Source organism: Nuphar pumila, chromosome 9, assembly GCF_984573655.1.
Source record: "Nuphar pumila chromosome 9, dmNupPumi1.hap1.1, whole genome shotgun sequence".
Taxonomy (NCBI): Eukaryota; Viridiplantae; Streptophyta; class Magnoliopsida; order Nymphaeales; family Nymphaeaceae; genus Nuphar; species Nuphar pumila.
Window position 1 is genome coordinate 108,063,219 of NC_143257.1, and position 144,179 is coordinate 108,207,397.

Below are 144,179 nucleotides of genomic sequence, written 5' to 3' on the forward strand. Positions count from 1 at the left end.
AAGTACAAAAAGAACGTGAAACTAAGTTTGTGGAGTGGTTGAAACAGTTGGTAAAGAAGCTAACATAAATTTTGTACTTATAAACAACACTAAGTTACTTAATTGATCGTGATCACAATCATTGTTTATGTTTGTGCGTAGGTTCGCAATGGTGATGTTAAAGATCAAGGAATATGTGATTTAGAAAATGGTCTGACCAAAGTTGTGCAATGCTACAACGGGTATATCGTAAATGGTTATCGATTCCATACAAAAGACTACGGTATAAACAAATCAACGATAAATAGTGGCGTGTGTGTCAAGGGTAGCAGCTACGGTGAAAATGAACATGATTACTACGGTGTTATAGAGGAAATAATGGAGTTGACTTACTTAGGCATGAATAACAGGGTTACGATATTCAAGTGTCATTGGTTTGATTCAACTGAAACAAGACTCGACAAAGCTTCAGGCATTGTGGAGGTGAATCATAAATCCAGGTTTGGAACATATGAACCATTCATATTAGCCTCGCAAGCTCAACAAGTTTATTATACTTCATATCCGAGTATAAAAATGTCAGATAGAAATGAATGGTGGGCAGTTTGCAAGGTGAAATCCAAACTATACCCCGAGTATGATCAGTTACAGGAAGATGAGTTAGCTGAAGACAGTGATTACTATCAATCAGATGATGTCTATGACTTCGCTTATGGTCACGATGTTGCGCATGATATGCATGTCATATCTCCATTGGCCGATGAAACATTCATAGAGGAATGTGATCCAAATGATGTACCAAGTGAATGGGAAAACAATGAAGAAGAAGAAGAAGAAGAAGAAGAAGAAAGTCAAACTAGTGACGAGGAAGAATTCTCAAGCTAGTGAGCAAAATCTTATACTACAAACCTCTATTTAAATGCATTGTAATACTTGATGTGAGTTGTATTGCAATACTTGGTGTGAATGATTAAAAATTTTATTTGAATGTATTGTAATACTTGATACGAATTATTCGAATGCATTGTAATACTTGATGTGAATGATTTCAATTATCTGAATGTATTATAATTTATGCAATTAACGAATGATTTGAATTAGTGCAATACTTGATGTCAATGATTTGAATTATTTGAATGCATTGCAATGCTTGATGTGAATGACTTGAATGCATTGTAATACTTGATGTGAATTATTTGAATGTATTGTATGACATATGTTATTTGTTAGAATATGGTTCATGGAGGTTATAGTGGTCGCTCATCCAGTAGTAGCCAGGCTCATCCTTCATCTTCACGGGCTCCTGTGATAGGTATATCATATAACTAATTAGATGCTTGATTAGTTCAAATGCACATTCTGAGAATTTTTAATGTATTTTTTTACAGATGATGTTGCGCCTATACACGACCCACCTACACCAGTTGATCACACAAGTCAACAGCCAACACAGGAAACAAGGTCTTCTCAGGCTGGCACAAGAAGACTCATTCGAATAGTGTATATCGATAATCGACCCTAAGTATTTTGTTTTCAATTATTGCATATCTTTTAAATATTTTATATTGATATTTACTGTGTAACAATTCATGTGCAGCATGAGGTTTGAGCCACAAAAAGTAGTACGGGAGATTAGGAATTCACTTCTTCAACATCTACCAGGACCAGTTGCTCAATGGAAAGAGTACCCAAAGGAGGTGTTAGACAGATTGTGGTCCTCATTCATGGTATACAGTTGTTCCTCATAGTTAATGTGTTTCATATTTAATTTATTTAAGCAATGTCTACTAACTTTCTGAAAATATTTGTAGGCTTCGAATCGCTTCGCAACTACGGTGGAAGAAAATGATGCAAGGAAGGTGTGGCAGAAGGTGGCTGCCAATCGATTTGCAGACATGCGGCACACTATGAAGACTGCAGCAAAAAAAGCATCTGGCGTAGTAGATGATCCATTACTGTGGAAGGGCCATGGTCCTATTACTATCAGGAGAGATTACTGGGATGAAATGTGCGATAAGTGGGCAGGAGATGCATTTAAAAATCGCTCTGCGAAGGCTTCACAAAATCGATCGAAGATGCCCGAAGCCCATCTACACACAGGTGGATCTAAGACATTTGGGAGCCACCTAAAGAAAATGGTAACTCATCAATATATAATATTAATTTTATAAGTATTGTTGCAAACTTGTGTACTAAATCTTTTGTCATTTAACTTCGCAGAAAGCAGAAAAAGGAGGTAGTGTACCATATAAGGATGTGTTTGTAGAAACACATAAACGAAAGACCACGGGAGTCTTCGTATCAGAGAAGGCGAGAACGACAACGGTATGTATTAATTCTATTAATAATCATTGCAATATATATGCAAGTTATCATAATGTTATCATTAATTATTAATGAATACTTTAAACATTATTTTGTAGGAGGCATATGAGCAACAGATGGTAGAGCGATATGGCGATGACGCTACTCAGCATCCATCATTTGATCCTACAGCATGGGTGACTGCAGCAGGTGAACCCAAAAAAGGTCGCGTGTTCGGGTTTGGAAGTAATATGAACACTTCACCAGTTATTGGTTCTTCCAGTTACGGCTCACCGACTTCTTGCGCCGACATAAGCTCCAAGCAGCCGACTATTCTTTCCGGTGATGATGTACGCCAGATCATTAATGAATCACTGAATAACTACTTTCAATACACCGTCGCCCCCTTTCTCCGAAATGAGATCAAGGCCGCTGTTCAGGATAGGGGATCTTCGATTCCAGGTCCCTCTCAGGTATAATCACATATTCAGTTTTTTGACTGCCTTAGAGCACATATGAGCATGCTATAATAACATATAGAGTTTTTTTATTGCATTAGAGCACATATGAGCATGCTATAATAACATATAGAGTTTTTTTATTGCATTAGAGCACATATGAGCATGCTATAATCACATATAAAGTTTTTTTGTCTGCCTTAGAGCATATATGAGCATGCTATAATCACATATAAAGTTGCTTTGCCTGCCTTAGAGCACATATGAGCATGCTATATTCACATATTCAATTTTTTGACTGCCTTAGCACACATACGAGCATGATCGAATCACATATATAGTTTTTTGCCTGCCTTAAAGCACATCTGAGCATGGTAGAATCACATATAGAGTTTTTTTAGATGCCTTAGAACACATATGAACATGCTATAATCACATATTCAATTTTTTGACTGCCTTAGCACACATATGAGCATGATAGAATCACATATATATATATATATAACTTTTTGTCTGCCTTAGAGCACATATGAGCATGATAGAATCACATATAAAGTTTTTTTTACTGCATTAGAACACATATGAGCATGCTATAATCACATATTCAGTTTTTTGACTGCCTAAGAACACATATGAGCATATTATAATCACATATTCAGTTTTTTGACTGCCTTAGCACACATATGAGCATGCTATAATAACATATAGAGTTTTTTTACTGCCTTAGAACACATATGAACATGTTATATATCATTTATGATAGAATCACATATAAAATTTTTGGCTTTCCCTGCCTTAGAGCACATATGAGCATGCTATATTCACATATTCAATTTTTTTACTGCCTTAGCACACATACGAACATGATCGAATCACATATATAGTTTTTTGCCTGCCTTAAAGCACATTTGAGCATGGTAGAATCACATATAGAGTTTTTTAGATGCCTTAGAACACATATGAACATGCTATAATCACATATTCAATTTTTTGACTGCCTTAGCACACATATGAGCATGATAGAATCACATATAGAGTTTTTTTATTGCCTTAGATCACACATGAGCACATGATAGAATCACATATAGTGTGTAATTTATTTCATTATATTTTGTTTATCAATACTGACTGTTCTTTTCTTGTATAGGCTGCTAGCGATAATCAGGGTAGTGGAGCTGAAGGGACAGATAAAGACAATGAACAAGAAGACGCACAAAATCTTGGCGATGATTAGAGGACTGTGTTGAAGAAGTTTTATTTTTTTTATTTTTCCTAATTGTAATTGTTGAATTGTAAATAATTAAACTTCTTAATTTTAAGGTGGAACGATTAATTGTTGTAGATTCTTGTTATATGAATTTTTTTGTGTGGTTTGTTTTTTATTTACAGGAAATATAAATTGTACAGGAAATAGAAATTGTACAGTTCTCGGTAATTAATTTTCAAATAATTTTTTTTTTAATTTTTTTTCGTGTTTGCGACGGATTAGCGACGGAACCATCCGTCGCTATTCATATTAATCTAGCGATGGCATAGCGATGGAAGTAAATCCGTCGCCAAGCCGTGGTCGCCGTTTAGTACCGGCGGATTGGCGACGGAATATAGCGCTCGTTATTCCGTCGCAATTAGCGACGGACTTGGCGACGGAATAATTCCATCGCCAGTTAGCATCGAAATATTCGCGACGTAAGCATACTGTCGCCTCGTTGTCGCTAATCCGTCGCTAACCATGTTAGCGATGGATTAGCGACGGATTAGCGACGGAATGTGGTCGTCGCTAATCTACTGCTTTGTTGTAGTGTTATAACACATATATGCATGATTGAATCACTATGAAAGTTTTTTGACAACCTTAGAACACATACAAGCATTCTTCCATCACTATGACAACTTTAGAACACATATGTGCATGATATTAGCATATATGAAAGTTTTTTGACTGCCTTATAACACATATATGCATGATTGAATCAATATGAAAACTTTTTTGACAACTTTAAAACACATATATACATGATTGAATAACTATGAAAGTTTTTTTACTGCCTTAGAACACATATGAGCATGATTGAATCACTATCAAAGTTTTTTGACAACCTTAGAACACATATGAGTATGATATTAGCATATATGAAAGTTTTTTTTCTGCCTTATAACACATATATGCATGATTGACTCAATATGAAAGTTTTTTGACAACCTTAGAACACATATATGCATGATTGAATCACTATGAAAGTTTTTTGACAACCTTAGAAAACATATAAGCATGATTTCATCACTATAAAATTGTTTTACTACCTTAAAACACATATATGCATGATTGAATCACTATGAATTTTTTTTACTGCCTTAGAACACATATATGCATGATTGAATCACTATGAAAGTTTTTAACAACCTTAGAACACATATAAGCATGATTTCATCACTATAAAAGTTTTTTGACTCCCTTATAACATATATATGCATGATTATGATACATAACACATTTATTTGACAGCCCTATAAACATTATATGCATGCGTGAATCACTATAACATTTTTTTGACAACCCTAGAACACATATCTGCATGATTGAATCACTATGAATTTTTTTTGTCAGTCTTAGAACACATATCTAAATTCTATTATTGTCCTTCACTTTATTGCTAGTCTATGTATCATTCAGCCATTTACTTTGATTGCATTAGACTAGGTGCATTACATATAATTTATTTCATTATATTTTGTTTATCAATACTAACGTTTTGGCTCTCTTGTAGGATGCTGGAGATGATCAGCGTAGAGGAGCTGATGAAGGCATGGATGGAAGGGCAGATCAAGACAATAAAGAGGATGATGTCCCGAATCTTGGCGAGGATTAGATTCATCTGTTTAATTTATTTCACGTACTTGTAACTAATTAGAACTTGGCAAGGACTGTACTGTAAATTATAACTTGTGTTAAATTTGTTTCACCTGCTTTGTATATGTATTTTTTATGTGTACTTTATTTTTTATACACAGGTTATATAAATTATATAACGAGAAATTTTTCTTGATATTCATATTTCAATTTTTTTTAAAAAAAAATTATGATGGATATTATCTGTCAGTAATATCCATCACCAATTTAAATCAGTCGATGTTTTATGACAACATTTAATCCATCGCTAATCCCTCGCTCAATTGGCGATGGACATTAGCGACAGATATGTATTTGTCATTAAATTTTAGCGACAGAATACATTCCTTCGTAAAACTAAATCAGTCCTTATTCAACAATGGATTAGCGACAGACATTATCCATCTCTAATTCATCGCTAATTAGCGATGGATTGGCAACAGATAAATTCTGTCGCATTTTAGCGACTAGGATTATGTGATGGCCAATTTCCATTGTTAATCCATCACTAAACACGTTAGTGATGGATTAACGATGGACAGCGACCGTCACTAATCTGCATTTTTCTTGTAGTGCGACTTCCTTTCGTTTTTGTATTCGGGCCTTCCCCTTCACTTGGGGGTCTCTTGAGAAACTCATTTGGGTGGGGTGGAAGATCAGGTTAGGGCGAGGACCTAATCTTGTGTGGCACATTTCTTATCTTGGGCGGGCCGCATAAACTTAGTGAAGCACATCTCATCTATGATTTCTCACTTCATTCAAATTTTTAAAATGCCAAAAAAAAGTAGAAAAGAGGTTTATTCAAGATTTTCAAGAACTTCATTTGGAATAAAAATTTGGAGGGGATTCAAAGGCTTTGGTGGGTTGGCATGACATATTTAAACCTATGGTGTTTAGGGGTTTGGGTATTCATGACATTCACAATTTTAACTTAGCTCTCCTTGCTAAGTGGATTTAAGTGATTTGTAAAAAAGAAACAAGAATATCTATTGTTTTTATGAAAAAATATGGTCTTTCTCAATGGCCATGAAATTGGGTAGCAAATCATAGGTGGCATGGAGGTTCGGGTATTTGGAAAGGATGGGCATCAATTATTGACACATTTTGTCATATTATCAAGGTAGGGTTAGGTGATGGTGATCTCACTCTCTTTTGGCATGACGCATGGAGGGATCCTTGCTCACTTAGGGATCAGTTTTCTTGACTATACAACGTTGTCTAGAAGAAATATTATAAGGTTAAGGATGGTTATATAGCCAATTCACATGAATGGTCTATTATTTTAAAAAGGGAGCCATTGGAAGAGACTTTTTGTCAATGGAGTACCCTCATGTCGGATCTTAGTTTAGTGTCTTTATTATAACAACCAGACAACATGATGTAGACGCTTACTAAGGATAGACAATACTCCACATCTTCATTTTATATGGTTATGTCTATGCCTTCAGTTAATTTGATGCCGAAAGATACTTTATGGGGGAATGGGCTCCTTCAATATGCCTCTTTGCTTGGATGGTTGATTCTATAAGGTAAAATTCAAACTGAGATTCGGCTGAAGAGAAGAGGCTTTCATCTTATAAGTAGGTGTTCTCTTTGTCTATGAAAGGAGGAAACAATCTGACACTTATTTTGGGATTGTTCTTTCATTAAAGCTTTGAGGCACCATGCATGGAATGATCTTAGCATCGCATCGAAGGAGCTCATCTTTTCAAGGCAAGTGTTGACAGTGGATCATCTTCACTAGCGCACTAAGGATTAGAGGTTTGCGTGGTGGGTTTGGTGGCTATCAGCATGGCTATTCATTTGGCTTGAGTGTAATGGTCGCATTTTCAGGGGATGCAGCATGGTCCAGATTATGTCCTCATTAATCTCAAGTGAAAAGTGAGTTGCAAACTGCATAGGAAATGGCCAGGCAAGGACTTTCGTTGGTTGGGTTTGAGTAGAGTTCTGGTTTAGTTGCAACTACTATCTTGTATTGGTGTGTGTGACCTTTCAGTTATATATGTTCATTGTTTACTGTATTTTTCTGCCGTGGTTACTGTATGCTAGGTTGTAATTAGTCGTGAGTGATATCTCATTGCTCCCATTTCTTTTCTAATTTGTTTTACATTTGATGAATATATATTTCTTTAAAAAAAAATTGCAGTGTATTAGGAGCCCATGATGGAGAGTATGCTTGAGGTAGTGTAGGATGCGCTTGACAGCCTCCCAATGGTCATTGGTTGGTCAGTGCATAAATTGTGCGACCTTGCTGACAGCATATGGTGGTGTATTATAGATTACCAACCACACTTTTGCATAGTGTTGGGTTGTCAAACACATCACTTTCAGATGCAGAAAGATGAGTACTTGAGGCCAATAGAGAGAGCATTGGCTTAGCTGCAAGCATGGATGTGCGTAATAGAATGTCGAGAAAACATTTCTTTTGGGATAAGAGAAGTCATTGTGGATGTTGCTCTTCTTGAACTCTAAAATAAAAAATGTAGTGGACTGAGGTCTTTAAGTGCAGAAGCACAACCCAGGTAATGAATGACTTTTTTTTTAAAGGCAAACTGGGTTTAGGCTGACCCCTACTAGTTATACAACAATACCATTGGGATTCAAACTTGCAATGTCCCAACACAAGGTAATGTGCACTGAATGAATTGCTGAACATGAGAGGTTGAACTTCCCATCACTAGTATGTCATCGACATATATTAGCGTTTGTGTTTCATTATGAAGACTGGTGTTTGTTCGAGAGCCTTTGAACTCATATGATGTGAATAGAGCTAGGTTTTTTAAACCATATATGTTTGCAGGTTTTGCTTGAGCCTTTAGAGGGATTTATGTAGGTTGTGAGAATATTTCTTATCCATGAATCCTGGTGGTTGACTCATGTACACATCCTCCTCAAATGAGCCATGAAGGAAGGTGGTTGTGCATGTCAATGAGAGAGGTGATGATATATAGAGAGAGTATGATTTGAATAGTTGCTGGTTGTAATACCAGGATAAAAGTTTCAAAGAAATCAATGCCACCGACCTTTTGGTGGAAGCCATTTGCTATGAGGCATGTTTTGAATAATTTTATTGAGCCATCAAATTTTTGTTTGATCTGAAAGGTCCATTTGCAGCCAACCACATTTTGGGAGGGGTGTGATGGAATAAGAGTCCATGTGTTGTGATTTGCAAGGGCTTTGATCTCGCCTAACATAGTTGTTTGCCACTTTGGTTCCTGTGATGTGCTTGGAGGAATGACTTGGGCTCACTGTCTTAGAGGAGTTTAGTAACGAGGGCCTCAAGAGAGGGGTATTTGGTAGATAGAAAATTTTTGGTTTGAAGATGTTGGCTTGAACATGCATTACCATATGATGTGTGCATTGGGAGTGAACCAAAAGTTGGTAATTTAGGTTGGGTGTGGCTGGGATGGTGTTGTTTAAGGGAGTTGCACTGGATGGGTTTGGTGATTGGATGATCATGGGTATGGGAGTGGTAGGAGAGGCTTGGTTCGATGATGTCATAGGCCCATTAATTAGGTTCCTTAATTAGTGGTGTTTGTATGTTGAGAAGTTGAATATGTGGGGGTATGGTAATTGGGATTTGGCTTTGGATCTTGTGGTTTAGATGGTGAAAATTAGGATGAAGTGGAAATTAGGATTCATCGTTATTGTTTGATAAAAAAATTTGTGCATTATTTATGTTTATGAGCTTTCGATAATACATGTATAAAAGACATATATAACTTGAATTTTGTATACATAACTCGAAATACATAGGAGTTATGTATGTTGAGGTTTAGTTGTTTCGCATTATGAAATATGCATGTTCACGAACACATGCATGAAATTACAAGTCTTATTTACACATGCTTCGAGGTTCAATTTATGAACATGTAAAATTTAAATAATATGAAATATGATATTATATGTGGCTATGTTATGGTATCATGCATGCAATAATATGATTGAAATGCCACGATATATGATTGTAACCTATGATGCGATGCATGTTGATTGATGCATAAAATGAGATATGTGATAGATCTTTTCGTGATCAATTGAATGTTTTAGGCTGGTTTTTGGGTTTAGGCATTAGTATCCATGATGGTTTGGACTGTACCGATAAAAATATGTTTTTTGGATCTCAAGTCAAGTTTATGGTTTCTATAGGGATGAAGGTTTGGGTAGTATGCACAACCAAAGGTTTTTAAGGTGTAGTTTTGTTTGATTTTGAGTGGGACTTCCAAGGGTGACTTGTTCTTGAGGTTGGGAGTGGGTAGGTGGTTTATGATCATGGTAAACTATTGTTTGGAATGCATAATACCAGAATTTGTGAGGGATGTTGTGAGCCATGAGTCCCAAATCTCATGTCTACTATGTGGCAGCGTTTTCTCTTCATATGGCCATTCTACTCATGAGATTTCATGCCCAATGCCCTTCTCCTTGAGGTACTTGTCTAATGAAAGGTGATACTTAAAGACTGCATTGTTGTTTTTAGTAAATTTTTTTGATCGAAATCAATTTTTTGGTCATTTGCGGAACACGTACGAGATTTTTCAAAATAAATTTTTAGTTGGGAGATTCCACAAAAGAATGTCCAATGTGGGATAAACACAAACCTATTTTGTTACCTACTTTGACCCCCTCATTACCTTGATACTCAAAATGGCTGGAGAGTGAGTTCAGATCCAGTGTTATGTGGTGAGATGCTCTGGAGTCTGGGTATCAATTCTCTTCATGCACTGAATGAGGTGGGTCAAACATAATAGGCACTTGGTATAGAAGGACGTCGACGGTTTTCATGGATCAGCTTGCCATAGTTTCGAGCCATATGGTCGGGTTTGTCGCAGTATTCGTAAACTACTGAATTATTCTGGTCATGCTATTTGCAACCTTGATTGTAGGGTTTGTATTTTTGCCTATACTGGTTTCGTCCTCTTGATCGATTTTGGCAGTTGTCATTATGTTGATTTTTGTAATTGGAATGTTGAGAATAATTGATCTTTGCATTGGATAGACGATCAACTTCTTCATTCTTTTTTTTCTCTGCTTCTTGGATCAACAGTAGGTTGTGGAGTTCATTCATAGTGACGGGATCGGTGAGTTGCGTATTCAGTAGGGAGGCCTTGGAGGATATGCATGATCAAGCCATCCTCTGATACTGAACGTCAGGCTATTGTTAGCTGATGGGAGAGCATTGTGGCCTTTTGGATGTAAACATCCATAAACATTCCTTGAGCTGCATCACCTTCGATCCTGAGTGTGAGGCATAACTCTGCTTGAGTGCTGACCACACATCGAAGGAAGTCTTGAGCCTACAACCTATCCATGAACAGATTTGGACAGGGAGGACAAGATCCAACTTAGGAGAAGTTGATCTTGTCTCTGCCATGCAATAAATTCGAAATTGATTTCTTGCTTGTCATCATTTTAAATAAAGATCGTTGGAAATTATCCAAAGGAGGAATTGTGATTCCCAGAGCAAGTAGTTGTCGGGGGTGACTTTGATGGACAGGAAATGTTGAAATATGGTAAGAGCTGCGAGAAGCAACAACAAAGGAAAGAGATGACATGAGAGATTTAGGATGTGAGCTCGATTTAGGAAGTTAAGGAAAAGGCAAAATGTTATATAGTATTGCAATTTGAGAATATGTAGAGATACAATGATAAGTTTACAAAGGTAATAACTTTAAATCTTTTACAACAAGGTAAATCTTAAGTGCAATTTGCTCTAAATGAGAAAGGAGGCCCTTGGCCTGATCTCTTTTCAGCTATGGTTGTTAACAGCTGATCTCTTGGCACCTTTGAATAGCGTTTGAATGTTTTTGGATTGCATTTGAATATTTTGGATCTGGTTCATTGGATAATGGATCATGATCCTTAACAAGACTGACTCACCTGAGAAATAAACCCAACCCATTCCAAAGAAAACCCCTTATCCAACTCCCATTCCACCCATTTAATTGGTTGCCCCTCTTAAAACCCCAAAAACTCGCCCACTATGAATCCTCTATAAACTCTCCTCCTCCCTCATATCAATACAAACACTCCAACACTTGCAGTCCCACAAACATGCACACAACCACAACTTGCTCAACCATTCCCACAACCCACCCCCCAAACACGCATGCATCCACACACACACACACACACACACACACACACACATTGTGGCGCATGTTGAGACTTGCGCAGAACCAGTGACATAATGAGTCTCCCCGACAAGTCTGATTGGGAGCAGTAACTCGTCGAGGCACTACTTGTATCTATTTAAGGGATTTATGCATGAGGATTTCACCTCAAATGCTCGCCATTCCGACCACCAAATGAAGAAGCTTGGCGGGAGTTTCACACTTTGCACTCTTTCTTTGATTCTTTTTAGGAAATCTCATGAGTTGATGGATTTGAGACTCAAACTTGTTGAAGTTGTGGTTTAATAAAAACAAAGCCTCTCTCCCTTGGTATGGTGTGCCTATATAGAAAGATGAGCCTCTTCGCATATAGGAGGGATCATTACTTTCTGTAGTGCAAAGTTCTTCTTGCGATTTGGTTTAATGAGCACATTCCCTTGTTGAAGTCGGGCCAAGTTCTCATAGACTGCCGCCTTCGCCACCGCTATAGCAACTTTGAAGGTGACACTAATCAAGGCAGACAAGTAACTTCTGCTTCTACCAGTTTTACTTTGAAAACATGGAGCTGAAGGATGTGACATGGGACATATTTTGCCTTCTCCATGTTATCGAAGAGTGAAGTTTACCAAGGTGCTCCTTCGTGAGACCATTCTTTGGTTAACTGGACCTTTCTACCGAGTTACATACCATTGTGGCTACCGATAGTTCTCCCAAATTCATCATGTGCCTTGCAACTGCCTTTAGGATGACGACTTGCAAGAGCATGAATTGAGAACCACACAATGGGTTGCAAACTTGGATATGGTGATGGGTTCTTGGGAGTGCTTGGTCACTCTTATTAGCGACGATAAGCTTACTACTACTACTGAGTATCGAGTTTGGTGGAAGAAAATTTTTCCACACTTTATGGTCAATACTGACGTTGATATTTTTCTTCTTCTCACTTGGACTTAGCTTTGGACTTTTCTCTTTTTCTTTGTTTTTCCTTTTCTGATGCATGTTCTGAATAATACTTTCATTTTCACTAAGCCTAATATGAATGGATGTGTATGGATTCATGAAATACATGAATGAATGTACAGGCGAATGTTGTCAATGCAATTATGATGCTCGAATGTATGAGAAAACAAGTTATGAGTGCTTGGAATATGGTGTAAAGTACTCTAAGAAAAGAATCATGCTGACGAAAAGTCAGCCCAGCCCTGACGATAATTCATGCAACCATGACAACAATTAAAATACATGGTAACGATAATTCATGTCGCGAATGCATTTATATACTGATGATGATGAAAATACGTTAACGACAAACTAAAGGAACTCGTCGACTTGTCATCAACGGTGAACCAAGCGTAGAACCCTCTGAGGCTCCTTTTCCTCATTTTTTCAAAATTTTGAATGTCGTTCAGGAGAGATCCTCACCGAAACACATCGATTTCTACCTGCCACACAATAAAAATGAAAAACCTTTCAAAAACCCCCATTTTCCTGATTTTTATTTCTTCAATTTTTGGTAGAAACAACTGATTTTGATAGGTTGTTTAGGTCTAGAGCTAAAAAATGGCGAGAAACCTGGGTTCCCCCCAGTCTAATCGGGCTAAAACCACTTAAAGACGAGATTTTAAAAATCAAATTTAGAAAAATGCCCAAAAAAACTATATTTTGATGATATGGAGGTAAAATCCAGTGTTTTGGGGCTCTACAAGGTTATAAAACCTTGCATTAACGCTTTAGGATATTTTCCCTTTAAAAATCCCTAAAAATACCATCGACAATTGAGTGTAACAAAGCCCCAAACCCGGTTTCATGCCATGGATATAAGTCATGTCATCCGGACGACAACACACTAGTCGTCATAATCTAATCAATAGATTTCTATCGTTATTGCTGATGACAGTTGTCATCATAGTGACGACAGAGACCCCACTTTGGAACACTCTCAAAATTTTAACCTTAATTATGTTTCAAATATTAAAATTTTGAGACCAAATTTATTTTTGAATAGTATAAGTAAATCAGATCTTATAATGCGGAAACGATTTTAAAAAATAGCTAAGACTTTGGGCGAGGTTACACTAAATATAACAATCAAATCAAAATGTATGGGATATACACATTTCAAATCACGTACAATATAAGGCTGAAATATGAAGAGTTTTAATTTTATTTCAAACCAAAGTATAAAAACAATAGTTCAGTCTCTACATGATCAAGTACTTAAAATGAAAAGATCATGTCTACCAAGATCGCAAGATAAGAGTGGACCCTTGATGATACAGCTCGATCAGTCATTCGCTCCAACTACTCATCATACTTTACCTGCATCACCTGTCCCCCATAAAACAGGGTCAAACTCGCTAAAGTCTGGTAGAGCAACCCAAACTCAAACTTAAAGAAAACATATCAAGCATTTAAAGGTAAAGACATGATAGATTATTCATTAATCATCAAGTGATAGACAAGAAAACATCTCATAAGTTATTCATTCAAGTATTTAAACCTAAGGCATTTCAAAGTATCCTATCACTTAATATATCATTCAACATGAAGCCATATCATAAAGCATAATTCATATGCATTTAAGACATGCAAGTCATTCCTTGAATATATACCTGCATCTAAGACATTTAGGTCATTGCATCATTTTCATATGCATTCATAATTCTTATAAACAATAGGTCAAATCATATTTGACCATCCAGCGTGAAACACACACACATACTTTCTAAGTAATTTAGTTAGATATTCATTATACATATCAATCATGATACATATGCATGATATATTCACTCAGATAAACATAATGCAATCATTTGCAATGAAACTATGTAGGTGTGAAGTGTCATTCACCTAATAAGTCAACTTAGTCATTTGTAGACATGATGTGTTATTCACCTATATGCTAACATCAACATCACAATCATAACCTCATATCAAAATATAAAATTAATAAGGATCTGATTCTCACATCTGAGTTCAATATATAATCATGCTACAACAGAAAAACCAAATCTATAGATTCATAACTGGCTATTTTAATCAACTCAAAAGATCATCACCATTCATCACAACATTTCATTAAATCATATAAATATTCATAAGATTCACGCCGGATCACCTGGTCTGAGAAATGTACAACCTCACAAGAAGTTATCGCCCTAGACAGATGCTCTGCCTAGTCTTGGACAATGCACTTCTTCACAAGAATATATCGTCTTCGTGGGATACCCTCTCTTGGATAATGCACTTTCTCAGAGAGACTTACAGCTCTAGCCAGATTACTTGATCTAGTCATGCAGACCTTCACAGAGAATCCTTTGGAAATAGTTCCTCAACAAGTACCATATCCAGTGAAAACTATTATGATACATGCATCAATACAATTGACCACTCTCAAGGTCGATAGCCACCAACACAGGCACAAGCATGTATACAATCAATATGCATCACATCATACATCACTTCATATTACACTTAAATCATAAAATAACACATTTAACCAAATAAGGTTCCATGAACCATAGTTCACTATTAAACTTAAATATTTATCACATGTATTCATAATTTTACATCACATGGCATTTAAATCATATCATACAGAAGAATATTATCCTACGTATCATATCATCGCTACAAGGAACATTACATTTCGTAAATTGAACCTCGAAGCATGCGTAAACAAATATGAGTTCTATGCATGCATATGTGAACATGCACATTTCATAATACGAAGCAACTAAACTTCAATATGCATAACTCCTACATAGTTTAAGATTTGCACACAAGATAAAAGTCATATGCATTTTTCACCACATAAATCGATATATCACCTTAGATATAATTGTGTAAGGGTAGGTCAAAATCTCATTGATCATCCCACCGTATATCATACACACATGTTTCTCCAGGAAACAAGACAATATCTATAACATGTTCATGCATTCTTTCATACAAGAATAAACAAGTCCAACATATGACAAAATAATATATAACATTCATAGTATGTATTAAACACAACTTACATGTATCCATAGTAGTTATATGTGCACCATATATCAAATTCATACAAGCACACAAAGCAACATAGTGTGCACAAACCAAAGTATGATGGCACACATTGCGTACATATTATGTATTTATAAGTGCACGGGCATTCAAACCCACAAACAAGTGTACCTACAACAAACACATTCTATATTCCACAAACTACAATCATAACAAGCATGATCTTCGAACTACAATCACAAGAGTCCTAGATATTCACAATTAAGTGAAGTTTATGAGCATGAGGGTGTTGCATACTATAAAATAAATTTATTGGGTGATGCATTTGCACCACGTACTTACCATGGGCGTTTACTTGATTTGCATTTCGCATTGCATTGCATTCAATGCACACTGACTTATAGCCATTTTGATACTTAGCATAAGTATCACATTTTTTGTATATCCTACACTCAAATCAGTTAAACATATAGGGTAACTTATGCATACATAACAACCTTAGATATCCACAACTAAGTATAGTGTGTACGCATAACTTGTATTTGTAATTCATTTAAATATTTAGCGCAACAACATTGTTCTTATACAATTAGTGCCTAAACATGCTCTCTACAAGTTCAGTTAATGTATCTTACCTTAATAATGTGAAGAACAATGAATCAAAACCCAAAAGACTGAGGAGTTTCGAATTCCGTGAAGACCGCTACCCAAGTAATACAACGAACCTTTCGTGTGCGATCATAAATGCCAAAAACTCTAAAAATGTCAATTATACCAAGATTAGCCAAAAATAACAAATTACCCTAGAAACCATTACTAAGAGTCACATAACACACAAATATACTCTAATAATTTACAAACTCCATCAAAAAAATATTTATATATATATATATATAAATAGTGATTTATAGCCTGAAATAGTCTATAAATGCAAATTATGCCCTGATTGGTCAAAAATGAACAAATGAACATGTCAATAAAAGAACTTCAAAAGTTAGCTAGAAACACATTTCTAATTTGGAGATAAAAAATGTGTTCTTTATTTATTAATAATCCTTAAAAGTTATGGGTTTTACACACTTGTCATTAACATGTCCCGACAACAATCACCTTTTCATCAGGAGAAACATACATCAACATTATTATGCGGAGATCATAAATACATACTAATTTTTTTGGCTTTTGTGTGCAAGTAGACTCCAGTTCTAGCTCTGACCGTATCACCCCATATTGTTCTCAGTTCTTCCTCAACTATTCCCAAGTTTTCTTCTTCTGATGCTTCTATGGGACCAGATGTTGTTGAGGAAGACATAGATCAGGCTGGGGCTAAGGTTGTGATGGAGTGAGTTCCACTTCCTAGTCTAAACACAGTTCCAGAGGGATGTGATCAGCTTCTTCAGGAGATGGCAGCTTCTCAAGGGTTCCATCCTTGAGAGGTTATCACTTTTGTTCTTGGCAGACGGGCCCCGCGACACCATTAATCAACCTCTATGGACTTCCAACACAAGTCAGTTCAAGGTTTTCTGATAGATCTAGGTATATGCTCTTCTCAGCTTTCTTTTCAAAAGTTCTTATTTTTTACAGATTTTGACTAGTCTTTCGTCAATGCAGCTGAAGGGCCAAGATGGATGATGAGGCCTTACTGGAGCAGATGAATGTTATCGGGTTTGGTCCTTTGGCTTGATGTACGATGCATCAAGGGAACAACAGGTTGGCCTTAGATGTCAAGGAGAGATGGAGGACTGAGACAAGCACTTTCTAGTTCCTGCGCGGGGAAATAATGATCACCCCAAGCGATATATGCCACCTCCTAGGATTACTGATGGGCTCTCTTCACATGGTGATACCCATAATAATCGGAAGTCCCGTGCCCTTTTTCAGGAGCTTCTGGGTTACCTTGTCTCTGTAGATGGAAAAGGTCACTATAGCCTGACTGCCAGAGAATTTTGGGCACTCGAAGAATGTATATGGGAGGGCGCAAAGGATGTATGCCTTCTTCTTGTACCTTACGGGGATTCTTTTGGTTTTTTCCTTCGATGAGACCCACGTCCTCATTCGTTATGACCACTTTTTTAGAGAGGCCATTTGATTTCACTAGCGTGTTGGGATGTTGGCATTTACATACCATGCCATCAAACAGTTTGTTTTTTAGGAGACCACCTATGGACTAGCCAGGTGTTGCATCTTGATAGCGGAAATTGATCATTTTCTTGTGACTTTTCTTTCTTTATGCCAACTGACATGCCAATTCTTTTGTTCTCGCAGTTGAGAGTGCACACGACTTGCTCTTGGAGGTATTATCTAAAGAAAAACACAAACACAAACACAAACACAAACACACGATATTAATGTGGTTCGATGAGCAATCACCTACGTCCACGATACTCCACTCAATAACTCATATGTGGAGTTTTCCACTATTTAAAATATTACATCATTTATCAACTTTATTTAGTCAATTCTTTTGATTATTCTTCACTTTGTTATATTTTATAAGATTAGCTACACTGCTATCTTGATCTCCTTGGACTCTAGCCGTATTAGCTCCACATTTGGCATTGTCGTGAACTTGGGCTTAAACGAAAATCTTGGTTTTTATCATATTAGCCTCACATTTGGCATTATCATGATCTTGGGTTGGGGTGCTAATCTTGGCCTCAACCGTATTAGCCTCATATTTGTTATTATCATAACCACTTGTTAGAGCCCCATTTGGTGCAGGCTGATTTTGGATAAGCCGACATTTAATTATAGAGATAAACTTGTTTTATCGAGTTTTGACTCATATCATGACCTGCATTATCATACCTGATATTACCATGATCTCTATTATTGACATTATTGTGACTTGCATTATCAAACTTGATATTATCTAGATCTCCATTGTCGACAATATCATGACCTGCAAACTTAGTCTTAGTGTTAACAATCCCCTTCAAACTAGTTGCAGGTGGAGTGAAGAGACCCAGTTTGACTCATTGATCAAGGAAGTGAGTGCGTGATAAGCTTAGTAAAAATATCTACAATTCGTTTTGATGAGGACACATAACGAGTGATGAGAGTCCCCAAGCCACTTTTTTTCGAACAAAATGATAGTTGATTTCAACATGCTTCATGCTTGAATGAAATACTAGATTAATGGTAGTCTGAAGCACCAAGATATTGTCACAAAAGAGAACAGGGGGTTGATGAAGAAAGATTCTTAAGTCATGCAGAAGAAACATGAGCCACATAAGTTCAGCAGTAATTGATGTCATTGATCTATATTCAGCTTTTGAACTGGATCGAGCAATAGTAGGTTGCTTTTTTGCACTCTAGGAAATACAATTGTTCTTGAGAAATGCGCAAAAGTTGGAAGTAGAACGTCGGGTAATGGGGCATCCTGCCTAATCGGCATCTGAGAAGGCATACAATGACAAGGATGTATTTGATAGTAGCAGGATTCTGTAATCAATAGTGTCATGAAAAAAAAAAAGAAAATGTGCTTGACCATCTAAAAATGAGCATTGGTCAGGTTCTGCATAAACTGACTGACAAAGTCAATATTGAAGGAGAGATCGGGATGAGTCATAGTGAGGTATTGAAGGCCTCCAATCAGACTTCGATAAAAAGTAGCATCACGAAAAGGCAAATCACCATCCGTAGTACCAGCAACATGGGTCACCATCGGCATAGAGATAGGCTTGATGCCAACTATTTGATCTTTGTCAAGAAGCTCATAAGCATAGCATTTTTTATTAAAAAATAAGTCCCCTAAGGGCCAGTGGACTTTAATGCCCAAAAAATAGTGCAATAACCTAAGATCTTTCATTGTAAACTCTTGACTGACAGTTTAGATAAACTAACCACGAAACTGAGGATCAATGTCAGTCAGAATAATATCATCAACATAGAGTAGAACAATAATTATCATGGATCCACTTTATGATAAATAATGACCAATCAACAATACTGGAGAAAAAACCAAGAGAGAGAAGAAATGTGTCAAACCGATCATACTAAGCCCGAGGAGCCTGCTTGAGCCCATACAGGGCTTTCTTTAATTTATAAACAAAATTTGGCCATTGAGGGTCTTAAAATCTTAGAGGTTGTTCAAAGAACATAGTTTCATTCACGTGACCGCATAAAAAGGCATTCTTAACATCCAACTATTGAGTATCCCAATTGTAGGACAAAGCAAGGGTGAGAACAATATGTATGGTGGCAGGCTTGATCACTAGAGAGAAGGTTTCCAGGAAGTCAACACCCAAAATTTGATTGAATCCCTTAGCAATGAGATGAGCTTTTAATCGTTTTACTGAGCCGTCACTTTTTAATTTGATTTCATAGACCCATTTACACTGGATAATATGCGTGCTAGGCTTCTTAGGCACAAGATCCCATGTGTCATTGATATTAAGAGTACACATCTCCTAATACATAGCATCATGCCATCCTTTATGAGCAAGAGCAAATTTGAGACTCTTTGGTTCTAGAGGCATAGAACTACAAGAAATCAGTGAATTAGCGACGACCCTACTCTGTCGCTAATCCGTTGGTAATTCGTCGCTAACATGTTTAGCGACGGAGTAATGACGGATAGGTTTCATCGCAAAATTATAGTCGCTAATTAGCGATGGACACTATCTGTCACCAGTTTTGTCGCTAATTTGCGATGAATTAACGAATGACAAGTTCTATCGCAAAGTCGTCGTTACTATACCAAGATTTTGGTTTTGCGATGGATTAATATGCGTCGTTAATGCCGTCGCTAATATAGCGACGAACCCAGCGATGAATTAATATCCATCGCAAAAGCAATGACCAGCTGGTAAATAGCGAAGGAATAAAATCCATCCCTAATCCGTCGCTAAATTGCATTCTGGTACCAAATAGCGACGGATATTTCCATCGCTAATCCATTGCAAAAAGGAAAAAAAATAAAAAAAAATGTTAAAACATAAATATCGAGAAAACATTTCTCACAATACAATTTGTAATTCCTGTATAATTTATATTTCCTGCCAAAACACATATAAAATGAAACTAAAACAATTAATCGATTCACTACAAAATTCGCAAGTTATAATTATTTACAATTGAACATTTAAATTTTTTAAACAAAAAGAAGGTACACCAAATGCAACACATGAATCTAATCATCTCCAAGATTTTGTGCATCCTCTTCTTCATTGTCTCGATCTACGCCTTCAGCTCCACTACGCTGATTAGGATCAACAACCTACACAAGAAAGGAAAGGTTAGTATTGATAAACAAAATATACTGAAATAAATTATATGCAATGCACCTAAGTTAAGGCAATCAAAGTGACATGAAATTTAACAACATACAATACATAACATGAAACTTTCATACCTAAGATTCACCTGCAGACGAAGTTCTCCTTTTCTAAAAAAAACTACTCAACTCATTACGGAAAACGTCAGAAATTGCTTCATGTAAGTAGTTACGCATTGTGTTCTTAACGAGCTGGTGTACACCATCCCAAGAATTAGGCGGATCAGTCGGATGCTTGGAACTGATGCTAACGGGAGAACTTTGTGAGCCATTACTGGAGGAAGCAACGATGGGTGAGGTGTTCATATTACTTCTAAACCCGAACACACGACCCTTTTTGGGTTCACCTGTTACAGTCACCCATGCTGCAAGATCAAAAGGTGGATGCTGAGTAGAGTCATCGCCATATCGCTCTACCATCTGTTGCTCATATGACTCCTACAAAGTAATGATTACAGTATGACATAATAATTAAGAATTATAATGTTTATGATAACTTGTATATTACAATGATTATTAATACAATAAATACATATATTTTTTGTTCTCGCCTTCTCTGATACAAACTCTCCCGTGGTCTTACATTTATGTGTTTCAACAAACACATCCGTGTATGGCACAATGCCTCCTTTTTGTTCTTCCTGCGAAGTTAAATGATAAAAGAATTATTTAACCGGTTTGCAACAATACTTATAAAATTGATAATATATATATTGATGAGTTACCATTTTCTTCAGGTGGCTCTCAAAATTCCTAGATCCATCTGTGTGTAGATGGGCATCAGGCATTTTCGCTCGGTTTTGTGCAGCCTTCGCTGAGCGGTTTCGAAATTCATGCCCCGCCCACTTGTCGTACATTGCATCCCAAACATCTGACCTGATAGTAGAAGGTCCATGGTCCTTCCATTGCAGTGGATCATTTATCTCGCCAGATGTTTTTTTTGCTGCAGTCTTCATATTGTGCAGCATGTCTGCAAATCGATTGGCAGCCACCTTTTGCCACACCTTTCTTGTATCTTGCTCCTCCATCGTAGTCGTGAAGCGATTCGAAGCCTACAAATACTTTCAGAAAGTTAGTAGACATGACTATAACGAAAAATTAAATATGAAACACATTAACTATAAGAAACGATTGTATACCGTGAATGAGGACCACAATCTGTCCAACACCTCCTTCGGGTACTCTTTTCATTGAGTGACTGGTCCTGGTAGATGTTGAAGTAGTGAATTCCTAATATCTCGTATTACTTCATGTGGCTTGAAGCGTGCGCTGCACATGAATTGGTACATATTAACTATCAATATACAATATTTATAAGATAAGTAATAAGTGAAAATGAAATACTTACGGTCGATTATTGATATACACTATTTGAATGAGTCTTCTTGTGTCAGACTGAGAAGACCCTGCATCCTGCGTTGGCTCGTGACTTGTATGAACAACTGGTGTAGGTGGGTCATGTATAGGCGAAACACCATCTATAAAAAAATGCGTTAGAAATTCTCAGAATACGCATTTAAACTAATCAAGTATACAATTAGTTAAAAGATATACCTATCAAAGCAGTCCGTGAAGATGAAGGCGAAGACTGACAACCACTGGATAAACGACCACTGTACCCTCCACGAACCATATTCTAACAAATCAAAAATGTCATGCAATACATTCAAATAATTTGAAATCATTCACATCAAGTATTGCAATACATTCAAATCATTCACTCACGTTACAATACATTCAAATCATAACTATATACGTATCGAAGATACATAATCAAAAAATAAAAAATGTAATGCAATACATTCAAACATTGGAATACCTTCTAATCATTCACATCATTGCAATATATTTCAATACATTCAAATAATTTGAAATAATTCAAATCAAGTATTGCAATACATTCAAATCATTCAGACATGTTACAATACATTCAATAGAGGTTTGTATTACAAGATTTTGCTCAGTAGCTCGAGAATTCTTCCTCATCACTTGTTTGACTTTCATATTCTTCTTCTTCCTCCTCTTTTTCATCTTCTTCTTTTTCTTTTTCATTGTTTGCCCATCCACTTGGTATATCATTTGGATCACATTCTTCCATGAATGTTTCATCGACCAATGGAGATATGACATGCACATCATGCGTGACATCGTGACCATAAGAGAAGTCATAAATATCATCTGATTGATAGTACTCACTCTCCTCAGTTACCTTGTCTTCCTGTAACTGATCATACTCAGGGTATAGTTTGGACGTCACCTTGCAAACTACCCACCATTCATTTCTATTTGACTTCTTTGTACTCAGATATGAAGTATAGTAAACTTGTTGAGCTTGCGAGGCTAATATGAATGGTTCATATGTTCCAAACCTTGATTTATGATTCACCTCCGCAATGCTTGAGGCTTTGTCAACTCTTGTTGCAGTTGGATCAAATCAATGACACTTGAATAAAGTTACCCTATTATTTATGCCTAAGTAAGTCAACTCCATTATTTCTTCTATAACACCGTAGTAATCATGTTCATTTTCACCGTAGCTGCTACCCTTGACACACACGCCACTATTTATCATTGATTTGTTTATACCGTAGTCTTTTGTATGGAATCGATGACCATTTATGATATACCTATTGTAACATTACACAACTTTGGTCAGGCCATTTTGTAAATCACATATTCCTTGATCATTAATATCACCACGGTGAACCTACAAACATAAACAATGATTGTGATCACGACCAATTAAGTAACTTAGTGTTGTTTACACGTAGACAAATTATGTCATCGTCCTTACCAACTCTTTCAACCACTCAACAAACTTAGTTTCACGTTCTTTTTGCACTTCTGCATCAGTAAGATGTGAAACTTTTCTTCGCAACTCCAGATCAAATTGTCTGCACTTAACAAATGCTTATATTACCGAACCATGTATGCACGTCAAGAACATAAAAAGATTTAGATTTGTGTTACGTCTACATGTACTTACTTGATGTATGGGTCGATCGCTGAGCAATTAAAAAAAATATAGATTTGTGTTGAGTCTTGCTCTCGATCTACCAAGAGTCTTGATCGGCAACTACCAAATGCATGCCCAAGTGGTTGAAATATCGATAGTTTGTCAGCTACAGTAAATTATTCTCCATCATCGTTACGAGGTAGACATGTGTAACGTGTTAGAATGTGAGGTTCAAAGTACATAGATGAGAAATTTGAAATTTCTTCTTAAGTGTACGCCTCACAAATAGAGCCTTCTACTCTTGCTTTATTCTGAACCTTTTTTTTGAGGTCAAACATGCATTTGTAAAAAATATACATCTCAAATTTGAAATATTTGTCATTGAATAGAATAATATAAGAAAAAATATACCTTTCAAATGGGTACATCCACAGATATTTCATAGGACCACCAACCCTTAGTTCATATGGCAAATATATAATCAAATGTTCCATAACATCGAAAAATGACGGTGGAAATATCTTTTCTAGCTGGCAAATAAGAGTGACGACAGAATTCTTGAGATTCTTTACCTCAGATACTATGACTTCCGACAATGTTCTAAAAAATCTACTCAACTCTGATAATACCCTCATATAGGTTTGTCTAACATATCATGGAATGTTAGGGGTATCAATCGTTGCATAAAGATATGACAATGATGGCTCTTCAACCCATATAACTGTTCATCATCGATCTTCACAACCCAAGTAATGTTAGAAACGTATCCATCTGGAAATCTCAATTGTCTCAACCATTGATATATCTGCTTTATTTGATCAGGTCGAAGCACGTATCTTGCCTTTGGTTTCAGTACTTTGCCATTATACTCTTTGAGTTCCAATTCTGGTCTTTTACATATTACTTTTAAATTTATACGGGCTTTCAGATTATCCTTTATTTTTTCTTTAACATTCATTACTGTATTGAACACATTATCAAACACATTTTTCTCTACATGCATCACATCCAAATTATGTCACATCAATAAGGTCGACCAATATGGTAGTTCCCAAAATATAGATTTCTTTGTCCAATTATGATCCTTCCCAAATCCAAGGAAGGGCGTCGGACTACGGTCATCTGTTAATACATCTGGAAAGTATCGCAATCTTCTTAAAATCTCTATGTCAGACAATCTTGTCGGTGGACCTTCCATTTCAGTTGTGTCTGCTCGAAACATATTCTTTTTTCTTCAAAACGGATGGTCGCTGGATAGAAATCGACGATGACACTCAAACCACCACGGCTTCCTTCCATGCGTCAATCTAAATGATTTTGTGTCCTCCATGCAGTATGGACATGCCAACCTTCCATGTGTGCTCCAACCAAATAGCATACCATATACAGGAAAGTCACTGATTGTCCATATAACAGTGACCTTCATATTGAAATTTTGTTTTTTTTGGGCATCGTACGCGATAACACCGTCATCCCACGGTACTTTTAGTTTATCAATCAATGGTCTTAAATATACATCAAGATTTTGTCAAGTGAGGTCGGACTAGGGATCAATAGAGACAAGAAAAGATTCTGACGCTTCATACACAAGCTTGGTGGAAGGTTGTATGGAGTTACAAATACTAGCCAACATGAGTATCGAGTTGATCTACCCCCAAATGGATTAAATTCATTTGTACATAGACCGAGTCTAACATTTCTCACTTCCATTGCGAAGTTCTGATGAGTACGATCAAAGTGCTTCCAAGTTTCCGCATCAACAGGATGGATGATCTTGTCTTCATTATGTCAAAATTTATTTGCATGCCATATCATGTGTTTAGCTGTCATTGAAGACATATACAATCGTTGCAATCTAGGAGTGATAGGAAAGTAGCAGAGCGACTTGTATGAAACTTCTTTTAATCTCGTACTACCATTGCCTCTTGTCTTTGGCTTGAACCGAGGATGCCCACATGATGGGCATGATATGCTGTTTTCCAGATCCTTGAAATACAGCATGCAGTGATTTGGACATGCATCTATCTTTTGATACCCCATACCTAGAATGTTGACCATAACCTTCGCACGATAGATATTTTGTGGCAATTTCTCATCTTTGGGCAACATACTCTTCACTATCATGCATAAACGGTCAAAACATGATTGACTCAAATTATACTCGGACTTCAAATTCAGTAGTTGAAGAACTGCAGACAAGATAGTGTGACTCTCGCAATCATTCCAAAGTGGCTCATCAGCATCTCTAAGTAAATCAAAAAATCTACTAGCTGCATCGTTTGGTGCTTTTTCCTCTACCCCAATTGTTACATCACTAGGACCCATAGCAGAACCCAGTTCTATTCTTGTAGCATTAAATATCAAGTCCATATATGGATTATCATGTACCACATCCACCCGTGCGTCAAAATTGTTCCTAAATTCTTCACCATGAAAGGTCAACTTTCGATAATCACTCACAAAACCCTTCCTGTATAGGTGATGTCTAACGCCATGAGGTTCTACAAATCGATTATTCTTACAAATCTTGTAGGGACACCTAATCTGACCTGTGGGATCCACTGTACTGACACTAGCCATTGCAAATTCAATAAAACTTTCAACACCATCCATATATTCATGTGATACCTCATTGTCAACTATCCTACGGTACATCCATTCACGGTTTGCAGTCATTTTGTCGTATGATGTTACAAATATTATCATAACCAATTAAAAGAGAATCATCAGAATGCTAACCAATTAAGCATGCTTTCATTATACAATTTCACATGAAAGTCATAATCAAATTGAAAGTAACTACATGCAAGCATGAATACAATCACATCAAACATTGCAATACATTCAAATCATTAATATAAAAAAAAAGTCAAACATGTACCTGCAACAAACACACTCTAATAGCTCGCTAACTACTAACATGCCTAACATGGAATTCGTACTCTAAAAAAAAGAACACTTTTATTCACATACATTAAAATCATGCTCAGCATGATCTCCAAACTCCATCAAAACAGTCCTAGATATCAACAACTAAGTGAGAGTGTGAACAGAAAAGTGTTGCATCCAAAAAATTAAATAACATGTGATGCGCTTGCATCACTTACTCACCATGGGTATTTACCCGATTTGAATTGCTTTTGCCTTTCAATTTTTTTCTTATTTCTTTTTGCATTGTGGATTTTACAGCATGCGATGCTTAGCAATAAGCATCGCACAATTTTCTCAGCAACGTACCTACAAAGAATATATATACAAAAAATACAGGGAGGAGGTGGCAAAAAAATTAATAGGGAGGCGAATATATATACAAATCATGTTTTCTTTTCTACTAGAACTCTCGATTTCTCTAATTAAACGAACCGAGTAGTCTGAAACTTTCAGAACCAGAATCGAAAGCTTACTCATTCGACGAAGGTGGTGAAATTTTGCTCTAGGGGCCCATTTGATCTTCAGTTAACTTTGTGATGTAGGCAAACCGAAGGGGTTTGGGATAATGGGATGGGGTTCAAATCCCATGGGCATCACCTTCATGTGCATAGGCGGAGCTAAGGGGGGGGGGGGGGGGCAGGATTGGGCTGTAGCCCAGTCCTGCCTCCTGAAATAGTTAATTTTTTTTTAAAAGCCCAGTCCTAGCCCAGCCCTGACTGCAGCAAATAGTTTGATTTATCCATATGAAATAGATTTTTATTAATAATTGTAGCCATTTTTTATTTTATCCCAAAAAAAAAATTTGGGGGCGTTGCCCTTGAACTACCGACTATCAAACCAGTTTTTTTTTCCTACACCCATTCCCCCCCCCCTCACATGAATCCTAGCTACGCCACTGCTCCTGCGTATGCCCAGAGGGTTTCTCCGAGCAAGTGCAGCTAGGTCTCTGCTCCTGGGGTGGATTCTCCAAGCAAAAATAAAAAAACACAAACAAAGAGGGTTTTACCTCAGGGGTCGCGACGACGGTGGTGACGGTCGATGGAAACCAGGAAAGGGGCCCAAATCCAAGGTAGCCGGAGAGAGGGATGGGGCGGTCGATGGAGAGCGGGAGGGGGGCAGTCGCCGATAGCCGGAGAGAGGGATGGGGCGGTCGACGGAGAGCGGGAGGGGGGCGGTCGCCGGTAGCCAGAGAGAGGGAGGTGTCGGTTGCCATAGAGCGGACGAAAACCGGCACGGTGCGTGAGAGAGAGAGAGAGCGGCGCGGGTGAGAGTAAAAAAAAATTTTGATTCGTGCCCTAGGAAGTTTTATATCAGCATTTAGCGACGGATGGGCGATAGAAATATTCCGTCGCTAAGTAGCATGGATATTTAGCGACAAAAATATTTTTGTCGCTCACTCCATCACTAAGTGGCGATGAAAAAAAAATCGTCGCTAAATCCGTCGTTCAGGGCGACTGGTTTTGCGACAAAAATGTTTGTCGTTAATCCGTCGCTACTTAGCGACGGATTAACGACGAAAATATTTGCGTCGCTAATTTCGTAAAAAAATTGCATGTTAGCGACAGGTGGTCTTCTCTTGCTAATCCGTCACAACTTTGCAACGAAAAAAATATGTCACAAAGTTCCGTCGCTAACTAGCATTTTTCTTGTAGTGTAGAGAGTGCAATAAAATATTTGGGATTGGGCTTTACTATGTCGTCCCATATATGAGTGATCATATAATGGACTCGAGAATGAGGAGTAGCAGAGGTCCTTCATCACTATTTTCATTGGCAACCAACTGTCTAACGTCAACAAGAGAAAAGTCACGAGGCTGAGTACCCTCAGAAGCAACATTGATCAAGTCATTTTGAGTATGCTATCTTTGTATGACCGTTTTACCATGTGGTGACTCACATGTCACATTCCTTGGATCCTATTGGTTGTTAGACTCAACCAAGTATGAGTCAGTCTTATCAAACCATTCTTTCGAGCTTATGGGCTCACTTCCTTCTTGGTTTGCAGAGAATAGTCCTGGTTTATGTTACAGGAAGGCACTTTCATAAAAACCAATATGTCTTTATGTATAGACACGCCCAGTGGTGGGAAAAAGGCAGTGGTAGCCCTTGTGGTGATGACTATAACCTAGAAAAACACAGGGAAACATTTTTTAATCAAATTTGTTGGTGGCATAGTCCCAGAGATAGGAAAAACATCGGCACCCAAAAACTCTCAAGCTTGTATAGTCTGGTTTCTTTGTAAACACTTTCTTATAAGGAGTTTTCATAGATAAGTTTGGTGTTGGTAACCGGTTGATGATCCATATTGCCGTTAAGAAATCTTCTACTTAGAATCGAGTTTGAATTTTTGCATGAAAAGACATAGTCAACCCCAGTTCGGTGAAAGACCAATTCTTTCATTCAGCCATTTCATTTTATTTTAGAGTTTTGGGCAACTTTTATAGTGGACAAGCCCATTCATCTTTAAGTAAATCTCAAGTTCAATACTCTCAAACTCGCCCCCTTCATCTGTATGAAAAATCTTTATTTGTTTTTCAAACTGAGTTTGAACATATTTATGAAATTCAATAAATTTATTGCATAATTTAGATTTATGTCTTAAAAGAAATATCCATAAAAAATGAGAATATTCAACAATAAAGACGGCATAAAATCTAAAATTTTGATGAGAGATAAAAGGTGCAGGTCCCCATAAGTCACAATGAACTTTTCCTAACAACTTCATGCAATGATCATCAATAAAAAGAAAAGAAAGTCTACTGATTTTACCCATTTGGCAGGTTACAGATATAGCACTTTTAATGGACTTTGATGTTATTGAAATAGACTTATTTTTTTCAAGAAAGTCAACAATCTGTGCTTGCACATACCCAAGTCGTTGATGCCAAACTTTCCAAATGGAGTTTTTAAATCATGAGGAAAAGAAAACTTATTGTTTACAATCAACCTTGTTTCTTGAGTTATCAAATCCATATAGGTCTCCTACTCTACTCCCTATCACCACTTGCTTGCTTGCCCGCCCTCTTGTCCTTAATCACAAAAACATCAAATGAAAACTCCAATAAACAAGGCATATCATAAGTTAATTAGCTTACGGATACTATATTCTTTTTAATATAAGGAACAACCAAGACATTGTTTAGGTGAAGAGAATGATCACCATTTTCAATTTTAGTGGACCCTACATGGGTAATATTTAATCTGGCACCATTTCCAACTATAATTTTTTCTGAACTATAATACTTGAAGCAAGTTTTTAGATTACCTGGATTGGCAGTAATTTGCGAGGTAGCTCTCATGTCAGGAAACCAATCTTGATCTTGGCTATTAGCTAGTTTCATGGCAACGTAAGCCTACATAACATCTTCAGCTTGATAGGCATGGTTAAAATGGTGCCAACAATTGATGACACTATGATTCATCTTGCTACATATTTGACACACAACCTCTTTTTCTTTTCTTTGATTGCTTTTGACATTCAGTTGGTTAAAACCATATTTGGCTTTATTTTGATTGAATCGATTATCGTCCTATCCAGCTTGGATAAAGCCACGTCCCTTTGAGCTAAATTGTTGCTTTGTGTTAAAACAATTTTTTTGATTGGTAAATTTTTCCCCAAAAAAGGCAGAGTTCTTATTCACACCTTCTTCATATATGGTGTGCATGGTTTCATACCCCTTGAAGCAAGCTAACCACATCATCGTACGATAGAATGGGCAGCTTTAGCATAGTTGTGATAAACACATTGTACTCATGACTAAGCCCATTAAGGATTCAGAATGTCATGGTTTCATCTTCCACAGGCTTGCCAATGGCCGCAAGTTCATCAAAGATTTTTTTAACCCATTGACTTATTCATTCACCGAGAGGCTTCTTTTTCGGTGTGACTGCAACTTTTGCATCAATAGAAATTCATGTTTCTTGGAGGTGTGAGCAAAAGCCTTGATAAGAGTATTTCATACCTCACTGGATGTTTGACAGCCAATGACGAGACCCAACACTTTCTCGGATAGAGTGCCTATGATCCATCCTCGAAACACCTTGTCAGATTTTTTCCAAGCAATAAACTCTAAATTTGAGACGCCATCTATGGTTTGAACTAGGATTAGAGATTCACCATCTACAAAGCCAATCATGTCTTGGCTCTCAATAAGACCAAGCAACTATGTTTTCCACAACAAAAAATTTGAATGATTGAGTTTAATTGTGACAAAATTCACCACATTCAGGTTAAAGGTTTACGGGAATTTGATGGAGCAATCAATGGATGTTAACGCCATTGAAAAAGACACTACAATCACCCAATATGCAATAAGCTCTGATACTATAAAGAAAAATACAAACACACGATATTAACCTAGTTTGGTGAGCAATCACCTACATCCACGATACTCCACTCAACAACTTATATGTGGAGTTTTTTACTATTTAAAATATTACATCGTCTATCGACTTTACTTAGTCAATTCTTATGATTATTCTTCATTTTGTTACATTTGATAAGATTAGCTACATTGCTATCTTGATCTCCTTGGACTCTGTTTTCATTGCAAATTTTTTTACTTTTGCGAGTCAAACTGACCTTTGAAAAAGATTTTGAAAATAACTCGCCTCCGTTTTAAAATGCGGGATAATTCCGAAGAATGGGACTCGCCTGTCGATACGAGGTTCAATCGTTCCTGGCGCCTTTAGCAGAGGTAATCAAACCAAGGATCAAAAGTGTGTTTAGCTTTGCTCAACTTGTCTAAATCGTGTTCTATTTCCTAAATGCACAAAGAATCAGGCATGTGCTATGAATTTCTGAAAATGCATATTTGAAAACATGATGTTTGATTTGAATATTGAAAAATATTTGAAAAAGAAGTCACTTGAAAATCGTGAATCATAATTGAGATACTGTATCTGAGAAAGTGAAAATCGATTTCTGAAGAAATATAAGGATTTTGTGAAAATCGATTCTGAGAAATGTGAAATAACTTTGGAAAACTTGATTTCTTTGAATTCAAACTTTGAAATTGAAAATATAACTTAGAAAATCAAATTTGAAACTTGGGAAATACTTGAAATATCATTGGCAAATCAATATTTTGAGAAAATCCATTTTTGAATAAGACTTAGAAAATTTTAAAGAAATTGATTTCTCGGAATTGAAATTGGAATTTGCAAATGAATGAATTGAATGAATATGGATTTAAAAGACTTGATTTTGAGGAATTGAGAAAATCCTTTTTGTATTTTTGAGAAATGCAGTGCATTTTGAAGTTAGCCTAAGAGTGTAGGTTGAATGTGGCTAATACGAAGATTACAAATCTCGATCTCATTCGTATTCTGACTATGGCCATAAATACAAATTCCACCGAGTTTGTCAACTCCATAAGAGCTAGTGCACGTGTCATTCGTGTAGACCATAGTGAATTTGTAAAGAATATGCATGAATTGGCATACATTGCAGTTATATATCAAAGTTTAAAACTATATGCAATGCAAATCCTAATCTATGCATGAATTTAAATTCTTATTCCAAAGTTTACATTTAATCTACATCACTAATTGAATTTAAATACAGGAATTTAAAAGAAAGTAAATGTTGAGAAACTCTGTTTTGATGTCACATAATATGATACACTGTCCTATTTGATTTTATATGATATGATAATATGTCCTCTTGAAAAATGTTACATTATGACTGAATATGTTTTGCCATAAATCTAACGAGTATTTGATGCAAGGATATCTCACCCAAAAAGGATGGAGACTTCCTGTTCAAGTACAACTAGTGCAATCATACTCCTTGAAGAAAAAGCTTGATGAGCCATGCATTCCTAAAGATCAACTGAAGAGATCGGCTACCTCAAGATGAAGATTTTTTTCTTCTGTAGAGTCATATGTAACAGAACCTTCAGGAACATGCATATTGCATATTACATACTCATTCATAAAAACTATATCATAAAAGTATACGATAGTTTCAAAAAGCTTTTTTTGAAAACTAATAATTGTACCTTCTTACAACCCTTTATGAAAAAGGTATTTTGACATGATTTCAAAATGTAATAATTGTACCTTACATCATATACAAGACAACAAGAAAAGAAATGTAGGAAAAAGACAAAACATGAAATCGGCTACATAAAGAAAAACAAATATAATATGTTTTTGAAAAGACTCTAGTTACCTTCTTTAAAGAAATGATTTCAAATATGGATAAAAGATAAAACATGAAAATCGGCTACATAAAGAAAAACAAATATAATATGTTTTTGAAAAGACTCTAGTTATCTTCTTTAAAGAAATGATTTCAAATATGGGTAAAAGACAAAACATGAAAATCGGCTACACAAAGAGAACAAATATAATAAAGGTTTTGAAAAGACTCTAGTTACCTTTTTACAAACCCATAGAATGTTGACTTACTTGAAGTCATCATTTTCTTTGTATAGCATTAAATACCTCCTGTAAGAAATCCTTGTTAAAATATCCTTCTCAAGAATGTCGACTTTCTTGTAGTCCTCATTCTCTCTGAAGACTTTGAAAACCACAACATAAAGAAAACACTTGACATGACTATGTACAAATAAATATCTCGAAGCACTCATTGTACTTACACTCATTTAAAGTAAAGAAGTACTTATGTACCTCAAATCGTTAATTAGAATAAAGACAAAACCACAATCCAACGTTCAATGTACTATTGTAAGAAATAGACTTTTTACATAAAATATGTATTACCAAAAAAATTACAATGACTAGTGTACCCTATATTTTACTTTTATGGAAAAAGACTTTTTCGAATTTTTCTAAAGATGTTTTTGAAATGACATATCATTTCACATCTCAAGAAGGCTACGATTTCAAAATGTAACGACTACTTTTTTAAAAGCTATATAAACACACTCAAATAAAACTATTCAACATGGAATGAACATGTGAGCTTACAACGAGAAAAATTCCTATTCGATATTTGAAAAGAGAGCCTTGAAAAAGAAAAGAAAGAAAAGAGAAAAAGTCAAGTCCAGCTCTTTGACAAAGAGTATCCTCTGAGTGACAAACAGAACATTCTGAGAATCCTTCATTCGTGCATTCATATCATTCTGAAGGTTCTATAGGAAGTATTGTAACTCTGTTATTCACTGTTTTCCTTCTTTGTTGAAAGAAGTAGATCTCTGTGAAAGAGGGTGTTGTCCTTCTCTGTTGAAGAGAAGAAGACATCTGTGGAAGAGGGTGTGCCCCTTCTCTGTTGAGAGAAGAAGACCTCTGAGGAAAAGGGTGTTGTACTATTTATCCGGTGACTCGGATGTTATAGTGGAAAGCTCAAGTGGTTTGCTTGGGGACTGAATGTAGGTCTGGGTATTGACCGAACCAGTATAAATTTTGTGTTTTATGTGTTGTGCTTTATTGCCTGATTATTTTATTTTATCAATCTTTATCGAATTTCACTATTCACCCCCCCTCTGGTGGAATTTCATTTGGTATCAGAGCAGGTTTGCTGGTTTCGACATAACAAGTCTTCCAACACAAATGGCATCTACCTCTTATGCTGGTGATATTGAAGGTCAACACGCATCGCGTCCTCCTTTCTTCAATGGCTCCAACTATGGGTACTAGAAGTGCAGAATGGCTATATTTCTCAAATCCATAGATTTTGCTGTATGTAAAATTGTTGAGCATCCATACACATCTCCATCCGCAGACTATAACTTATGGTCTGATGAAGAAAAGAAAATGGCAAACCTAAATGCTAAGGCTATGAATGCCTTATATTGTGCCATTGATCAGAATGAATTCAATAGAATATCTATATGTGAATCTGCATATGATATTTGACATTCTTTGGAGGTTATTCATGAAGGAACCAACAAAGTGAATAAAGCCAAAATCTCATCTCTTGTCAGAAAATATGAGTTGTTCAAAATGAACAAAGATGAACCCATCAAAGAGATGTTTACCAGATTCACCAACATCACCAACGATCTGAAATCTCTGGGTGTAACATATTCCCAGACAGAAAAGGTGAAGAAAATCTTGAGATCTCTCACAACTGATTGGGAGAAAAAGACTACAGCCATTGAAGAAGCTCAAGATTTATCTAAGCTTACTCTGAAAGACCACATGAAAGAAAGAAGGGAAGAAGAACAACCGATAAAGAAAACTCTAGTTTTCCCAGCTCTATCTGAGAATGAAGACTCAGATAAAGAATCCGAAATTGCGCTACTAACCAGAAAATTCCAGCGCTTCATGAGAAGGAACTGGCTTCCAAACAAGCACAAGGAAAGAAAAGATCCTAAGGAAGATCCCATGTGCTATCGGTGTAATAAGCCAGGTCACTTGAGGCGTGATTGTCCCCTTCTCAAAAGAAAGTCCAAGACCGAGGAACCAAAGAAGAGGTTCTTTAAGAAAAAGGCTCTGCATGCTCAATGGGATGACTCAGAACCATCCACCAGTGAAGAGTCAAGTGATGATGAAGCCGAAACTGCAAACATGTGCTTCATGGCAAACGAAAGCTCTGTAAGTGAAATTTCTGATTTTTCCTTTGAAGAACTTCTAGATGCTTTTCAAGAACTATTTGAAGAATCTAGAAAATTAAGCTTCAAAAATAAAACTTTAAAATCTGAAAATTTAGAGCTTTCCCAGAAAAATGAAAAAATCAGCAGTGAAAACTCTGAGTTGAAAAAGAAAAATCTTCTTGTTACTTCTGAAATCTTATCTACTAGCTTCAAGACTAAAAATCTGCAAGTAGAAATTTCAGAACTAAAAAGTAAAACTGAAAACCTTATGAAAACGGTTTTCAAGTTTACTAAAGGAAAAAAGAACTTGGATAAACTCCTATCTTCTCAAAAAGTCTCTTTCTACAAGAATGGTATTGGCTACTCTCATTTCAACAAGCCTTCTTGTATGAATCAAAAGACCACTTTTGTGAAAAGTTCGTCTGAACCAAATAAGGAGTATTATAATGATTTTTTTAACTCCTCTAAGGTTGTAGACAAACCCAAATCCAAATGGATATGGGTTCCAAGGTCTAATAAAAAGGGACCCAATTGGGTACCAAAAAGAAATTTTACTTAATGATTTGCAGGCTCCAAACAAGAAGAACAGATGGATTCTAGACAGTGGATGTTCAAAACACATGACTGGACATTCAGACCTCTTTGCTGCTCTTCATAAAAAAGAAGGAGGAACCGTCACCTTTGGTGATAACAACAAAGGTTTGATAATAGGTATTGGTAATATTAGAAATATAGATAAACCTCTTATCAAAGACATTCTCCTGGTTAAAGGCTTAAAACATAACCTTCTAAGTATTAGTCAAATGTGTGATACAAGTTATAAAATTAGCTTTAATCATAATGCTTGTCTTATAGCAGACACCAACGAAAATATTATCTTAAAAGGTATAAGAAAAAATAATATATATGAACTATACCTAGAAAACATCACAGAACATTGCCTCATAGCTAATAATGACTCTCAACATCTATGGCACATGAGAATGGGTCATGTCAATTCTAAATACATGTCTAAATTAGCTAAAGATAAGTTAGTACGTGGGTTACCCAAAATATCTTTTAAAACGGATTATTTTTGTGATGCATGTCAATTAGGAAAACTGTCAAAATCTTCTTTCAAATAAAAAAATATCATTTCAAGCAAAAGACCTTTAGAGCTTCTCCACCTGGATCTTTTTGGTCCTTCTAGGATAGCTAGTCATAATCACAATAAATACGTTTTTGTCATTGTAGATGACTACTCAAGATTTACTTGGGTGATATTTTTGAAAAACAAAAGTGATACGTTTTGTCAATTTGACAAAGGAGGAGAAAACCTGTCTCCATTATTGGAGAAATACTCTCTTTAAACATTTTTCAATATTTTATCATATTATTATTTCTATGCATAATGTCTTTTTGACAGGGGGAGCATATTTTGTCATCATCAAAAAGGGGGAGAATGTTGAGAAACTCTGTTTTGATGTCACATAATATGATACACTGTCGTATTTGATTTTATATGATATGATAATATGTCCTCTTGAAAAATGTTATATTATGAGTGAATATGTTTTGCCATAAATCTAACGAGTATTTGATGCAAGGATATCTCACCCAAAAAGGATAGAGACTTCCTGTTCAAGTACAACTAGTGCAATCATACTCCTTGAAGAAAAAGCTTGATGAGCCATGCATTCCTAAAGATCAACTGAAGAGATCGGCTACCTCAAGATGAAGATTTTTTTCTTCTGTAGAGTCATATGTAACAGAACCTTCAGGAACATGCATATTGCATATTGCATATTGCATATTACATACTCATTCATAAAAACTATATCATAAAAGTATACGATAGTTTTAAAAAGCTTCTTTTTGAAAACTAATAATTGTACCTTCTTACAACCCTTTATGAAAAAGGTATTTTGACATGATTTCAAAATGTAATAATTGTACCTTACATCATATACAAGACAACATGAAAAGAAATATAGGAAAAAGACAAAACATGAAATCGGCTACATAAAGAAAAACAAATATAATATGTTTTTGAAAAGACTCTAGTTACCTTCTTTAAAGAAATGATTTCAAATATGGGTAAAAGACAAAACATGAAAATCGGCTACATAAAGAAAAACAAATATAATATGTTTTTGAAAAGACTCTAGTAACCTTCTTTAAAGAAATGATTTCAAATATGGGTAAAAGACAAAACATGAAAATCGGCTACATAAAGAAAAACAAATATAATATGTTTTTGAAAAGACTCTAGTTACCTTTTTACAAACCCATAGAATGTTGACTTACTTGAAGTCATCATTCTCTTTGTATAGCATTAAATACCTCCTGTAAGAAATCCTTGTTAAAATATCCTTCTCAAGAATGTCGACTTTCTTGTAGTCCTCATTCTCTCTGAAGACTTTGAAAACCACAACATAAAGAAAACACTTGACATGACTATGTACAAATAAATATCTCGAAGCACTCATTGTACTTACACTCATTTAAAGTAAAGAAGTACTTATGTACCTCAAATCATTAATTAGAATAAAGACAAAACCACAATCCAACGTTCAATGTACTATTGTAAGAAATAGACTTTTTACATAAAATATGTATTACCTAAAAAATTACAACGACTAGTGTACCCTATATTTTACTTTTATGGAAAAAGACTTTTTCGAATTTTTCTAAAGATGTTTTTGAAATGACATATCATTTCACATCTCAAGAAGGCTACGATTTCAAAATGTAACGACTACTTTTTTAAAAGTTATATAAACACACTCAAATAAAACTATTCAACATGGAATGGACATGTGAGCTTACAACGAGAAAAATTTCTATTCGTTATTTGAAAAGAGAGCCTTGAAAAAGAAAAGAAAGAAAAGAGAAAAAGTCAAGTCCAGCTCTTTGACAAAGAGTATCCTCTGAGTGACAAACAGAACATTCTGAGAATCCTTCATTCGTGCATTCATATCATTCTGAAGGTTCTATAGGAAGTATTGTAACTCTGTTATTCACTGTTTTCCTTCTTTGTTGAAAGAAGTAGATCTCTGTGAAAGAGGGTGTTGTCCTTCTCTGTTGAAGAGAAGAAGACCTCTGTGGAAGAGGGTGTGCCCCTTCTCTGTTGAGAGAAGAAGACCTCTGAGGAAAAGGGTGTTGTACTATTTATCCGGTGACTCGGATGTTATAGTGGAAAGCTCAAGTGGTTTGCTTGGGGACTGGATGTAGGTCTGGGTATTGACCGAACCAGTATAAATTCTGTGTTTTATGTGTTGTGCCTTATTGCCTGATTATTTTATTTTATCGATCTTTATCGAATTTCACTATTCACCCCCCCTCTAGTGGAATTTCATTTGGTATCAGAGCAGGTTTGCTGGTTTCGACATAACAAGTCTTCCAACACAAATGGCATCTACCTCTTATGCTGGTGATATTGAAGGTCAACACGCATCGCGTCCTCCTTTCTTCAATGGCTCCAACTATGGGTACTGGAAGTGCAGAATGGCTATATTTCTCAAATCCATAGATTTTGCTGTATGTAAAATTGTTGAGCATCCATACACATCTCCATCCGCAGACTATAACTTATGGTCTGATGAAGAAAAGAAAATGGCAAACCTAAATGCTAAGGCTATGAATGCCTTATATTGTGCCATTGATCAGAATGAATTCAATAGAATATCTATATGTGAATCTGCATATGATATTTGGCATTCTTTGGAGGTTATTCATGAAGGAACCAACAAAGTGAAAGAAGCCAAAATCTCATCTCTTGTCAGAAAATATGAGTTGTTCAAAATGAACAAAGATGAACCCATCAAAGAGATGTTTACCAGATTCACCAACATCACCAACGATCTGAAATCTCTGGGTGTAACATATTCCCAGACAGAAAAGGTGAAGAAAATCTTGAGATCTCTCACAACTGATTGGGAGAAAAAGACTACAGCCATTGAAGAAGCTCAAAATTTATCTAAGCTTACTCTGGAAGACCACATGAAAGAAAGAAGGGAAGAAGAACAACCGATAAAGAAAACTCTAGTTTTCCCAGCTCTATCTGAGAATGAAGACTCAGATAAAGAATCCGAAATTGCGCTACTAACCAGAAAATTCCAGCGCTTCATGAGAAGGAACTGGCTTCCAAACAAGCACAAGGAAAGAAAAGATCCTAAGGAAGATCCCATGTGCTATCGGTGTAATAAGCCAGGTCACTTGAGGCGTGACTGTCCCCTTCTCAAAAGAAAGTCCAAGACCAAGGAACCAAAGAAGAGGTTCTTTAAGAAAAAGGCTCTGCATGCTCAATGGGATGACTCAGAACCATCCACCAGTGAAGAGTCAAGTGATGATGAAGCCGAAACTGCAAACATGTGCTTCATGGCAAACGAAAGCTCTGTAAGTGAAATTTCTGATTTTTCCTTTGAAGAACTTCAAGATGCTTTTCAAGAACTATTTGAAGAATCTAGAAAATTAAGCTTCAAAAATAAAACTTTAAAATCTGAAAATTTAGAGCTTTCCCAGAAAAATGAAAAAATCAGCAGTGAAAACTCTGAGTTCAAAAAGAAAAATCTTCTTGTTACTTCTGAAATCTTATCTACTAGCTTCAAGACTAAAAATCTGCAAGTAGAAATTTCAGAACTAAAAAGTAAAACTGAAAACCTTATGAAAACGGTTTTCAAGTTTACTAAAGGAAAAAAGAACTTGGATAAACTCCTATCTTCTCAAAAAGTCTCTTTCTACAAGAATGGTATTGGCTACTCTCATTTCAACAAGCCTTCTTGTATGAATCAAAAGACCACTTTTGTGAAAAGTTCGTCTGAACCAAATAAGGAGTATTATAATGATTTTTTTAACTCCTCTAAGGTTGTAGACAAACCCAAATCCAAATGGATATGGGTTCCAAGGTCTAATAAAAAGGGACCCAATTGGGTACCAAAAAGAAATTTTACTTAATGATTTGCAGGCTCCAAACAAGAAGAACAGATGGATTCTAGACAGTGGATGTTCAAAACACATGACTGGACATTCAGACCTCTTTGCTGCTCTTCATAAAAAAGAAGGAGGAACCGTCACCTTTGGTGATAACAACAAAGGTTTGATAATAGGTATTGGTAATATTAGAAATATAGATAAACCTCTTATCAAAGACATTCTCCTGGTTAAAGGCTTAAAACATAACCTTCTAAGTATTAGTCAAATGTGTGATACAAGTTATAAAATTAGCTTTAATCATAATGCTTGTCTTATAGCAGACACCAACGAAAATATTATCTTAAAAGGTATAAGAAAAAACAATATATATGAACTATACCTAGAAAACATCACAGAACATTGCCTCATAGCTAATAATGACTCTCAACATCTATGGCACATGAGAATGGGTCATGTCAATTCTAAATACATGTCTAAATTAGCTAAAGATAAGTTAGTACGTGGGTTACCCAAAATATCTTTTAAAACGGATTATTTTTGTGATGCATGTCAATTAGGAAAAGAGTATTATAATGATTTTTTTAACTCCTCTAAGGTTGTAGACAAACCCAAATCCAAATGGATATGGGTTCCAAGGTCTAACAAAAAGGGACCCAATCGGGTACCAAAAAGAAATTTTACTTAATGATTTGCAGGCTCCAAACAAGAAGAACAGATGGATTCTAGACAGTGGATGTTCAAAACACATGACTGGACATTCAGACCTCTTTGCTGCTCTTCATAAAAAAGAAGGAGGAACCGTCACCTTTGGTGATAACAACAAAGGTTTGATAATAGGTATTGGTAATATTAGAAATATAGATAAACCTCTTATCAAAGACATTCTCCTGGTTAAAGGCTTAAAACATAACCTTCTAAGTATTAGTCAAATGTGTGATACAAGTTATAAAATTAGCTTTAATCATAATGCTTGTCTTATAGCAGACACCAACGAAAATATTATCTTAAAAGGTATAAGAAAAAATAATATATATGAACTATACCTAGAAAACATCACAGAACATTGCCTCATAGCTAATAATGACTCTCAACATCTATGGCACATGAGAATGGGTCATGTCAATTCTAAATACATGTCTAAATTAGCTAAAGATAAGTTAGTACGTGGGTTACCCAAAATATCTTTTAAAACGGATTATTTTTGTGATGCATGTCAATTAGGAAAACTGTCAAAATCTTCTTTCAAATAAAAAAATATCATTTCAAGCAAAAGACCTTTAGAGCTTCTCCACCTGGATCTTTTTGGTCCTTCTAGGATAGCTAGTCATAATCACAATAAATACGTTTTTGTCATTGTAGATGACTACTCAAGATTTACTTGGGTGATATTTTTGAAAAACAAAAGTGATACGTTTTGTCAATTTGAAATTTTATGTAAAAAATTACAAAATGAAAAATCTTGTTCTATTGTTAAAATCCGTAGTGACCATGGAAGAGAATTTGAAAATGAACTTTTTGAAAATTTTTGTAACTTGCATGGTATTTCTCATAACTTTGCCTTTCCTAGAGCTGCACCTCAAAATGGTGTAGTAGAAAGAAAGAATAGAACTCTTCAGGAATCTGCTAGAACTATGCTCCAACACAATAATCTTGCTAAATCTTTTTGGGCAGAAGCTGTTAATACTGCATGCTACATAACTAATAGAGTTCTCATTAGACCCTTATTAAATAAAACTCCCTATGAACTATTCTATGACAGAACACCAAGAATAGACTATTTCAAAGTCTTTGGTTGTAAATGCTTTATCCTAAACACAAAAGATAGCCTAGATAAATTTGATGCTAAATCTATTGAAGGCATATTTTTAGGATATTCAAGTCATAGTAAAGCATACAGGGTTTTTAATAAGTGTTCTAAGTCTATTGAAGAATCTATGCATGTTAGTTTCTGTGAATCTATTGATCAATCTGTTCATAAGCAAACTAACGATGATGATGTTGAAAGTACAGATTTATTTTTAGATAACACAGCTAAGTCTAATGAAGATGATCATCAAAGAACATTTGTCGATATCAAAGATCATCCTCAAAAGCAGATTTTGGGAGAACTGACAAAGGGGGTTCAGACTAGAGCTCAGCTAGAACGGATTGCAAATATGGCATTTATTTCTCAACTTGAACCAAAGAAGATTGATGAAGCCATCATCGATGAGTTCTGGATGCTAGCCATGACTGAAGAACTGAATCAATTTCAAAGGAATGAAGTTTGGAATCTTGTACCAAGACCAAAGGATCATCCAATCATTGGGACAAGATGGATCTTCAGAAACAAGCTAGATGAAACAGGTAATGTTATAAGAAATAAGGCAAGACTAGTAGCTCAAAGATACAACCAGGAGGAAGGTATTGATTTTGATGAAACATTTGCTCCTGTTGCCAGACTTGAATCTATTACAATGTTTTTAGCATATGCAAGCTATATGGATTTTAAATTATATCAAATGGATGTTAAAAGTGCTTTTCTAAATGGTTTTATAAATGAAGAAGTTTATGTAAAACAACCTCCAGGATTTGAAAATGAACAATATCCAGATCATGTTTTCAAACTCAAACGTGCTTTGTATGGTTTAAAACAAGCACCTCGTGCTTGGTATGATAGACTTAAAACCTTTTTGTTAAAAACTGGTTTTTCTGTAGGCAAAACAGACTCTACATTATTTGTAAAAATAGTGAATAATCATACCCTAATTGTTCAAATATATGTAGACGATATCATCTTTGGATCTTCTAACAGCACTCTTTGTGAAGAATTTTCTAAGTCCATGCAGAAAGAATTTGAACTGAGTATGATGGGAGAACTCACCTACTTTCTTGGACTGCATATTAAGCAAACCAAGGATGGAGTTTTCATCAATCAATCTAAGTATGCTCGTGAACTTCTGAAGAGATTCAACATGAACTCAATTGCTTCAAAAACAACTCCTATGAGCACTACTACTGTTTTGGACAAAGATGAAGATGGTAAGTCTGTTGATACAAAGGTATACCGAGGTATGATAGGATCACTTCTCTATTTAACTGCTAGCCGTCCAGATATTATGTTCAGTGTTTGCTTGTGTGCTAGATTTCAGTCAAATCCAAAAGAATCACATCTTAAGGCTGTAAAAAGAATAATGAGATATTTAAAAGACAGTTGATTTTGGATTATTCCATTCAAAATCCTCTACATTTGATTTAATCTCATACAGCGATGCTGACTTTGCTGGAAGTAAATCTGACAGAAAAAACACAAGTGGAACATGTCATATGCTAGGGCACTCACTTGTATCATGGTTCAGTAAGAAACAAAATTGTGTATCCTTATCAACTACTGAATCCGAATACATTGCTGCTAGCCTAGCCTGTACACAAGTTATCTGGATGAAACAAACCTTAAAAGATTTTGGTTTAAATTTTGAAAATACAACTATTTTCTGTGATAATACTAGTGCGATAAACTTATCTAAAAATCCTATTTTACACTCACGAACTAAGCACATTCAAATAAGACACCACTTCTTAAGAGAACAAGTCTTAAACAATATAATTAAACTGGAATTCATACCCACTAATCAACAGTTAGCAGACATTTTCACTAAACCATTGAAACATGAAGACTTTACACGAATTAGAAGAGAACTAGGAATATGCAAACTAAGTGACTTATAAATTAATCACATTTATTATAATACTTCTTATAAGTTTTGTTAAAATCTTATTTTAAAAGTTTTTCTTCTTATCGATTTTTGTTAGTCATACTAGATTTCCATATTCACGTACACTTTAAAACTCTTATAAGACACATTCTTTATGTCTTTCAACTTGTCATCTTTTCAAGTACACATCCATTATGACTTCTTGTCCTATCTCCTTTCACTCATATCCATAAAAACTAATTATATTAAAAGCTATCATAACATTGTTCACATCACTCATCTCATAACTCCTTTATTATTTTTGTCCTTTTGTGAAAACTTCTCTTATGATAAATTGATTCACCTTCAACATGAAAACATATTAGTTTATGAGAACTCTTGCTTTTCGAATTATTAGTTAAAATCGAATGTTTATTTTGGTTCTTTTACCTTTCTCTAAAAGATCTAGCTGCTATGTTCTCACGTAAATTTTTACTATATCATTTAATATATCATAGATTACGTACACTCTATTATATCTCACGTAAAATTTTACTATATCATCTGTTATATCATAGCCTAAAGAACTATCTATTATCATCTCTTCATGCTTTACATCTCTTACAAAAAGTATTTGTACTCCACCCATTAGTACGTTTTGTATCACCTTCTTTTTTATCTCTCTCTATATATATATATTATACGAAGCTCCTTTTCATCTGTGACCATCACTCTCTCATTTTATATCTCTCTCCATTCTTGTCAAACCAAGTTTGTGACTCCTTTACTAGTTTAAAACTTAACTTTATTCTCTATGAACTTCCTCAAATCGAGTTTCTTTAAAAATATGTTTATCAAATAAACAATAATTCATATCAATCATAACTTTATGTCTTTTATCAATCATGTTTTTTTTATTACTTCTTATCCTACTCGAAAATCCATATATGTCATCTCACTTTTCTCTATGACTTCTCTCACTCCTTCCACGCATATCCATAAAAATATTTCTTATACAAGCAATTATTACTCTTTATATCTTTTTGTCTCATCACTATTCATAGTCAAAGTGTGTCCCTCTCATCTTTACGTATACTCATAAAACAATACAAATGTGAAGACACATTAATCATGACACATTTTTTTAAGGCATTCTTTTCTTTCAAAAATGTCATATCTTTCAAACCACATATCAGTATCACCCTTCTTTATGTCTAGTCATTCTTTTTCCACACATATCAAAATATATACTTATTAAATAACAAATTATTGCCTCTCACTCTCTTATCTTTGTTTGTCTTATTCCAAAATCACTCTTCACGAATTTGGAATGCTTCCACGTCAAGTAATATCATGTAGAAAAAGTTGTTTGTTTTATTAGGCCATTATTTTCTTCACTTTCTTCAATATGTCACTCCATACTCCATTCATAACATTTCTCACTACTCGATACACTCTCCCAAAGTATATTTGTTCAAATCTATGTCCCTCTTAACTTACATACCAATATGATACACTATCTTCCACCATTGATTTGATTTGTCATTCACAAGCCCCTTAACTTACAACTCACGAATTTCCTTATTCAAACTACAATCCAAAAATCATTCACTTCCATTGTCATTCAATTATTGTCACAATTATTTACTCTCTTCTATTTAATCGTCTGGTTCATTCCTCACCAATACCACTCGTAGCTCACTATCTTCATACATACTTTCAAACTCCTTCTCTCTCAACTTCCTTTTGCAATGGCTTCCTCTTTAAACTCTGCAATCACTGCTGCAGATCTTAGGTATCCAAGTCTTTTTTATGACTACAACTTACTTTGTTCTCGACCCATTCATGAAGGAAAATTAGTTCACTATGAAGACTTCATGCTATTTGACCTAGACAACTATCTCCCCGAACTCAAACATCTACTAGGATCTTCATCCCAAGCTGTCTACTATCCTGAACTAGTTCGACTATTCTATACAAACTTTTCTACTGATCATGAACAAACTACAATCACCAGTAAAGTCCGAGGAAAGCTGATGTTTTTCGATGCTTCCGACCTAGGTAGAATTCTAAACCTACCTTCCACCGCCACCGACCTCAACAACATAGTACCAATCGAACGATCGGTACTTCGAAAAATTCTTCTCTGCACCAACTGCTACCAACTTCCCTGGCACATGAGGAATCTCCAACCTCATGCTCAATTACTTGCCCAGATTCTTCTCCACAACATTTATCCCAAGCTTCCCCGCAAGGGATTAATTCCACGAAAAATCTCTCTCCTTATCTACGCAATTTTTTCTTCTACTCCGATAAACTGGTCCTCCATTCTTTTCGACCTTTTTATTCGTTATAAAAAATTCAAGCCTCTTCTTTTCGGGTGTTTTATAACTCTCATCCTAAAATACTTCAAAGTACCCCTTCACAACGAAGTTATCCTCCATCCCTCTCAGGTCCTCGATGCTACTACCTTCAATCTAAGGTCCCTGCACATGCCCGGCTCTGATGAAGAAGATCCAACATCCACCTTCAATTACTTCCCTGCTCTGATGGATGTCCAGCGTTCTCAGGATCGTATTCTTCGCCGTCAAGCCTCGTTGCAGCAAACTCTACAGACCCTCCAGTCGGATCAAGTCAACCGAACACATCAACCTACTCCACCTTCGGGATAACCTTTTTTTTACTGTAATATTTATTATTGGTCTGTAATAACTCTCTTACTCTGATCCCTTCCTTTTTGTCTATGACAAAGGAGGAGAAAACCTGTCTCCATTATTGGAGAAATACTCTCTTTAAACATTTTTCAATATTTTATCATATTATTATTTCTATGCATAATGTCTTTTTGACAGGGGGAGCATATTTTGTCATCATCAAAAAGGGGGAGAATGTTGAGAAACTCTGTTTTGATGTCACATAATATGATACACTGTCGTATTTGATTTTATATGATATGATAATATGTCCTCTTGAAAAATGTTATATTATGAGTGAATATGTTTTGCCATAAATCTAACGAGTATTTGATGCAAGGATATCTCACCCAAAAAGGATAGAGACTTCCTGTTCAAGTACAACTAGTGCAATCATACTCCTTGAAGAAAAAGCTTGATGAGCCATGCATTCCTAAAGATCAACTGAAGAGATCGGCTACCTCAAGATGAAGATTTTTTTCTTCTGTAGAGTCATATGTAACAGAACCTTCAGGAACATGCATATTGCATATTGCATATTACATACTCATTCATAAAAACTATATCATAAAAGTATACGATAGTTTTAAAAAGCTTCTTTTTGAAAACTAATAATTGTACCTTCTTACAACCCTTTATGAAAAAGGTATTTTGACATGATTTCAAAATGTAATAATTGTACCTTACATCATATACAAGACAACATGAAAAGAAATATAGGAAAAAGACAAAACATGAAATCGGCTACATAAAGAAAAACAAATATAATATGTTTTTGAAAAGACTCTAGTTACCTTCTTTAAAGAAATGATTTCAAATATGGGTAAAAGACAAAACATGAAAATCGGCTACATAAAGAAAAACAAATATAATATGTTTTTGAAAAGACTCTAGTAACCTTCTTTAAAGAAATGATTTCAAATATGGGTAAAAGACAAAACATGAAAATCGGCTACATAAAGAAAAACAAATATAATATGTTTTTGAAAAGACTCTAGTTACCTTTTTACAAACCCATAGAATGTTGACTTACTTGAAGTCATCATTCTCTTTGTATAGCATTAAATACCTCCTGTAAGAAATCCTTGTTAAAATATCCTTCTCAAGAATGTCGACTTTCTTGTAGTCCTCATTCTCTCTGAAGACTTTGAAAACCACAACATAAAGAAAACACTTGACATGACTATGTACAAATAAATATCTCGAAGCACTCATTGCACTTACACTCATTTAAAGTAAAGAAGTACTTATGTACCTCAAATCATTAATTAGAATAAAGACAAAACCACAATCCAACGTTCAATGTACTATTGTAAGAAATAGACTTTTTACATAAAATATGTATTACCTAAAAAATTACAACGACTAGTGTACCCTATATTTTACTTTTATGGAAAAAGACTTTTTCGAATTTTTCTAAAGATGTTTTTGAAATGACATATCATTTCACATCTCAAGAAGGCTACGATTTCAAAATGTAACGACTACTTTTTTAAAAGTTATATAAACACACTCAAATAAAACTATTCAACATGGAATGGACATGTGAGCTTACAACGAGAAAAATTTCTATTCGTTATTTGAAAAGAGAGCCTTGAAAAAGAAAAGAAAGAAAAGAGAAAAAGTCAAGTCCAGCTCTTTGACAAAGAGTATCCTCTGAGTGACAAACAGAACATTCTGAGAATCCTTCATTCGTGCATTCATATCATTCTGAAGGTTCTATAGGAAGTATTGTAACTCTGTTATTCACTGTTTTCCTTCTTTGTTGAAAGAAGTAGATCTCTGTGAAAGAGGGTGTTGTCCTTCTCTGTTGAAGAGAAGAAGACCTCTGTGGAAGAGGGTGTGCCCCTTCTCTGTTGAGAGAAGAAGACCTCTGAGGAAAAGGGTGTTGTACTATTTATCCGGTGACTCGGATGTTATAGTGGAAAGCTCAAGTGGTTTGCTTGGGGACTGGATGTAGGTCTGGGTATTGACCGAACCAGTATAAATTCTGTGTTTTATGTGTTGTGCCTTATTGCCTGATTATTTTATTTTATCGATCTTTATCGAATTTCACTATTCACCCCCCCTCTAGTGGAATTTCATTTGGTATCAGAGCAGGTTTGCTGGTTTCGACATAACAAGTCTTCCAACACAAATGGCATCTACCTCTTATGCTGGTGATATTGAAGGTCAACACGCATCGCGTCCTCCTTTCTTCAATGGCTCCAACTATGGGTACTGGAAGTGCAGAATGGCTATATTTCTCAAATCCATAGATTTTGCTGTATGTAAAATTGTTGAGCATCCATACACATCTCCATCCGCAGACTATAACTTATGGTCTGATGAAGAAAAGAAAATGGCAAACCTAAATGCTAAGGCTATGAATGCCTTATATTGTGCCATTGATCAGAATGAATTCAATAGAATATCTATATGTGAATCTGCATATGATATTTGGCATTCTTTGGAGGTTATTCATGAAGGAACCAACAAAGTGAAAGAAGCCAAAATCTCATCTCTTGTCAGAAAATATGAGTTGTTCAAAATGAACAAAGATGAACCCATCAAAGAGATGTTTACCAGATTCACCAACATCACCAACGATCTGAAATCTCTGGGTGTAACATATTCCCAGACAGAAAAGGTGAAGAAAATCTTGAGATCTCTCACAACTGATTGGGAGAAAAAGACTACAGCCATTGAAGAAGCTCAAAATTTATCTAAGCTTACTCTGGAAGACCACATGAAAGAAAGAAGGGAAGAAGAACAACCGATAAAGAAAACTCTAGTTTTCCCAGCTCTATCTGAGAATGAAGACTCAGATAAAGAATCCGAAATTGCGCTACTAACCAGAAAATTCCAGCGCTTCATGAGAAGGAACTGGCTTCCAAACAAGCACAAGGAAAGAAAAGATCCTAAGGAAGATCCCATGTGCTATCGGTGTAATAAGCCAGGTCACTTGAGGCGTGACTGTCCCCTTCTCAAAAGAAAGTCCAAGACCGAGGAACCAAAGAAGAGGTTCTTTAAGAAAAAGGCTCTGCATGCTCAATGGGATGACTCAGAACCATCCACCAGTGAAGAGTCAAGTGATGATGAAGCCGAAACTGCAAACATGTGCTTCATGGCAAACGAAAGCTCTGTAAGTGAAATTTCTGATTTTTCCTTTGAAGAACTTCAAGATGCTTTTCAAGAACTATTTGAAGAATCTAGAAAATTAAGCTTCAAAAATAAAACTTTAAAATCTGAAAATTTAGAGCTTTCCCAGAAAAATGAAAAAATCAGCAGTGAAAACTCTGAGTTCAAAAAGAAAAATCTTCTTGTTACTTCTGAAATCTTATCTACTAGCTTCAAGACTAAAAATCTGCAAGTAGAAATTTCAGAACTAAAAAGTAAAACTGAAAACCTTATGAAAACGGTTTTCAAGTTTACTAAAGGAAAAAAGAACTTGGATAAACTCCTATCTTCTCAAAAAGTCTCTTTCTACAAGAATGGTATTGGCTACTCTCATTTCAACAAGCCTTCTTGTATGAATCAAAAGACCACTTTTGTGAAAAGTTCGTCTGAACCAAATAAGGAGTATTATAATGATTTTTTTAACTCCTCTAAGGTTGTAGACAAACCCAAATCCAAATGGATATGGGTTCCAAGGTCTAACAAAAAGGGACCCAATCGGGTACCAAAAAGAAATTTTACTTAATGATTTGCAGGCTCCAAACAAGAAGAACAGATGGATTCTAGACAGTGGATGTTCAAAACACATGACTGGACATTCAGACCTCTTTGCTGCTCTTCATAAAAAAGAAGGAGGAACCGTCACCTTTGGTGATAACAACAAAGGTTTGATAATAGGTATTGGTAATATTAGAAATATAGATAAACCTCTTATCAAAGACATTCTCCTGGTTAAAGGCTTAAAACATAACCTTCTAAGTATTAGTCAAATGTGTGATACAAGTTATAAAATTAGCTTTAATCATAATGCTTGTCTTATAGCAGACACCAACGAAAATATTATCTTAAAAGGTATAAGAAAAAACAATATATATGAACTATACCTAGAAAACATCACAGAACATTGCCTCATAGCTAATAATGACTCTCAACATCTATGGCACATGAGAATGGGTCATGTCAATTCTAAATACATGTCTAAATTAGCTAAAGATAAGTTAGTACGTGGGTTACCCAAAATATCTTTTAAAACGGATTATTTTTGTGATGCATGTCAATTAGGAAAAGAGTATTATAATGATTTTTTTAACTCCTCTAAGGTTGTAGACAAACCCAAATCCAAATGGATATGGGTTCCAAGGTCTAACAAAAAGGGACCCAATCGGGTACCAAAAAGAAATTTTACTTAATGATTTGCAGGCTCCAAACAAGAAGAACAGATGGATTCTAGACAGTGGATGTTCAAAACACATGACTGGACATTCAGACCTCTTTGCTGCTCTTCATAAAAAAGGAGGAACCGTCACCTTTGGTGATAACAACAAAGGTTTGATAATAGGTATTGGTAATATTAGAAATATAGATAAACCTCTTATCAAAGACATTCTCCTGGTTAAAGGCTTAAAACATAACCTTCTAAGTATTAGTCAAATGTGTGATACAAGTTATAAAATTAGCTTTAATCATAATGCTTGTCTTATAGCAGACACCAACGAAAATATTATCTTAAAAGGTATAAGAAAAAATAATATATATGAACTATACCTAGAAAACATCACAGAACATTGCCTCATAGCTAATAATGACTCTCAACATCTATGGCACATGAGAATGGGTCATGTCAATTCTAAATACATGTCTAAATTAGCTAAAGATAAGTTAGTACGTGGGTTACCCAAAATATCTTTTAAAACGGATTATTTTTGTGATGCATGTCAATTAGGAAAACTGTCAAAATCTTCTTTCAAATAAAAAAATATCATTTCAAGCAAAAGACCTTTAGAGCTTCTCCATCTGGATCTTTTTGGTCCTTCTAGGATAGCTAGTCATAATCACAATAAATACGTTTTTGTCATTGTAGATGACTACTCAAGATTTACTTGGGTGATATTTTTGAAAAACAAAAGTGATACGTTTTGTCAATTTGAAATTTTATGTAAAAAATTACAAAATGAAAAATCTTGTTCTATTGTTAAAATCCGTAGTGACCATGGAGGAGAATTTGAAAATGAACTTTTTGAAAATTTTTGTAACTTGCATGGTATTTCTCATAACTTTGCCTTTCCTAGAGCTGCACCTCAAAATGGTGTAGTAGAAAGAAAGAATAGAACTCTTCAGGAATCTGCTAGAACTATGCTCCAACACAATAATCTTGCTAAATCTTTTTGGGCAGAAGCTGTTAATACTGCATGCTACATAACTAATAGAGTTCTCATTAGACCCTTATTAAATAAAACTCCCTATGAACTATTCTATGACAGAACACCAAGAATAGACTATTTCAAAGTCTTTGGTTGTAAATGCTTTATCCTAAACACAAAAGATAGCCTAGATAAATTTGATGCTAAATCTATTGAAGGCATATTTTTAGGATATTCAAGTCATAGTAAAGCATACAGGGTTTTCAATAAGTGTTCTAAGTCTATTGAAGAATCTATGCATGTTAGTTTCTGTGAATCTATTGATCAATCTGTTCATAAGCAAACTAACGATGATGATGTTGAAAGTACAGATTTATTTTTAGATAACACAGCTAAGTCTAATGAAGATGATCATCAAAGAACATTTGTCGATATCAAAGATCATCCTCAAAAGCAGATTTTGGGAGAACTGACAAAGGGGGTTCAGACTAGAGCTCAGCTAGAACGGATTGCAAATATGGCATTTATTTCTCAACTTGAACCAAAGAAGATTGATGAAGCCATCATCGATGAGTTCTGGATGCTAGCCATGACTGAAGAACTGAATCAATTCCAAAGGAATGAAGTTTGGAATCTTGTACCAAGACCAAAGGATCATCCAATCATTGGGACAAGATGGATCTTCAGAAACAAGCTAGATGAAACAGGTAATGTTATAAGAAATAAGGCAAGACTAGTAGCTCAAAGATACAACCAGGAGGAAGGTATTGATTTTGATGAAACATTTGCTCCTGTTGCCAGACTTGAATCTATTAGAATGTTTTTAGCATATGCAAGCTATATGGATTTTAAATTATATCAAATGGATGTTAAAAGTGCTTTTCTAAATGGTTTTATAAATGAAGAAGTTTATGTAAAACAACCTCCAGGATTTGAAAATGAACAATATCCAGATCATGTTTTCAAACTCAAACGTGCTTTGTATGGTTTAAAACAAGCACCTCGTGCTTGGTATGATAGACTTAAAACCTTTTTGTTAAAAACTGGTTTTTCTGTAGGCAAAACAGACTCTACATTATTTGTAAAAATAGTGAATAATCATACCCTAATTGTTCAAATATATGTAGACGATATCATCTTTGGATCTTCTAACAGCACTCTTTGTGAAGAATTTTCTAAGTCCATGCAGAAAGAATTTGAACTGAGTATGATGGGAGAACTCACCTACTTTCTTGGACTGCATATTAAGCAAACCAAGGATGGAGTTTTCATCAATCAATCTAAGTATGCTCGTGAACTTCTGAAGAGATTCAACATGAACTCAATTGCTTCAAAAACAACTCCTATGAGCACTACTACTGTTTTGGACAAAGATGAAGATGGTAAGTCTGTTGATACAAAGGTATACCGAGGTATGATAGGATCACTTCTCTATTTAACTGCTAGCCGTCCAGATATTATGTTCAGTGTTTGCTTGTGTGCTAGATTTCAGTCAAATCCAAAAGAATCACATCTTAAGGCTGTAAAAAGAATAATGAGATATTTAAAAGACAGTTGATTTTGGATTATTCCATTCAAAATCCTCTACATTTGATTTAATCTCATACAGCGATGCTGACTTTGCTGGAAGTAAATCTGACAGAAAAAACACAAGTGGAACATGTCATATGCTAGGGCACTCACTTGTATCATGGTTCAGTAAGAAACAAAATTGTGTATCCTTATCAACTACTGAATCCGAATACATTGCTGCTAGCCTAGCCTGTACACAAGTTATCTGGATGAAACAAACCTTAAAAGATTTTGGTTTAAATTTTGAAAATACAACTATTTTCTGTGATAATACTAGTGCGATAAACTTATCTAAAAATCCTATTTTACACTCACGAACTAAGCACATTCAAATAAGACACCACTTCTTAAGAGAACAAGTCTTAAACAATATAATTAAACTGGAATTCATACCCACTAATCAACAGTTAGCAGACATTTTCACTAAACCATTGAAACATGAAGACTTTACACGAATTAGAAGAGAACTAGGAATATGCAAACTAAGTGACTTATAAATTAATCACATTTATTATAATACTTCTTATAAGTTTTGTTAAAATCTTATTTTAAAAGTTTTTCTTCTTATCGATTTTTGTTAGTCATACTAGATTTCCATATTCACGTACACTTTAAAACTCTTATAAGACACATTCTTTATGTCTTTCAACTTGTCATCTTTTCAAGTACACATCCATTATGACTTCTTGTCCTATCTCCTTTCACTCATATCCATAAAAACTAATTATATTAAAAGCTATCATAACATTGTTCACATCACTCATCTCATAACTCCTTTATTATTTTTGTCCTTTTGTGAAAACTTCTCTTATGATAAATTGATTCACCTTCAACATGAAAACATATTAGTTTATGAGAACTCTTGCTTTTCGAATTATTAGTTAAAATCGAATGTTTATTTTGGTTCTTTTACCTTTCTCTAAAAGATCTAGCTGCTATGTTCTCACGTAAATTTTTACTATATCATTTAATATATCATAGATTACGTACACTCTATTATATCTCACGTAAAATTTTACTATATCATCTGTTATATCATAGCCTAAAGAACTATCTATTATCATCTCTTCATGCTTTACATCTCTTACAAAAAGTATTTGTACTCCACCCATTAGTACGTTTTATATCACCTTCTTTTTTATCTCTCTCTATATATATATTATACGAAGCTCCTTTTCATCTGTGACCATCACTCTCTCATTTTATATCTCTCTCCATTCTTGTCAAACCAAGTTTGTGACTCCTTTACTAGTTTAAAACTTAACTTTATTCTCTATGAACTTCCTCAAATCGAGTTTCTTTAAAAATATGTTTATCAAATAAACAATAATTCATATCAATCATAACTTTATGTCTTTTATCAATCATGTTTTTTTTATTACTTCTTATCCTACTCGAAAATCCATATATGTCATCTCACTTTTCTCTATGACTTCTCTCACTCCTTCCACGCATATCCATAAAAATATTTCTTATACAAGCAATTATTACTCTTTATATCTTTTTTTCTCATCACTATTCATAGTCAAAGTGTGTCCCTCTCATCTTTACGTATACTCATAAAACAATACAAATGTGAAGACACATTAATCATGACACATTTTTTTAAGGCATTCTTTTCTTTCAAAAATGTCATATCTTTCAAACCACATATCAGTATCACCCTTCTTTATGTCTAGTCATTCTTTTTCCACACATATCAAAATATATACTTATTAAATAACAAATTATTGCCTCTCACTCTCTTATCTTTGTTTGTCTTATTCCAAAATCACTCTTCACGAATTTGGAATGCTTCCACATCAAGTAATATCATGTAGAAAAAGTTGTTTGTTTTATTAGGCCATTATTTTCTTCACTTTCTTCAATATGTCACTCCATACTCCATTCATAACATTTCTCACTACTCGATACACTCTCCCAAAGTATATTTGTTCAAATCTATGTCCCTCTTAACTTACATACCAATATGATACACTATCTTCCATCATTGATTTGATTTGTCATTCACAAGCCCCTTAACTTACAACTCACGAATTTCCTTATTCAAACTACAATCCAAAAATCATTCACTTCCATTGTCATTCAATTATTGTCACAATTATTTACTCTCTTCTATTTAATCGTCTGGTTCATTCCTCACCAATACCACTCGTAGCTCACTATCTTCATACATACTTTCAAACTCCTTCTCTCTCAACTTCCTTTTGCAATGGCTTCCTCTTTAAACTCTGCAATCACTGCTGCAGATCTTAGGTATCCAAGTCTTTTTTATGACTACAACTTACTTTGTTCTCGACCCATTCATGAAGGAAAATTAGTTCACTATGAAGACTTCATGCTATTTGACCTAGACAACTATCTCCCCGAACTCAAACATCTACTAGGATCTTCATCCCAAGCTGTCTACTATCCTGAACTAGTTCGACTATTCTATACAAACTTTTCTACTGATCATGAACAAACTACAATCACCAGTAAAGTCCGAGGAAAGCTGATGTTTTTCGATGCTTCCGACCTAGGTAGAATTCTAAACCTACCTTCCACCGCCACCGACCTCAACAACATAGTACCAATCGAACGATCGGTACTTCGAAAAATTCTTCTCTGCACCAACTGCTACCAACTTCCCTGGCACATGAGGAATCTCCAACCTCATGCTCAATTACTTGCCCAGATTCTTCTCCACAACATTTATCCCAAGCTTCCCCGCAAGGGATTAATTCCACGAAAAATCTCTCTCCTTATCTACGCAATTTTTTCTTCTACTCCGATAAACTGGTCCTCCATTCTTTTCGACCTTTTTATTCGTTATAAAAAATTCAAGCCTCTTCTTTTCGGGTGTTTTATAACTCTCATCCTAAAATACTTCAAAGTACCCCTTCACAACGAAGTTATCCTCCATCCCTCTCAGGTCCTCGATGCTACTACCTTCAATATAAGGTCCCTGCACATGCCCGGCTCTGATGAAGAAGATCCAACATCCACCTTCAATTACTTCCCTGCTCTGATGGATGTCCAGCGTTCTCAGGATCGTATTCTTCGCCGTCAAGCCTCGTTGCAGCAAACTCTACAGACCCTCCAGTCGGATCAAGTCAACCGAACACATCAACCTACTCCACCTTCGGGATAACCTTTTTTTGACTGTAATATTTATTATTGGTCTGTAATAACTCTCTTACTCTGATCCCTTCCTTTTTGTCTATGACAAAGGAGGAGAAAACCTGTCTCCATTATTGGAGAAATACTCTCTTTAAACATTTTTCAATATTTTATCATATTATTATTTCTATGCATAATGTCTTTTTGACAGGGGGAGCATATTTTGTCATCATCAAAAAGGGGGAGAATGTTGAGAAACTCTGTTTTGATGTCACATAATATGATACACTGTCGTATTTGATTTTATATGATATGATAATATGTCCTCTTGAAAAATGTTATATTATGAGTGAATATGTTTTGCCATAAATCTAACGAGTATTTGATGCAAGGATATCTCACCCAAAAAGGATAGAGACTTCCTGTTCAAGTACAACTAGTGCAATCATACTCCTTGAAGAAAAAGCTTGATGAGCCATGCATTCCTAAAGATCAACTGAAGAGATCGGCTACCTCAAGATGAAGATTTTTTTCTTCTGTAGAGTCATATGTAACAGAACCTTCAGGAACATGCATATTGCATATTGCATATTACATACTCATTCATAAAAACTATATCATAAAAGTATACGATAGTTTTAAAAAGCTTCTTTTTGAAAACTAATAATTGTACCTTCTTACAACCCTTTATGAAAAAGGTATTTTGACATGATTTCAAAATGTAATAATTGTACCTTACATCATATACAAGACAACATGAAAAGAAATATAGGAAAAAGACAAAACATGAAATCGGCTACATAAAGAAAAACAAATATAATATGTTTTTGAAAAGACTCTAGTTACCTTCTTTAAAGAAATGATTTCAAATATGGGTAAAAGACAAAACATGAAAATCGGCTACATAAAGAAAAACAAATATAATATGTTTTTGAAAAGACTCTAGTAACCTTCTTTAAAGAAATGATTTCAAATATGGGTAAAAGACAAAACATGAAAATCGGCTACATAAAGAAAAACAAATATAATATGTTTTTGAAAAGACTCTAGTTACCTTTTTACAAACCCATAGAATGTTGACTTACTTGAAGTCATCATTCTCTTTGTATAGCATTAAATACCTCCTGTAAGAAATCCTTGTTAAAATATCCTTCTCAAGAATGTCGACTTTCTTGTAGTCCTCATTCTCTCTGAAGACTTTGAAAACCACAACATAAAGAAAACACTTGACATGACTATGTACAAATAAATATCTCGAAGCAGTCATTGTACTTACACTCATTTAAAGTAAAGAAGTACTTATGTACCTCAAATCATTAATTAGAATAAAGACAAAACCACAATCCAACGTTCAATGTACTATTGTAAGAAATAGACTTTTTACATAAAATATGTATTACCTAAAAAATTACAACGACTAGTGTACCCTATATTTTACTTTTATGGAAAAAGACTTTTTCGAATTTTTCTAAAGATGTTTTTGAAATGACATATCATTTCACATCTCAAGAAGGCTACGATTTCAAAATGTAACGACTACTTTTTTAAAAGTTATATAAACACACTCAAATAAAACTATTCAACATGGAATGGACATGTGAGCTTACAACGAGAAAAATTTCTATTCGTTATTTGAAAAGAGAGCCTTGAAAAAGAAAAGAAAGAAAAGAGAAAAAGTCAAGTCCAGCTCTTTGACAAAGAGTATCCTCTGAGTGACAAACAGAACATTCTGAGAATCCTTCATTCGTGCATTCATATCATTCTGAAGGTTCTATAGGAAGTATTGTAACTCTGTTATTCACTGTTTTCCTTCTTTGTTGAAAGAAGTAGATCTCTGTGAAAGAGGGTGTTGTCCTTCTCTGTTGAAGAGAAGAAGACCTCTGTGGAAGAGGGTGTGCCCCTTCTCTGTTGAGAGAAGAAGACCTCTGAGGAAAAGGGTGTTGTACTATTTATCCGGTGACTCGGATGTTATAGTGGAAAGCTCAAGTGGTTTGCTTGGGGACTGGATGTAGGTCTGGGTATTGACCGAACCAGTATAAATTCTGTGTTTTATGTGTTGTGCCTTATTGCCTGATTATTTTATTTTATCGATCTTTATCGAATTTCACTATTCACCCCCCCTCTAGTGGAATTTCATTTGGTATCAGAGCAGGTTTGCTGGTTTCGACATAACAAGTCTTCCAACACAAATGGCATCTACCTCTTATGCTGGTGATATTGAAGGTCAACACGCATCGCGTCCTCCTTTCTTCAATGGCTCCAACTATGGGTACTGGAAGTGCAGAATGGCTATATTTCTCAAATCCATAGATTTTGCTGTATGTAAAATTGTTGAGCATCCATACACATCTCCATCCGCAGACTATAACTTATGGTCTGATGAAGAAAAGAAAATGGCAAACCTAAATGCTAAGGCTATGAATGCCTTATATTGTGCCATTGATCAGAATGAATTCAATAGAATATCTATATGTGAATCTGCATATGATATTTGGCATTCTTTGGAGGTTATTCATGAAGGAACCAACAAAGTGAAAGAAGCCAAAATCTCATCTCTTGTCAGAAAATATGAGTTGTTCAAAATGAACAAAGATGAACCCATCAAAGAGATGTTTACCAGATTCACCAACATCACCAACGATCTGAAATCTCTGGGTGTAACATATTCCCAGACAGAAAAGGTGAAGAAAATCTTGAGATCTCTCACAACTGATTGGGAGAAAAAGACTACAGCCATTGAAGAAGCTCAAAATTTATCTAAGCTTACTCTGGAAGACCACATGAAAGAAAGAAGGGAAGAAGAACAACCGATAAAGAAAACTCTAGTTTTCCCAGCTCTATCTGAGAATGAAGACTCAGATAAAGAATCCGAAATTGCGCTACTAACCAGAAAATTCCAGCGCTTCATGAGAAGGAACTGGCTTCCAAACAAGCACAAGGAAAGAAAAGATCCTAAGGAAGATCCCATGTGCTATCGGTGTAATAAGCCAGGTCACTTGAGGCGTGACTGTCCCCTTCTCAAAAGAAAGTCCAAGACCGAGGAACCAAAGAAGAGGTTCTTTAAGAAAAAGGCTCTGCATGCTCAATGGGATGACTCAGAACCATCCACCAGTGAAGAGTCAAGTGATGATGAAGCCGAAACTGCAAACATGTGCTTCATGGCAAACGAAAGCTCTGTAAGTGAAATTTCTGATTTTTCCTTTGAAGAACTTCTAGATGCTTTTCAAGAACTATTTGAAGAATCTAGAAAATTAAGCTTCAAAAATAAAACTTTAAAATCTGAAAATTTAGAGCTTTCCCAGAAAAATGAAAAAATCAGCAGTGAAAACTCTGAGTTGAAAAAGAAAAATCTTCTTGTTACTTCTGAAATCTTATCTACTAGCTTCAAGACTAAAAATCTGCAAGTAGAAATTTCAGAACTAAAAAGTAAAACTGAAAACCTTATGAAAACGGTTTTCAAGTTTACTAAAGGAAAAAAGAACTTGGATAAACTCCTATCTTCTCAAAAAGTCTCTTTCTACAAGAATGGTATTGGCTACTCTCATTTCAACAAGCCTTCTTGTATGAATCAAAAGACCACTTTTGTGAAAAGTTCGTCTGAACCAAATAAGGAGTATTATAATGATTTTTTTAACTCCTCTAAGGTTGTAGACAAACCCAAATCCAAATGGATATGGGTTCCAAGGTCTAATAAAAAGGGACCCAATTGGGTACCAAAAAGAAATTTTACTTAATGATTTGCAGGCTCCAAACAAGAAGAACAGATGGATTCTAGACAGTGGATGTTCAAAACACATGACTGGACATTCAGACCTCTTTGCTGCTCTTCATAAAAAAGAAGGAGGAACCGTCACCTTTGGTGATAACAACAAAGGTTTGATAATAGGTATTGGTAATATTAGAAATATAGATAAACCTCTTATCAAAGACATTCTCCTGGTTAAAGGCTTAAAACATAACCTTCTAAGTATTAGTCAAATGTGTGATACAAGTTATAAAATTAGCTTTAATCATAATGCTTGTCTTATAGCAGACACCAACGAAAATATTATCTTAAAAGGTATAAGAAAAAATAATATATATGAACTATACCTAGAAAACATCACAGAACATTGCCTCATAGCTAATAATGACTCTCAACATCTATGGCACATGAGAATGGGTCATGTCAATTCTAAATACATGTCTAAATTAGCTAAAGATAAGTTAGTACGTGGGTTACCCAAAATATCTTTTAAAACGGATTATTTTTGTGATGCATGTCAATTAGGAAAACTGTCAAAATCTTCTTTCAAATAAAAAAATATCATTTCAAGCAAAAGACCTTTAGAGCTTCTCCACCTGGATCTTTTTGGTCCTTCTAGGATAGCTAGTCATAATCACAATAAATACGTTTTTGTCATTGTAGATGACTACTCAAGATTTACTTGGGTGATATTTTTGAAAAACAAAAGTGATACGTTTTGTCAATTTGAAATTTTATGTAAAAAATTACAAAATGAAAAATCTTGTTCTATTGTTAAAATCCGTAGTGACCATGGAAGAGAATTTGAAAATGAACTTTTTGAAAATTTTTGTAACTTGCATGGTATTTCTCATAACTTTGCCTTTCCTAGAGCTGCACCTCAAAATGGTGTAGTAGAAAGAAAGAATAGAACTCTTCAGGAATCTGCTAGAACTATGCTCCAACACAATAATCTTGCTAAATCTTTTTGGGCAGAAGCTGTTAATACTGCATGCTACATAACTAATAGAGTTCTCATTAGACCCTTATTAAATAAAACTCCCTATGAACTATTCTATGACAGAACACCAAGAATAGACTATTTCAAAGTCTTTGGTTGTAAATGCTTTATCCTAAACACAAAAGATAGCCTAGATAAATTTGATGCTAAATCTATTGAAGGCATATTTTTAGGATATTCAAGTCATAGTAAAGCATACAGGGTTTTCAATAAGTGTTCTAAGTCTATTGAAGAATCTATGCATGTTAGCTTCTGTGAATCTATTGATCAATCTGTTCATAAGCAAACTAACGATGATGATGTTGAAAGTACAGATTTATTTTTAGATAACACAGCTAAGTCTAATGAAGATGATCATCAAAGAACATTTGTCGATATCAAAGATCATCCTCAAAAGCAGATTTTGGGAGAACTGACAAAGGGGGTTCAGACTAGAGCTCAGCTAGAACGGATTGCAAATATGGCATTTATTTCTCAACTTGAACCAAAGAAGATTGATGAAGCCATCATCGATGAGTTCTGGATGCTAGCCATGACTGAAGAACTGAATCAATTCCAAAGGAATGAAGTTTGGAATCTTGTACCAAGACCAAAGGATCATCCAATCATTGGGACAAGATGGATCTTCAGAAACAAGCTAGATGAAACAGGTAATGTTATAAGAAATAAGGCAAGACTAGTAGCTCAAAGATACAACCAGGAGGAAGGTATTGATTTTGATGAAACATTTGCTCCTGTTGCCAGACTTGAATCTATTAGAATGTTTTTAGCATATGCAAGCTATATGGATTTTAAATTATATCAAATGGATGTTAAAAGTGCTTTTCTAAATGGTTTTATAAATGAAGAAGTTTATGTAAAACAACCTCCAGGATTTGAAAATGAACAATATCCAGATCATGTTTTCAAACTCAAACGTGCTTTGTATGGTTTAAAACAAGCACCTCGTGCTTGGTATGATAGACTTAAAACCTTTTTGTTAAAAACTGGTTTTTCTGTAGGCAAAACAGACTCTACATTATTTGTAAAAATAGTGAATAATCATACCCTAATTGTTCAAATATATGTAGACGATATCATCTTTGGATCTTCTAACAGCACTCTTTGTGAAGAATTTTCTAAGTCCATGCAGAAAGAATTTGAACTGAGTATGATGGGAGAACTCACCTACTTTCTTGGACTGCATATTAAGCAAACCAAGGATGGAGTTTTCATCAATCAATCTAAGTATGCTCGTGAACTTCTGAAGAGATTCAACATGAACTCAATTGCTTCAAAAACAACTCCTATGAGCACTACTACTGTTTTGGACAAAGATGAAGATGGTAAGTCTGTTGATACAAAGGTATACCGAGGTATGATAGGATCACTTCTCTATTTAGCTTCTAGCCGTCCAGATATTATGTTCAGTGTTTGCTTGTGTGCTAGATTTCAGTCAAATCCAAAAGAATCACATCTTAAGGCTGTAAAAAGAATAATGAGATATTTAAAAGACAGTTGATTTTGGATTATTCCATTCAAAATCCTCTACATTTGATTTAATCTCATACAGCGATGCTGACTTTGCTGGAAGTAAATCTGACAGAAAAAACACAAGTGGAACATGTCATATGCTAGGGCACTCACTTGTATCATGGTTCAGTAAGAAACAAAATTGTGTATCCTTATCAACTACTGAATCCGAATACATTGCTGCTAGCCTAGCATGTACACAAGTTATCTGGATGAAACAAACCTTAAAAGATTTTGGTTTAAATTTTGAAAATACAACTATTTTCTGTGATAATACTAGTGCGATAAACTTATCTAAAAATCCTATTTTACACTCACGAACTAAGCACATTCAAATAAGACACCACTTCTTAAGAGAACAAGTCTTAAACAATATAATTAAACTGGAATTCATACCCACTAATCAACAGTTAGCAGACATTTTCACTAAACCATTGAAACATGAAGACTTTACACGAATTAGAAGAGAACTAGGAATATGCAAACTAAGTGACTTATAAATTAATCACATTTATTATAATACTTCTTATAAGTTTTGTTAAAATCTTATTTTAAAAGTTTTTCTTCTTATCGATTTTTGTTAGTCATACTAGATTTCCATATTCACGTACACTTTAAAACTCTTATAAGACACATTCTTTATGTCTTTCAACTTGTCATCTTTTCAAGTACACATCCATTATGACTTCTTGTCCTATCTCCTTTCACTCATATCCATAAAAACTAATTATATTAAAAGCTATCATAACATTGTTCACATCACTCATCTCATAACTCCTTTATTATTTTTGTCCTTTTGTGAAAACTTCTCTTATGATTAATTGATTCACCTTCAACATGAAAACATATTAGTTTATGAGAACTCTTGCTTTTCGAATTATTAGTTAAAATCGAATGTTTATTTTGGTTCTTTTACCTTTCTCTAAAAGATCTAGCTGCTATGTTCTCACGTAAATTTTTACTATATCATTTAATATATCATAGATTACGTACACTCTATTATATCTCACGTAAAATTTTACTATATCATCTGTTATATCATAGCCTAAAGAACTATCTATTATCATCTCTTCATGCTTTACATCTCTTACAAAAAGTATTTGTACTCCACCCATTAGTACGTTTTGTATCACCTTCTTTTTTATCTCTCTCTATATATATATATTATACGAAGCTCCTTTTCATCTGTGACCATCACTCTCTCATTTTATATCTCTCTCCATTCTTGTCAAACCAAGTTTGTGACTCCTTTACTAGTTTAAAACTTAACTTTATTCTCTATGAACTTCCTCAAATCGAGTTTCTTTAAAAATATGTTTATCAAATAAACAATAATTCATATCAATCATAACTTTATGTCTTTTATCAATCATGTTTTTTTTATTACTTCTTATCCTACTCGAAAATCCATATATGTCATCTCACTTTTCTCTATGACTTCTCTCACTCCTTCCACGCATATCCATAAAAATATTTCTTATACAAGCAATTATTACTCTTTATATCTTTTTGTCTCATCACTATTCATAGTCAAAGTGTGTCCCTCTCATCTTTACGTATACTCATAAAACAATACAAATGTGAAGACACATTAATCATGACACATTTTTTTAAGGCATTCTTTTCTTTCAAAAATGTCATATCTTTCAAACCACATATCAGTATCACCCTTCTTTATGTCTAGTCATTCTTTTTCCACACATATCAAAATATATACTTATTAAATAACAAATTATTGCCTCTCACTCTCTTATCTTTGTTTGTCTTATTCCAAAATCACTCTTCACGAATTTGGAATGCTTCCACATCAAGTAATATCATGTAGAAAAAGTTGTTTGTTTTATTAGGCCATTATTTTCTTCACTTTCTTCAATATGTCACTCCATACTCCATTCATAACATTTCTCACTACTCGATACACTCTCCCAAAGTATATTTGTTCAAATCTATGTCCCTCTTAACTTACATACCAATATGATACACTATCTTCCACCATTGATTTGATTTGTCATTCACAAGCCCCTTAACTTACAACTCACGAATTTCCTTATTCAAACTACAATCCAAAAATCATTCACTTCCATTGTCATTCAATTATTGTCACAATTATTTACTCTCTTCTATTTAATCGTCTGGTTCATTCCTCACCAATACCACTCGTAGCTCACTATCTTCATACATACTTTCAAACTCCTTCTCTGTCAACTTCCTTTTGCAATGGCTTCCTCTTTAAACTCTGCAATCACTGCTGCAGATCTTAGGTATCCAAGTCTTTTTTATGACTACAACTTACTTTGTTCTCGACCCATTCATGAAGGAAAATTAGTTCACTATGAAGACTTCATGCTATTTGACCTAGACAACTATCTCCCCGAACTCAAACATCTACTAGGATCTTCATCCCAAGTTGTCTACTATCCTGAACTAGTTCGACTATTCTATACAAACTTTTCTACTGATCATGAACAAACTACAATCACCAGTAAAGTCCGAGGAAAGCTGATGTTTTTCGATGCTTCCGACCTAGGTAGAATTCTAAACCTACCTTCCACCGCCACCAACCTCAACAACATAGTACCAATCGAACGATCGGTACTTCAAAAAATTCTTCTCTGCACCAACTGCTACCAACTTCCCTGGCACATGAGGAATCTCCAACCTCATGCTCAATTACTTGCCCAGATTCTTCTCCACAACATTTATCCCAAGCTTCCCCGTAAGGGATTAATTCCACGAAAAATCTCTCTCCTTATCTACGCAATTTTTTCTTCTACTCCGATAAACTGGTCCTCCATTCTTTTCGACCTTTTTATTCGTTATAAAAAATTCAAGCCTCTTCTTTTCGGGTGTTTTATAACTCTCATCCTAAAATACTTCAAAGTACCCCTTCACAACGAAGTTATCCTCCATCCCTCTCAGGTCCTCGATGCTACTACCTTCAATCTAAGGTCCCTGCACATGCCCGGCTCTGATGAAGAAGATCCAACATCCACCTTCAATTACTTCCCTGCTCTGATGGATGTCCAGCGTTCTCAGGATCGTATTCTTCGCCGTCAAGCCTCGTTGCAGCAAACTCTACAGACCCTCCAGTCGGATCAAGTCAACCGAACACATCAACCTACTCCACCTTCGGGATAACCTTTTTTTGACTGTAATATTTATTATTGGTCTGTAATAACTCTCTTACTCTGATCCCTTCCTTTTTGTCTATGACAAAGGAGGAGAAAACCTGTCTCCATTATTGGAGAAATACTCTCTTTAAACATTTTTCAATATTTTATCATATTATTATTTCTATGCATAATGTCTTTTTGACAGGGGGAGCATATTTTGTCATCATCAAAAAGGGGGAGAATGTTGAGAAACTCTGTTTTGATGTCACATAATATGATACACTGTCGTATTTGATTTTATATGATATGATAATATGTCCTCTTGAAAAATGTTATATTATGAGTGAATATGTTTTGCCATAAATCTAACGAGTATTTGATGCAAGGATATCTCACCCAAAAAGGATAGAGACTTCCTGTTCAAGTACAACTAGTGCAATCATACTCCTTGAAGAAAAAGCTTGATGAGCCATGCATTCCTAAAGATCAACTGAAGAGATCGGCTACCTCAAGATGAAGATTTTTTTCTTCTGTAGAGTCATATGTAACAGAACCTTCAGGAACATGCATATTGCATATTGCATATTACATACTCATTCATAAAAACTATATCATAAAAGTATACGATAGTTTTAAAAAGCTTCTTTTTGAAAACTAATAATTGTACCTTCTTACAACCCTTTATGAAAAAGGTATTTTGACATGATTTCAAAATGTAATAATTGTACCTTACATCATATACAAGACAACATGAAAAGAAATATAGGAAAAAGACAAAACATGAAATCGGCTACATAAAGAAAAACAAATATAATATGTTTTTGAAAAGACTCTAGTTACCTTCTTTAAAGAAATGATTTCAAATATGGGTAAAAGACAAAACATGAAAATCGGCTACATAAAGAAAAACAAATATAATATGTTTTTGAAAAGACTCTAGTAACCTTCTTTAAAGAAATGATTTCAAATATGGGTAAAAGACAAAACATGAAAATCGGCTACATAAAGAAAAACAAATATAATATGTTTTTGAAAAGACTCTAGTTACCTTTTTACAAACCCATAGAATGTTGACTTACTTGAAGTCATCATTCTCTTTGTATAGCATTAAATACCTCCTGTAAGAAATCCTTGTTAAAATATCCTTCTCAAGAATGTCGACTTTCTTGTAGTCCTCATTCTCTCTGAAGACTTTGAAAACCACAACATAAAGAAAACACTTGACATGACTATGTACAAATAAATATCTCGAAGCACTCATTGTACTTACACTCATTTAAAGTAAAGAAGTACTTATGTACCTCAAATCATTAATTAGAATAAAGACAAAACCACAATCCAACGTTCAATGTACTATTGTAAGAAATAGACTTTTTACATAAAATATGTATTACCTAAAAAATTACAACGACTAGTGTACCCTATATTTTACTTTTATGGAAAAAGACTTTTTCGAATTTTTCTAAAGATGTTTTTGAAATGACATATCATTTCACATCTCAAGAAGGCTACGATTTCAAAATGTAACGACTACTTTTTTAAAAGTTATATAAACACACTCAAATAAAACTATTCAACATGGAATGGACATGTGAGCTTACAACGAGAAAAATTTCTATTCGTTATTTGAAAAGAGAGCCTTGAAAAAGAAAAGAAAGAAAAGAGAAAAAGTCAAGTCCAGCTCTTTGACAAAGAGTATCCTCTGAGTGACAAACAGAACATTCTGAGAATCCTTCATTCGTGCATTCATATCATTCTGAAGGTTCTATAGGAAGTATTGTAACTCTGTTATTCACTGTTTTCCTTCTTTGTTGAAAGAAGTAGATCTCTGTGAAAGAGGGTGTTGTCCTTCTCTGTTGAAGAGAAGAAGACCTCTGTGGAAGAGGGTGTGCCCCTTCTCTGTTGAGAGAAGAAGACCTCTGAGGAAAAGGGTGTTGTACTATTTATCCGGTGACTCGGATGTTATAGTGGAAAGCTCAAGTGGTTTGCTTGGGGACTGGATGTAGGTCTGGGTATTGACCGAACCAGTATAAATTCTGTGTTTTATGTGTTGTGCCTTATTGCCTGATTATTTTATTTTATCGATCTTTATCGAATTTCACTATTCACCCCCCCTCTAGTGGAATTTCATTTGGTATCAGAGCAGGTTTGCTGGTTTCGACATAACAAGTCTTCCAACACAAATGGCATCTACCTCTTATGCTGGTGATATTGAAGGTCAACACGCATCGCGTCCTCCTTTCTTCAATGGCTCCAACTATGGGTACTGGAAGTGCAGAATGGCTATATTTCTCAAATCCATAGATTTTGCTGTATGTAAAATTGTTGAGCATCCATACACATCTCCATCCGCAGACTATAACTTATGGTCTGATGAAGAAAAGAAAATGGCAAACCTAAATGCTAAGGCTATGAATGCCTTATATTGTGCCATTGATCAGAATGAATTCAATAGAATATCTATATGTGAATCTGCATATGATATTTGGCATTCTTTGGAGGTTATTCATGAAGGAACCAACAAAGTGAAAGAAGCCAAAATCTCATCTCTTGTCAGAAAATATGAGTTGTTCAAAATGAACAAAGATGAACCCATCAAAGAGATGTTTACCAGATTCACCAACATCACCAACGATCTGAAATCTCTGGGTGTAACATATTCCCAGACAGAAAAGGTGAAGAAAATCTTGAGATCTCTCACAACTGATTGGGAGAAAAAGACTACAGCCATTGAAGAAGCTCAAAATTTATCTAAGCTTACTCTGGAAGACCACATGAAAGAAAGAAGGGAAGAAGAACAACCGATAAAGAAAACTCTAGTTTTCCCAGCTCTATCTGAGAATGAAGACTCAGATAAAGAATCCGAAATTGCGCTACTAACCAGAAAATTCCAGCGCTTCATGAGAAGGAACTGGCTTCCAAACAAGCACAAGGAAAGAAAAGATCCTAAGGAAGATCCCATGTGCTATCGGTGTAATAAGCCAGGTCACTTGAGGCGTGACTGTCCCCTTCTCAAAAGAAAGTCCAAGACCGAGGAACCAAAGAAGAGGTTCTTTAAGAAAAAGGCTCTGCATGCTCAATGGGATGACTCAGAACCATCCACCAGTGAAGAGTCAAGTGATGATGAAGCCGAAACTGCAAACATGTGCTTCATGGCAAACGAAAGCTCTGTAAGTGAAATTTCTGATTTTTCCTTTGAAGAACTTCTAGATGCTTTTCAAGAACTATTTGAAGAATCTAGAAAATTAAGCTTCAAAAATAAAACTTTAAAATCTGAAAATTTAGAGCTTTCCCAGAAAAATGAAAAAATCAGCAGTGAAAACTCTGAGTTGAAAAAGAAAAATCTTCTTGTTACTTCTGAAATCTTATCTACTAGCTTCAAGACTAAAAATCTGCAAGTAGAAATTTCAGAACTAAAAAGTAAAACTGAAAACCTTATGAAAACGGTTTTCAAGTTTACTAAAGGAAAAAAGAACTTGGATAAACTCCTATCTTCTCAAAAAGTCTCTTTCTACAAGAATGGTATTGGCTACTCTCATTTCAACAAGCCTTCTTGTATGAATCAAAAGACCACTTTTGTGAAAAGTTCGTCTGAACCAAATAAGGAGTATTATAATGATTTTTTTAACTCCTCTAAGGTTGTAGACAAACCCAAATCCAAATGGATATGGGTTCCAAGGTCTAATAAAAAGGGACCCAATTGGGTACCAAAAAGAAATTTTACTTAATGATTTGCAGGCTCCAAACAAGAAGAACAGATGGATTCTAGACAGTGGATGTTCAAAACACATGACTGGACATTCAGACCTCTTTGCTGCTCTTCATAAAAAAGAAGGAGGAACCGTCACCTTTGGTGATAACAACAAAGGTTTGATAATAGGTATTGGTAATATTAGAAATATAGATAAACCTCTTATCAAAGACATTCTCCTGGTTAAAGGCTTAAAACATAACCTTCTAAGTATTAGTCAAATGTGTGATACAAGTTATAAAATTAGCTTTAATCATAATGCTTGTCTTATAGCAGACACCAACGAAAATATTATCTTAAAAGGTATAAGAAAAAATAATATATATGAACTATACCTAGAAAACATCACAGAACATTGCCTCATAGCTAATAATGACTCTCAACATCTATGGCACATGAGAATGGGTCATGTCAATTCTAAATACATGTCTAAATTAGCTAAAGATAAGTTAGTACGTGGGTTACCCAAAATATCTTTTAAAACGGATTATTTTTGTGATGCATGTCAATTAGGAAAACTGTCAAAATCTTCTTTCAAATAAAAAAATATCATTTCAAGCAAAAGACCTTTAGAGCTTCTCCACCTGGATCTTTTTGGTCCTTCTAGGATAGCTAGTCATAATCACAATAAATACGTTTTTGTCATTGTAGATGACTACTCAAGATTTACTTGGGTGATATTTTTGAAAAACAAAAGTGATACGTTTTGTCAATTTGAAATTTTATGTAAAAAATTACAAAATGAAAAATCTTGTTCTATTGTTAAAATCCGTAGTGACCATGGAAGAGAATTTGAAAATGAACTTTTTGAAAATTTTTGTAACTTGCATGGTATTTCTCATAACTTTGCCTTTCCTAGAGCTGCACCTCAAAATGGTGTAGTAGAAAGAAAGAATAGAACTCTTCAGGAATCTGCTAGAACTATGCTCCAACACAATAATCTTGCTAAATCTTTTTGGGCAGAAGCTGTTAATACTGCATGCTACATAACTAATAGAGTTCTCATTAGACCCTTATTAAATAAAACTCCCTATGAACTATTCTATGACAGAACACCAAGAATAGACTATTTCAAAGTCTTTGGTTGTAAATGCTTTATCCTAAACACAAAAGATAGCCTAGATAAATTTGATGCTAAATCTATTGAAGGCATATTTTTAGGATATTCAAGTCATAGTAAAGCATACAGGGTTTTCAATAAGTGTTCTAAGTCTATTGAAGAATCTATGCATGTTAGCTTCTGTGAATCTATTGATCAATCTGTTCATAAGCAAACTAACGATGATGATGTTGAAAGTACAGATTTATTTTTAGATAACACAGCTAAGTCTAATGAAGATGATCATCAAAGAACATTTGTCGATATCAAAGATCATCCTCAAAAGCAGATTTTGGGAGAACTGACAAAGGGGGTTCAGACTAGAGCTCAGCTAGAACGGATTGCAAATATGGCATTTATTTCTCAACTTGAACCAAAGAAGATTGATGAAGCCATCATCGATGAGTTCTGGATGCTAGCCATGACTGAAGAACTGAATCAATTCCAAAGGAATGAAGTTTGGAATCTTGTACCAAGACCAAAGGATCATCCAATCATTGGGACAAGATGGATCTTCAGAAACAAGCTAGATGAAACAGGTAATGTTATAAGAAATAAGGCAAGACTAGTAGCTCAAAGATACAACCAGGAGGAAGGTATTGATTTTGATGAAACATTTGCTCCTGTTGCCAGACTTGAATCTATTAGAATGTTTTTAGCATATGCAAGCTATATGGATTTTAAATTATATCAAATGGATGTTAAAAGTGCTTTTCTAAATGGTTTTATAAATGAAGAAGTTTATGTAAAACAACCTCCAGGATTTGAAAATGAACAATATCCAGATCATGTTTTCAAACTCAAACGTGCTTTGTATGGTTTAAAACAAGCACCTCGTGCTTGGTATGATAGACTTAAAACCTTTTTGTTAAAAACTGGTTTTTCTGTAGGCAAAACAGACTCTACATTATTTGTAAAAATAGTGAATAATCATACCCTAATTGTTCAAATATATGTAGACGATATCATCTTTGGATCTTCTAACAGCACTCTTTGTGAAGAATTTTCTAAGTCCATGCAGAAAGAATTTGAACTGAGTATGATGGGAGAACTCACCTACTTTCTTGGACTGCATATTAAGCAAACCAAGGATGGAGTTTTCATCAATCAATCTAAGTATGCTCGTGAACTTCTGAAGAGATTCAACATGAACTCAATTGCTTCAAAAACAACTCCTATGAGCACTACTACTGTTTTGGACAAAGATGAAGATGGTAAGTCTGTTGATACAAAGGTATACCGAGGTATGATAGGATCACTTCTCTATTTAGCTGCTAGCCGTCCAGATATTATGTTCAGTGTTTGCTTGTGTGCTAGATTTCAGTCAAATCCAAAAGAATCACATCTTAAGGCTGTAAAAAGAATAATGAGATATTTAAAAGACAGTTGATTTTGGATTATTCCATTCAAAATCCTCTACATTTGATTTAATCTCATACAGCGATGCTGACTTTGCTGGAAGTAAATCTGACAGAAAAAACACAAGTGGAACATGTCATATGCTAGGGCACTCACTTGTATCATGGTTCAGTAAGAAACAAAATTGTGTATCCTTATCAACTACTGAATCTGAATACATTGCTGCTAGCCTAGCCTGTACACAAGTTATCTGGATGAAACAAACCTTAAAAGATTTTGGTTTAAATTTTGAAAATACAACTATTTTCTGTGATAATACTAGTGCGATAAACTTATCTAAAAATCCTATTTTACACTCACGAACTAAGCACATTCAAATAAGACACCACTTCTTAAGAGAACAAGTCTTAAACAATATAATTAAACTGGAATTCATACCCACTAATCAACAGTTAGCAGACATTTTCACTAAATCATTGAAACATGAAGACTTTACACGAATTAGAAGAGAACTAGGAATATGCAAACTAAGTGACTTATAAATTAATCACATTTATTATAATACTTCTTATAAGTTTTGTTAAAATCTTATTTTAAAAGTTTTTCTTCTTATCGATTTTTGTTAGTCATACTAGATTTCCATATTCACGTACACTTTAAAACTCTTATAAGACACATTCTTTATGTCTTTCAACTTGTCATCTTTTCAAGTACACATCCATTATGACTTCTTGTCCTATCTCCTTTCACTCATATCCATAAAAACTAATTATATTAAAAGCTATCATAACATTGTTCACATCACTCATCTCATAACTCCTTTATTATTTTTGTCCTTTTGTGAAAACTTCTCTTATGATAAATTGATTCACCTTCAACATGAAAACATATTAGTTTATAAGAACTCTTGCTTTTCGAATTATTAGTTAAAATCGAATGTTTATTTTGGTTCTTTTACCTTTCTCTAAAAGATCTAGCTGCATATCCATAAAAATATTTCTTATACAAGCAATTATTACTCTTTATATCTTTTTGTCTCATCACTATTCATAGTCAAAGTGTGTCCCTCTCATCTTTACGTATACTCATAAAACAATACAAATGTGAAGACACATTAATCATGACACATTTTTTTAAGGCATTCTTTTCTTTCAAAAATGGCATATCTTTCAAACCACATATCCGTATCACCCTTCTTTATGTCTAGTCATTCTTTTTCCACACATATCAAAATATATACTTATTAAATAACAAATTATTGCCTCTCACTCTCTTATCTTTGTTTGTCTTATTCCAAAATCACTCTTCACGAATTTGGAATGCTTCCACATCAAGTAATATCATGTAGAAAAAGTTGTTTGTTTTATTAGGCCATTATTTTCTTCACTTTCTTCAATATGTCACTCCATACTCCATTCATAACATTTCTCACTACTCGATACACTCTCCCATAGTATATTTGTTCAAATCTATGTTCCTCTTAACTTACATACCAATATGATACACTATCTTCCACCATTGATTTGATTTGTCATTCACAAGCCCCTTAACTTACAACTCACGAATTTCCTTATTCAAACTACAATCCAAAAATCATTCACTTCCATTGTCATTCAATTATTGTCACAATTATTTACTCTCTTCTATTTAATCGTCTGGTTCATTCCTCACCAATACCACTCGTAGCTCACTATCTTCATACATACTTTCAAACTCCTTCTCTCTCAACTTCCTTTTGCAATGGCTTCCTCTTTAAACTCTGCAATCACTACTGCAGATCTTAGGTATCCAAGTCTTTTTTATGACTATAACTTACTTTGTTCTCGACCCATTCATGAAGGAAAATTAGTTCACTATGAAGACTTCATGCTATTTGACCTAGACAACTATCTCCCCGAACTCAAACATCTACTAGGATCTTCATCCCAAGCTGTCTACTATCCTGAACTAGTTCGACTATTCTATACAAACTTTTCTACTGATCATGAACAAACTATAATCACCAGTAAAGTCCGAGGAAAGCTGATGTTTTTCGATGCTTCCGACCTAGGTAGAATTCTAAACCTACCTTCCACCGCCACCGACCTCAACAACATAGTACCAATCGAACGATCGGTACTTCGAAAAATTCTTCTCTGCACCAACTGCTACCAACTTCCCTGGCACATGAGGAATCTCCAACCTCATGCTCAATTACTTGCCCAGATTCTTCTCCACAACATTTATCCCAAGCTTCCCCGCTAGGGATTAATTCCACGAAAAATCTCTCTCCTTATCTACGCAATTTTTTCTTCTACTCCGATAAACTGGTCCTCCATTCTTTTCGACCTTTTTATTCGTTATAAAAAATTCAAGCCTCTTCTTTTCGGGTGTTTTATAACTCTCATCCTAAAATACTTCAAAGTACCCCTTCACAACGAAGTTATCCTCCATCCCTCTCAGGTCCTCGATGCTACTACCTTCAATCTAAGGTCCCTGCACATGCCCGGCTCTGATGAAGAAGATCCAACATCCACATTTAATTACTTCCCTGCTCTGATGGATGTCCAGCGTTCTCAGGATCGTATTCTTCGCCGTCAAGCCTCGTTGCAGCAAACTCTACAGACCCTCCAGTCGGATCAAGTCAACCGAACACATCAACCTACTCCACCTTCGGGATAACCTTTTTTTGACTGTAATATTTATTATTGGTCTGTAATAACTCTCTTACTCTGATCCCTTCCTTTTTGTCTATGACAAAGGAGGAGAAAACCTGTCTCCATTATTGGAGAAATACTCTCTTTAAACATTTTTCAATATTTTATCATATTATTATTTCTATGCATAATGTCTTTTTGACAGGGGGAGCATATTTTGTCATCATCAAAAAGGGGGAGAATGTTGAGAAACTCTGTTTTGATGTCACATAATATGATACACTGTCGTATTTGATTTTATATGATATGATAATATGTCCTCTTGAAAAATGTTATATTATGAGTGAATATGTTTTGCCATAAATCTAACGAGTATTTGATGCAAGGATATCTCACCCAAAAAGGATAGAGACTTCCTGTTCAAGTACAACTAGTGCAATCATACTCCTTGAAGAAAAAGCTTGATGAGCCATGCATTCCTAAAGATCAACTGAAGAGATCGGCTACCTCAAGATGAAGATTTTTTTCTTCTGTAGAGTCATATGTAACAGAACCTTCAGGAACATGCATATTGCATATTGCATATTACATACTCATTCATAAAAACTATATCATAAAAGTATACGATAGTTTTAAAAAGCTTCTTTTTGAAAACTAATAATTGTACCTTCTTACAACCCTTTATGAAAAAGGTATTTTGACATGATTTCAAAATGTAATAATTGTACCTTACATCATATACAAGACAACATGAAAAGAAATATAGGAAAAAGACAAAACATGAAATCGGCTACATAAAGAAAAACAAATATAATATGTTTTTGAAAAGACTCTAGTTACCTTCTTTAAAGAAATGATTTCAAATATGGGTAAAAGACAAAACATGAAAATCGGCTACATAAAGAAAAACAAATATAATATGTTTTTGAAAAGACTCTAGTAACCTTCTTTAAAGAAATGATTTCAAATATGGGTAAAAGACAAAACATGAAAATCGGCTACATAAAGAAAAACAAATATAATATGTTTTTGAAAAGACTCTAGTTACCTTTTTACAAACCCATAGAATGTTGACTTACTTGAAGTCATCATTCTCTTTGTATAGCATTAAATACCTCCTGTAAGAAATCCTTGTTAAAATATCCTTCTCAAGAATGTCGACTTTCTTGTAGTCCTCATTCTCTCTGAAGACTTTGAAAACCACAACATAAAGAAAACACTTGACATGACTATGTACAAATAAATATCTCGAAGCACTCATTGTACTTACACTCATTTAAAGTAAAGAAGTACTTATGTACCTCAAATCATTAATTAGAATAAAGACAAAACCACAATCCAACGTTCAATGTACTATTGTAAGAAATAGACTTTTTACATAAAATATGTATTACCTAAAAAATTACAACGACTAGTGTACCCTATATTTTACTTTTATGGAAAAAGACTTTTTCGAATTTTTCTAAAGATGTTTTTGAAATGACATATCATTTCACATCTCAAGAAGGCTACGATTTCAAAATGTAACGACTACTTTTTTAAAAGCTATATAAACACACTCAAATAAAACTATTCAACATGGAATGGACATGTGAGCTTACAACGAGAAAAAATTCTATTCGATATTTGAAAAGAGAGCCTTGAAAAAGAAAAGAAAGAAAAGAGAAAAAGTCAAGTCCAGCTCTTTGACAAAGAGTATCCTCTGAGTGACAAACAGAACATTCTGAGAATCCTTCATTCGTGCATTCATATCATCCTGAAGGTTCTATAGGAAGTATTGTAACTCTGTTATTCACTGTTTTCCTTCTTTGTTGAAAGAAGTAGACCTCTGTGAAAGTGGGTGTTGTCCTTCTCTATTGAAGAGAAGAATACCTCTGTGGAAGAGGGTGTGCCCCTTCTCTGTTGAGAGAAGAAGACCTCTGAGGAAGAGGGTGTTGCACTATTTATCTGGTGACTCGGATGTTATAGTGGAAATCTCAAGTGGTTTGCTTGGGGACTGGATGTAGGTCTGGGTATTGACCGAACCAGTATAAATTCTGTGTTTTATGTGTTGTGCCTTATTGCCTGATTATTTTATTTTATCGATCTTTATTGAATTTCACTATTCACACCCCCTCTAGTGGAATTTCAGTAAAGTCTTCAATATCCCTGCAAAACTATAAAAATGGATTAGTGAAGATATGTTGGCTTTTCTATGTTTATTTAGCAATATCTGGAAATTGCTAGATTTTGCTAGATATAAGCTTTTTCCTTGATTCCCTTAAATAAAAATGATAAAATATGAAATAAAGTTGAATAAATAACAAAGATATGATATGGAATTTCGAAATTAGGGTCAAAATGACCAAAATACTCCTAATAACAAGACTATGGCCTTGAAATTAGGGTTTTCAGAAAGATATTTGGTAAAATGTAAGTTTTGAAGTTCAAATGAAAATAAACTAAGCTAAATATGATAGTACATGCTTAAAAATATTAAAATTAGGTTTAGGGATTTCAAAATTGAGGTCAAATGACCAAATTACCCCTGATAGCAAGACTATGGCCTTGAAATTATGGTTTTTTTAGAAAATATTTTGGTAAAAACTTAGGTTTTAAGGACTAAATGAAATCAAACTACTACAAAATTAAATATGAAACACCCTAATATGATTTAAAACATAACTAAACCGTAAAAATACATGCTTATGTACGAAAATCTAAGAATATCACAAAATTTGTGATTTTGGCAGTGTTTCGGGATCCTGCGGGTGCCCTGTTTTGCAATTTAAGCCATTCAAGCATCAATCGAGTTCCAAAATTTGTCAAAATTGGTACCTGCACTTATTATAACCCTAATTTCGGATTGGAGTTATAAAAATAATTTTTTGACATTAATTTAATCTGAAATTTGCATTAAATCTTTTAAATATGCTATTTTTGACCTAGTTCACCAACCGGTTTCAGTTTAGGACCCGAACCAGGGATCAATCCTCCATGGAAATCTCTGAATTTTTACAGAGGCAAATTAGACATAAAACCAGAACTTTTCCTTTTTACAGATCTGAAAAAGCATCTTGGACCAGGAAGATCCTTTTCCGACAATCCAGACTTGAATATTGCAAACCAAACATGAGTTAAAACCGACACTTCCAATTGCAAATTCTGGGCTAAATAGCAATACTGATCTAAAATATCTGCCATTTTAGTAGCAAACAGTGATTAGAAAAATAACAATACTCACCTTTTACAGATCATGAATCTGATCTGTGGTTTGGGATCTATGAATAACACAAGTCTGATTAGGGTTTTGGTAAACCCTAACGAGTTTGGAATTAAAAACCTGATTCTCTGACAGAGGATAAATACTAAACAAATATCAAAAAATCTCAAAATCTCAAAATTTTACAGTAGATATATCTAATCAATATGAATCCACGAAAATTTACATATCTCAAATCGGATATAGGATGAGAAAAATCAGATATGGAGATTGAGTGGATTTTTCTATATCACCTAGGATATTTCGACTGCTTTATTTTTCAAGAATGGTCTATAAAAATGTGCCATTGACTGCGATCAATATCAATCACTCATGGCTTTCCAACAACATTGAATATTCTTTGCTGGCCATATCGCGGATTTATTCTTCATCCTTTTGGTTGGCCAATAGAAAGATTTTGAATTTTGAATCCCTTTTCGCGAAAGCTTTGTCCTTTCGGAAGTAATACTGAAGGTATTCCGAGGTAATAATTTTATGCAATAAAGGTTTTGAGATCAACAACTATTTTTTTATGACAAATTGGCAAAATATTCTTGGAATCCTTGGTGAAAGAAATCACTTGAGATTTAAACGACACATCCGTGGCTAGATTTTCCTCTCCTTTCCCCAAAGAAGAGACTCAGAAATTGGAAATAGGGTATTGGATGACCTAGAGATCGAAATTGAAAATTGGTTTACTGGGAGCGACATGGGTTCTGTAGGGATTCATCCTAAGAACGACATTGGTTCGATTGAGAACGACATTGGTTCACTGGGAACAACATGGGTTCAATAGGGATTCAGCCTAAGAACGACATTGGTTCAATTGAGAACAGCATTGGTTCACTGGGAACAACATGGGTTCAATAGGGATTCATCCTAAGAACGACATTGGTTCAATTGAGAACAACATTGGTTCACTGGGAACGACATGGGTTCAATAGGAATTCAGCCTAAGAACGACATTGGTTCAATTGAGAACGACATTGGTTCACTGGGAACGACATAGATTCGATAGGGAACGTCATGGGTTCAATAGGGAACGACATGGGTTCAATAGGAATTCAGCCTAAGAACGACATTGATTCAATTGAGTGCGACATTGGTTCACTGGGAACGACATGGGTTCTGTAGGGATTCAGCCTAAGAACGACATTGGTTCAATTGAGAACGACATTGGTTCACTGGGAACGACATGGGTTCAATAGGGATTTAGCCTAAGAACGACATTGATTCAATTGAAAACGGCATTGGTTCACTGAGAACGACATGGGTTCAATAAGGATTCAGCCTAAGAACGACATAGGTTCAATTGAGAACGGCATTGGTTCACTGGGAACGACATGGGTTCAATAGGGATTCAGCCTAAGAACGACATTGGTTCATTTGAGAACGGCATTGGTTCACTGGGAACGACATGGGTTCAATAGGGATTCAGCCTAAGAACGACATTGGTTCATTTGAGAACGACATTGGTTCACTAGGAACGACATGGGTTCAATAGGGATTCAGCCTAAGAACGACATTGGTTCATTTGAGAACGACATTGGTTCATTGGGAACGACATGGGTTCAATAGGGATTCAGCCTAAGAATGACATTGGTTCACTGAGAACGACATGGGTTTAATAGGGATTCAACCTAAGAACGACATTGGTTCAATTGAGAACGGCATTGGTTCACTGAGAACGACATGGGTTCAATAGGGATTCAGCCTACGAACGACATTGGTTCATTGGGAACGACATGGGTTCTATAGGGATTCAACCTAAGAACGTGGATCAGGAGGACTTCAACCTACAAATCACATATCTGAAAAATACCAATCCAAAAGGAGTTCGACCTAAGGACTGTAAAGAATATTGGATCAGGAGGACTTCAACCTACAGATCAAATTTTTGGCAATGGGATTAGTTTCGAAGGAGTTCAACCTAAGAACTGGGGATTAGTAGGACTTCAACCTACAGATCAAAATTTTGAGAACGAGATTGGTTCGAAAGGGGTTCAGCCTAAGAACCACTGGGTTGAGAAGGACTTTTTGGTTCACAAAGGGGTTCAACCTATGAGCCGTATTGGTTTGACAGGCGTTCAACCTACAAACCACATTGACTCCGCAGGGGTTCGACCTACGAACTATCGATTCCATGGAGATTTAACCTAAGGATCACATCGGTTTCGCAGGGGTTCGACCTACGAACTATCAATTCCATAGGGATTTAACCTAAGGATCACATCAGTTTCGCAGGGGTTCAACCTACGAACTATCAATTCCATAGGGATTTAACCTAGGGATCACATCGGTTTCGCAGGGGTTCGACCTACGAGCTATCAATTCCATAGGGATTTAACCTAGGGATCACATCGGTTTCGCATGAGTTCGACCTACGAACTATCAATTCCATAGAGATTTAACCTAGGGATCACATTTTAAGAAGGAAGAGTTCAATTTATGGGTTTTGAATTTGGGAAATAAAAATTCTTAGTTCATGATTTGAATGGACCATCATAGTTAACTTCTCAAGGCTTGTTTCCAGGATTAACCCCTTCTCCTAAGCGGAGAAGCTTGATGCAAATGCAGATGAATGCGAATGAATGCATGCAAATGCAAATGAATGCAAATGTATGTAAAATGATATAAATGGGTGCACATGCGTGCAAAATGGGAGATTTGTTTGGTCCTGCTTGCATACAGAGAGTTTTGAAGACAATTTTCAAAGTAATGCCCTAGTGTAATGGGGGAATAAGAAAGGATAAGTAATTGATATTTGATGATAATTCTCTGAAGATAACGAGGTGAAAACTGACAACAAGCTTCTTGGTTGATCAGAGAGGCACTCTGAAAAAGGTTACCCCTTGTAAGAAGACATTTAAACATTTGCAAATGAGGAATATAAAAGATGACGCCAGGCCATAAGAAAGATTGACAAATTTATTAATGCATTGAAGAAGGAAATAACAAATTGATAGAAGAACTGGGACTACATTGTCCCTTCAAAATGACAGAATGATGAAAATGACATAGTCTCGATATTGTCAATTTTTTATAAAACATGCTGAGAATGGTCGACTGGTATTTTCCTTATCTTCATTAAGGATATTCTTGTCGATGCAATCTTGGATGATATTCTTTAGGACGAAACAATTCTCAGTGTCATGTCTTACTGCCCGATGAAATTTGTAAAATCTTTCTTTGAATCTGCCCATGATTGTTGCGGGATCAACTGTTTTAGGTAAACGGATCATATCTTTTGCGAGCATGTATTCCAGAACACTCTCTAGTGTTTGGTCCAGAGGGGTGAACTTTCGATCCGTACTCCAATCCTTGCGCTTTGGCTTTTCTTGATCTTTCTCTTTATGTTGAGGACTAGATTGAAGAGGCTTATCATTGTTGGAGAACTTTCCTTTTTGGCCCTTGGATCCCTCTGAATAATGATCATGATTTTTCTTGTTGCTTTTGCTATCGTTGGCAGAAAGAGTGAAGTGAGCCTTCTTCTTCTGCTCACTCTGATTGTTACCCTGTGTAAAGATGAAGCCTTCATAAACTCCATTTTCCATGCTTAGCTCGAGCCACTCGGCTCGTTCTGTCAGTTCGATGAAGGTTTTTGACGGTGTCTTGGAAATGAGACCTCTCAAGGGTTGTGAAAATTTATTCAAGATTAGTGACAACGCATGCCCTTCTGATATCGGGTCTCTCATTTTGTTGCAAGCTGACCTTCATCGATGAATGAAATCTCGGACCTTCTCATCTTCTTTCTGTTTGAGGCCACAGAGATGACTAAGGGTCGGGAGTGCTTCAGCATTGAATAGAAAGCGCTCAATAAATAAATTGACCACTTTATCGAACTCTTTCAACTCTATCGGGTTGATATGCTCTGAGTACCATTTAGCTGCCGTTCCCTCCAGACTGCGAGGGAAATTAAGGAAAAGTGCCCGGTTGTCACGCCTGAATCTAGAACATTCAGCGAAAAACATGGCGAGATGAGCCTTGGGGTCGCCAGAACCATCAAACTTGATAAACTTTATGGGGAAATTATCCAGATTGTTGTCCCCCTCCAAACCATCATAGAAGTCTTCGCTGGTGAAGACTTTCTTGCCCTTGTCGGGGGCCTGCAGGTCTTTAACCATTTTCATCATGTCTTTGAGTTGTGACTGAGTAGGGTCGTCAACGGACTGATTCCTGGACTTATAAGCCGACCCTTGCCCCTGAGTTGACCTTTTGAATTCTTGATGGGTTTTATACTCTTTATCAGTATCATTTGTTGATTCTGACTCATCAAATACTTCCTCATGGCGATTCTGGTTTTTACTGATTTTCACATTTTTGGCTGTGTGACCCCTAACCTTTTGCTTGATCTGAGTCTGCTCAGCACTGGCCTCAGCTTGCTCTACCAGCATTTTGGTCATCATTTTCTTGAACATAACATACATTTGAGGATCAATGTCATCCTCAACCTGCTGTCCTTGACTTTTGGCTGATCGGGGTGAGTCCATTTCTTCTTCTGAAGCGATTGAGTATGCAACACCTTCAACTGATAAAGTTTTCTTTCCTGACCTTGTATGAACCATTGAGTATCACGAATGCTCTCTTGAATATCACTGATGCTCTCTGTAAGGTAGAATTGATGGTTAGGCTTTTGAAGGAAATTTGGTTGGAGGAAAATATTTACTGAGAATTTTGGTAGACAATTGAAAGAGTATCCCATTACTAGGGATTGAGTCGTCGCTGGGATTACGACAATTGCGTTGTCATTCCTTTCCAAAAAAATAAACAACTGAAAAATATGCCTTGTTACCTAGGCGAGGTCGTCAAACCATGATGAAGTGAAGATTAACGGAATTTTATTGAAAATATGATTTTTAATAATACACTTGACAAAGGGGAGGGCGACAGACAATTTTTCACCACTCCTGATAATCAGAGGACACTCGAGGACCAGGAAAAATAGTAAGAGTAATAAAGGAATCCCAGCCATGTCTGGCGAAATGGTATGCTCCGGACCACTGATCTGATGTGAGATCGAACTCTGGCAAGATCCCTGATAATAGATGAATTTCTACGCGCTTCTGTCTCTGAGAGAACTGCCTGACACACCGCTCTGGATGGTAGTATGCGCAGAAGAATGGGCCAAGTAGCCTGAATCGCTTGTCGTATGCGTAAGTGTATCTGGGAGATGATTCCTGACGATCAAAGTAGTCCCACACAACCTGTTCCTCCTGAAGGTTATCGATCAAGAAATGGTATCACGCAACTAGGAGAAGCTTTTCACCATTGTATCTGAATGAACTGGCTCAGGCTGGCACATGCCGGAAGAACCAAGATTGTAATGCATAAGTGCACCCTTCAACTAGAATTGATTCTCCGAGTGTGAAACGGGTTAACCCTCGGTACAGAAAAGCGAGTGCGGCCATGGCTTTAGAGAGGCGGCTGGTCTGTCAACTTTCCCACCTTCGCAGAAGTTGAACTATCATGATATCCATGTAATTCCGTCCATCGGGAAAGAGAGCTAATCCCACAGTGCATAAGACCATCGCCTGTTGGATTCTCCCTCGAGCTGTTCGAGATAAGGAACTGACTTCCACAAATGTCCCATACTGTCTGTAGATTTCGAGCAGGTCCATATATTCGTTTCCATCCTCCTCGATCAATGGCCAAGACTTGCGTCCTGTCATGCGAGCTAAAGCGTCTCGGGGGTCCAGACCCTTGACATTGCTCAAAAACTGTTTCTCCAATGGATCTCCAGGCTGACCGACCGGTTCAGGTAATCCCATAATCTCTGAGAATTTGTCCATCAATAAAGTCATCTCCCCCCACGGGAACCAAAATGTACTAGTGCTCGGATTCCATCGCTCCGCCAGTGCGTGGATCAAATTGTCGTTAACTGTCTGCTTTCCCACTGCGGATGCCAGCTCCAATCCACAATCATCCAAATGGTCCGAAAACATACGAGAGAAGTTCTTGAGCCAGGAATAATACCACCGGGAATGAAGGATCCGGTATTAAGGACTCGATGTTCAGGAAGACTTTGTCGCACCTCGTAGGAGATGTGACCCTCGGGAAAGACTGAATCGAGTTGACTGGATGCCATCAGACTGGAAGACATGGAGAATTGGAATAAGACTCAGGAAAATACAGGAATTTTGAAAGAAAATTGCAGGCAGGATAAAAATGAAGCAGAAATTCGATATCCAGAAGAACGAAAGGATGAAAAATAACCTGGAGTTTTGAAGAAAAATAGAGGAATTTTCTGAAAATCGTCCAAGGTTTAAAACATGGACAGTATATGGAAATGGATTGGGGATTTCTGAAAAATCGTCTAATATTTTAGAAAATTGGGAAAATATGGAAAATAAAAAGAAATGACTATAACACATTTAATCACATCCTGTACAAACAAATATGCATATACAACACTCCCTAAAAGCTGACTCTAGATGCACAACTTTTGAAATAGCTGTAGGACCTTAATCCTAACTCTAAGGTTCAGATCATCTGTGTCCAATCCAGTTATGCCGATATACTCAAGCCAAGGCCCGATGTACGTGGCATAAAATCAATTTCTCTAGTTCTAAGTTCAAGTTTTCCAACATCCTTGAGCACCTGCCGATATACTTTGGACTATGGCCCTTGGTACGTGGCAAGGGGGTTTTCACCCAAATAACTGGCCCAGTTGTGAGGCTCTGTCCCGAACTATGGTTATGGAAGAGAGCCCAGCAACGTGAAGACCGGGACCATATAGGTAGGGTGATTTTTGAAATATGAGCTCATGCAAGAAAACAGAGGGCTCTAAGTCCTAAAGAGATAGAGATTTTGAAATATTTGAAGAAACAAACATTGTTTTCAATCAAACCTAGATTAAGGAGGGTTGTATTAGACCTAAGTCTATGTGAGCATGAAAATTTCCTCCTCAATATGGTCCTACCAAACTATACTTAGTCTATATGAGATCCATGTCAGCTGGGTTCAAGTCTAGGCTCCTAGGTTCACATGATATCTTGAAATAAAAGCTCACATTCCATGGAACACGATTTTGACAATTTAAACTAGGTTAAGCACACAATTGATCAGGCGAAGACAGGTCCCATCTCGGTCGCCAAACCTGTTTTCATGGCAAAATTTTTTACTTTTGCGAGTCAAACTGACCTTTGAAAAAGATTTTGAAAATAACTCGCCTCCATTTTAAAATGCGGGATAATTCCGAAGAATGGGACTCGCTAGTCGGTACGAGGTTCAACCGTTCCTGGCGCCTTTATCAGGGGTAATCAAACCAAGGATCAAAAGTGTGCTTAGCTTTGCTCAACTTGTCTAAATCGTGTTCTATTTCCTAAATGCACAAAGAATCAGGCATGTGCTATGAATTTTTGAAAATGCATATTTGAAAACATGATGTTTGATTTGAACATTGGAAAATATTTGGAAAAGAAGTCACTTGAAAATCGTGAATCATAATTAAGATACTGTATCTGAGAAAGTGAAAATCGATTTCTGAAGAAATATAAGGATTTTGTGAAAATCGATTCTGAGAAATGTGAAATAACTTTGGAAAACTTGATTTCTTTGAATTCAAACTTTGAAATTGAAAATATAACTTAGAAAATTGAATTTGGAACTTGGGAAATACTTGAAATATCATTGGCAAATCAATATTTTGAGAAAATCGATTTTTGAATAAGACTTAGAAAATTTTAAAGAAATTGATTCTCTGAATTGAAATTAGAATTTGCAAATGAATGAATTGAATGAATATGGATTTAAAAGACTTGATTTTGAGGAATTGAGAAAATCCTTTTTGTATTTTTGAGAAATGCAGTGCATTTTGAAGTTAGCCTAAGAGTGTAGGCTGAATGTGGCTAATACGAAGACTACAAATCTCGGTCTCATTCGTATTCTGACTATGGCCATAAATACAAATTCCACCGAGTTTGTCAACTCCATAAGAGCTAGTGCACGTGTCATTCGTGTAGACCATAGTGAATTTGTAAAGAATATGCATGAATTGGCATACATTGCAGTTATATATCAAAGTTTAAAACTATATGCAATGCAAATCCTAATCTATGCATGAATTTAAATTCTTATTCCAAAGTTTACATTTAATTTACATCACTAATTGAATTTAAATACAGGAATTTAAAAGAAAGTAAAGTCTTCAATATCCCTGCAAAACTATAAAAATGGATTAGTGAAGATATGTTGGCTTTTCTATGTTTATTTAGCAATATCTGAAAATTGCTAAATTTTGCTAGATATAAGCCTTTTCCTTGATTCCCTTAAATAAAAATGATAAAATATGAAATAAAGTTGAATAAATAACAAAGATAAGATATGAAATTTCGAAATTAGGGTCAAAATGACCAAAATACCCCTAATAACAAGACTATGGCCTTGAAATTAGGGTTTTCAGAAAGATATTTGGTAAAATGTAAGTTTTGAAGTTCAAACGAAAATAAACTAAGCTAAATATGATAGGACATGCTTAAAAATATGACAATCAGGTTTAGGGATTTCGAAATTGAGGTCAAATGACCAAATTACCCCTGATAGCAAGACTATGGCCTTGAAATCAGGGTTTTTTAGAAAATATTTTGGTAAAAACTTAGGTTTTAAGGACTAAATGAAATTAAACTACCACAAAATTAAATATGAAAAACCCTAATATGATTTAAAACATAACTAAACCCTAAAAATACATGCTTATGTATGAAAATCCAAGAATATCATAAAAATTTGTGATTTTGGCAGTGTTTCGGTATCCTGCGGGTGCCCTATTTTTTAATTTAAGCCATTCAAGCATCAATCGAGTTCCAAAATTTGTCAAAATCGGTACCTGCACTTGTTATAACCCTAATGTTGGATTGGAATTATAAAAATAATTTTTTGACATTAATTTAATCCAAAATTTGCAATAAATCCTTGAAATATGCTATTTTTGACCTAGTTCACCAACCGGTTTCAGTTTAGGACCCGAACCAGGGATCAATCCTCCATGAAAATCTTTGAATTTTTATAGAGGCATATTAGACATAAAAACAGAACTTTTCCTTTTTACAGATATGAAAAAGCATCTAGGACCAGGAAGCTCCCCTTCCGACAATCCAGACTTGAATATTGCAAACCAAACATGAGTTAAAACCGACACTTCCAATTGCAAATTCTGGGCTAAATAGCAATACTGATCTAAAATATCTACCATTTTAGTAGCAAACAGTGATTAGAAAAATAACAATACTCACCTTTTACAGATCATGAATCTGATCTGTGGTTTGGGATCTATGAATAACACAAGTCTGATTAGGGTTTTTGTAAACCCTAACGAGTTTGGAATTAAAAATCTGATTCTCTGACAGAGGAAAAATACTAAACAGATATCAAAAAATCTAAAAATTTCACAGTAGATATATCTAATCAATATGAATCCATGAAAATTTACAGATCTCAAATCGGATATAGGATGAGAAAAATATCATAACAGCAAGTTACCCTTTTGATTTTAACAATGATTTTAAAGCTTGAAACTTCTGATTTGATGTCTGATTTTTCTGACAGAGTTCCCGAATCCCAAAATCTTTGATTTTTTTACAGAAGTTTCTTTACATATGCATGTATCACATATAAAAAAATCAGACATTAACAGTAAGTATTTCAGTCCTAAATAGCATGCTCTTTACTGTTCTAAACTTAAAACACACAGAAATCTAAGAAACTTGAGAAAACATGCATTAACTAATGAAAAACAATAAAATAAACACTAAAACAGTAAAATAAAATTATTTCTATGCTGGAAAACGTGTAATAAACATGAATAAACAAATAAATAAATAAAGATTAGGGAATCAATGTCTGGAATTCGATTTTACCTTTAAAAGCATGGATTTAACCCATTAAAAGGGTAAATCACATGTTTTATTGGTTAATAATGCAAAAGACAATGCTAAAATCAATTCTAATGGATTAGAATCCCTGTAAAACACAAAAAACATAGTTAGATCATCTTCTTGGACCGTTCTTGATGGTTCTTGAGGTTGAATCATGGTTGAATCTTCATAAGGAGGGGCGTCCAAGGCTAAATCTAGGTTTAAACCATTAAAAACACTAAATAAAATATTAAAAAGTGAGGAAATTGTTTACTTTGGAGTTGCAGCAATGGAGGAAGGGCTGGAGCGGAGAGAGAAGCTCCAAGATTCTAAGGAGAGAGAGTTGGGGAAATCGACCCCCCTATGGAGACTATTTATAGAAATTTTTTAGGTTTAAAAATTGGGAATTTTGAATTTTTTGGACTCTAACAAGGGGGGGCGATTTTGGGGTGGAGTTACCTAACTACCCCTAGCCTAAATTATCATAAATAATGCCTAATTAACCCCTAGCCTATCCTAGAAAATCCTCAAATGTGATGCTACTTGGCGTTTTCCACATTTTGGTTTTTAAAGTTCTTTAAAAATACTAGTTTTAAAATCCAAACTTCAAAATGAGTTTTTAAAATAGCTTTTGACTCTTCTAAACTTCTAAAACTAACCAAGACACTGACTAACCCTAGTCTAGCCCTGACTTACTCGAATATGGCGCCACCCCGAGTGGGCCCTACTTTGAGTTTTTCAAAAGGTGATTTTAAAGCTTGAAAATAAGAAAGTTTTCAAAAGATTTTCAAAAGTAAACTTTGAAACTAAAATTTTTGAAATGGCATAGGGTTCTAACTGGATCAGAACTCCTCTGGATATGGTGCCAACTGAGTGGGCCTACATCGATTTTTGAAAATTTTGAAATAAACACTGAAAACAGCTTTGAAAAGGGGTTAAAATCAATAATTGAAATTCAAGATTTTTTAAAAATAGAGTCTCAAGCGAATTGGAACTCCGGGTTAGAGTCCTGAACTCTTAGGACTCTGAGATTTTGGATTTTAAAAGCCAAATGAAAGAATTTTTGAAAGAATTTATCAGAAATTGGTAAAACAAGTCGAAAAATACAGTCAGGGTTAGACTCCTAACTCGACCGAAACTCTGAAATAGAGTTCTAAACTAACTGGCCTCTGTAAAATGACCTAAATTTTGAAAACAAACGGAAAAGATTGAAAATGAAAGTAAAACAGACTTCAGAATAGACTCCTAACTGGATTAGGACTCTGGGACAGAGTCCTGATCGGACTGAAGCTCTAGAATTTTGAGAAATTTGATAAATAAAGGAATCCAGGAGCGACACCACTTAAATGGGTCTCATCTGAGAATTGAAATCAATTGAAATTTGAATTTAAAATGAATTCAGATTTGTTTTCTGAGAAAACATTTCGAAATATAAGGTCCCGGGGGTTGGAAAATGACAGAATGTTGAATAAAAACCCAGGTTTTAAAATTGATTTCGAAAGAAAAGTTTTAAAATGGATTTTGGATTAAATATTTTGAAAATAGGAGTGCTGGATCTCGAAAATGGGATGCAATGACGTGCAATGCTATGCAATGCAATGAAATGGTATGCTGAATGCATGCAATGATATGCAATGACATATGAAATGTAGACACTGAATGGGGATGAAAATTTAGGGTGTTTACCGACTCTAACCGTATTAGCTCCATATTTGGCTTTATCGTGAACTTGGGATGGAATGAGAATCTTTGTCTCCATCATATTAGCCTCACATTTGGCATTATCATGATCTTGGGTTGGCGCGCTAATCTTGGCCTCAACTGTATTAGCCTCACATTTGCCATTATCGTAACCGCCTGTTAGAGCCCCATTTGATGCAAGCTAATCTTGGATAAGCTGATCTTCAGTTATAGAGATAAACTCGAGTTTATCATTTCCTGAACTCATATTGTGACCTGCATCATCATACCTGATATTACCGTGATCTCCATTGTCAACATGATCATGACCTGCATTATCAAACCCGATATTATTGTGATCTCCATTGTCGACATTATCGAGACCTGCAGTCTTAGTCGTATTGTTAACATTATTATCCCACCATCTCTGCTTTATCCAATGATCATGAGGTGGTCCATCCGAGTTACTATTCATGACCTTTCACATGACCAAATATGAGAGATGATTGATGTGGTAGATCGCGTGAGGGTATAATTTATTATTCAGTCACTTAATCAGTTTCACGCTACCTTCTTTTTCTATATCTTAGCTTTTGTCATTTTAGGTGGAGTGGCACCCTTATGAAGACGAGGATGACCAACTAGGTGACCATCTTCATCTTGATTGGTCACCTACGATTATGTTTGATCGTCATATGGAATATTACCAGCCTAATCAAGTATTGCGGCAATTTGGGCTACGTCCTCAAATGTTAAGACTTTCTGCTCTAGAGATAGAGGTTCACTTGCAACCCTTGGTCGGTGAGTGGATAGAAGAAGTTGAGGACAAATCTGATGGAGTGGAGAGAGTAGGCTGACAGGGTTATCGAGGGAGAGCAGCTACAGGGGACTCAGGATGATGGAGAGTTCCTAGCCTAGCATGCTCATATCTACCTGGGTCCTTTGAGACCTTGGGTCACGGTAGTCAAACCCGAGGATGCCCCAGAAGTTGATGCCCCAATTGGAGGTGGACCAAAGGGCAATAGGCCAATCAATGGAGGAGGCATGCTGAGTGATGTGGATGGTGAGCAGGAGACAGATGTAGATCCTGCCATTTTTTTTGTTTAAGGTTTTGTGAGAGACAAGCCAAGACCGAGGCAGGTTATATGTTCCCCCCTGAAACACGCAGGTGTGTGTTCTCGGGTCTGAATGAGTGCCACATATGTAAGCATGTGGGGCTTGTTTTCCCATGTGCGTCAGAATCACTTAGCATCAGAGTCTGGTTTGTTTGCAAAGACTTAAGTACCCTTTCCCACCATTAGCACCATAAAACAATATTTCGAGTAAAAGACAAAAATGTCCTCTCGCCAGAAGAGAGAAAGGGTTAAAATCATCATCGTTTTTACCCTAAGGAGTAAACAATTCTGCTTTAACAGAAGCTCCTCGCAATATATCATCCTAAACATTCTGGACCACCCTTTGACAATGCACAATCTGCTGTAACAGGAGCTCCCTTTGACAACGCAGCCTTTGACATCATCTGCTGTTGCGGGATCACCCTTTGTCGTCATCTGTTGTTGTCGGAGCACCCCTTTTCATCATCTACTACCAGCGGAGCGTAGACGGAGCACCATTGCCACCATCGACTGCATCTACCTTCTAGGTGTTTCTCCTCCACTGTCGGATTAGCAAAACTTGTGTCCTTTTGGTGAGTTTTGTGTAAGGTTTCGCTATGTAAACAAATTGATTTTCGTCATGTAAATCTGATTGCTAAATCTTACAACTGGTTATACTATTCATGCTAAATAACATCTATTTTCATATTGAAACAAAACGATTTGTACCTATCCACCTTCTGGGCATCAAAAAATAGTTAGCACGATTTGTTCTTATGAAGGCCAAACATTACAATGATATGTACTTATGAGGGCTAAATTTCTACAACAATTTGTAAGTTTGAATTTAACAATAATTTATACATTTAATGCAGTAGCGATTTGTTTGATGCAACAACGATTTATACGTTTCAAGCAGTAGCGATTTAGCCAATTTATGATTTATGATTCATGATTTATACATTTAAAGCAACCATGATTTATACATTTAATGTAGTAGCGATTTATGATTTACAATGATATGTACTTATGAAGGGTTCGATTTCTACAGCGATTTACGGTTAAATTTATGTGTTGTGCAGGTTAGTAATGACTATAATTCGTAAGACAAGAAAGCCTTCGTCGTTGGAGGGGATGACTCTTGGAGAAATCATCCACCAATCTGATATATATAAGGGTTATGTAAAGTACCAAAATATAATGAACATTAATAATGAAAAAGACATGAATAAATTGTTGGATATTTATTATGCAGAGCCTGATCCATCAGATATTAAAGATGAAAAGCAAACAAAGAAAGATGAGGAAGAACTAAAGATGAAGAAAAAGAAGGATGACGAAGAGAAGGAAAAGCAAAGGAAGAATGAGGAGGAGAATAAAAATTACGCGCACTTATGAGGCAAAAGGATTTCTTCCTGCCGACCATGCAAAATTAAATCTACATGAACATCATTCTTCATATTATCTGTCATGATCGTCAGTTGCATCACACTATACTATGCATCGAGTTGTTATTTACCGTGCCAATAAAAAAAATGACTTATCGTATTTGTGTGTTGGCGATAACGATTCACGTGACAACGATTTAATGACAGCTACGACACTGTGGAGCGATTTCAATTTTAATCGCTAAATGAACAACGATTTGAATATGCAAATCGCCACCGCAATCGCGCAACAATGTAAATGCCGCACACACACGTTTCAATATCATAATACAAATATCTTACAAATCAATACTAGCAAACACATAATATCTTACAAATCGATACACATATCGCATAATATATTACAAATCGATACGCAAATTCAGCATAATAGCTTACAAATCGATATTAACAAACAAAATAATATCTCATAAATCGATAGTATATTACTACAACCGCGATTTGCGTTATACTATTCTAATATTTTCTATACAAAGGCAAATCGTTATGCCCGACATATACGTCATTGCGTAAATCGCATAAATCACATAAATCATCAACCGGAATCCAGGTCTGACAAGGCATATCAATTTTTTACAACGAGCGGAATGTGGAACAACGTTTATTATTGAAGCCCAAACATTACAATGATATATACTTATGAAGGGTGTGATTTCTACATCAATTTGTATGTTTGAAGCAGTGATTTGTATGTTTAAAGTAGAAACGATTTATATGTTTGATGAAATAGCGATGTATACTTGTTGACGATAGTGATTCACGTGACAGCTATTTAATTATAGGTACGAAGCCATGAAGCAATTTTCATAGAAATTGCTAAATGAGCAACGATTTAAACACGCAATGACGTTTCCATAGAAATCAATATCTTCCTAAACCCTGAATCTAAATCCTAAAACCTAAACCCTAACCCTAACCCTAAACCCTAAACCCTAAACCCTAAACCCTAAACCCTAAACCCTAAACCCTAAAACCTAACCCTAAAACCTAAACCCTAAACCTAACCCTAAACCCTTTAACTCTAAACCCTAACCTAAACTGTAAACCCTACTGCCTAAACCCTAACCCTAAACCCTACACCCTAAAACCCTAAACCTTGAACCCTAAAAACCCTAAACCCTAAACCCTAAACCCTAAAGCCTAAGCCTAAACCTAAACCCTAAACCGTAAGCCTATACCCTAAACCCTTAAGATATTTTTGTATTATTATTATCGATTTAAGATATTGTTTTGATTCTAAATATCAATTTTTAAGATATCAATACGAATTTTCATATCGATTTAAGATATTATTTTGATTCTTAATATCGATTTCTATGTTGATTCTTAATATTGATTTAAGATATTGTTTTGATTCTTAATATCAATTTAAGATATTGTTTTGATTCTAAATATCGATTTTTAAGATATCAATAGGAATTTTCATATTGATTTAAGATGTTGTTTTGATTTTAAATATCGATTTAAGATATTGTTTTGATTCTAAATATCGATTTTTAAGATATCAATACGAATTTGCAAATCAATTTAAGATATTGTTCTGAATCTTAATATCAATTTGTATGTTGATTCTTAATATCGATTTAAGATATTATTTTGATTCATAATATCAATTTAAGATATTGTTTTGATTCTAAATATCGATTTTTAAGATATCAATAGAAATTTTCATATCGATTTAAGATGTTTTGATTCTTAATATCGATTTAAGATATTGTTTTGATTCTAAATATCGAGTTTTAAGATATCAATATGAATTTCCAATTCGATTTAAGATATTGTTCTGAATCTTAATATTGATTTCTATGCTGATTCTTGATATCGATTTAAGATATTATTTTGATTCTTAATATCGATTTCTATCCTGATTCTGTATATCGATTTATAAGCTATCAACAAGAATTTTCATATCGATTTGTATGATATTTGATCATCGATTTGCGTTATACTATGACAATATTTTCATAACAAAGGCAAATCTTTGTGACCGACAAAAACATCATTGTGTAAACCGCCTAAAATGTGAACCACTTAAAGGTATATGTTATTTTATTATAAAATCTTTGGCGGGTCCCTTAATGACACTCACGATAGCATACGTTCTTCAACAATAGCATGATGACATGGAAAGGTACTCACCACGCTTTAATGGCACTTTTTGGAATGTTTGTGCATCATTGTTTTTTTTCATACTGCCTAACGAAAATGAAGAAAAAGAGAAGACAAAAAGAGATGGCCGACAAATCCCCCTATGACGCCCACCAATGATCAAACCAGTCGTTCGATTTATAGTTATCTCCATGAGGTAAGAACGAACCCGGAAAAGTTTGCTATCTAACACAAGGCAGGAACAAGAAGGCGGCCATATGTTGTAGTACAAGCTAAAAACAAAGACGGAACATGCAAATCTATTTATGGAGAGCGGGAGGACATTTTTGTCCAATGCATATCTATCTTACGGGAGGACATTTCAGTCAAAAGCATATCTACTTTTTTTATATGTTATTTTATTATAAAGTCATCATGGGCAACATTGACATATGAATTATCGTGGGTCCCAAGATATTCCTTCGTACACACCGGAACACACGTGAATTTGTGTTCCGGGGAGAACACACAACACCCCCTCGGCCAAGACTGGGTACAACAACAAGAATAGGGACTGAAGGTCCTCCCTCTACCTTCCTTGGAAGATGAGTCTAGCCTGTAGGCGGGACTATAGAGGGTGAGCCGGTCTCTTAGTGCCTTTGTATAAAGCAGTCCATGATTGGTCCTGAGATATCTTCTCAATTCCCAATCCTTTCCAGTCTTTGATTTTTACTTTGCTGGTATTCACTTATCCTGCTCCATGACCAACTTCCCTGTGATTTTCTGTCAGGATGAGGAGAAACAGATTTTATTGGTGAGGATCCAGAGTCTGTCGGAGTTTGGTGGCTTGATAGGGAAGGATGATATCTGCGGTTCACGCACTTACGAGGCACTCGCGACTTCCCTACAGGAGTGATTGCCATCCATTGATGTTGGTGGGCAGACGGAGCTAGACTAGATCATCGGGGGACCTCTGAGCAGCCCTTGCAGAGGCTCAGAGCTTGGGGAGGACGGCCCTCAAGGAGGCAGAGGCGGTCTAAAGAGTCCAGATTTCTCAGCTAAATGTTGAGGTAGCTCGTGAGGTAACAACCTTTTCTTTCCCTTCTTTTCTTGTGTACATTTGTAACGTAGGTCTTTGGCTTTTATGAAAATGCTATATATCACTCGCTTCTAGCACAAGCTCAAGGCAACGGTTAAGGAGTTGAGGCTCACTGAGGGGATTCCAATGGGAGAAGCTCGAGACCTTCAATGTCCAGATTGGTACACGAGGAGCTGGCACATCCCAAGGGAGACCACCATTGCCAACGAGGAGAGGGGTAGACCAGTCGGAGCTCTCATCCCCTACCAGGGAATGAGGACATGCTCATCGCACCACAAGCATGGATGTCCGAGACAATTACACATATAGTGAGCACAGAGAGGGCCAGGGGAAGTCTCAGAGACATGACTCCTGGATATTGAGCTTTGTGTTTGTTTCCTCTGTGATGTACATACTTTGACATGATAGGATATGTTTTTTTTATGATGATGCACATTCATGATTTTGATATGGCATGCTATGATTTTTAACCATCTTTCTTGTAAATGAATGTGAGAATTAATGTTTGTGATTGCATGACATGGGAATGTGAATATTGATGAACAAGAGTGAGTATAAATAGAGCAACATATTGGGAATGCATGAGCGACACTTCGAATTAGGCCGAACAATCTTTTAAACCTCGTCAGACCTCGTGATTCTTTAAAAAAAAAATTATTTTTTATGCCCCCAATCATCTTAATTTGACAAACTCTTTTCTAATGGACATTATTTTAAGTATCATAGTATCTCATCCCCACTATCTATCGTTATATCCATTTGTCATTTATCTCGCCCAATTGTCATTAAATCTTTTTGAAATGCCTCACATTATTTCATATCAGCAGCCTAAAAAAAATGTGTCCCAACCTGTTTTGGAGTGTTTTTGATAGTGCAAGTTGTCCCCCTCACTTAATGACCCTCTTTAAACCAAATCATATCCTTAAATCCCTTCTTAGGATCAAATCTCAGCCCTTTATTCAAATCCTTTTAACCACAACCTTAGATCTGCCTTTGAATCCTGGATATGTAGGAAACATATCCAGATCCATTCAAAACCCTATAAATAGAGAAACATTCTCCCAATTTCAAAGATCTGAAATAAAAAACCCGTTTACTCTACTAACTTAATTCTTTACATTTGATTTCTTGAATCTAGAATCCTTATTGTTTCCTACTTTAACCAGGAGACTATCATACTTCTCTTGTGGTTGGCTTTCATTCAATTGGGTGCCTCAATGAGCTTCACAAAAGTTTTTAAACTTCTAGGTGGCTAGGAGTCCCTTCAATGGCTGATTAAAGTTATTCATAATGAGAGTGATTGCATAGGACTCCCAGATCGGATATACTAATCTTCACCTAATGATAAAGTCTCGAGCATCTTTATCTTTATTTTTTTGAAGATCATAGAGTTGGTTGATTGTCGGCAAAGCATCAATCTTATAGCAGAAGCACTCAATAAGCAGGTTCATTAGTGTTTTGTATTTCCTAATCTAATGGGGCATCTAAAGTAGAGAACCAAGATCAAGCTTCCCCTTCAAGACTCCTTGGGAACTATCGAATTAAGTCATGGTCAATATTTAGTCATTCAGAGCAAGCATCTAAAAAACAAGGCCACATGGGTCTCTAGGTTCCCCATCCCATTGAATTTGATGAACTTTTGAGAAGTAGTTCACGAAGGCTCATTGTCTTGGCCCAAAATGAAATCCTAAATTTTATAGGGCCTCCTTTCACCTCTAACATGTCTCATCAGAAGGTTTATGTTTCGCAGCTATTCCTCTAGATTCTTGATCCTCTTTTCATATTCATTGAGTTATAGAGATGGATTCTGGGTAATGGGCATCACAAATGGCAAGTATGTAGGTTGATCTGGCTTAACTGGGACACTCTGACTTCTCTGTTGTTTCTATATATGCTTGAAACTTTGGAGCTTAGCCCCCTTTCTTAATAATTCTATTGGATTTCTCATATCATCAATCTCAAAGTGGCATTGAAACTCTGCTTTTCTTCAAGTGCAAACTTGTCTAGGACTTACTTGGGCAATCTTTGTTCCCTTGTTCAATGCCTTATAAGTGTAATAATTTTCATCTTCCTCAGTATTTAGATCAATTTCTTCTTCATCCAATAGTTCAAGGATTCACTTCTTGCGAAAGTGTGACAGACACTCTTAGATTAAAATTGTCTCTCAATAAATTGTGCAACTCCTTGGTACCTCTAGCCTTCCTACCAAGTTGTCTAGGTGGATTTTGGCATGACTTAGATTGTGATCTTGGGTTAGGGTTCTCGGAACCCTTTCCCTAGTTCAATTGATTCTTACAAGGTTCTATGTGGGAATCCTTATTGGGAACCTTGGTTTGGGTTCTATGCACAAGCAAGAGTCTAAACAAATCACATAAGACACTAATCATATTTTCGAAAAAAAGTTTTCTTAAATCTCCTCATATACTCTAGGAATCTAAGAGGGCACTTCAATGGGTTCTAATGAGTAGAGGTTGCCTCTTTTGAACCTTTTACAAATATACCTGAGATAACATTTCTGATATGTACAATCAAGGTTTTTGGTTTCTGGGGTCCACTATCTATATACTCAAGCTAGCACTCCTGTTACAGGTGGGGGGATCTAAGGATCCAAGATATAGGACATGATGAGGCATTTTGAAAATTAAAGCAAGAAAACTAAGGCTCTATAATCAAAGTTCTAAGAAAAGAGGATAAATGAAAAAAGAAGCAAAGATGATGCAAGCAATGTCCCACACAAAGTGAATAATTACCTTGTTAGAGGTTGTAATCTTTTTCTAGTAATTCTACGTGACACAATAAACTCCAAAAAGGGTCCCTAGTTTAATTTTCTAACTAAAAAATAGGCAAGCAAATAGTTTACCTAGGGTTTCTACCTATGAAAACAAGAACTAAAAACTCAAAAATAAATTTTTTTATGGCAGACAACAACAACAATATCAACTCTTCTGGCACCAACATGATGATTGGATCAAGCAGCATGACAAGTTCCTTCCCTATTCTTCCTGCATCGACTAATCTTCAATATTTCTTGTCTGTCAAACTATCATCAAACAACTATCTTTTGTGGGAATCTCGGTTTATGCCACTTTTGAAAAGTTATAATCTCATGGGCTATGTGGATGGGTCTAATTTATGCCCAAGTGAATTTCTCCCTACTGAACCAGGGAAGGATCCTGTCATAAACCTAGGTTTCTTAGAATGGCAGAGGATGGCTCAACTTCTAAGTTGGATCATATCCTCCTTGATGAACAAAGTACACAGGCAGGTTATTGGCCAAAGAAGTTCATTCAATGTATGAACAACATTGAAAAATATGTATGCAGCTCACACATGAGCCCAAATACAACAATTGAAACCTCAACTTAACAATATGAGGAAGGGATCATACACCATCATTGAGTATTTTAATAAATCCAAGCTATTGCACATCAGTTGTCCATGGCCTTCAAGCCCATTGATGATTATGATCTCATAATAAGTATGCTGTTAGGCTTCCTATGAATGAATATGGCCCTTCAGAACCTCACTGAACACTCAAGAGACCCTCATCACACTTAAGTCTATGTTCAACATGTGTAAAACCTGAGATTTTTCTTTGGCAATTAAAATGAATAAATTATGAACTTTATCTGCATCTATAACATGAGTGCAATTTCTTGGTTTTCTTGAAATTTTTGAATTTCTTGATTCCGAATTATTATGAAATTAAGTCTCAAGTTATGAAGAACATTGCAAGAATAATTGTAAATTTTAAAATATGTAGACTAAACAAGAAAGTAAATGATTTATATATGTTTAAATTATGAATATAAATCATAGCATTCAAGTCCAATATAAATTTGGACCTTAAATTAGGTAGTGGATTTAACTAATGGTATTTGGATCCAACCCAATTAGGATGGATATAATCCATGACATTTAGACCTAATTAGGGATAAATTTGGTTAGATATAACTCTGATTATTTGGATCTAATCTCATTAGATTGAACTCATAGGTTCAGACGCTCTGAACAATGTCATTATTGTTTTGATAAAAAATTTGGCTGATCGGTGACTAACATTTCTCATTTTGAGGGCATTGAAATCGACTATCTACATGCCCAAATTAGTATTGATTTGAGCATTTTATAATCGATCGAAGTTCATGCCTAATTGCAGGTCAAAATCAATGTTTTCCAGCATCGACTAAATTTTCTTGTCAATCCATGTGCGTACAATTAAATCTAAGAGCACCACGATGATCTATGTTTTGAGGACTATTAAATTGACTATTTAAACATCAAATTCTATTGAGTCTTTGGGTCTATAGGCTTCTCGAAAGGTTACCATGTCACGGGAGCCCAACCGAGGGTAAGAAGTTTTCACATTTCTATTTGAGCTTAATTAATTTCAGAATTTAATGAATTAGGACTCATAATTTATTTATTTTTTATTTTATTAATAAAAGAGATTAATAGATATTAACCTTTTATATTTAAAGATGAGACTCTTGTCTAAGCCCATCTATAAATATATACCCTCATGAGAAAGATTAATAAAGTTAGTTCTTCCTTCGTTTTCCATTCTCATTAAAAATTTTCTTCTTGTTCCTTAGAGCTTTTTTAGAAGCCATTGAAGTTGCTCTAATGTGCTAAAATGGGAGACGAAGATATTGGTATATCTGAGAATATGTTTTAGGTAGGATTCATCATACTCATAGCATAGATTGGATACACACGCATAAACTGTGTGTCTTGCCGAATCTACAGGCTGATCCATGGTGGATCAGATCTAGAATAGGTTTGAAAAAGGTTTTAGAAGTATTTTTAATTCAATATCATGTTTTAAAACGGATCTACAAAATCATTTTTGATAATTCTATGCTCAGATGATTAAACCGAAAAATCGAGTAACGCAAAATGCATAGTTTTGTGTTCCTACTTAATTTTATATGGTTATAACTTTGTTTTCAGCATGATTAGATATATATTTGCTTTTTTTAATGTGTTTACAGTATGAATCAGGTTTTTGCAAATTTATTTCATGCATTTCATGGTGTTTTTGCATGCTAGCATCTTAAACTAGTTATTCGGTGTAAAAATCATGATTTATTTTTATAGTTTAGATTCTAAAGTATGTGTTATGATCATATGGCGTTTCTTTATGATTGTAGTTGATGTTTAGATATTTTTTATGTGTTGATGTATGATTAAAAATAAATATTTCATGTTTATGCTTGAGTTTTCTTATTTTTATCATGATTTATATTGTATTTTCTATATTGTCTTGATTTTCTTGACAGACTCATTGCGGTAAAATAAATATAACTCTCAAATCAGATAACCAATGGTCAAACTCTTCTATGGAGACCTTGTAGATATCTGGGTGGTGTCTCAAAAAAAAATTGGGCCTTATTGGTAGTACAAAAGTGAGGGTTATGGCTGCTGTAACCCAAGAGAGAAATTTTATCTTGTTTATAGAGTGATTCTTGATAATCGATTTTGCAGAAAATCTAATAAATCAATGGTTTCGAGTTTATAGATGATTTTTTGATATGTTATGCATCATATGAATAGATCTAAGAAAAATAAAATAAAAATATGTTTTATTTTTCGTAAATCTTAAAGACTCACAAAAATCATGTAAAACTCAAGATTATGCAAAAAATCTGGATCTAGAACTATCACAGATAGGGTTCGATTCAAAAAAATCTAGAAAATTCATATGATAGAGTTTTTCAAAAAATTAAAAATCATTCAAGAATTACTAATAGGAAAATTGATAAAGAGAATAGAAATGATGACAGAGATCATACTGAGAAACAGAAGAATTCTATATGGGTACAACTCATTTTTGTTGTCTAATAGAACAAACACTAATACCTTAATGGAGTCAGTCAATATCAAATATGTTTATCAAAGTGCTTCTCTGATTGCTTAAGACATCTCTTTTCAACCGAGGAACAAAACAAGATCATTTCATTCAATTTTTGTCAAATAGTGAAGGATATTCCATTAATAATGACCAAAGGGGTGGAGGGGATCCGTATTAGTTGTTCAAGTCAATCAAAAGGTGCATAAATAGCTAGAACTGAATGCGGAAAGTATGGAAAAACATCTTGTAATGTATTTCACCAGAAAATTGATTCTGCTCTTACAGAAGTATCTACTCGTTACAGAATCTTAGGTACCAAAGTGTGGATCTTATATAGTATTTAAGAAAGGAATGTGAGATATCCAAAATGTATTAAATATAGTAAATATCATAAAGGCAGATGTAGTAGGGGTCACGAACCGGATGGTACACAACTTGCTTTTGGAAGATATGGCACCAAAAGTTGTGAAGCTGGTCGTCTTTCCTGTCAAGCCATTGAAGCAGCGCATCAGGCTACAATTGGACAGTTCCATCATGCTATGAGCGGACAATTTTGAAGAAATTGTAAGATATGGGTAAGAGTTCTCGCGGATCTCCCTATTATCAGGAAACCTACAAAAGTGAGAATGGAAAGAAGAAAAGAAAATCTTACAGATTGGATTACGCGTGTGTCCGTAGGACAAATCCCATTTGAAATGGATGGTGTGAGTTTGTCAAATACTCGACAAGCCACTACATTAGTGGCACATAAACCATGTTCATCAACCAAGTTTGTTTAATGGTCGTAACGTAATTGGTTTTTTTGGAAAAGCCTATAGTCTTTTTTAGTAGACTACACTTGATGGTCGAAACTAACAAGAATTAGGCGAAGTGTTGTGTTTGTTCCATTATGACGGAAGTGAAAAGACACTAAGAGAGAGGGATATACACCCTTTAAATCAACAAAATTATATGGCGAATGGGCCTTTATGTTCCAGACATATGACCTGGAGATGTCATGGATGGTGAAAATCTGTCGGCCGTTAGGTTCCATCTACTATGCTTGACTTCAGGTTTTCAAATAGTAGTAAGAATAAAGAAGAGCTAAGATCCAGGAAAGACAATGACTAATAATAAAGTAAGAAAGAGTTTTTGTTTTTTTTTGTCTCCCCAGCACCCGGCCTCATCATGATTGCCTTTCTGTCACCGTCCAGCAGAACAAGCCCCCCCCCCCCCTTCAGATCATCAGTTTGATGTTGAATAAGTTTTAAAGTAAGGAGTTGATCTCCAAGAAGGGAAGTTTGTCTATCAAGAGAAAAGATGAAAAATATGTATATGGGGGTGGGGGCTATGTATGTAATGGGATCTGTCTCTATCCATCTAGATACATTTTAGGTTGGCTACCAAAGTCAGCCAATTCAGACGGTGTATAAATAACAATGAAGCAAGCCAACAAGCTCAAACATGAACAGTTGGTTGGCAAGCTAGCTGCATTTCCTTTTAGTCGACCTGCCTGCAAGCAGGCAGTGGAGGTAAGATCGATGCAAGGGCCAGTACATCAGCTGCATGTGTATGGTTCTATTAGTCGGTGAGAGGTAGAATAGTTATTCCTAGTCTTTGTTAGCAGCGAGCCCACAGAGTTCCTAAAAGGGTGGGAAGTCATAGGATCCGGTCACTGAGGTTTATAAACTCAGGGTGCCTATTGTATTTGTTCTTCTATCCATCTACAGACGGAGGATGGAATTTTTTCTTTCAGGTGGAGGGGGGCACCTGACATTGACCAGGGGGGTGGGCCAACCAACGAAGAAAGAGCTGGCTTACGGGGCTTGCTCATCTATCTAGGGGCGAAGGAGGGTTCAGATTTCCTTCAACAAGAAAGGATTGTTGTTGTGAGTGATCACGCACGATAGAGAATAATGGATCAATGGACTGATTAATTGACCAAGATGTGATGCTCAATAATCGACCATGAAACCAACCATGAGCAAATGCGGGTTGGTAGTTCGAGTCATCATTGTGAATGGATAGTGACATCATTATGTAGCCGCTCATTGTCCCTTATTAAGAAGAAAGGGGTAGAGAAGGTCAATCCATGGCTTGCCATTTATGATTGCCAACCACATGCTTTTGTTGTATGATTAATAGGGAAGGGGGGGAATCTATTCTAGTTTGAGCATCTCTGTTCACAAGGGCAACGCACAGTGGAGACAAATGCCCCTTTCGTGATCGATGTGCATTCCAGTGTCCAATGGGGAACAAAATGGCAACGAATTGGATCGCTTCTCACAAAGTTTGTTCAGTTTTGATCAACTCCTTTCTTCCAAAAAAATGTATGTGCGTGCATGGAACAAGAGGCTCTCGTTCGAGCGCAGTGGTTGTTCGACCCCATTTCTAGAGGATTCCTCTGTGTGATCAGTAGGTTCAGTGCCTCGACCTACTCGCTGCCACGATTGGAGTGAGCTATCGATAGCTTAGCTACCACCATGTGAATGGGAGATCAATCCAAATTAAACCCCTTAGATCTATTTCCTCCAGTGAAAGAAGGAAATTGTATTAACCTTTCTTATTGCAGGATCAGGTCTGACGGGAAAAAGATTCTACGACTAGAAATTCATTGATTTTCAAACCGATCCATTTATTGACCTTTTTTTTACTAATCTTTGTGCAATGAATGAAGAGTCAAATGCTTTGGCAATTCCTCGTATAGGGATACTTATTGTTTAGTGAATAGTAACAAACAATTAGCTAGCATAGTTGATCTTGGAAAGCTCTAATAGCCTACCTACGATGTCTTCCACATGGATGGAATATACTTGTTGATTGACTTTATTAGCTTGGTTGGCTCAGAGGGCCTGGGGGAGGATCCGGACAACAAATAGCAACGGAAACTCCCACTTTACCTGTGCTGCTAGGTGAACTTCTAGTGCCTTTACTATGGAAATGATTGTTTTTGGTTCTGATGTGGGCGGTGCTTCAACACGATCAACTGAATGATATGGAAGTCAAAGTGATGCTTTCATTAATGGGATGCTAAAAGGGTTCTATAGGTGAAACAAAAACTACTTTTTCTTCTTCATCGCTTCTTATCCCATACAGAGTCATCTAAAAAAGAGTTCTTTATATAGATCCATCAGAAATGTTCGTTGCATGTATCAAACTGTTTGGAGAAGGGGCTTTACTCATCTACCTCTAAAAAAGTCTTCCAATGTTCACTCCCCCCGCCACGTGAGTGCGGGGAACTATAGTACTCAGACTTCCCATCCAGAAACCTAAGCCATAATGGAAAGTAGAGAAATGTTCACTCTCTGCGCTAGACACATGCCCCGACAAATCATCTATTTAGAAATCGCAGTGTTATGGTATGTATAGTGTACTTGCTACTAGAAGCGATGGGCTTGGCACTTTCATCGCCCAAGACAAAGTCCCATCAGTCAGTCTCACCCCTTGATTGGTGTCTTTTGTTCCCCCAGCCCCTTCCTTGGCTCATCCACTTTTCCACTAATCGATCTAGTGGCTGCCTCCCTCCTTCCAAGGGGTATGTGCATATGCACCAACCAACCACAGTGAACTATCAGCCAGCCAGCTGGCTGGAATTCCACTTTTGATCATCTAGTGGCAGGCAAATCCAGACTTATATAATTTATTGACTGACAACCTTGTTTCCCTATACCCTAATTCAGAACCAATTGATCTAGTTGAAGAGGTGGTAGAGGTAGAGACACGGGCAGCTAGAGTAGAAATATCATATGCTGGAGCATATCCCCTTTTTTTGAACTCATTTATAGTTTGATGATGATGGTCTTAATTACAACTTTACTTTATGTATTTTAGATCATAAACACATAACTTTTCAAGTGCCTGCAACAAACCCATGGTAAATCCTATCAAGCTTTCATGTTGAGCAAGAAAAAACTATGGTGGGGAATGTCTGTGAATCTAATCAAGAAAGCAAATTTCACTAAGGAGATTATAGAGGAAGTCGATGTAATCGTAAATGGAGTTGCCAATGCAACCTTTGATGAAAGGTTCTTGTGCCTCCTCCTTAAATGTGCTTGGGTCTATGATGACTAAATTGTTACAAATCGCTTTGAATCGTCTACTTTATTCTCACACAAAAAGACTTCTTAAAAAAATTAAGGTATTATTAAGCTCTTGGCATAAACATGAGAGAACCTTATCAACTTATGAGCTTTGCAAAGAGGTGTACAAACATAAAAGCTCTTCCTATAAGTATCGACTAGCAAGTAAATGAACACTTAGATAAAAAAACAACATTCTATATTTGTCCACTTTAAAACAATCAAATGGGTCTTTCCTCTAGCATAGCGTACATTAACCATCAAAGACAAGGTAGAATTTTGGAGAAGCCCTTCTGCATAGGAGACAACATAGCAAGGGAGAGAGACACCTCAGAAACCCCTCCAAGATCCCTCCCTATGTTGGATGTTGAAGCAAAAAGAAAGTGGGCTTTGGATGAAAGGGCAAGACAATGCAGTGGAATCTATAGCGATGAAAGAATTGGGTTTAGAGAGGTGATGGTTTTTCTTTTTTGTTGCAGTTTCTTTTTAATGACTCTATTGGGAGTCTAAACAAAAAAAGAGTTTTCATAGGAGTTAAGGCTTCTTTTTTTAGTTGGAGCTGGTGGAGAAAGGATACAACCCTTGTAGGTACATAAGACAAACCTCAAGGATAAGCACTTTTGATAAGGGATAGATACAACCAAGCAACATGCCTCTGTGCTAGTCGCCAATGCGAAACAAAAAACTCGTTGCTTTATTGGCTTGGCCTATAACAGTATTGTACTTTCGTTGAAAAGAACATTCACCCATACTAAAGAAGATTGCTTTCCCTGATCGAGTTTGTGACCCACTTTGAGGTGCCATGCTTTCTAGATATTTTCCTCTCCAATCAAAATGTTATCAAAAGAAAGAGAGGATGAGTTGCTTTTTAGAGGTAGAAGCTTATACTATTCTCTAGGGTTATCCCTCAGGAACACTACCTTCTATGGCATGATAGATAGACCTATCAAGCAGCGAAAAGATGAATGGTTGTCATCTATCACCAACACGATCCTTGTGCTGGCTCCCTTCTAGTATGGAGAAAGAAAAGAGACACACTGCCTTTAAGAAGGGGATACTATCCATGCCAAAAGAACTTCCCCCTGTGGTGTCTTGCAATTCTTAGGATCTACCTATCACTCTCTTTTTATCCCACGACTTTTTCTCCTCGACGCTGCCAACTTGAATGGCTACTAATAGAAAGAAGGGATTTTTTTGAAATGGTCATTGACTTAACACGTGTTACAAAGCTAAGATGTACAAGTTGGACTCCTGTAGAAGAAAAAATGTGTGTATATGTGTATACCGAAAAAAAGAAAGATTGTAAGACAGATAAGGAAAGAAAGGATTTGTCTTTTTCATAGTCGGGTGAATGGTCTTCGAACCCCATTGTGCCACATCTCTCAAGAGAAGGGTTCCCCTCCTTATCTCCACACATATGGCAAGCTCCATTCTGGTCTTTTTTTTTTTTTGATAAAAAAGAAATAGAAGAAGAAGTGTGAATGTTCATATTCCTTTTTAGTTAGTTATATAGAAATATAGTATAGAAAGGGGGTCAAAAGAATCAACTGTTATATTCATTGGCTACGTTGAATAAGGATAGAAAAATGAGCTAAACCTCAACCTATCGGATAGAGAGATCGGTCATTCTTCTACGTTGATGTTTGGTTGGGGTGGTTCTCTAGTAGTTATAGGAATGGAGAGAGAACATTTCCATCCTTTTAGAAAAAATCGAAGAGGAAAGATAGTTCATATGACAAAGACACTAATAATCGCTTAATCATATGATTAAAATGAATCTTTATTTAGTGAGCAGAAATTAGCTTCTTAGATTCTAATTGAAGGAGAAGCTGCTGATAGAAGAGAGTAAAGATTTTGTTCATCATACACATTAAGTAGATCAGTCAAAAGACTAGTATGATTAAGTATTTGATCAAATGGAATGGTCCAACCAAGATAGAGTATGTCTAAAGACATGTGAGTTGTTTGGAGGATGTCTGAATATGTGTGTTTGGTTGTTTATCCAATGTGAAGGGGAGAGAAGGGTGGTAGTGAAGGTTGCCTTCTTAGCCATGAGGATGTCGAGGAATCCCTCCAAAGGAGAAGCCTGATCCTTTACCTGCGAGCTTGTACTCTCTTTGTACAATGATGGAGCCCAAACCGTACAAGGAGAGCCTTTATCGAAAGGGACCAATTAGGTCATAAGCTTAACACCAACCCAATCTAAAAGAGAGCTTCTTTTTTTAATCCCAATCAGCTCGCTTCGAACCGGGCTTACACTCCATCACTTGGACAAAGTTTGCCTACCAACTGCAGGCTAGGGTGGGAGAAAGGAGATGGAATCAACTCGACCAACTCATCTTTGTTTCAATGAGCACTCAACCACTCCCCCTTTTTTATATTACCTACATCTATATCAGAGCCGCTACATATGGAATTTCCCCAAATAAATTGTCTCATCTGAAAAGGCTCATTGTGAAAGATTCAACATTCAACATAAAGCCATAGAGAGAACCATTGCTCCCATCATGGTATCCATAGAGAAAAAAAAACAATCACATATCTTTCATGGATCGAATGAAAAACAAGGTTCCCCCAGCGGTCAAACAATCATAACTATATATCTTAGAGAGAGAAATAGGCTTCTCCGACAAACACACACCATCGGCCAAAGAACGACCAGGATGTAGCTGCAAACAATGAATATCATTGCCCCAATACCAACACAATGAAAACAAGACTAGCAACAACATAAGAAACTGATAGAAATGAAAGTCCACCATAGAGGAATAACGCAAGGCATAAAAAGAAATTCTTTGATACGAGAATGGATTATAGTAGGGGAAGAGAAGTTTGAAACGAAAGAAAGCCTTTAGACAGCTAGAACTCTAGAGACGAATTCAATGGTTCAAATGAAGGCTTGGTCTATCTATTAGTTCCTTAGTCATTTGTTAGATGTTCGCCCTTGGATCTAACCAAGACATGAGATTTTCAACAGCCTAAGTAGCTGACTCTGCCGAAGAGCTATAATTCACAAACTTCGGAGCAGTTTCGGTATTCACCCCCCCAACTCTAAGAAAAGGTAGTGAACTATACTATCCTTCTTAGTAAGTAGTGCCACCTTCGGTACGGGCTAGAAGATAAAAGCAACCACTTGACAGTCAGTTACCTCATGCCCCTTCGATTTGGTATAGGCTATATAGTGTACATATGTACTGCCATCTTCAATAAGCTTCCTTAGCTAGATCTTTGAATACCTTAGCAAAAAAAACTTTGGTTAGTTTTTTAGCGGGAGTGACTCCATTACCTTATTGAAACAAGACTATAAGCTAGTAGCCTATGAGGTGTTAGCTCATTCCAGAAGTCATATTCCTAGGGCATTGGGATAGGGGATGGCCAGAGATGGATGGACAAGCAAAAGGTTCAGGCAACTATAATGAGTAGGGAGTCCCCATGACCGAGCTACGATGATTTCTTGGCCTTGTGAACTAATATTGTTTGTTCATCACTGGATCCTCTAGGAAGACCACTCAAAGATCTTTTGAAGAATTGGCATGGCCGCTAACTGCTTACTTGGTAAGACCACTAAAATTAAGAAAAGTTTGCATGGTTTGCTACCTTCCCTTGCTTCATTATCTTCTTCACATTTTATATATATATATATATATATATATATATATATATATATATATATATATATATATATATATATATATATATATATATAAGGTAGAAGAAGTCACCTTCTATCTTGCCTCTATACCAGTGGCTTACTTCAATCAAAAAAGGAAGATGGAAAAAGGCAAGGGAGAAATTTGTTGTTCTCTCTTTGGTAACCCTAGTTGGTCGACCCCTGCTGGACAATAAACGAATTGGGTGAGCTATGACTTTGTTCCTCGACTGCTTGACCAATAGAGATTGTTCCACGTGTGCCCCTCACCCAAGGGTCACTTTGTTTCACTCACTTTCTTCTTCTTTTCGTAGTCCCAAGTTTGTCTATTTATTGTCGAAAAGTCCAGTCTTCATCTTAAAATGTTGTATAAAATAGAATGTGTCAACTTCATCGGGATAAAGGCCATTTCTATTGTCTGAACAGGTCCCTGTAACTAAAGGCAGCCAGGCCCACGGTGGTGGGTGGTGGATGTTGGGTGGATGCTTTCTTCTTCCAACCGTGAAGGAAATAACTAATCATTATGTTGATTCTTCCTTTATTTACGGGTTGTTGACACACCATACAGTTGTAGTTGTGTGATGGCATTTGACAGGCCTATCAGTGTTCTGCCTGTATCACAAGGGGTGTACCCGAAGTGATATAGTGATTCCTACACAAGGCGACGATAGCCCTTATTCCCTCTAAAGCCACTCACTCTAGGGTACCTGCACTCACTAATTCCACTTTTTGACAGATTAATAAAATCTGAATAGGGGACATTTAGACAGACCTAAGAAAAAAGAGGAAGAGGACATCAGAACAGACATGATAGCTTAACTTAACCCAATCTTGCTATCAGATCTTTTTATACCAAATATTGCATAACAATCTGTGAACCTCCACGAGTTTGGGTTTCACACTAGCCATTCTTGGACGTAACCTACCTTATTAATAGTGTTATTTTCACTACCCATTAAGTCATAATAGAAGAGATGAACTTTCTGAACATAGGATTAGGAGTTTTTTGAGAAAAGGTTCCATCCTTCCAACTTATGATTGGGTTGACCTGTAGTCTCTTTTAGTAGACTACACTTGACGACTGTGGAAGTGAAGAGACACTCTTTCTATAGCTATTAGCAGTGTTTTCAAAGTCAGTCAAGCTCTAGGGAACAATTGTTTGTCATAGAGATAGACATGCCTTCGGCTTGGGAATGGGGAGGCAGTAGAAGCAGTGAGTCGATCCTTGAGTGACGACTTAAATTAGGGTTGACTTGCTTTCTTGTGTGGAATTGGAGGAACTCTTGAATGGAAATTCAAGTTTGGGTTATCAAGGAGAAGAGGCAAACACTAGCGAGTCCAATTCACTGAAAAGAGAATTAGAGGATTATTAAGAAAGTAGGTTTTCCATGACTGACGGATCCAATCCCAGCTTTTTATCTGTCTTTTTAGGGGGAGGGATGCAATAACGGGCTTTTGTTATCTATTTTTCTATGCTATGTGAGGATTTCTTTCTCTTCCCTGGCTCGGGGGATTCTAGGGAAAAATGTTCCTTTTAAAAAATCTTACCATCCCTGACCTCCGAAGGAGAAGCGATAGAAGGAGAAAGGGTATGAAACATGTTGAAGTCATCCAACAAGGAGAGGAAGTTGGGGCTTGCTGGGAAAGCATATCCATGGATTTCTACGGAGGAAGCTCTTGCTCCCTAGAATGGTAATGACAGTGTGATGGTGGTTGTAGACCCTTCTCTCTGGCCTATTTTGTGCAAGACCACTACGAATGCATCAGAGATTGCAATTTCATAGAGAAAGCTACATGGCATGCCAAAAGCAATCATATTGGATCGACCTTCTAGTTCTTTTTGGCAGACTATTTAGAAAAAGTTGGATTGAAAACAAAAAGAAGGTTTTGGTTTAGCAACGCGTATCATCCTTCGATGTCTGACAAAAGTTGTGAACAAGTTGTTGGGGAACATGCTCAGATGTTTGGTAGGAGGTAAGCCACGAAGATGGGAAGAGGTATTTCCTATGGTTGAGTTTGCCTACAATAGACGAGGAGGACAACCAACAAGAGAGTCACCTTTTGAAGTTGTGTATGGCAGGAGGCCATTTTGTCTATCTTTTTTTTTCTTTTTAAATGAAGGTACACTTAAGAGGAACGAGACGATTTCGATTTGAATGACTTTTCTGAAGTGATGAACCAGCTACACGAGTCAGTCCAAAAACAAAGAGAAGTGATAAGGCTTTAAAGGGAACAACAAATGCTTGACAACGGTAACAATCAAGGCTGAAGATCTATCTTGTGTGGGTATACATGAAAACAAAGAAGTTTCCTATAAAGGAAAGGTTTCAAAATCGAGGACAGGACCTTATCAAAAAAAGTTGGAATGACAACGTCGGGTCCGGCTACCGGAGGAGTTCAAAGGAGAGGAGACGTTGAATATATCAGAGTGGAAGTTTACTCCCACGAACAAGGAGGATTCTGGATATATCTGAGGCAGAAGCCGAAGTTAGGACACGAGAAGGGTGTTGTTGTCTATGAGGATGGAGAGCCATCCCTCAAGCATAGAGGATTTGCTTCAATGGTGGAATAAGATGTCACACAAACAAGGAAGGACCAACAAAGTACAAAGTTCTCTTGGAAAGTGGTAGACAGGCTCATAGAACAAGAGGTGTTAAAGTTACGGATAGGCTTTTTGTTTATGGTAAAGCAATAGAACTGTCACGGGCTGGGAAGCGAAGGCCCCCGTGACGTAGCTTCGGGCAATCACACACACCGAAGGCAGGCCTTTTAAGCGCACAAGCAATGCACAACACACGCGCATGAGCGGAAGCAAGAGTACGCGTATGCACAAGCACAAAGAGAGAGAGAGATGCAAAAAGCTTCTTTATAGATACTTGAAAGCAAAGTACATCAAGAGGGGAAGAGAGGGTCCGAACACACGGGGTACTTAGGTCGTAAGGCCTTGTGGGGCACTCTAGAGTGCCAAAGAGGTATATACATCAGAGCAAAAAGGTGAAAAACATGGCGGTCCGGAACACGCTCCCCCGCCTAAGTTGGCGCCGTCCTCGACGCCAATTGTTCATGGTAGCCTTCTACAAGCTGTCGATGCTGAAACATGCTGCTGGCTTTCTCCCAGGTGGCTTCACATTCTGGCAATCCTTTCCACTGCACTAAGTACTTTTTGACTTCCTCTAGATAGTTGTTGGAATGGTTGAGGATGATCTTTGGATCTCTGCCTGGTACACTAACTGTTGAAGGTGCTCGCTGCGGGATCGGAGCACGTTGAGGCATGCTCCGTTGAGGATCTCCTTCATCTTCGTGGAATGGCTTCAGGTTGCATATATGGAATACCGGGTGCACTTGAAAGTTTGCTGGCAAGTCCAACCGGTACGCCAAGTTTCCCACACGTTTGATGATGGTGAAGGGGCCATCATACTTGCGAATAAGGCCTCGGTGGTGGCCCCGAAAGATAGTTGTGCGGTCAGGAAAGAGCTTCGCCAACACTTTGTCTCCAACTCAAAATTCTGCTGGGCGATGCTTCTCATCTGCCCATTTCTTTATGCGCTTGGTTGCCTTGTTTAGATATGCCTTTGCCAACTCTGTCTGATCTTGCCAGTTCCTGACAAACTGGTATGCATAAGGTGCTTTTCCACGTCCTCGCGCAGCAAGGGAGTGCGGAGTTTGCGGCTGTTGTTCAGTTGCAACTTCAAATGGACTATGGCCGGATGACTCACTCTTTTGAAGGTTGTAGCAGAATTGAGCCGCATCAAGTAAATCAACCCAATCCCTTTGGTTGGCAATGACAAAGTGCCGCAGGTATTCTTCCAGCATGCCATTTATTCTCTCTGTCTGTCCATCGGTTTGGGGGTGGAAACTTGTGCTGAAATGCAAGTTCGTCCCCATTAAGCGAAACACTTCTCGCCAAAACTTGCCAGTGAAGCGTGCATCACGATCACTGACGATGCTCTCTGGAATTCTCCAATGCTTAATTACGTTCCGCACGAATAACTTTGCAGTATCCGCGGCTGAGCAGGTGACAGGGGCAGGCACGGAGATAGCATACTTCGAGAACCTATCCACAACCACATAAATCGAACTGCAACCTTGTGCTTTCGGCAAGCTTACAATGAAGTCCATGGTTATGCACTCCCACGGGCGACTAGGCAGAGGTAGGGGCTCCAGTAGTCCACCGGGTCTCTGATTGATGGGCTTGTCTTGTTGGCAAATCAAGCAAGTCCGCACATAGGCATCTACGTCATCGCGCATCTGCGGCCAGTAGAATGCACGTTCCAATAATGCCAAGGTCCTCTGTTGGCCTGGGTGACCCGCCCAAGTAGTATCATGGCACTCATGCATCAAGTGTCTCCTTAAGGTATCCTGTCGCAGAATATATAGACTATCGCCCGCATCGCGGAGCAAACCATCCTCTAGCCAGAATCTCCGCGTCTTTCCTTCCTTTACCAATGCAATCAATTGTTGAGCCATTGGGTCACTTTTCGAAGCTTCTCGCACTTGTTCAAGAAGATCGCTCGTCGGTTGGCTCACACTGCCCTCCCAAGCGAGCAAAGCTGCAAGTTTCGCCTTTTGACTCAAGGCGGCGGCCACAACATTGGTCCTGCCTGGCTTGTACTCGAGGACCATATCGAATTCTGCCAAGAAATCCTGCCAACGTGCTTGCCTTGGACTCAGCTTCTTCTGAGTTTGAAAGTAGCTTGTCGCAACATTGTCAGTGCGACCAACAAATTGTGATCCCAAGAGATAGTGTCTCCATGTGCGGAGACAATGCACGACCGCCAACATCTCGCGCTTGTGCACCGTGTATCGATGTTCAGCGTCGTTCAACTTCCTGCTTTCAAATGCGATGGGATGTCCTTGTTGGAGCAACACCCCACCAATAGCAAAGTCAGACACATCGGTCTGCACTTCAAAGGGTTGTCGACAGTCAGGCAACTTCAGCACTGGCTCCTCTGTCAAGGCATGTTTTAACCCATCAAAATCCTTCTGGCAGGCATCAGACCATAGCCATGGTCTGTCTTTCTTCAACAGATCAGTGAGCGCAGCCACAATCTGCGAGTATCCCTTGATGAAGCATCGGTAATAATTTGCAAGCTCCAAGAAAGAGCGCAACTCAGGAACCTTAGAGGGCAGCTTCCATGCTTGAATAGCTTCAATCTTTTTGTGGTCCATTTTGAGAGTGCCTCCTCCAACAATATGCCCCAGAAAATGGACTTCCTTCTGGCCGAATAGGCACTTCTCTCGCTTGACATACAATTCGTGGTTCTTCAAAGTCTGAAACACAATCTGAAGGTGTTGAACATGTTGCTCCATCGAGTCGCTATACACCACTATGTCATCCAAATACACGACGACAAACTTGTCGAGGTGCGGGTAGAAGATCTTATTCATTAGGGTCGAAAAGGTAGCAGGCACGTTCGTCAAGCCAAAGGGCATGACAAGGAATTTGAACGCCCCATATCGTGTTACACAAGTAGTCTTTGCTTCATCCCCTTCTGCAACTCTCACTTGCCAGTAGCCCGATCTCAAATCCAACTTAGAGAAGACCTTTGCCTTTCCAAGTTGATCGAACAAGTCTGCGATCAAAGGAAGCGGGTACTTGTTCTTCATCGTCATTTTGTTCAGTGCCCTATAGTCGACGCACAACCGCTTCGACCCATCATGCTTTGCTTGAAAGAGCACGGGCGCTCTAAAGGGAGCTTTGGATGGTTGGATGATTCCTGCTTCGAGCATACCATTCAATTGTCTACGTAATTCCTGCAGCTCAGAAATTGTCATGCGATAAGGAGTCATTGTGGGTGGCCATGCACCCGGTATTAATTCAATCTGATGATCTACCTCACGCCTCTGAGGTAGCTTCTTTGGCATCTCGGCGGGCATACCATCACCAAACTCCTTTAATACTGGCGCTAAGGCCTCTGGGACATCCGTGACTTTTTCTACCTCATCTGTAGCACGGATTGTGACAAGAAAAGTCTCGTCACCACTTTTCATGCCTCTCTTCAACTGGAGCGCAGACACTAAACGCTCACAAGGCTTTTCTGTCATCGCAGTAACCATGCAGGGCTGACTCTCACTCTCAAAGCTGACAACGTTGAGGTGGGGCATCGGCACTGCCTTGTTGCTTCTCAAGAATTCCATCCCGAGTATGACTTTAAAATCATCCATGGGTGCGACTGATAGCGCGATCCTTCCTGACCAGTTGTGGATCCGCACTGGTACATCCCGAGCAACGCCATAAATGGCTTTAGCCTCTGAATTAACCGCTTTCATGCAGCTCTCTTTTTGTTCCCACTGTAATCCCAACCGTTCTGCTTCTTCACGCGAGATGAAATTGTGCGTGGCACCCGTGTCTACCAATGCCTTGGTAAGTCTTCTGTTGAGCAAAAGTTCCAAATACATCAATTCTTTGCATACCATCGGTTCCACACTGGTTGCGACCTTTACTGCATTCATCATCTGCATTGCGCCAACTGTTGGAGCTTCTGCAAGTTGATCCTCTTCCTCACCCTGAACAACATTCGCAACTCGAGGTGCGCGGTTATCTCCATTCCCTTGACCGCAGTTTCTATTGGGACATGTATCCTGCCAATGATCCCCATGGCAGATGCGACAGTCGCGGCGACGATAATTACCACCTTGGAAGTTATTCCAATTCTGATTTTTATTTTGGCCATCTTGTCAGCCATGATTCTGCTGGTTTCCTCGACCAGCATTTTGTCCTTGGTCGTTCCTTCGATTGTTGCAATCATTTCCCTGCTGTCTGCCTTGAAATGCAGGGTCATTCCTATCCAGCTCGGCAAGTTTCTCTACAACCGCAAGCGCCTCAGCTAGTGTTGCGGGGTCATGTCGAATGAGTTCTTGGTTTGCCCATCCTTGCAACCCGTTGCCAAAGTAAAATAACTGATCCTCATCATCCATTCTCTCCACTTCTAACATTATCGAAGAGAATGCCTTGACATAGTCATGTACTGACCCTGTCTGTTTCAATGCCAATAACCTTTTGCGGGTCATTTTCTCTTGATTTTTAGGTAGAAAGTAGTCTCGCATTTTCTTCTGGAGGTCTTCCCATGAGGCTATAGCAACCAATCCCCGTCGAACATCACCTAAACGACGTCTCCACCAAAGGGTCGCTTCATCCGCAAAGTACATTGTTGCGGTGCGCAACCTATCTGCGTCCTCTTCTATCCTCGCAGCTTCTAGAAATTGGTCCATCTCGTAGATAAAATTCTTGAGATCCTTTGAGTCCCGCGTGCCTTTATACTTTGCGGGCTCAGGTAGCCTGTAACGTAGTCTCTCCACATATGTCGCAACACCGCCAACCGGGGCAGTTCTAAACTGCCGCTCTAACTGTTCATTCTTTCATCGAACAACATCCAATTCAGCAGCCATGATGTTGAACCGACCCAACAAATCATCAAATCTGGTGGAAAAGTCCTCCACCGAGTAGTTAAGTTTAGTGGCAAGACTTTCCACCGAGTCTTCCACTCCCTCTACTGCTGTCTTGATCTCTGCATTGAGATCTCTGAAAGCGACACAAGTTCCATTAACCAACTTCTCCATGTTGGTCACTGACCCAGTCAGCTCCGCCACATCGCGCGAGATGGCTGACACCCGATCATCGGCCATGAAGTCCTCTTCAGCAGGAACCATACTGCTTGAAGGAGTCATGGCAATCTTCTTCGGTGCCATTGTCACTCCCAATGTCGACAAGGCTCTGATACCAACTTGTCACAGGCTGGGAAGCGAAGGCCCCCATGACGTAGCTTCGGGCAATCACACACACCGAAGGCAGGCCTTTTAAGCGCACAAGCAACGCACAACACACGTGCATGAGCGGAAGCAAGAGTACGCGTATGCACAAGCACAAAGAGAGAGAGATGCAAAAAGCTTCTTTATAGATACTTGAAAGCAAAGTACATCAAGAGGGGAAGAGAGGGTCTGAATACACGGGGTACTTAGGCCGTAAGGCCTTGTGGGGCACTCTAGAGTGCCAAAGAGGTATATACATCAGAGCAAAAAGGTGAAAAATATGGCGGTCCGGAACAAGAACAATGCTTTTGCTTTTCATCATGGTCGAGGAAGAATGGTGAGGCCACAAACAAACCAGCATGGAGCTCCTATTAACATGATAAAGTGAAATAGGTCATGGAATTTGTGTGAAGCTTACGCATAAGCAGAAATGACGATGTATGCTTCATAGGATGGAGTCAAAAAAGTGCGTAAGTAAGACGGTAGACACTGGGTAAGATTGGGCTTGGGGATTTAGAATCATTTTTTATAATCCATGAGGCTCGAGACACGAAGGAGAAAGGAAAAGTATCAAACGTAAATCAGAATTATATAGTGTATAGAGTTACCTCCAGTAATTTTGGGTCACTGCCTGGAGGCCAGGTGGAGGTCACAGCAAAAGAGCCTGTAAATCAGTCTCTCTTCTAAGTAGAGGTCAAAAGGCGTCCAGCCATGTCTCGTACTGAGGTGGACTAAGCCATCTAACTAATGATCATAAGTTCCTCTCTTTGTTATAGGAGGTTGTTTAGCTTGTATCACTTATGTGATAGGGAGTTTGAAAAAGTCAAAGATGTGCAGGCAAAGCATGTCAAGTGGTCTACACTTGACGTAACAGGTATTGACCTTTCCTTTCTAGTCCTGCTTGCAAATCGATAATAGTCCCATCTGGTAGCAGCCTATAGAATCTCATGTCTGGGTGAGGATTAGTGGAAGCTGGTAGTAGTACTCATCGATCTAAGAAAAAGAGGGTCCTCCTAGATCCACTTCTCCAATTCTCTCCATGCCATTCCCTCGGTGTCCTCCCAAGGTTGGCCTTTAGGTAGGAAGTTCGAGCGGCTCCCCCTAGTAATCAAAGGCTTCCCATCTGTTATCATCGCAAAATTTTACTTTTGCAAATCAAACTGACCTTTGAAATAGTTTTTTTGAAAATAACTCGCCTCTGTTTTAAAATGCGGGAAAATTCCGTAGAATGGGACTCGCCTGTCGGTACGAGGTTCAACCGTTCCTGCCACCTTTAACAGGGGTAATTGAACCAAGGATCAATCTTATGCTCTACTCTATTCAACTTGTCTAAATCATATTCTAATTTCTAAATGCACATAGAATCAGGCATGTGCTATGAATTTTCAGAAAATGCACACTTGAAAACATGATGTTTGCTTTGAATGATTGAAATATTTAGAATAGATATCACATGGAAAATCAGGAATTGGGATTTGAAATATACTTCTGAGAGAAGTAAAAATCGATTTTGAGGAATCCTTGACATTTGGTGAAAATCGATTCTGAGAGACTTGGTTTCTCTAAATTCAAACTTGGAAATTGAAATTCTAACTTAGAAAATTTGAATTTGGAACTTGGGAAATACTTGAAATATCATTGGCAAATCCATATTTTGAGAAAATTGATTTTTGAATAAGACTTAGAAAGATTTTGATTTCTCTAACTTCAAACTTTGAAATTGACTGCATAACTTGGAAAATTGAGTTTATGAACTTGAGAAACACTTGAAATATTCTTTGAAATTCAATGCTTTTGGGAAAATTGATTTTGCTATAAGACTTAGGGGATTTTGAGGAATTCAATTTCCTTGACTTGGAATTTGAATTGGAATTGGCAAATGCATGAAATGAATGAATATGAATTTGAGAAATACTTTTTTGTATTTTGAGAAATGCAGTGCATTTTGAAGTTAGCCTAAGAGTGTAGGCTGAATGTGGCTAATGTGAAGATCATAAATCTAAGTATCATTCGTATTCTGACTATGGCCATAAATACAAATTCCACCAAGTTTATAAACTTCATAAAAGCTAGTGCATGTGCCATTCGTGTAGACCATGGTGAGTTTGAATATGCATGAATCATCATCCATCACACATTGAAATTATAAAAATAAACTATATGCAATGCAACCTAAGCTAAGCAGGAAATGTAAATTCTTATTCCAAAGTTAATTTAATTTACATCACTATTGAAATTTAAATACATGAAAAATAAAGTCTTCAATGTACCTGCAAAACTAGAAAACTTGTTAGTGAATATATGTTGGCTTTTCTAGGTTTATCCAGTAATATCTAGAAATTACTGGATTTTGCTAGATATAAGCCTTTTCCTTGATTCCCTTAAACAAAAATGATAAAGATATGAAATCAAATTGAACAAATAATGAATATAAGATATGGAATTTCGAAATTGGGGTCCAAATGACCAAAATACCCCTAATAACAAGACTATGGCCTTGAAATTAGGGTTTTTAGAAAGATATTTTGATAAAATGCAAGTTTTGAAATTTGAATGAAATAAGTTAAGCTAAATATGATGTGACATGCTTAAATATGTGAAAATTAGGGTTAGGGATTTCGAAATTGAGGTCAAATGACCAAATTGCCCCCGATAGCAAGACTATGGCCTTGAAATCAGGGTTTTCTGAAATAGATTTTGGTAAAAACTTAGGTTTTATGCACTAAATGAAATCAAATGAGCATAAAATTAAACCTAAAGCATCCTAATATGATTATGAATATGATTAAACCCTAAAACTATATGCTTATGCACGAAAATTCAATAATATCAAAAAATATGATTTTAACAGTGTTTTTGGATCTTTCAGGTATCCTGTTTTGCAATTTTATTAATTCAGACATCAAATGGATTCAAAAATCCATAAAAATTGGTACCTGCACTTGTTATAACCCTAGTTTTGACTTAGAATTATAAAAATAATTTTTTGACATTAAATTAACCCAAAAATTGCATTAAACCCGAAAAATATGCTATTTTTGACCTAATTTATCAACCAGTTTCAATCCAAGACCCGAACCAGGGGTCAAATCTCCATGAAAATTTATAAAATTTTACAGAGACTAACTAAGAAGAAAAACAGAGATTTCCCAATTTACAGATCGAAAAAAACATCTCCGGTTAGGGAGAAACGTTTCCGGCAATCTGAGCTAAAATATATCACTTTCAACAGGGATTAAAACGGCTACTTCAGATTGAAAATACAGACATAAATAGCAATCCTAAACAAAAATCTATGAAATTTTAGTGGTGAACAGTAGACATAAAAATAATAATACTCACTTTTTACAGATCATGAATCGGATCTGTGGTTTGGGACTTATGACTAACACAAGTTTGATTAGGGTTTTGGTAAACCCTAACGAGTTCTAAATTTAAAAAACAGATTCTCTGAAAGGGAAAAAATACTAAACAGTGATCAAAAAATCCAAACATTTCACAGCAGACAGATCTACTCAATGTAAATCCATAGCACTTTACAGATCTAAAATCGGATATAAGATGAGAGAAATATCATAACAGCAAGTTACCTTCTTGATTTTAACCACAATTTTAAAGCTTTAAAAATCCGATTTGATGTCTGATTTTTTTTACAGGGTTCCCGAGATCCAAAACCTCTGATTTTTATACAGTAACTCAATAACTCATGCATGCATCACATATAAAAAAATCAGAAATAAACAATGAGTACTTCAATCCGAAATAACATTATCTTTACTGTTCTAAACCTAAAACACACAGAAATTTAAGAAACTTGAAAAACCATGCATTAACTAATGTAAATCCATAAAATAAACCATAAGACAGTAAATAAAATTATTTATATGCTATATAACGTAAAACAAACATGAATAAACCATGAAAATAAAATAAAAACAGGGAATCAATGGCTGGAATTCAATATCACCTTTAAAACATAGATTTAACCCATTAAAAGGGTAAATCATGTATTTTATTGGTTAATAATGTAAAGAATCATATTAAAATTAATTCTAATGGATTAAAATCCCTGTAAAATACACCAAACAAGTTTAGATCACCTTCTTGGACCGTTCTTGCTGGTTCTTGATGGTTCTTGAGGTGAAACCATGGTTGAATCCATGAAATAGGAGGTATTAATGGCTAAATTCATGTTTAAATTAACAAAAGTATTAAATAAACTAAAGAATTTAAAAGAAATAAATACCTTGGAGTTGCAGCAATGGAGGAAGGGCTGGAGAGGAGAGAGAAGCTCCAAGAATCCCAAGGAGAGCAAGTTGGGAAAATCGACCCCCCTTATGCTCCTTTTTATAATAAAAAATTAGGTTAAAAATTAAAAGAAATTGAAAATTTTTGGACTCTCTAAAGGGGGGGGGCGATTTTTGGGTGGAAAGACCTAACTACCCCTAACCTAACTTATCTAAACTAATGCCTAATTAACCCCTAGACTTTCCTAAAAAATCCCCAAATGTAATTCCACTTGGCATTTTCTACATTTGGTTTTTTAAAACACCTTTAAAAACCTTTAAAAACTAACTTTCAAATTGGTTTTGACTCTTATAAACCTCTAACATTAACCAAGACATCAACTAACCCTAGTCTAGCCCTGACTGACTCGAATATGGAGCCACCCCGAGTGGGCCTTACTTGAGTTTTTTTCTTTTTTTTCCAAAAAGCGATTTTAAACTTGAAATTGAAGGAATTTTTAAAAGGATTTTCAAAAGCAAACTTGAAATTCAAAGTTTTGAAATGGCATAGGGTTCTAACTGAGTCAGAACTCCTCTGGATATGGTGCCAACTGAGTGGGCCCACATCGAATTTTGGAAATTTTGAAATAAACACTGAAAATGGCTTTGAAAAAGGGTTAAAATCGACATTTGAAATTCAAGATCTTTGAAAATAGGGTCTCAAGCGAACTGGAACTCCGAGTTAGAGTCCTGAACTCTTAAGACTCTGAGATTTTAAATTTTAGAATTCAAATGAAAGAATTTTCGAAAGATTTTATCGAGAAATGATGAAATAAGTCAGAAAACACAGTCAGGGTTAGACTCCTAACTCGACCGAACTCTAAAATAGAGTCCTGAACTAACTGGACTCTGTAAAATGACCTAAATTTTGAAAACAACCGAAAAAGACTGAAGATGGAAGTAAACAGACTTCAAAACAGATTTTTGACTGGATTTGGACTCTGGGACAGAGTCCTGATCGGACTGAAACTTTCAAAAATTTGAGAAATTTGATGAATAGAGAAATTCAGAAGCGACCCCATCTCAATGGGTCTCATCTGAGAATTGAAATCGATTGAAATTTGAATTTAACATGAATCCAGATCATTTTCTAAGAAAGTATTTCAAAATATAAGGTCCCGTCGGTTGGAAAATGACAAAATGTTGAATAAAAACCTAGGTTTTAAAATTGTTTTTGAAAGAAAGGTTTTAAAACTCAAATCTGGATTGAATGTTTTGAAAAATGGAGTGCTGGATCTCAAGAATGAGATGCAATGACATGCAATGCAATGAGATGGTATGCTGAATGCATGCAATGATATGCAATGACACATGAAATGTAAGCACTGGATAAGAGTGAAAATTTGGGGTGTTTACAGATGCCCCTCTTTGCTGCTAAGCCGGTTGAAAGCCGAGCTTAGTGGCAAAGAAAACACACCAAATTTGGATTATAAAAATGCCCCAGTTAGATGAATTTGACTGGGTATGAAAGAATTAATTCAAATGATGATATTAGATATGAAATGTTGAATAAGGAGAAAATTTTACTTCAAAAAGAAATGAGATTCAGGTTTTGCCCTTAACCTGGATGGGACGGGAAATACCTCGTATGGAACGAAGCTCAGGCTTAACCCTTAACCTGATTGGGAAATGAAATACCTCATCACGTGAGGCTCAGGTTTGTACCCTTGACCTGATTGGGTGGAAATGAAATACCTCATCAAAGGAGGCCCAGGTTTAAACCCTTAACCTGATTGGGAAAGAAAACGGAATACCTCATCAAAGGAGGCTCAGGTTTGTACCCTTAACCTGATTTGGGCAAGAAAATGGAATACCTCATCAAAGGAGGCTCAGGTTTATACCCTTAACCTGATCGGGCAAAAAAATGGAATACCTCATCAAAGGAGGCTCAGGTTTGTACCCTTATCCTGATCGGGCAAGAAAATGGACGGAATCCTCGAAAGAAGAGACCGTGATGGAACCTTCGGATTTCCGCACAATGAATCCGATAGGGTTTTTGCAAAAGGAAGGAAATTGGGGTCCCTAAAGTTTAAAAAGGGATTTGATTTTGGGCGCCTCATTGCTGAGACTAATTAACTTTTGAAATTGCCTTTTGCTGAAATTGGTGGCTTAACCTCAAGCCGAAATTGGACTGTCTATGGTGGGACAGTGGGGACACAGGAAAGTATGCGAATATGAGAGCTCAGGCGCTCAAATTATACCAAAGAAGGGAAGGAATCTTGAAAACTCCCGTAATCAAGTCCTAAAAAGGGATGGTGTCAGAATGCGCCAAAGATGAACCTCAAGCTCTCGCTTCATGCCAGGATAGCTAGAAAATATTGTCAAAATGTTGAAAATTATTGTTGATTCAAAATAATTGAAACTGATGCACATTGTTTTGAAAGTATTCCCTCTTTTCTACCTGAAGTATTATCTCTGACTGAGCTTAACTCCGTAAATCAAGATTCGAATTCAAATTGCTTGCGATTGACTTTCTTTCAAGGAAGCTATCAATTTCCTTGATATGGACGGAAAAGAAAGTATTCTTGATATTGCGAGAGCTATTGGTGAAAGTATATTGATAAAAGAATTTCACAAAGTTAAAGAAGATTCTTGATAGATTTGGAAGTCTGATATCCTGGGATTCTTTTCTCATGATGATCTTTCTGCACTCTCTTTTTAGCAGATTGGAGCTCTCTTGGATTTTTCGAGAATTACATCATCCTTCATTTTGGAGATGTCCTGACTTTTCTCTTTTTTTTTCTTGGGAAGGGTACGTCACAAACTCCTTCATCTCAGAGATGTTTCGATCCTTCTTTTCTCTCAGGGATTATCTTGATAGTTATTGGCTCATTGGTTGGGAATCTCTTGATGATAGCTGGAATCAAATATCTTTTAGGGTTTGTCGGTAGGCTCATCACACTCGCCTTCATCTCGACGGTGATCTGAACTTTCCTTGGAAGGATCCGTCACAAACTCCGTCATCTTGGAGATGATCTAAATCTTCTTTGGCCCCGGTGGTCGACTCGCTTAATTCGCCTTCATCTTGACGACAATTGAGAGATCCCTTTTGCAGATATTTAATTGCAGCTTAGGTGATTGAGGAGATATGAAAATTGAGTGGATTTTTCTGTATCACTCAGGATATTTCGATTGCTTTATTTTTCAAGAATGGTCTTTAAAAATGTGCCATTGACTGCGATCAATATCAATCACTCATGGCTTTGCAACAACATTGAATTTTCTTTGCTGGCCATATCGCGGATTTATTCTTCATCCTTTTGGTTGGCCAATAAAAAGATTTTGAACTTTGAATCCTTTTTCGTGAAAGCATTGCCCTTTCGGAAGTAATAGTGGAGGTATTCTGAAGTAATAGTTTTGTGCAATAAAGATTTTTGAAATCAACAAATATTTAATGACAAATTAGCAAAATTTTCTTGAAATCCTTTTGTGAAAGCGAGCATTTGAAGCACAACGCAACACATCCATGACAAAAATTCTCTTCTCCTTTCCCCAAAGGAGAAGATTCAAAAATTGAAATTTGGGAATTACTCCTCTCTTCCCTGAAGAGGAGGTGTTTGCAAAACGAACTTTCGAAGAGAAATTAAGCTTTCGTCAAAACTTCCTAATATTAGGCTTCTCTTATGGAAAGGGGGCCGGAATTGGTGAGGTTGGTAAATTGGTCATGAAGGAACGAGTTCATCACACTCTCCCTGAAAAGAGGGTCCTTCATGATGAAATGGCCTAGTCTGAAATTATGGTTACAAGGAAAACGAACTTCCGTCGAAGCTCTCCCTGACCTAAGGGTTCCTTGTATGAAATTGGAATTTTGTTTTGCAAACGGTTCACAAAGGCACGAGTCCCTTCAAACTCTCCCTAAAAAGGGGCTAAGTGAACGAATTGAATAGCATGCGAAAAGAGCGAGCTCCCTCGAACTCTCCCTATACAAAGGGTCTCTCGCAAGATAAATTTTTTTTGGAATTGGGTATTGGGTGACCAAAAGGTCGAAATTTGGAATTTTGAATTTTGAATTTTTGAAATTGGAATTTTGATATTTGAAATTAGAAATTGGAAGTTTGGAATTTGATATTCGGAAATTGGAAATTAGAAATTGGGAATTTTGGAATTTGGAAATTGATGTTTGGAAATTGGAAATTAGAAATTTGGAATTTTAGAATTTGTAAATTGATATTTGGAAATTGGAAATTAGAAATTGGGAATTTTGGAATTTGGAAATTGATATTTGGAAATTGGAAATTAGAAATTGGGAATTTTGGAATTTGGAAATTGATATTTGGAAATTGGAAATTAGAAATTTGGGAATTGGATGAGTGATCAGCACGAAGACTGAACTCAAGAGGTCGACTGACATGACCATTCAGTGGAACACTAACACGAGTGCTCGATTTTGAAAGGATACCGATATGCATACTGGTTTAAAAAAATGTACCAGTTTGGATACTGGATTCTGGTTCAATTCTGGTGATTGTCTTTCAATCTTGAATCGCTAGGAATTGTGATGGGATTGATAGTTGAAATCTCAATACTGACCAGATCGTTATTAATGCAATTGAATGCAAATTGATGCACATGAATGCACAAGTGCGTGAAATGAGAGATTTGTTTATCCTGCCTGCATACAGGATACTTGTAGATAAAAACAAAATTTTAAAATGCCCTAGTGTAACTGGAAAAAAGAATTTTGATCATTATTGAAAAAAATTTGGAAGAATTACAAAGAATAGGAAATTGTTCAAGTATAGAATTTTTTTAAATGTCGAGCATTGATGGGATCTGGTAATTCTATTCCATCAGCATTGATGAGCCGATATGAATTGTGAGGTAGTGCCTCTTTGACAACATAAGGACCCTCTCAATTTGGCGACCATTTGCCACCCGGGCGGTGCCTGAGATAAGTTGTTGATTTGAGCACTAGATCATTGACCCAAAATTTTCTCTCAATGATAGATTTTGCATATTGTTGGGCTATCCTCTGGCGATAGGATTGAGCATGCTCTGCTTCTCTGAGCCTTCTTTCATCGAGCAAATCAAGTTGTACCAGTCGCTGTTGCAGATACTGATCAAGAGGTAATTCTAGAAGTGATGCAAATTTCAGAGCAGGTTTCTGAACATGTAGAGGTAGTACTACTTCAGTTCCGTAGACAAGTTCTGACGGAGTAACATTCGTTGGAGTTCGAATGGTGGTTCAGTATGCTCATAATGCATCATGAATCTTTTCATGTCAGTCACGGCTCGTTTCTAAAGTTCGCTCCAGGATTCGAATCAGAATCTTATTGGTGGCCTCTGCCTGACCATTCCCTTGAGGATAATAAGGAGCGGAAAAATGATGATGAATTTTGAACTTTGAGCAGAATGTTCTCATTCTCTCATTCTTGAAATGACTGCCATTATCCGACACAATATCATGCGGTATACCAAAACTGCAAAGGATATTCTTATGGATGAAAGAAACCACGTGTCGACCTTCTACTGTGCGTAGAGTAACTGCTTCTACCCATTTAGTAAAATATTCTGTTGCGGCAAGAAAATATTTATGACCATTGGAGGCTGAAGGAGTGATGGGGCCTACAACATCGAAAGCCCACATGGAAAATGGCCATGGCGAGACGACAGATTGCAAGTATGTCGCTGGCGCATGAATGGAAGGCGCATGCATCTGACATTGAACGCACTTCTTTACAAAACGATAGCAATCTTGTTGCATAGTTCTCCAATAATATCCTGCTCGGATGATTTGTTTGACGAGAGCCTGATAGCCAACATGACCACCGCAAATGCCTTCATGTGCTTCCTGCACAACTTCTTTGGCTTCTTCTTCGTCCAAACATTTGGAATACTCAGAACTGAATCCACGACAATAAAGGACGTCGGCAAGAATAAAATATCGAGCAGACATGCGTTGAATTGCTCGTTGCTCTCTCTTTGATAATTCTGGAGGAAATTCGCCAGTTTTAATGAAATTCTTGATATCATGATACCAAGGTTTCTTCTTCTGCTCAGCCTGGTTTATCTGCTCTACTGGGACGAAAGTGGGTTGATCAAGTCTGCAAATTTCAAATGAGCGACAAGATTCTCCACTCTTGAAAGACATGATGGATCCCAGATTAGCTAAACTGTCTGCAACTTGATTGAAATCTCTCTTGATATGGAAAAGTTGGAATTCTTCGAATTTGTTGGCAAGAGCTGAGACAATCTTCTGGTAAGGAAGTAATTTATGATCTTTCACTTGCCATTCGGCTAGGACTTGATTGACGACGAGCAATGAGTCACCATAAGCATGCACTCTTTTGACATTGAAGTCCTGTAGAATTTTCAGACCTTGTATCAAAGCTTCATACTCGGCCATATTGTGAGTGCATTGAAAATCCAGTTTAAGAGAAAAGGGAATCATCTCTTTCTCTGGTGTGATTAGCAGAATTCCGATTCCTATGCTTGCCATATTCTTGGAACCGTCGAAGAATAAATTCCAAATTGGGGATTGTTGAATATTGCAGATCCGCTCATCGGGGAAATCATCCTCAGCTTTAACATCCTCCGCTAGAGGAAAATCTGCTAATTGGTCTGCAATTGCTTGGCCTTTGATAGATTGCTGAGAGACATATTCCAAGTCGTATTGCATTAATAGGACTTGCCATTTGGCGATTCGTCCGCTGAGAAATGGTTGTTCAAGAACGTACTTGAGAGGATTTAATTTAGATAGAATTTTGACTTCAGATGCCAACAAATAGTGTCTCAATTTCTGACACATCCATACCAGAGCTAAACACGTCTTCTCTATCTGAGAGTATTTCTTCTCGTAATCAATAAAGGTCTTGCTCACATAGTAAATGGCATGTTCTATCAAGCTGCCTTCTTTGTATTGCGCCAAGAATCCGCCGCAAGCAACTCGATTAACTGAAATGTATAGCAATAGGGGTTTCCCTAATTCTGGCGGCTTTAAAACAGGAGGATTGAGAAGATATTTCTTGATGCGTTTGAACGACTGCTGACACTCTGGTCCCCATTTTAACCTCACTCCTTTTCTGAGCAAATGATTGAAAGGCTCACATCTCATGGCCAAATTAGAAATAAATCGCCGAATTGATTGCATGCGTCCTTGAAGGCTACGCAATTCTTTGAGATTAGTCGGGGGCGGCATGCCAATGATAGCTTTGGCCTTAGCGGGATCCATTTCTATCCCCTTCTTGCTGACCAAGAAGCCTAGCAACTTTTCTGATTCGACTCCAAAGACACATTTTTGTAGATTGAGTCTTAGCTTGTAAATTATGAGTCGCTTGAAAACTTGATTGAGAGCTTCGATGTGATCTTCCTCTTCTTTGGATTTCACCAGAATATCATCGACATATGCATCCATAGTCTTGTGCATCTGATCATGGAAAATAACGGCCATAGCGCGCTGATAAGTGGCTCCAGCATTCTTGAACCCAAAAGGCATAATCGTGTAATAGAAAGAGCCCCATGGCGTGGTAAAGGATGTTTTGGATTGGTCGCGAGCGGCCAACTTGATTTGATTATATCCGGAGTATCCGTCCACAAAGGAAAACATAGCATGCCCGGCTGTGCTGTCGACTAGGAGATCAATGTTTGGGAGCGGATAGTCATCCTTCGAAGTGGCTTTATTGAGATCACGGAAGTCGATACAGATTCGCACTTTACCATTCTTCTTAGGAACTGCTACGATATTCGCCAACCAATCCGGGTAATCGATTGCTCGAATGAATCCTGATTTAAGCAAATCTTCAAGTCCTTCCTTGACCTGTTGCTCGATTCGAGGATCCATTTTTCTCAACTTCTGCTTGACTGGTTTCGCCTCAGGCTTCAGAACAAGGCGATGTTCCACCAAATTTGGATCTAAACCTGGCCTATTCTCAAAAGTCCATGCGAATACTTCTTCATGCTGCTTGAGGAAATTAGTGAGTCTTTCTTTCTCTCCTGGACTCAAACCACTGCCAATCTTGAGAATTCTAGGATCGTCTTCTGATCCGATATTGATATCTTTAGTCGGATCTTGAACTAAGGATGATGGCTCATCTTGCTTCTGAACCGATGCAAATTCTGGCAGTTCTTGAAGAGCTGAATCGAACTCTGCGTATTCTTCTGACTGCTTTGTAGTCTGACTACATTCTGTTCTTATTCTGACCTGATGAATTATTACTGATTTCGAACAGGCTTTTGGATTAAAGACGAGCTTCTTGATAGATCGGGAAGACATTCTGAAAATTGGAGGATAAATTGATTTAGAGAAATTGCTCATCATGAAATAAATTGCTTTTATTGAAAATAATTGGAAAGATAAAAGAGCAAAATGATTTCAATTTTGTGAAGATTTAATATTGAGAAGTAAAGAGACAAATGGCACCAAGATAGACAAAGGAAACTTGCAACTTTATTGAAAGATAGAATTAATCAAAATGACAATGATGAGAATGAAATGGGATATCATCCCGACAAAAGAATAGAAAAGGAAAGACAAATGAATTCTTCTAATGCGTTCCCTTAATGAAAACAGTGCCCTTCCGAGATCTTCGGCCATTAAAGCCCAATCCGGTCCTTTTAGGGCAATGCTGAGGAATCACTGGTTCAAGACGACCATCTTCATTTTTGCCTAGGCCTTGAAAAGGCTGGTAGCCGTGCTTCACTAGTAAATCAAATCCCTTTTTAGCTTTCATAAATTGGGAGAATAGAGGATGACCCTTAAGTGCGCTATAATCAACCCGTCCTCCAATCTTGAAGAACTGTGGGCCTCCCCATCGGGTCGCAGCCACTGTATGCTCGGGTGGCTCTGCCGTCTGCATTATTCCTGAATCCTCTTCGAAGCTGACCTCTTCAATACTCCTAATGCTAGGGATATCAGTAGTGAAAGAGGGTCTGTGAACCATGGGATGTGCTAGCCTCTGCTCTAGATCTTCGCCTAAGACTATCGTGATCATACCACCTTTTGACCACTTGATGCACTGATGCAGAGTAGACGATACTGCATTTGTGTTGTGGATCCATGGTCTCTCGAGAAGCAGATTATAAGTGGGTGGCACATTGACCACGTGAAAGAGAATTGAATGGACCGAGTAGTCAATGAAGATCTCCAGGAAGATTTTTCCTTTCGCTGTTTGGCCATGATTGTCGAACCCATAAATGGTGATTGGATCTGGAATGTATTCTTCTTTTTTAATGCCCAAAGCTTTGGCGGTCATTTCCGGACATATATTGAGGCTGCTGCCTCCATCGATCAGCACATGAGGAACTGTCATCCCTCTGGTTCGAACCACAACATATAAGGCATTGTTATGAAATACATGAGGTTTAGGGAGATCCTCCTCGGAGAAAGTAACTGGAGCATTAGTCATGGCCTGATTGACTATGTGGGCCATGTCTTCCGGAGTTATGCTTGGTTTCACCTTGATTTTCTGCAACAGATTATTTAATACTTGCTGATGTTTAGCGGAAGCTTGGGTTAAGTCCAAAATTGAGACATTGGATAATGTTGTAATAGGCTTTAGAGTGGATGTCCCGCTTTTCTTTGGGGTGGACTTAATAGATGCTTAGGGAGCCATGGCATACTTCTGGCTACCTCGGGAGATACCCCAACGGGCTTGTCAGATACTTTCATTTTGCCGAAAGCTGAAATAAGGTCCATCTTCTGGGCCTTGGACTGAGCCTGTTGCAATACCAGGACCTGATGCCGAGTTTGCATATCATTTTCAGAGCACGGCCTGATATGCTCCTGTGGTTGAAACGACTGTTCGGTGATGACTACTGTAGAATGACGAGGAAATGGCTCTTTTAGAATATCTATATTTTCATCTTTCGCACCTTCTACCAGAAGATTTTTATCAATAAGGTCCTGAACAATGTTCTTCAGAACGAAGCAATTCTCAGTGTTGTGCCCCACTGTTCGATGAAATTTGCAGAATTGGTCGTTGAATTTTCCCATAGGAGCGGAAGGATCGACCAGCCTGGGCAATTTGACCATCTCCTTGGTCAACAGGTACTCGAGCACAGTCTCGAGTGATTGATCTAATGGAGTGAACTTCCTCTCATAGCTCCATCCTTCGTGCTTCACTTTCTCTCGAGGTTTTGGTCCCTGCTCTAGCTGAAGCGGCTTGCTGAATCGCGGGATCGACTTTCCTTTCTAGTCATTCTTGTTTGAACCTCCTGCCCCATAACAGAAGTCTCTATTCTGCCCCTTGCGATGATTCTGTTTATCATTTCTGGCAGAGTGGGCGAAATGAGTCTTCTTTTTTGACTCATTCTGATTGTTGTTCTTAGCAAAAGTGAAGCCTTCATAAAAACCATTTTTCATGCTTAACTCGAGTCATTCGGCCCACTCTGTTAACTCAATAAATGATCTGGATGGCACAGTAGAGATGAGGCCTTTTAGAGGCTGCGAGAAATTGCTTAGAATCAAGGACAAAGCATGCCCTTCTGATATGGGATCTCTTATCTTATTGCAAGCTGACCTCCAATGGTGGATAAAATCTCGGGCCTTTTCATTTTCTCTCTGTTTCAGGCCACAGAGGTGGCTGAGGGTCGGGAGCGCCTCAGCATTGAACAGAAAGCGCTCAATGAACATATTCACCACCTTATCAAATTTTTTCAGCTCTATGGGGTTGATGTGCTCCGAGTACCATTTAGTTGTCGTTCCCTCCAGACTGCGAGGGAAGCAAAGGAAGAGTGCCCGATTGTCACGCTTGAATCGTGAACATTCAGCGAAAAACATGGCGAGGTGAGCTTTAGGGTCGCCAGAACCATCAAACTTGATAAATTTTCTGGGGAGATTATCCAGATTGTCGTCTCCATCTAAACCATCATAGAAGTCTTCGCTGGTGAAGACTTTCTTGCCCTTGTCGCAGGCCTGCAGATCTTTGACCATTCTCATCATATCTTTTAATTGTGACTGGGTAGGGTCGTCAACAGACTGATTTTTGGATTTGTAAGCCGACCCCTGGCTCTGAGTCGACCTTTTGAATTCATGTTTATTTTCACATTCCTTGTCAGCATCGTCAGCTGATTCTGACTCATCAGATACTTCTTCATGACGACTCTGCTTTTTACTGATTTTCGCATTTCTGGCTGCATGACCCTTATCTTTCTGCTTTGTCTGAATTTGCTCAGTACTGGCTTCAGTTTGCTCTGCCAGCATCTTGCTCATCATTTTCTTGAACATGACGTACATCTGGGGATCTACGTCATCCTCAACCTCCTGTCCTTGACTACGGGGCAAGTCCATCTCTTCTTCTGAAGCTACTGAGTATGCGACGCCTTCAACTGATGTGGTTTTCTTTCCGAACCTTGTATGAACCATTGAATGTCACGACAATTCTCTGGAGATTGCTAACGCTCTCTGCATGGCAGAATTGATGGTTAGGCTTTTGAAGGAAATTTGGTTGGAGGAAAATATTTGTTAAGAATTTTGGTAGACAATTGAAATAATATCCCATTATTAGGGATTAAGTCGTCACTGGAGTTTACGATAATTGCGCTGCTATTTTTTGCAAAATAAACAACTGAGAATATGCCTTGTTACCTAGGCGAGGTCGTCAAACCAAAGTGAAATGAAGATTAAAGGAACTTTATTGAAAATATGATTTTAATAATACACTTGACAGAGGGGAGGGGGACAGACAATTTTCCACCACTCCGGATAATCAGAAGACACACGAGGGCCAGGAAAAATAGTAAGATTAACAAAGGAATCCCAGCCATGTCTGGCAGAATGGTATGCTCCGGACCATTGATCTGATGAGAGGTCGAATTCTGGCAGAACCCCTGATAGTGGACGAATTTCTACGCGCTTCTGCCTCTGAGAGAACTGTCTGACGCACCGCTCTGGATGATAGTATGCGCAGAAGAACGGGCCAAGTAGTCTGAACCGCTTGCTGTAAGCGTAAGTATATCTGGGAGGTGATTCCTGACGATCAAAGTAGTCCCATACGACTTCTTTCTCCTGAAGGTTGTCGATCAAGAACCGGTATCGCGCAACTGGCAAAAGCTTTTTTTCATTGTATCTGAATGAACTGGCTCGGACTGGCACATGCCGGAGGAACCAAGACTGCAAGGCATAGGTGCATCCTTCGACTAGGATCGACTCTCCGAGTGTGAAACGGGTCAACCCTCGGTATAGAAAGGCGAGTGCGGCCATGGCTATCGAGAGGCGGCTGGTCTGTTGACTTCCCCATCTCCTCATAAGCTGAACTATTCTGATATCCATGTAATTCCATCCATCGGGAAAGAAAGCTAATCCCACCGTGCACAGAACCATCGCGTGCTGAATTCTCTCTCGAGTTGTCTTGGACAACGAGCTGACTTCCACAAATTTTCCATAATGTTTGTAGATTTCGAGCAGGTCCACATATGCATTTCCATCTTCTTCAATCAAAGGCCAAGACTTGCGTCCCGTCATGCGAGCTAAAGCGTCTCGGGGATCCAGACCCTTGACATTGATCAAAAACTGTTTCTCCAATGGATCTCCAGGCTGACCGGCTGGCTCGGGCAATCCCATAATCTCTGAAAATTCATCTATCAATATTGTCATCTCTCCCCATGGGAACCAGAAGGTAGAAGTGCTCGGATTTCACTGTTCTGCTAGTGCATGGATCAAGTTGTCGTTGACTGTCTGCTTTCCCACTGCGGACGTCAGTTCCAATCCACACTCGTCCAGATGGTCCGAAAACATACGAGAGAAGTTCCTGAACCATGAATAGTACCACCGGGGAAAGAAGGATCCGGTGCTGAGGACTCGATGTTCGGGAAGACTTTATCGCACCTCGTAGGAGATGTGACCCTCAGGGAAGACTGAATCAAGCTGACTGGATGCCATCGGACTGGAAGACATGGAAATTGGAATAAGACTTTGGGAAAATACAGGAAATTTGAGGGAAATGCAGGCAGGATAAAAATAAAATAGGAAATTCGAGATCCAGAAGGCAGGAAAGATGGGAAATCACCTGGAGTTTTGAAGGAAATTAACGGAAATTTGGAAAATCGTCCAGGGTTTGATGAAATATGAAGAAATAAATGGAAAATAAAGTATTTGGAAAATCGTCCAAGGTTTAAAACATGGATAGTACATGGACATAGATTGGGGAATTTTGAGAAAATTGTCCACTATTTTTTTAGAAAATTGGAAAAATATGGAAAATAAAAAAGACATGATTATAACACATTCAATTACATTCTGCATAAACAAGTATGCACATACAGCATTCCCTAAAAGCTGACTCTAGATGCACAAATTTTAAAATAGCTGTAGGACCTTAATCCTAACTCTAAGGTTCAGATCAACTGTATCCAATCCAGTTATGCCTATATACTCAAGCCAAGGCTCAATGTACGTGGCATAAAATCAATTTCTCTGGTTCTAGGTTCAAGTTTTCCAACATCCTTGAGCATCTGCCGATATACGTTGGACTATGGCCCTTGGTACGTGGCAGGGGGGTTTTCACCCAAATAGGTGGCCCAGTTGTGAGGCTCTGTCCCGAACTATGGTTCTGGAAGAGAGCCCAGCAACGTGAAGACCGGGACAATATAGGTAGGGTGATTTTTGAAATATGAGCACATGCAATCAAACAGAAGACTCTAAATCCTAAAGAGATATAATTTTGAAATATTTGAAGAAGCAAACATTGTTTTCATACAATTCCTAAATTGAGGAGTGTTGTATTAGACCTAAGTCTATGTGAGCATGAACAATTCTCCTCAATATGGTCCTACCAAACCATACCTAGTCTATATGCATTCCATGTCAGCTGGGTTCAAGTCTAGGCTCCTAGGTTCACATGATATCATAAAGCAAAGCTTAAATTCCATGGAAATCGATTTTGACAATTTGAACTAAGTAGAGCATTAGATTGATCAGGCAAAGACAGGTCCCATCTCGGTCGCCAAACCTGTTATCATCGCAAAATTTTACTTTTGCAAATCAAACTGACCTTTGAAATAGTTTTTTTGAAAATAACTCGCCTCCGTTTTAAAATGCGGGAAAATTCCGTAGAATGGGACTCGCCTGTCGGTACGAGGTTCTACCGTTCCTGCCACCTTTAACAGGGGTAATTGAACCAAGGATCAATCTTATGCTCTACTCTATTCAACTTGTCTAAATCATATTCTAATTTCTAAATGCACATTGAATCAGGCATGTGCTATGAATTTTCAGAAAATGCACATTTGAAAACATGATGTTTGCTTTGAATGATTGAAATATTTAGAATAGATATCACATGGAAAATCGGGAATTGGGATTTGAAATATACTTCTGAGAGAAGTAAAAATCGATTTTGAGAAATCCTTGACATTTGGTGAAAATCGATTCTGAGAGACTTGGTTTCTCTGAATTCAAACTTGGAAATTGAAATTCTAACTTAGAAAATTTGAATTTGGAACTTGGGAAATACTTGAAATATCATTGGCAAATCCATATTTTGAGAAAATTGATTTTTGAATAAGACTTAGAAAGATTTTGATTTCTCTAACTTCAAACTTTGAAATTGACTGCATAACTTGGAAAATTGAGTTTATGAACTTGAGAAACACTTGAAATATTCTTTGAAATTCAATGCTTTTGGGAAAATCGATTTTGCTATAAGACTTAGGGGATTTTGAGGAATTCAATTTCCTTGACTTGGAATTTGAATTGGAATTCGCAAATGCATGAAATGAATGAATATGAATTTGAGAAATACTTTTTTGTATTTTCAGAAATGCAGTGCATTTTGAAGTTAGCCTAAGAGTGTAGGCTGAATGTGGCTAATGTGAAGATCATAAATCTAAGTATCATTCGTATTCTGACTATGGCCATAAATACAAATTCCACCAAGTTTATAAACTTCATAAAAGCTAGTGCATGTGCCATTCGTGTAGACCATGGTGAGTTTGAATATGCATGAATCATCATCCATCACACATTGAAATTATAAAAATAAACTATATGCAATGCAACCTAAGCTAAGCAGGAAATGTAAATTCTTATTCCAAAGTTAATTTAATTTACATCACTATTGAAATTTAAATATATGAAAAATAAAGTCTTCAATGTACCTGCAAAACTAGAAAACTTGTTAGTGAATATATTTTGGCTTTTCTAGGTTTATCCAGTAATATCTAAAAATTACTGGATTTTGCTAGATATAAGCCTTTTTCTTGATTCTCTTAAATAAAAATGATAAAGATATGAAATCAAATTGAACAAATAATGAATATAAGATATGGAATTTCGAAATTGGGGTCCAAATGACCAAAATACCCCTAATAACAAGACTATGGCCTTGAAATTAGGGTTTTTAGAAAGATATTTTGATAAAATGCAAGTTTTGAAATTTGAATGGAATAAGTTAAGCTAAATATGATGTGACATGCTTAAATATGTGAAAATTAGGGTTAGGGATTTCGAAATTGAGGTCAAATGACCAAATTGCCCCCGATAGCAAGACTATGGCCTTGAAATCAGGGTTTTCTTAAATAGATTTTGGTAAAAACTTAGGTTTTATGCACTAAATGAAATCAAATGAGCATAAAATTAAACCTAAATCATCCTAATATGATTATGAATATGATTAAACCCTAAAACTATATGCTTATGCACAAAAATTCAATAATATCAAAAAATATGATTTTAACAGTGTTTTTGGATCTTTCAGGTATCCTGTTTTGCAATTTTATTAATTCAGACATCAAATGGATTCAAAAATCCATAAAAATTGGTACTTGCACTTGTTATAACCCTAGTTTTGACTTAGAATTATAAAAATAATTTTTTGACATTAAATTAACCCAAAAATTGCATCAAACCCGAAAAATATGTTATTTTTGACCTAATTTATCAACCAGTTTCAATCCAAGACCCGAACCAGGGGTCAAATCTCCATGAAAATTTATACAATTTTACAGAGACTAACTAAGAAGAAAAACAGAGATTTCCCAATTTACAGATCGGAAAAAGCATCTCCGGTTAGGGAGAAACCCTTCCGATAATCTGAGCTAAAATATATCACTTTCAACAGGGATTAAAACGGCTACTTTAGATTGAAAATACAGACATAAATAGCAATTCTAAACAACAATCTATGAAATTTTAGTGGTGAACCGTAGACAGAAAAATAATAATACTCACTTTTTACAAATCATGAATCGGATCTGTCGTTTGGGACTTATGACTAACACATATTTGATTAGGGTTTTGGTAAACCCTAACGAGTTCTAAATTTAAAAAACAGATTCTCTGAAAGGGAAAAAATACTAAACAGTGATCAAAAAATCCAAACATTTCACAGAAGACAGATCTACTCAATGTGAATCCATAGCACTTTACAGATCTAAAATCGGATATAAGATGAGAGAAATATCATAACAGCAAGTTACCTTCTTGATTTTAACCACAATTTTAAAGCTTTAAAAACCCGATTTGATGTCTGATTTTTTTTACAGGGTTCCCGAGATCCAAAACCTCTGATTTTTCTACAGTAACTCAATAACTCATGCATGCATCACATATAAAAAAATCAGAAATAAACAATGAGTACTTCAATCCGAAATAACATTATATTTACTGTTCTAAACCTAAAACACACAGAAATTTAAGAAACTTGAAAAACCATGCATTAACTAATGTAAATCCATAAAATAAACCATAAAACAGTAAATAAAATTATTTATATGCTATATAACGTAAAACAAACATGAATAAACCATGAAAATAAAATAAAAACAGGGAATCAATGGCTGGAATTCAATATCACCTTTAAAACATAGATTTAACCCATTAAAAGGGTAAATCATGTATTTTATTGGTTAATAATGTAAAGAATCATATTAAAATTAATTCTAATGGATTAAAATCCCTGTAAAATACACCAAACAAGGTTAGATCACCTTCTTGGACCGTTCTTGCTGGTTCTTGATGGTTCTTGAGGTGAAACCATGGTTGAATCCATGAAATAGGAGGTATTAATGGCTAAATTCATGTTTAAATTAACAAAAGTATTAAATAAACTAAAGAATTTAAAAGAAATAAATACCTTGGAGTTGCAGCAATGGAGGAAGGGCTGGAGAGGATAGAGAAGCTCCAAGAATCCCAAGGAGAGCAAGTTGGGAAAATCGACCCCCCTTATGCTCCTTTTTATAATAAAAAATTAGGTTAAAAATTAAAAGAAATTGAAAATTTTTGGACTCTCTAAAGGGGGGGCGATTTTTGGGTGGAAATACCTAACTACCCCTAACCTAACTTATCTAAACTAATGCCTAATTAACCCCTAGACTTTCCTAAAAAATCCCCAAATGTAATGCCACTTGGCATTTTCTACATTTGGTTTTTTAAAACACCTTTAAAAACCTTTAAAAACACTAGTTTTAAAAACTAACTTTCAAAATGAGTTTTTCAAAATGGTTTTGACTCTTATAAACCTCTAACATTAACCAAGACATCAACTAACCCTAGTCTAGCCCTGACTGACTCGAATATGGCGCCACCCCGAGTGGGCCCTACTTGAGTTTTTTTCTTTTTTTTCCAAAAGCGATTTTAAACTTGAAATTGAAGGAATTTTCAAAAGGATTTTCAAAAGCAAACTTGAAATTCAAAGTTTTGAAATGGCATAGGGTTCTAACTAAGTCAGAACTCCTCTGGATATGGTGCCAACTGAGTGGGCCCACATCGAATTTTGGAAATTTTGAAATAAACACTGAAAATGGCTTTGAAAAAGGGTTAAAATCGGCATTTGAAATTCAAGATCTTTGAAAATAGGGTCTCAAGCGAACTGGAACTCCGAGTTAGAGTCCTGAACTCTTAAGACTCTGAGATTTTAAATTTTAGAATTCAAATGAAAGAATTTTCGAAAGATTTTATCGAGAAATGATGAAATAAGTCAGAAAACACAGTCAGGGTTAGACTCCTAACTCGACCGAACTCTAAAATAGAGTCCTGCACTAACTGGACTCTGTAAAATGACCTAAATTTTGAAAACAACCGAAAAAGACTGAAGATGGAAGTAAACAGACTTCAAAACAGATTTTTGACTGGATTTGGACTCTGGGACAGAGTCCTGATCGGACTGAAACTTTCAAAAATTTGAGAAATTTGATGAATAGAGAAATTCAGAAGCGACCCCATCTCAATGGGTCTCATCTGAGAATTGAAATCGATTGAAATTTGAATTTAACATGAATCCATATCGTTTTCTAAGAAAGTATTTCAAAATATAAGTTCCCGGGGGTTGGAAAATGACAAAATGTTGAATAAAAACCCAGGTTTTAAAATTGTTTTTGAAAAAAAAGTTTTAAAACTCAAATCTGGATTGAATGTTTTGAAAACTGGAGTGCTGGATCTCAAGAATGAGATGCAATGACATGCAATGCTATGCAATGCAATGAGATGGTATGTCGAATGCATGCAATGATATGCAATGACACATGAAATGTAAGCACTGGATAAGAGTGAAAATTTGGGGTGTTTACACCATCCCTCTATAGGCTATAAATCCACTTGGATTCTCCCTGACGGTCTTCTGTCGATGATCGACGACCAGTTATGTCGATAGATGTAGCCTTTTAATGGCACTTATTCCTTCAAAATGGACCTTTCACTGGGTGCACTAGACATTAGAGATGAGTTGTAAGAGAAAAGGGCAGCCAGGAAGTGTGGCATGCCTCCCTCTCCCATATTGTTTGATCTCATCAGTTATCGATAGCACCATACCTCATTCGGCAAGCATTTGACACCTTCATTTGATGCACCAGCATAATCAGACCCTCTGGCTTTTAGTTCTGACGCAGAGATGTTCCCTATGTGTAGGCTATCAAGTTACACCCTCAGAACATTCACTCCAAGGTTTGGAAGTCTTTTCTGGTTGCTCAGCATTTCTAGCATTATCCCTCATTTGCTTCTTTCCCTCCGTCAGGTTTGTTTGGATCACGCTCATTTTCGGGCAGCAGTTTCATTCTAATATATAGTATTTTTAGTGGACCCACCAGAATTTGGTATTAGAGAAGAAAGATACAGTTGTACGGGGTTTGGATTGGTGTTCTATAATAAGGCTTTTGAGGACCAGAATTCGCTCTATTGAGCCCTAGCAAGTGTCATCCATCATGCCTTATTTCTTTGCTTTCAAAGATCCAAATACCAGTTAGTGGGGTCCAACCTATGGTTGTGACAGAAGGTACGGAAATGCAAGTAATCATCAACAGTCTCAACAGTGATGGCTGAAAAAGAGGGTCCTCTCAAGATTTTGAAAAACACTCGACGAAGTTGGAGAGGGAGCACAGAAAAAAGAGGCGTTTATAAGCAGTTGTGTTGCTCCACCTTCCCTTCTGGACAACCCTTGAAAGATGGATCAACAACCATGGATCCACTTAATTGTTCCTTTGATTCTTCGATAGTGGAATCTGAGGTCCTTCCCACTAGGATTTGAGAGAACTTTTCCCATACACCCTGAACTTCTGGAAGAAATGGCACCCGATTCCTTTCTCTTTTAGATCCTCGTCTGGTTGAAGTCAACGTTGCAGGTTAGCGACATCTATCTCTTAGGAGTATCTATAATGGAAGTGGACATGGATTCTTTTATTCATTGGGAAGGTTAGGTTCTGAAAGAAAGGGCACCGGCACCGAGAATTGAGTAGGAGGTTGCCTACCTCTTCCAACAATGTTCCTAGAGTAAAATCAACGGACCTTCCTCCTATCTAACGAGATGGAATGAGAAGTTTGTTTGTTCCCTGCACTTAGATTAGCAAATAATCTATTCTCACCTAGATATACAATGAAGAGGAACCACTTCCCTACCCCCATTTGTATTGTATTGATAGGTGCAGTTGCTAGTAGCAGTTAGCTTCCATTCCATCGATCCCAAGAGATTGTTCTAGTATATGTACTTCATTTTTTTCATTCCTGCATCACCATATATCGGGCATTGGAAGGGATGTTGGTTGTTTGTTTGATGGAAAGGATGGAATCCAACTGCCAGACAAGACAAGGCTTCGTATCGATAGGCCTTGATTGACTTGGTTCTGAAAGCCATCAATAGTGGTGGTGTGGCAGTGGCAGTGTCAGTACTCCTACATTCATCGATAGAAAGAAGAGTCGATAAAGCAGACCCGGAGCTACGATCAGAAGGTCTTTTGACACTAAACCTGCCTTAAGCATGCACAGTGGATGCCCTTTGCAGAAAAAGTCAGCGTAATTTAAGGGGGCATGTGTTTATTCCTCTGCTCACTTTCGTACTGCCTGTCTTGTCAGTAAGGTATGACTGTGAGCTTGTCCCTAGTTTACTCTCCGCTTGGGCTCTAGTTCTTGCTCTAAGACGCATTTGGTACAACGATCAGGCATTTCCATCCACATAAAGAGTAAAGGAAAAATCGCAGAGCTTTCTCTCCTAGTTAGACACTCCCTTTAGAGCTAACCTTAGTGGGCTAGACAGACTGGCTCTACTAACAAGATTCACTGACAAGGTTATCGACAACTTAAATGAAACTCGGTACCTGTGTTCTTGGCTTCCCGTAACTGAACTACCGGTAAGGTTTCTCTGATCAGCCTAGCTACTGGCAAAAACTTTTGTATCGTCCCCCAAAAAGTAGGTTTCTTTTGAACTGCTCGCACCAAAAACTTGAACAAAAAGAGCTAGATAATGCTTGGGGGGCTCACTAGAAAGAATGGTATGAGAATTTCACTGCTACTTGCCCTAGAAAAAAAGATTGATTTGATTCACAATCAGCTTGACTTGCTTCCCTTGCTTGATTGGTAGCTAAAGCCAACTTACTGGTAACCCTTTATTCTTTTCTCGTATGCCTGCTAAGCAAGTGCCTTCTCTTCTAACTGATAGCCGAAAGTGAGTGTCGTGATTGGCATGGATATCTTCTTCGGTGCCTAAGCTTGAGTGCTTTGCTTTCTAACTGCGCCTACTACTTGAAAGTCACCCTTGACTTCCAGCCATCTCGCTAACCAAAACTAACTTTCCCTAGTGCTTGACGGTGCGAACGGAACTCAAACTCTTTCTTGGATCTGTGGCACATACTGTGGGCTCTAGTTACTACTGACCACTAACCAAACAGAAAGAAGGAAGACTTTTGGAAATCCCAAGCGAGTAGAACAAGCTGCTTACCGCAATTGGTACTTTCGAAGAGTGTTGGAACATTGACTATCGAAGGAACAAAAAGATTCTCTAAGCAAGCAAGGAATGGTATTAGATTCCTCCTTCCTGAAAACATCTTCCAATTGTTGAATTAATCTGCTTATAGAATATCCTTTAGAGCGCACCTTTCAAGCTATCGTAACAAGAACAAACTCTATCTTTTCTAATCTGCTTGCTGTCTCGGTTCGGCTAAAAGCCTTTTGATGCACTAAAAGATGTGTACTAATACGACTCAAAGCCTAGAACAAGAACAAAAAGGGAAGAGAAAGATTATCTTGAATTGTATGCTTAAAGAGCGAACCTTCGGATGGAAAGATTTGAAGCTTGAGAAAAAAAGAAGAATTGGATAATGAATACCGAAAAGCTACAAAGACTTTCTTCGATGAGACCAAGAGTATTGGCGCCTGTAACTTCACTAGCGACAAGATTGATTTTCCTAAGACGCTTGAGTGGAACATGTTTCCGACTTGAAAATGCTCTAAAAATAGGACTAGCTCTACTCAAGGACTAGATTGACTCACCTACTCCCTATGCCCTACAACCCGAAAGACGAAACAAAGAGTTCTCTCTGCGGCATTAGGCTTTGTCCTCTGTTCATAAGTTCCTATGCCTTTGCTACAAGAAAGAGGGAATTTCTCAAAGTGTGCCCTAGAGTACCAACCCTGTGACACCCGAACTAGTTGACTGACTGAACTGAGCTTGATGAGCTAAATAGAATTTTTTTCTTGATTCATCCACATTGACCTACTTTCCTTACTGAACAACCTGTAGTCAAGTGTAGTAGACTAAACTTGACGTTGGAAAAAGATATTATATTTCTACAAGTTGACAAACTGATAGAACAATTAACGAGCCCTTTTTTCGCTTACTACAAAAAACTGTTTTCTTTCTACGAGCTGCCCTACCTATACCGAACCCCAGAAATCAAGCTACATTAGAGTTGGTTTATCCACTGCCCCTGAAGTTGAAATTAGCATCTTTCTCTTCTTGAGAGTTCCTTTGTGTGGGCATCTTCCCATGATGGAAGGCAAACAGTGAAACACGATGCCTCAAACAATTCTCTTTTCCTTTTCTTTTTGCCCAAAATCGGAAGAGGGAATCTCTTTTAATCAATCGAGTATCGAGCTCTACTGACTTGCTTTACTAACAGCAGCATCTGAAAAATGTGGGTTTTACTGACTTTTGAGTTCTCTAATGGCATTGATGCCTAGCACCCAGAAAGGAGACTTTGTGATCTAATTACCAAGATAGAGTATCAACTACCTGATGAGTGCCCACAACAAAAGAAAGTTGGAATGATTTTCTTCCCAAGAGATCAGGTATGCTTTCGAGATCATATCTGCTTTTGGCTTTTTACTTGCTTTCGTGCTTGAAGTACTTTTCGCTTTGTACTTCCAAGCAACGCGTGTATCCTACCCATTCTCCACTATGAGTTATGCCTCGTGGAGCAAGCTTTTGTGCTTTCTACAGTGTGTGCTCGTCCCACACTATGGAATCGAACCATAGAGTAGTTTCTATCTAAAAAACCCTATCATAATAGTGTAGATCATGGGAAAAGGTTTGTCATCCTCCTCATTATAGTCCTCTTAGAATCCATAGTATTTCATCAGAATACATCTTGTCTTTTGACCATCATAGCCCTATGCATAGTCAGCACTATAGCCCCAATCATGGCTACTAATAAAATAGGACTAGGAACCAAAAACCAGATAGAATAGTAGGTATAAAGTAAATTGTTCAATGTTTCTGAATTAGTCCAACTTCGTACCTTTTCGGCATGAACCATATAGATAAGAGAGGTTGTATTTCTTTGGTTTGGTAGTAACGGAATGGTTTCATTATCTAAAATGAAGAACATTTCCCACCAAAGGATCAATCCAATAATACCACTCACTGCTAAATAGCGTAATACTTCTTCATGAATATCCTGTTATTTGAATATTAAACATCATAACCATGAATAGGAATAAAGTGGCAATAGCTCATATATGAACTACTAGGGAGATCATAGCGAAGAAGTCGAGACCTAACAAAAGAAGTAAATCAAAAGTGTTGCAAAACACTAGGATGGGAAACGAAATGGGATGTACTAGGGTT